Raw genomic sequence first — 137,659 nt, forward strand, 5'->3', positions numbered from 1 at the left:
GAATATTTAAGGTACCCGACCAAACCATCAAGATACCAGTGCTATTAAACCAAGTGAGAAGAGACCCATCTGGAATTCAGGACCCAGGTTCTTTATTTGGATTTGGAACTGATGTTGGAGTAAGTCAGTGCATTTTGTAGGATCTTGTCTTTAACTGTAAAGGCGAGTGTTAACTAGAAACGACTGGGAGTGTATGTGTATGTATGTATGTGTGTACAGTTTTTTCCCCATGTGGGTGTGAGTGTATACATGTGTCTAAATTTTCCCCAGAAGAGGAATACCCAGCTCTTTCTTCTTCAGTCATTTTTGTTTTCTTTTCCAGCCAGATCCCCAGAGTCCAGTTTATAAAAGGGGAGTAATTGGAGATGCTGTTTGTTAGAACTGGGATCTGGATGCTGTACTTCCTGGCTTCATTCTAGTCTCAAGACTGTGGAGGCTGTCCCACCCCCATCATGAGAACTACTAAAAAGGCTTCTGAGTTCTTTCCACTTCAGAGATTCGCTTGGCTGCAGTCCCTAAGCCTGGATCACCTGGTTCTCACCCATGATATAACTACTAAACACAAACATCCGGGAAAACAGTGTCCCAGGCATGGTGTGACTTCTCACAGGCGGCCTCTTTGATGGTGATAGTGGTATGTTCATAATCAAGTGCTGTTGGAAGTCCTTTCTGCTGACCTTTATTTTCAAGGACTGCACAGAATGCCTGGCAAATCCAGCCATTAACTCCTCAGCTTAATAACTGTGTCGCCATTCTGGAGTTGATGGAAAAATCTGCGTAGGTGTGAAATTTTATCTAGAACATAAACCCCAAAAAGGCCTGAATTTAAGCCCTGTGCACTCCTGAAATAAAGTCTAATAGAACTGAAATTAATTGCTTGCTTACAGACCCGATAGGATTTCACCCTTGTTCTTGTCCATGTACCTACAGATTCATAGGAAAATACTAGATTAAGTACATGGTGTAGATTGTTGTTCTGGACAATTACCCTTCCCTTCTAATTTTCTATTTTTCTTATTGTTTTGGTCAGCTTCTATAAGAAATTAGGACTGTAAAATCGAGAGAACAAGTTACCCTTGAATGATTGACAATTTAAGTCCTTTGCATCCTTAAAGACAAAGAATCAGTCACACTGATGAAGGAGATGTATTTCTACCAGCTCAGACCATCACCCCCTGTATAAGAGACTGAGGCTCAGTTTAAGTGTATGTTAATATGATTCCCTCAGATTTGTCTAGGACCCGAGTATTCTTGCCCCGTATTATGGGTCTAGGCATTTAGGCATGTGGTACAGAGAATCTTGTGCCTGGCAGGAATCTCCCAGGACCGTACAGAGAAGGCAGTTAATATTTATTTAGTGTTTACTCTGTGCAGACCTAGGCTAGGTGCTTAAATATGCATTTCCAAAATCAATCTTGACAACAGCTGTTTAAAGTAGGCTTTACTACTCTGATTTCATAAAGGAAAAAGTGGAGAAATAGAAATCTGAGAAGCTATAGAAAGGTGTCCATATTGCAAGTTCTTGTGATGATCCCATATCATATACATTCATAATGACTACTGTATTTTGTTTACCATTTATTCACTTTTATATGTGTAATTTTTCTCAATTCTAGGGGAAAACAACTTCAAACATATAATGCTAAAAAATAAATCAAGAGAAAAGCATGATAAATGTAAGTATGGGAAGTATATTGAATGGTCAAAGAATAGTAACAATAATAAGGCCTGGTAGACAATTAGGTCTAATATTTTATCAATTATTCCAGAAAAAAGAATATTTATAGAAAGGTGATTTTGCTTCCTTGGTAGAATTCTAAGCAAGTCTCATTGAAATGTAAAATTTCATTTCAATTGCCAGTGATGTTGCATAATTGAATCATTTATTTTGACAACTCCATTCTTCCTTCATAAATCCATCTGTCTTTAGATGTTGATAGTTCATCTATATTATTGAAACATTTATGTTAGTCTGCTTTCTGATACTGTAAAAAATTCCTAAGATACTCAGCTTAAAAAGGGAAAGGATTGTTTTGACTCACAAGTTTAGAAGGTTTCAGTTCATAACCAGTTGACCACATGGCCTTGGGCCTGTGATGATATGTTATTGTGAGAGAGCACAGCAGCACAAAGCACTTAATCTCATGGCAGGAAAGTGAAAGAAAGAGAAAGAAGAAGAGACTGGTTCCCACTAGACCCTTCACGGACACATCCTGAATGAACTGAAGACCTCCTAGCCTTTACTGCTTCAAAGTTCTACCACCTCCCAATAGCACCACAGGCTAGGGACCAAGTCTTTGACATATGGGCCTTTAGGTGACATGTAAGATCCAAACTGAAACAATAGGAGAAAAATCATTATTATTATCATTATCATCATTTTAATGCATAGAAACTATAACTGTTAGTTGACCTAAATCATGGTTATCTCTTCAAAACCATTATTTCATAAAATTAAACCTGTATCCCAGAAGAGCACTGAAGATATTGAAAGCATGTAATAAAACATGTATTTAAAATCAGTCATAGGGAGTAAAACATTCCTGACATTTGCAACATAATTTGTGCAGGAGTCATATTAATTATCTTTGCAAAAAAAAAGTGTTAAAATTATCTTGATTCTCTGAACTGGATAATAAGCCAAATGTTCACTTTCTTTCCCCAGGACCATGAAACAAACAGAAAATGTATACTGTTTTCTAGAAACCTAAAAATTAAAAATGGGATGGCACACATAGAGGAATTTATCAAATTGAAGGTAACTTAATATATGGTTCTTCACCAACTTCTAATTTATCTTTTTAAAAATACCTTTTTATTTATTTATTTATTTATTTATTTATTTATTGTGGTGCTGAGGATCGAACCCAGGGCCTCGCACATGCTAGACTAGTGCTGTACTGCTGAGTCACAACCCCAGCCCTCCAATCTATTTTTCAAAAGAGAATATGTGGTACCTGTGCATGAGGCAGAAAATGTCTTTGTCCTGATTTCCTGTGATTTTGATGTTATATCTATCAGATTCAAATGTTTTGTACCTTCCATGGTCAGAACGCACTTGAGCTCTAATTTTAAATTTTGTGGCTTTCAATGCTAGGGCTTAACTCATGTGGAAACATTTGGTGGAGACCAGTCATGCTATAGGCACTTTCTGGTCACTGAGACCAGCAATGCATAATCTCCGAACTCAGACGGCCAAGGCTGCATTGACTGCAGATAAGGTTGTGTTGGAGAAGGATTGAAGTGGTCCAGTGGAAAGGTTTCATCAACTGATGGGAGCTTTGCAACAGCTTCATTGAAAAGGATGGTGCATGAGGAAGAGTAAAGCATCGACTCTCACTTGAATGGTTATGTGCAACTGACTTTATACCTGACATTGAGGTTCTCACATAAATTGATCTTTTCATTTCCTTTTAAGTTAGTCCATTGACATCTTAAACCTAAGCTTTCATGTTGCCTCTCCTGTGGACAGGAAGAAAGGACAGAACCTTTCCACTTAGGGTGCAGATGGAGCAGTATTCTGTCAAGCCACACTGATTCTGAGACCAAAAGGAACCTATCTAGAGAATCAGGACTGGGGAAATGCTGGCTGAATCCATGCTCATCTTCCACCTTACTAAATGGAGAAGATTTTGCTCATTTCTGACACACCAAGAGGTGGTTCTTTCGAGGACCCACTCTATATGATATAGAAAACAGCTCTTATTGTGCTTATTGTATGGCAACAGGAAAGAGGGGTGTGCTGGAAAGATCAAGCTGAAGAAGACTGGTTCCATAACTTCAGGAAATGAAAGTTTCCAGAGGAAGGAAAGTCAGAGGGGGACAGAACTAAACATTAGTGAGACAGTTCCCAGAACTCCTGAGTAGAAAAAGCCAGTTTTAAACTTGGACATGAATATCAGAGAGCTCATTCTCTACCCACCCCCTCCTCCAATTCTTATCAAGGACGACAAAAATTTGAAGAAAGACAGAAGGAGAGTTTAACAGAATGAAGAAGTACACTCTAAGAACTAAGTAACAAAGGACTAGACAGCAAACCAGTACCATTTGCTGATTTGTTTTTCAGTCATTCAAACACAGGCTGAATGACCTTGATTCACTACCATTCTATGACCTTGATTCACTACCATTCTATGGAGCTCACAACTCAGTGGGAGCATCTCTTGGGAGTTTGGAATGATAAGGGGATGGCACACATAGAGGAACAGGAAGTTACTCTATGACAGCTGTTCACAACAATGTTGGTGTCATAAATGAACAGAGGGAGGATTCTCCACAATTATCTTAAAAATAAGAAAACAAGGGCTAAATAGAGCCATCTGCAAGGATTTCTCTCTTTGTAATATTGCTCAGAGTCCCAGAATTGACTAAAGTATCACTAAGCAATATTTGTAACCCAGAAGGAAACAGATTATAAATCAAGGTCAAGGCAACTTAAAAAAAAAGCATGAATTCTAGTTCAGACTGCACATTGGAAATTACTTGGAAATACTTTACTAAACTTAGCATTTTATGGTATTTTGTGGTATTTAAATCTTGCTCTATATTGTGTAGTTTTTTTATGTCCTTGGAGTAGGGATTTTTACTAAAAGAAAAAGATATCAAAATGGAATAATATTGGTTCAGGGCACTTAAAATGAAATCAGATCTCAGACAAATTGGCAGCTTAATCTTTGAACAGGGCAGTAAAAGCACCCAGCCCAAGATGTTGGTTGACCTTAGAAACATAGTTGACCTCAGGTGACTTTCTGATACAATAGACTCCTCCCCCAGAGGCTAAAGCTACATTCAATACCTTTTGTTCAGGACAGTTTAACTTTTGCCCTCACCAGTCATAATTCCTGACCTATAAGTGATGTCATTTCCAACCTCCTTGCTGTTTAAAGTTATTAATACAGCCACCATTTTGTAAAATCTCAGAGCACATTTTCATGACTGTTTAAATCTGTTTCCTTGGACTGCCATCCTATTTAGCCTCAAATAAACATAATTTTCTTTGTTCTTGACTTAGTTGACTTTATTCTAGGTTGACAATATAAATAGCACATTTTACTCAAGTACAGAATTCTGAAGAAATCCCAAGTCAAGGCCTTATATAAAATCATTTGTGATCTTAGGTTGATATAAATTTGAGTTTTCAAGGCCAGTATTTACAGGCAATTCATTTGCCTCTAGAGTCAGAACTATTTGGGGTCTTGAGATACCACATAAGATTTATGGCAATCTGTGCTCATCAGTTTTGTGTTGCTATGACCAAAATACCTAACAAGAACAACTTAAAGGAGGAAAAGTATATTTTGCTTCAGAGGTCTCCATCCATGACCAGTCAGCTCCATTTTGGGGGGCCTGACGTATTGCAGAATGGTAATCATGTAGAAGGGCATGGCAGGAGGAAATCTGCTTACCCTGTGGCAGACTGGAAGGAGGGAGCAAAAATCTAAGAGAAGAAGAAAAAACTGCAGGGAAGATAAACCCTTGCAGGATGTGCACCCAGTGATCTAGTTCCTCCAACTAGGTCCCACCTCCCAGTAGTTCATTCAGTTACCAATGGGTTAATCTATCAAATTAACCCACTGATGAGCTCTGTGCTCTCATGAGCCATGGCTTGAAAGCCCCACCTCTGAAACTTGCTGCATTGAGGACCAGACTTTCATGAACATCTGTGGAACATTCCAGCTTCCATTGAGAACAGAATCCATGGGAAAATGAGATGAGATCCATTTGTTTAAATGCTTCACGATGTCCAATCACAAGTGTCTATCACTATCCAAAAAAGCCTAAAAAAAAAGCCGGTTGAATAATCATTTATGGAATGAAGAAATCAATGGATGAATGAATTTCACAAGTTACTCAAATTGGTGATATTAACTTTTGTAGGCTTGTTGTCATAAAGTATACATTAAGATAAACAAATTCATAAAGAAATAAATTTAAATGTCAAATATTCCATTCCTGAATTCTTTCTTGCCATCTCACTCTTTCTAATGCACCACAGGCTCAAAATCAATGGAACCATCTGGTCATGGAATGAAGCATCTGAAACATTTCAAACCATGAACCAAAATAAATCTTTCCTCCTTATAAATGGATTATCTCAGGTATTTTGTCACAGTGGTGAAAAGCTAATGCAGTTGGTTACTAGTAAGAAAGAAAGAAAGAAAAACCGTGGAAGATCAGAGTTATGGCAACGTTGTAATTATCATGACCATCCTTATCACCACCACTGTCCTCATCTTCACCATCACCTCACAATCACTCACCTTCTTCATCCTCATCGTCATCATCATCATTGTTCTGTGGTACGCCATTAAAGAGTACAACTTCTGAGGTTGAAGTACTTGTTTCAAATCTTGGCTAGCTGTGTGATTTTGAGCAACTTTTCTATTTTTAGCTTCTTCATTTGTGCTAATAATGACTATAATCTGAAAGCCTTATGAATATTTAATGAGATAGTAGATGCTACAGTCAGCTTTACGTTACTTGACCAAATACTTGACAAGAACATTTTGAAGAAGGAAAAGTTTATTTTGATTCATAGTTTCAGAGATTTGGTTTATGGTCAGCTGACTCCATTGCTGTGGCCCAAGGTGAGGCAGAACAGCAGGGTAGAGGGAAGCTGTTCTTCTCTGCTCTACTCTGGGTGGCCATGAAGCAGAGAGAGAAGGGCAGAGGCTGCAAGGAAGATTCACCCTTCCAGGACATGCCCCCAGTGACCCATCTCCTTGAGCATACCCCACCTGCTTCAGTTACCACTCAGTCAGGCCGTTCAAACTAGGATGGACTGACTAGGTTATACCTCTCACAATCCAATCACTTTACCTCTGAATATTCCTGCATTAACACAGAAGATTTGTGGGGATACGTCATCCCCAAACTATAATAGTAGATATTGTGTTTGGAGGGGGGAAAAAGCCTATTTCAGTGTGTGCTTTCTGTAAATGTTAGCTATTGGTATTATTCTCTTTTCTGTCATTCTCTATAGCTCCTGAGGGCAAGCTTTACGTAATCCATCTCTGTATCTCCTATAGGAATCAATGCTTAGCACACAGTAGGTTCTCAAAATACTAGGTCTTGTTTATATGACTAAATAATAGATGGATAGGTGGTTGAAAAACAGGTAAAATATAGGCCAAGCATAACGTAGTATGCACTAAATTTTAAACTGATGTCTCTTTTCAAGGCTGATAAGAACAGTAGGAGCTCAAAGACTATGGGAAGCATGGAGATTCAGTAGTTTGTCCTTGGAGAACTCCCAAGAAACCTTCCTCTGGGAGTAGTATTGGTCTCATTCACGAAGAAACACTGATGAGATTTTCTCAAAGGTGATCTGCACAAGTGTGCATTTTAGAGTGACCTCCAGAAAGAGAAACGGAAACTCTTAAAAAGCTTCGCGGAATTACTTAAGATCAAAGAGCAGAGGGAAGTGTATAAAGTGCTTAAAGACTGGCATTTTTAACTCTGCACCCTCTGTTTCCAGGATTGGGTTTCATCAGAGTCTTTGTCCGTTTTCTGTTCCTATAATAATAGCAACAGACTGGGAAATGTACAAGGAGTAGGGGTTTATGTCGCTTGCCGTTCTTGAGGCTGAGAAGTCTAAGACCATGGCATTGATATCTTGAGGATGTTCTTGCTGCATAACAATGTTGTAGAAGGCATCACATGGCGAACAGATCCAGAGAGCTCACTTTCACCAGCCGCTCCTGGGATAACCCAGGAATCCATTAATCCATACATGGATTAGTCCAATCAAAAGAGCAGAAGTGAATGATCCATTCATCTCCCAGAGTTCCCCAATCTCAGGACTATTGCAGTGAGGACTAAATTTCTGAAACAGGAACTTTGGAGGGACACATTCAACCCATAGCAATCAGACTTCTGTCTATTTCCAGTATGGTCGCATTTGGTTTAATTCTAGACTAAATGAAGAATGCATTAGTAAAGATACTCTTTTTTTCCCCCGACTCCTGTTTCTAGAAACATCTTTATCATGAGACCTTGAAGCATACTTGTTTATTGCTCCTCGAATGTTGAAAAAAGACTTTGATTTGAAGGTGTCTAGCAACTATAGAGACTCTATAAATATCTGTTAGTTGATGAATGAGTGTGCCGTACATGCAATAATTAGAATACTATTCAGAAGTTTCTATGGATTGTCTTTTTGCTTTTTGACTGCATTTTAGGTCAGAATTGAGACCAAACATGGTAGAATTTTAAGGACAGATGGTCTCTCCTTCCATATGTGACATCACAGTACCTGGAGCCGGATGAGCCAGGATGTAGGTGTGGGTCCCTTTTGCACAGATAGATTTGAACCCTAGGTTTTAAAGCCTTTTATAAAGAAACGTAAAGTGTCTGATTCCAAGTCCCTCATTTTATGGAGGAAAACTGAAGCAATTAAAAATGAGTGGTTGGATATCTGAAAAAAGAATCTTAGTTTAAATATACAATATGAGGAGCATTCAATATTAAATTTATCACTAGTTAAGGATGGGGCCTATTTTATTAAACTATAGGCTACATGTCTAAGGGGTATATAAAACATCAATGAAATGTGTGTTTACAACTGCAAATTTACAGAAAGTGCCTTTTTTTTTATAAAACAAAACATTTCTCTGCTAAAATGAAACAGCTATCTCCGGACAAATAGATAGAAAAGCACTTAAGTTTATGCATGTAAATAAAACATTCACTCCACACCATGATCCTAGATAGGGCAGCTTTCTAAGAAGAGGGCTGCTGGTTACTGCTACAGACTGTCTCTTTAAAAAATTAAACTGGTTTAGACTTTAAGAAGTTTCATATATAGTCACAAAATCATCAGGTCAACAACAATACAACAACTGACTTTTTATAGGGAAAGATTTTGAACTAAATACACAACTAAAGGTTAGCGATTGGGCAAGACGATGTCAAACAAGGGAGAATTTAAAATATGAATATTATACCAATGTGGAAAGAACAATATGACCTATTGTTATCTATTATTAGATACTATCAAGAGCAGTATACAGGATGAACACCCCTAATCTGAAAGTTGAAAATACAAAAACGCTACAAACTCTGCCACATTTTCAGTCCTGATATGATATTGTAAGTAGAAAACTGCATACCCAACCTCATGTGATGGGTCACAGTTAAAACTCAGGCACACTAAAAAGAATTTATAAAACTATAGGCTACATGTCTAAGGAGTATAGAAAACATCAATGAAATTTGTGTTTTGTCTGAGGCCCCCATCCTTAAGATACCTCATTATGTTCGTGCAAATATTACCAAATCTGAAATCAAACTCCAAATCCAAAACACTTCTGGTTCCAAGTATTTTGGACAATGGACATGGAACCTGTTGTATTTAAGAATGGAGCCATGCACGGTGTCCCTGTCTACAGATCAAGCACTTGCTCTGCTCCTCCTGCACCAGGAGCCAGGGAGGTGCTACCTCCTGGAGAGAGTGCTGGCGCCCCAGTGTGGCTTAGAGGAGCCACTGCCATTCACTAGCCATTCAAGTTCTCTCTGTCAGCCTCCACTCTTCACCTGAGAAACAGAGATAACACATTCAATCTTCTGGAATTGTTGCAAAAGAATGTTTGCTAGGGTGCAGAGTCCTCTGCCTGCTCCTTCATAGAGAAGTCCCTGGGGTGTCTCCATGCAGTTATTCCCCAAGCTCCAGGTTCTGTGCAGCAACAGACCCAGTTAAACATGGAGTTTTCTGGGATTTTCCAGTGCAGAAGGAGGGAATTTAAGACCAGTCTTGTGTTAGGTGGTGGTTCTAATTTTCTCTGCATAGCTCACATTTTCACTTTTAAGGTGCATGTCCTCTTATACTAACTCAGCTTTATTTTCTTAGTTTCTTTCCCTGGCCTTCAGAAATAATTCCAAAATCTTTTGTGATTCTTCACGATGCCCGGGATACTGTCCTGTGTGATGATTTATAAGATTCAGGAGCTATTCCCATTAAGGAATGCCACCAAACACACTAATATTTGAATATACTATTGTAGATCAAAAGCACACAAAACATTCACAAGCTTCCATCAAGATTCATAAGTTCCTAGTAAATCCTTCTATGCTAATTAACAGTCAACCTCAAATCAGGTAACTTTTTTTTTCTGTAAATATTTAGAAATATTCAGTTGGATTCTCACATCATTTAAGTGGTAGGGGATGAAAAGATAGAGATGTGAATCCTTGAAATAGGAACCAGGGATCACTGGACAGAAACATTTAATGTGAAATTAGAGAGGGTTCATGTCTATCCTGCAACTGACCCAACCAAGTAAAAGGCTAGGAGTCCAGATTCCTAAGGCATGTGAGCTGCTGAGTTCTGGTCAAGTCATATTTTATCCATCCAACACATATCTAGTGGGTATTTGTCATGTTCCAGCCACTCCGCTAGAATTTAAGAATAAAAACGTGAATCAAGTAGACCAATGGTCTGTTATCACTTTCATGGGGATTTTCATGGGAGAAAAGTAAAATGATTAAGCACAGAGAGAAAAAAGAAGAAGAAGGAATTACAAGAGATATCTACAGCATTAAAGTCGACTCTAGTCCAGAAAGTCAGATGCCATAAGACTTCCTGGACCTCCTTTGAGCTGAAACTCCAAGGGGAGTGACCAAAGTAAAGGGCAATAATGAGAAAAGGTTCCCCTGCACAGGGGACAGGATGTATAAAGGCCCTGAGGTAAGAGGAAACCTGGAACATTGCCCAGGGTTCATAAAGGATGGGAGTAGGGAAGGGAGGGAAAGAGATAAGAGGGAAAGAGAGAGGTCAAATCAGGTAAATCGTTATAGGGTTTCGGGTCTTTCCAGATGGCACTAAAGGATTATAAGTTGATAGAGATGTTATTTGATCCTTGCCTTGGGTCATTCCCTGTGTACAGTAATGGGGTGTGTTATCATTTCAGGGGCTAAACTCTTAATCATAGAGCCCTTTAAGAAATGGCCTGATCTAGTCAACGTTAGCAGAGGGGCTACTTGTGAGCTTACCATCACTGTGACAAAATACTTGAGATCAACCTCTAAGAAGGAGGAAAGATTTATTTTGGTCCACAGTTTTAGTCCATGGTTGGTCATTTGACCCTATTGCTTTTGAGAATATGGTGAGGCAGAACATCTTGAAGGGAACATATGGCAGAGGAAACTACTCTTTCATGGCAGCTGGGAAGTGAGAGAGAAAGGGGGCGGGGGTGTGGGGTAGAGTCCCAGTATCCATTTCAAGGCATACCCCCAATCACCTAACTTCCTTTTATTAGACACCTCCCCCACCCCTGTTTCCACCACCTCCCAATGGACATTAAAGATCCAGCCATAACAGGGGCATGATTTAAGTCTTATTTGCTTTAATCTAGAAGAAAAATGAAAAGGTTATTTATTAAACTCAATCCTTTGTCATCCATTTACAAAAACAAATAGAAGAGTAATTTTTCCAAAAAAAAAAAAATTTAAAGTAGATAACCTTTACCTGTAGTAGCCTAGATCTATAAAGTGATTCGGAGTCTGTAATCTCTAAAATGACGATGGGCAGTAAGCTTCCAGAAAGGTTGATTTGTCACTCATCTTGTTTATGATTCACAATCATTCTTAAAAGCGTTCTGTGACTCAAACTACTAGAAATTATTGTTTAAAGGATTATTATTTCACTATGCTTGTAGAACTGGCCTGATTTGATTACCAGAAGTAAAACCGTATTCTGCTATGACATTTTTGAACAATCCCTAAACTACTTTTCTTTTTTTTTTTCTATTTAAAAAATAACCTGAGGTTTAAGGGCATCTAGTAATGAGGTGAAGGGGCATAGAAATCCAGCTTTACAAGGGCAGGCCTGAGTGTGAATTCCTTCCAGAACCTTATTTAATCTGCAAACTTGGTTGTTTGTTTTGAAACATTTATGCTTCTATATTTCTTTACTTATATGGATACTGTTTCTTTAGCTTTTTATGATGAATATATACATGTATATACACATATGCATATTTATACTTACCGTATATAAAACTTGGCTCAGAGCTTTCCAATCAGAAATAACAATCAAAACAACTTCTTATTTGCAAGCATCTTTCTCACAAGGGTATGTTAGGCACAGACTTTTAAAAAAACTCAATGAAAATAGAAGGGGAAACTGAGTTTTCAATGACTCAGTGATTCTTTTTAGGAGAATAGAAATATCTTTGGATTCAAATTTGTTTCCCATTTGAAAAATAGATACTTTGTAATATATTAACTAAACTATTCCACGTCATCTCTGAGAATCATTCTCCCTTCTTACCCTGGACTTGTCCGCACCTTCCTTTTAAGGCTCAAAGGTGACTGTTGCTTACCTGCTTCTGTTCAGCTGGTGGATTTATTTCTTGTACCTTTTGCTGACATCTCACAAATGGTTAGAGCTAGGGGAAAAAAAAATCTGCTTTGAATGTTGAGCTGCCTGGTGTTTGTTTAATAGTCAGAGCCACATGTTTCTACATTAAAAAAAAAAAGATGAGAAAAGAGAAGGATTTTTATATCACAAATATCTAAGGGGAAATTGTTTCAGTGAATGTGAGTGGCCGCTGCTCTCCTTTTTCTTGTTTGTTTCAATTTCTGGTGATAAAGATGCCTGAAGAGTAAGATTGCAACCAGCGAAGCATAAAACACCCGAAGGAGGAGGAGAAAGGTTGGCTGGAAGATAAAGCTCTTTTAGATCTGGGAGAATCGCGCTCCCTTTTCCTTCCCTTTCCAAACCACAGCCGGTCCTGTAATTAGCGGAGCAAGTCAATCTGAGCTAGGCAAATCACTGGTTTTCCATGAAATAATTATATTTCTGATGCTCTCAGACATGTTCACCTCTAAGCCTAAAAACAGAGAAAGATGGTTTTTCTTTTTTTCTTTTTCATGAGCTGGGGGAGGGAGAAGAGTAGTGGAATCCACAGTGTTACAATGAGCGAAACCAGTACAAGGTAGGAAAGAAAAGGATTCTGTGGGAGCGTGGGAACACTGCGTTCTGCACAGGGAGTTTCAGTGCACAGAGAGAATGCCTTGTATTCGATTTGCTAACTCTCCAAAGGGGAATAAAGTGAGGCTTTTCTAAACTTTCTATACAGCGAAAGTGAGCTCCTTGCTGGTCTCGGCCTCCGCAGCACCCGGGCCGGGGTGACAGCACCCCGTCTTCCTCCAGAGCTGGGTTTCTCCTCCCTACCCTAAGCCTGCGGACTCTTCTCCCGTGCCCAGCGCACCCGGGTGTCTCCTTGCAGGACTGGGAACAAGAGTGGGTCGCGTGGGTAGCGTCGGTCCCTTCACTGGCTGGACGCCAGAGGCGGCCTCCGGGGCGGGGACAGCTCTGGCCACCCTGCGCGCAGCGGGGCGATTCCACCCACAGCTCACCGGCCCCGGGGGTGGCAGGTCTTGGCATACGGGACCGACAAGAAAGGAGCACAGTCGTCGCCCCCGCGGCCACCAGGGCCTCGTGTCGCCCGCAGGCTCCAGCAGGTGCGCAGTGCGCCGGCTGTGTCCTCGAGTCCTCCCGCCCCGCGGCCTGGGCGCAGCGCCCGCCCCGCCCTCGTCCCCGCCCGCGGGCCGCCCGGGGCAGGGCCTGCAGCTGGGGCCCGTGAGCCGCGGACCGGGCATGGGCGGGCGGCTGTCGGCGGAGGGCGGCTGAGTGCGGCCAAGGGTCCGCGCGGTGACCTCCTGTCGCCGTGCGCTCCCCTTCAGTAAGCCTGTTCGCAAAGGGGACCAAGCCCGCTGGCTGCAGAGACCCGGCTCCGCGGCGGCGGTGTAAAGCTCTAGCTGTCCCGCTCTACGCGGGACTGAGCTGTCGGCGCTGTCCTGGCGCGATGCGCTGAGCGCGCAGAGGGCTGAGCGCCCGGCTTCCCCGCTGCACCCAGAGCCGACCCCATGGAACCAGCAGGCACCAGGCGGAGCCTGCTGGCGCCGCCGCCTGGGCTTCTGCTGCTGCTGCTGCTGCTCCTGCAGGTGGCGGGGCCCGCGGGCACCCTGGCAGAGACCCTCCTAGACTCTCCGAAGGCCAGGGGCACCAGTTCCAGCCCTCCTAGCCCGGCGAGCGTGGTGGCTCCGGGAACCACGCCATTTGAGGAAAGTCGTCTGCCGGTGTTCACTCTGGATTACCCCCACGTGCAGATCCCCTTCGAGATCACCCTGTGGATCCTGCTGGCCTCCCTGGCCAAGATCGGTAAGCGAGCTGGACCTGCAGGGTGGGGGCGGGGACGATTGCGATGCAGACGCCTGGTGGGTGACCTAATAGGTGAGTTGACCTCCTAGTCCTGGCCATCTGCTCCTGAACAGAGGCGACTCATAGAGCAACTTCTGCCCATTGAAAAAGTCTTTGAGAAGAATAGTTTCATGCTTTGGTTCCTAAGTGGCCATTGGCCTTGAAATGGCCCATACAAATTTAGCGATTTGCTGTTTGATCCTGTTTTGAACGTCAAGTTTTTTTTTTTTTTTATTGGTTGTTCACAACTTTACAAAACTCTTGACATATCATACTTCATACATTAGATTGAAGTGGGTTATGAACCCCCAATTTTACCCCAAATGCAGATTGCAGAATCACTTCGGTTACACATCCACAATTTTACATAATGCCCTATTAGTAACTGTTGTATTCTGAACGTCAAGTTTGACAGCTCTTTGCCAAAGTGAGACCTGTTTGTTGAGGGAGGAAGTGGGTAGGCTGAAGCATATCAGTAGTACCTACAGGAGACAGGTGCAAGTGAGCACCAAGGCTAAAAGCACCAAGGCCCTGGATGCTGGAGGAGAGAGGGCATTGGGAGTGACACAGACCCTGCCATGGCCCTGACTAATGAAGAACATGGAAGGGGACCTGCAGCATGCACATGAGTGCCCTGTCTCCTTTTTTTTTTTTTTTTTTTTTTTGAGCTGAGGCTGTCACTCTCTAGGAAACATTTCCTTTAGAATGACTGAGGCCAATGAGAGGTGAGAGGCACATATTTAAAAATAACTAACTTTGCACATCATCTTTAACTCCTATTCGGAAAACAGAACACCTAGGATGTGTTTTCTCATCTTTACCCTTCCTACTGGTAATCTTTTACATTATATTCGTGGTGCTCTCTTTCATTTTCCCTCTACATTTTAAAGACTCTTGTAAAGCCCTTAAAGTATGTTAACTACTATTGTCATGATTTGCAAAAGGTATAAGGTCAAAAGATTTTGTACATTATCTGTTCTCCTTGTGGGGTGAGGCGGTTTTCCATAAAGGATGAAAGAACACATTACCTGTCACCCCCAGGAAATTTATTAATGAGTGGAGAGAGGCATATACACCAGTGGTTATATCACACAGGGAAGTGCTAGTAGGGTGAGAAATTTGTAAAATATAATATGGCAATATAGAGTGTCTGGGGTCACTTTCTTGGGAGAGGAAGCATGCAAACTGGGTTTTCAAGGATGACCAGGGACTGGTTAATTGGAGATGACGGGAAACAACATTCCAGACCAGAATGAACAAAGGCATAAATTGAAGAGGACCTCAAGGCAGGCAGAAGGGATGATTTGTAAGAGGCTGGAAGTTGTGGGAGGTAAAGATAAAGCACATCTTCCATGTCAGATTAAATTAATTAGATTCATGGTGACCAAAGAAGCCACATAATAGTTAATGACTTTGCAGTCTCTAATTGCTTGGCTTTGGCATGATTCTGCTTGTTGAGTGTTTTCATTCCTCCTGAGCAACAATGTAAAGGAAATGGACTTCCCCATCTATCCACCAGATGCATAAACTCATGGCCTCTAATAGTAAAATCAGATGCCATCTCTTCATATGAGTCTTATAACATCCCTGCCCTGTAGGGAATCCTGGTACTGACACTCTCACTTTATACAGGTACAAACTGAGGCTCAGAGAGTTTACACCCAGGGGCATGCCAAGTCAGGAGCTGGGTGCAGAGTTCTCTTCACCTTCAGGCTGAGTCTAGCAGCTCCATCCCTGGCAGGTTCTTTGTGGTCCCTGTCCATTACTGCTTTTTCTGTTGCCTTTTCTTCTCCAACCTCCTTCCTCTGTTCTTCACTCCTGATTATTTTAATCGGATTAGTTACACTAATAACAGCAGCTAGTAGGTACTTAAGTTCATTATCTCTAATTTTCAAGGCCTCTATGCTGGGTTGGTATGATGAGCCTGTTTTGTAGAGTAGGAATCTGAGACGTGGGGAGGTTTATTTGAGGTTTGTGTGGTGGGGGGTGGGGGGAGCCAGAATTTCAGCCAGGTCAGTCTGATGCCTCATCTTTGTGTGTGCCCTGGAGACTTGTTATGTTGTGAGGATGGAGAATGGATATGCAGAGCATTGTCAGAACAGTGCTGGGGCATGTAGTAGCCCCACATCAGTGCCTTCACCCTTAGTGGCAAGTGTGATGGTAGACCCGTGAGAGCAGCAGTATTAATTGTGCTGTTTCTGGCACGTTAGTTCCTTTTCCACTGTCCTGGGCTGCCTCCGGTATTTCTCTCCATCTGACTTAGTTTCAGCCTTTTTCAAGTGTCCTTATTCTGGGAGTGATGCACTTGATGTCTTTCCGTGGTGTTCTGTTCATCTTATTTGACCTCATCACTTTCATTGTGTGGTAATCTGTTAGAAGTCATTCCTGCTTGCTTATGTTAAAAGTCCGCAGGTGTATCTATCTGCCCATGGGTAGTTTCTTAGCCTGCATGTGTTTCTCTTTCCTGGCCCAATTCTTTTCTACCTGGCACAGTTCCTCCATCCTGTATTGCATTTCACTGTGGAAATCATTACATATCCCACTTGCATCCTCCAGATCCACCTGCCATTCACCCAGTTCTGCGCTATTTTATCTTTGCACCTGGAGCAATGAAGAGATACAACAAGAATATTCACATCTTCTATCCAGAGAGGAGTCTGAGCTGCCAAGTGCAGTATGTGATGGGTGAGGTGAAGGGTATGGTTCTCGGGATGAGCAAAGAGAGTTTTGGAATACAAAAAACTGGTACTGAATCTTGTGCTGTTTTTGCTTTCCGCAGTTTAGCCCTCTCCTGCTTCTTCGACTGTGTACCTAGAGGAATGAATGCTCACAAAGTTCCAACCCTTGCTCCTGCCCCTGAGCCCTGAACTTTGACTTTGGGCAACGCTGTCCAAGTCCTTTTACAACCCATTGAATAGTCACCAAGTCATTGAAATTCTGTTCTCACTTACGCGTTGGGGGTGGGTAACTTATGTATCCTAAATTGTTCCTATTTGGGAAGGAGGGTGAATTGGGCTAGGTAGGGGATGTGACCCTACAAAGGTAACACTCTTGCAGAGTGCTATGATTTTATTTGGGACACTTCATGCCATTTACCCAGAGTACCTGAGCTTACCTGCCCCAGAGAATGTGGAGAGACATTACTAGTGATTATACTATAAAAGAATAACAGAGTCCCCAAAGTGGAAACTCCTCTTAGCATTAGTAGGAGGTTTAAATAATCCCCAGTGGTGAATTTACAGTGGTTTTCTAAATTGCAGCACATTATAATGTTAGAAATATTGTAGTTAGGACTGAGAAAACTCTAATTTGGAGGAGCATTGAATGATTCCATTTAGCTGCTCATGGTTTTACCTAATTATCAGAGAAGAATCAGCCTCCTAATTATTTGGATAAAAAATAGTAGTTTTATAAATATAAAATTTCCTAAAAGTCTGATGGTGATGATAATGATGATGGTATGCATGTGTATGTGAAGAAGTCTAAAAAAAAACAAAAGAACATAGTAAATTTAGTACACTTTGGAGAAGCTTTAAACGTTTTGGCAAGAAACATTTCCTAGTTTGTTTTTTTTCCCCTTAAGTCCTCACACACGTGAACTTTTATTATTCTTTCACTTTGAATATTTATGTTTTGAGCAACCCTTGATTTTTTTTTTGTAGTTATAAATACACTTTGCCTGGTCAACCCTGGATGCAGGGATGGAGTTCTGCAGCTTGGAATGATAGGTGGCCAAGGAATGAATAAAAGGAAAATTTCCTGGTGTGGTTCAGGATCATCGGCTCTGATTTCTTGGCCCATGAATTGGGTCAGTGGGATTTGTGGTCACCTGAGCGAATGGAAACTCCGGGTCCCCTACTCTTTAAAGGAACAAAGCTCCCTTCTTCCCTGCCCCCCAGCTTCTTCATGAACTCTTTCCTAAGTCCTTAGGGTCTCGTTTCCTTTGCCCCTATTCTTGAGGTCAGGCTGCAGAATCTTCCACTTCCTCCCATTCTGTTGTCTTAGAGTTGAATAACTTGAATTCTTATCATTTTAAGGGAATGGCAGAAAGCAATTTGACCCAAAGAAGATGTGTCCTCTGGGCTCCAGGCTGCCCTGAATCTGAAATATAAAACTTGAGAGTTACGTGTCTGCCTAAATTACAGAGATTTTTATCTCTGTGATTACCCATCCTTGCAATTGATCTGTTTCTTTGTGCTGTTGGTTTACCTGAAGTGTGTGGCTGGCCATGGTATGAATCTCCTGATCTTCACCTATTATTTCAATGACATCTGGTGTTAAGCACACTTTTAATGTCAGGTATTCCTTGTGGCATGTGCTGGGTCTCAGTCAAACTAAGAGTTTTGATTCCCTTCTTTCTGGAAACTTCCATCTACTCTCATGGGAATGGGACATACATTTTGTGTGCCCTGTGTGAAGACTTGAGAAGCTCTCTCATGTTTTTTTCTGAAGACCAACGCAGGTGTGTTCTAGAATTTTGTCACTATGCTCTACTGCCCAGGTGTTTTTGCGCCTTTTAAAATAATAACAGATAACTGTTTGCCAGTTGAAAATAGTACTCTGTATCAACTTGAACAAGGAGAGTCATATTGATCATTGTTGGGATGTTTGATTTCTTTTTTTTTATGGCAACTCTAATTTTTTTATTTTTATTTTTCCTTATTACACATACAGAGCACAAGTTTTCATATCTCTGGTTGTATACAAAGTATATTCACACCAATTCATGTCTTCATACCTGTACTTTGGATAATAATGATCCTCACATTCCACCATCATTTCTAACCCCATGCCCCCTCCCTTCCCCTCCCACCCCTCTGCCCTATCTAGAGTTCGTCTGTTCCTCCCATGCTCCCTCTCCCTATCCCACTATGAATCAGCCTCCTTATATCAGAGAAAACATTAAGCATTTGGGTTTTTGAGACTGGGATTTCTTACAGAATTTGACTTACCTTGAAACCCTAAGAAGTACATAAGGCTTTATACAGAACTTTGTATAAAATTGTTTGCTTTCTTATATGGTTGGATAAACTAACCTACATAAAACTGTGTGAATTTCATGTTTTTTATATATAGGTAGATATCTGACCCATGATTTCATTGCTTTAATGTTCAGAGCTCTGTTTGGTTTAGCAATGGCTTCATGGGTCAATTTTGGTGATTTATGTTTTTCTAAAAATTATTATTTCACTGAATTTTTTACATTTATCAGAAGTTTTAAAAGTGATTTTAAAGATCTCCACTCTATCCACATTTGTGTTCTCCTTTTTATTCCTAAGATGTTTCTTCTCTTTCCTTATCTTGATCAGAATTCTTAGACGTTTATCTATCTCATTCTTCTGACAAAGAATTAACTTTTAGTTGGCTTCTAATTTATTAGTCTCTCTTCCTGCCTTCATGATTTACTGGGTGCTGCTTTCTTGGGGTTTATTTATTTATTTAATTATTTAATTGAAAGCTCATCTCATGAATTATTAAATTTACTTATTTTCTAATATGTCAACCCCACCTTATGAGTGTAGTTAATCTATGCAAAAGGTTGAAAACATGACCGCTCTTGTTTTCAATAGTCCTATTGGTATGGAATTCTATAGTTTTATGAATCCCTGAGCTCCTACATGGACATGTGCTAATGCTAACGTGACATTACTCTTATTAAAATGGACCAACATTATGTATATCTTTCAAAATTCAAATCCCCATGGTTTGCAGAGAGGAATATAATGACATTCATTGTGAGCACTGATATATTTGAACTTATTTTGTCAGTTCACTATGTCTTCTAGTTGCTGTCTTTATTTTCCTTTCTTGCCATATTTTCAGTTGGTCTCTTTTTTTATTATGTATTTTTATGCATTGTGACCTATTCTTTTCTTTCTGTGATTACTCTTGCATTTTAATATGACTATCTGATTTGATAGGAGCCAAGTCAGAGTGTTTTGATTCAGATCTTAGGCAGATTTTTTCTACATATTTTGCAGTTGTGTTCTTTGGAGTGCATAACTTGATCTTTCTGGACTCAATGGCTCTAGTGCTAACATAATAAAAGCACCAATATCATGCTGTTGTGAGAATTAAATTAGTTAGTATAGTGTTAAAATAATTTATGTTATAAAATGTAGAGTGTTAAAATAATCTTCTGTATCATAACAAATATAATGTCTGCTGTTTTATTATTATCCTCTTCCTGAAAAATACTTGACATTTATAAAGTTTTAAATGCTTATTTCAAAATTCACATTATTTTGCCTTGTAATTTAGACCTGTATTTTTTTTCAAATTAATTGTGTGTGTGTGTGTGTGTGTGTGTGTGTGTGTGTGTGTGTGTTTGGTTTTGGGGATTGAACACAAGGATGCTTTACCATTGAGCTATATGCCCAGCCCTTTTCTTTAAAGACTTTCTTTTTTAGTTGTAAATGGGCACAACACCTTTATTTTATTTATTTATGTGATACTGAGGATCAAATCCAGTGCCCCATGCATGCAAGACAAGCGCTCTACCACTGAGCCAAACCCCAGCCCATGCCAGCCCTTTTTATTTTCCATTTTGAAACAGGGTCTTGTTAAATTGCTGAGGCTGGCTCCAAACTTGTGATCTTCCTGCTTCAGACTCCCGAGTTGCTGGGGTTACAGGAGTGTGCCATTGTGCCTGGCAGTTTTATTTTTTATTTATTTATTTTTTTGCATACTGGGGATTGAACTCAGGGGCACTTGACCTCTGAGCCACATCCTCAGCCCTAGTTTATATTATATTTAGAGGTAGGGTCTCACTGACTTGTTTAGTGCCTCACTTTTGCTGATTCTGGCTTTGAACTTGAGATTCTCCTGCCTCGGCCTCCTGAATCCCTGGGATTACAGGTGTGCTCCACCGTGCCTGGCTCAGTTTTAACTTTTTTTTAATATTTATTTTTTTGGTGTAGATGGACACAACACAATGCCTTTATTTTTATGTGGTGCTGAGGATCGAACCCGGGTCCCACTCATGCTAGGCACGCGCTCTACAGCTGAGCCACAATCCCAGCCCTTCAGTTTTAACTTTTTATGAGCAAATATTATGTAGATTTGAAGGCATGTTTACTAATTTTTAAAAATTGGTTCTTCTACCTCTTTCTTCCTTCCTTTCCTTTGTATTGGAGTATATTCTTTAGTGGATGCTTCATGAGATCTTAAGTCTTTAGTCTTGTCTGAACTTGTCTTTATTTTGATTACACTTTGCATGAAAATATAACTGATTATGAGATTTGGAGTTTTTTTTAAGATGGGCACAATACCTTTACTTTACTTATTTTTATGTGGTGCTGAGGATCAAATCCAGTGGCTCACATGTATGAGGCAAGCGCTCTACTGCTAAGATATAACCCCAGCCTGGAGGTTTGGAGTTTTTACCATGTGGAAGATATGATTTCATTACTTTCCATCCTGCTTTTTTGCTAAGAAGAGTTGTATTTTTATTCTTGTTGCCCTTTGGAATTTATCTGGCTTTTTTCTCTGATTCTTAAAAAGATGGTTTGTTCAGTTATTTCTAATTCTCTGCTGTTTTTCTCGGTGTGTATGAATGGATTTACCTAGTTTTTCTGCCTTGGAACATGTTATACTTCCATGTTTTTTTAACTGGTTTCATGTTTTTTCTTTGCTTTTTATTTGTGTGCCATTTCTTGGTAATTTCATATTTATTACAGATAATATGAAATTATCTGTAAGTTTACTTTCTTACTCTCAGTGTGTTCCTGAGCTTTAGTTATCCTCCTCCTTGGATTTTCATTTTAATTATATTTTCATGTAAGCTTTTGTGATCTTTTTTCAAGTCAATTTGCATTTCACTCATAGTGTTCTCCATAAATATACTTACTTCATTACCACTAATTATTTAATTTTAATTCATCTTTCATTCCTTGGTTCATTTAACCTATAGTCATTTTATAACCACTTTCACTGTGTTCTGTTTTTTCTTTCAAATTTCTAGTTCTTGGGGGTGCTAACGTTTATGTTCAGCACATCTACTGATTTTTCCTTTGCAATCTTTTTTTCTTGTATGGATGGTAGTTTTTATTGTGACCTTAGCTTTATGGTTTCAAGCGTGATCTGTTGTTAGTATGTTTCTGAGCTTGGCCTTCCTATATGACTCAAGTATTGTAATACAGACCTTAGACCTGTATGTGCTATAAACCTGGGGTTTCAGACTCCACAGGTGCACTTCTCCCTGGCCCAAAGCCATAAAGACCTGGCATGTTTCCTTTTCTTTTTTCCTGGCTACAGGCATCACTTTCCCCCCCTCCCCTATTTATTGAGACTTGGGAATCTATGCAAGAGGCCTTCCTTGAGTGGTCTGAAGTCAGACGTCTTCTCTTCATGCAGGTGTTAAAGGTGCCAGGTCCTTGCACCTGGGACTTGTGTGCATATCTGGAACTCCCCTGGTCACAGAGGCTTGAGATCCTACTGATCAACCTCTATCACTTTGATTTCTATCCTTATTTCTGGCCTCCTATACATTTTCCTTTATTTTGAACTTGGATAGATATTAATATTGTATATTTGCAACAAGAGAAGACTGTATCTCATCCATATTTTGCCTGATACATTTGAAAGGAAAGCTTTCTTCTATACAGTGTTTACAGTTCACGGCTGTCCTCTGTTCACAGAATATCACAAGGACTTCTCTTTCATGTAGGATGAGAGAGAGTGCGTTTTCCTTATTCCTTCTATCTGAAGCCTGTAGAAGTATTAACTGCCTTTGTTGCATCTTCTATGTTTTCATGCTTGGGATAGAAAAGGAATAGCTCAGCAGGTGAGGAAGTATCGAACCTAAAGTTTGGAAAAGATCCTCCCAGATTAGAAGCAGGAAGGCCTTGTGGTAATTCCAGTTCTTCCATTAACCTGGTTTTGTGACCCTTGCCAGGCTTCACCTACTTGGTCCTGCCATAAAATTGGTCAAAATTGGGATAGATTATCTGTACCATTTGTTTAGTATTTTATAAGGGTAATATGAAATTATCTGCAAGGGAGGAAATCATTTATAGAAAAGCTTTTTACTTTTGTAGGAAAATAAGTTTAAGCCAAGAGAAGCATGTGCTTATTATATTGAAGTGAAGTATAGACGTGGGTGTATTGTCATTCTAAATGATACCTGCCCAATTACAGGTTACTCTCTTGCAATTACATCTTTTAAAGATAATGAGTCATATTTGAGGTACTTCCTAGAATAGTCCTGTACATTGTTCTGCACTGTTCGTGGGCTTTCTAATCTTGATTTGTCAAGTTCATACTTTGTATGAAATTGTCTTATATTCCTCTCAATCTCCAAAAATTACAAGGGGAAGACAGGGTAATTCTTCAGAAAGCACTCTATGTGGCTCTGACAGAATCATTACTTTCCATATATATTTAATATATTTCCATATATTATATATATAATATATATTATCATTACTTTCCATATATATAATATATTTCCATATGTTATATATAATATATATATATATTATATATAAATATATATAAAGAATGAGATTATATATATATAATATCTATATCTATTTACTTTATTTATTTTTATGTGGTGCTGAGGATGGAGCCCAATGCCTCACATGTGCAAGACGAGCGCTTTACCACTGAGCTATAAACCCAGCCCTGACAGAATCATTCTTTACAGGTGAATTTCATGTCATTTCTTCATGTGGGCATACAGAGGCTCACTAGGGAAAGACAAAAAAGGGAAAAAAGCCATCCTACAATTACATTTAGAAATTTACACTGAAAATGTCCAAATTACCTAGGCCTGTTGTACACAGGAAAGCATTCTACACATGTTCAAAAGTTTTATTAAAAAGTTCCTGGGGAGCCACAGGGCAAGAATTAACTCCCTGACCAGGTTTCTGTGACTTCTTTTGGTAATTCTTCCATTCCCAATTCCTAGGCTTATTTCCTAGGGATCCACTGGCTGGGAAACTTGAGTATTGTATTGCAACCAGTATCATCTTTTCCTGTGGCCTTGGAGGGTGGAGATGGGTGAGACTCTATCTATCACAGATTCTTTAATAAAATAATAATAATTAGCAAGGACAAGCAGTATTCCCTGCCAAGTATTGCAGCCAACTACTTTGCATTCATTATCTTATTTAATCCTCACAGTCTTTGCAAGGTAGGCACCATTATTATCCCCAGTTTATAGCATTAAGGAGTTGAGATGGGTCCATGGCCAGTTCCTCTTCATTCTCTGTGTCTGGTGCTGCCATCCTGCCTCTCACGGAAAAGAAAAAATAAATACAGGCAGCCCTTTCTATCTGTGGGTTCTGCATGTGTGGATTCAACCAAGAGTGGACAGAAAATATTAGAAAAATTGTATGTGTCCTGAATGTCTGAACCAACACAGGCTTTTTGTTTTTATCATCATTCCTTAAACAATGATGTATAATATCTATTTACATATTATGTATACTCTGTTAGGTAGTGAATGTCATCTGGAGATAATTTGAAGTATACAAGAGGATGTGTGTAGGTTGTAAGCAAATACTATACCATTTTATGCAAGAACTTGAGCTGCTGGCATGGATTTTGGTATCCAACAGGGATTGTCAGGGATCTTGGAACCAATGCCTGAGGATACTGAAGGACAACTGTACCATACTTCCATTTGTGGTCTCCACAGCACCTTGATGTGCTCTTTCCTGCTCTGAACCTGGAGCCAGAGCCGTGCACTTGATTCTCATGCTTGATTCCTGTTACCTCATTTTCACCCTGTCAGGGAGTCATTGTAAAATCTGACCATGATGATAATTCCACCCACTTCCTACGTGGATCACTGTGAGGGCCAACTGAACATATGAAAGCAAACTGTAACACCCAATTAAGATTTTCATAGGACCTCACAACAGATCTATAAAGTGAGTAGAACAGAAAAAGATAACAAAAAGGCAAGATGGTGGAACTCCTTCTTCGTAGAGAGCTAGAATGCAACTCTAGAACTTCTGAATCTTGGTCCAGTCTCTTCCATGCCTTGGGGAGTATAGAAATTTAATGGTTTTGAAATGCAGTCATCCTCCTCAACTGTGGTTTTGCTTTCCATTGTTCACTTATCAGCAGATAACATGTTCTGAAGATATTAATATTCATTTTGACTTTTTCAAGAAAGACCACATTCACCTAAGTTTCATATGCCAAGTATATTATTCTGTTTTATTAACAGTAACTTATTGTTGATCTTTTTCTGTGCCTGACTTTTAAGTTAAACTTTATTAAAGGTATGAGTAGGTGAAAACCACATCATACATGGAGTTCAGTATTATCCATGAACTTAGGCATCCAAACTTAGGAGTTTCAAAACATATCCCCCCACAGATAAGGGGATACCACTGATGTTTAACATGTTAGGGATTCATAGTTACAGAAAAAAAATTCAACCTGTATAACTGTGCTACAGTGTAGCTTTTAATAAGCCAAAGTTCAACCCTAAAGAATTATAGGAGAAAAAAACCTTAAATGTGTTTTGTTGCTGCACACCCAGCGATGCACATACAGACAGGTATACATACATAGGTGATATTCATTAGTATATAACCTGTACGAGGTAAGAGCCTTGTCTGTTTGGCTCACGTTCCGAAAAAATGCCTGGAACACAGTACTCGCTAAATAATTGCGGAGTCAATTACAGATTACATGTAGACACACTTTGTTTCACCACTTTCATTGTGTGGTTTTTTTTTTTTATTGGTTGTTCACAACATTACAAAGCTCTTGACATATCATATTTCATACATTAGAATCAAGTGGGTTATGAACTCCCATTTTTACCCCAAATACAGATTGCAGAATCACATCGGTTACACATCACATTTTTACATACTGCCATATTAGTGACTGTTGTATTCTGCTACCTTTCCTATCCTCTACTATCCCCCCTCCCCTCCCCTCCCATCTTCTCTCTCTACCCCATCTACTGTAATTCATTTCCCTCCATGTTTGTTATCCCATTCCCCTCACAACCTCTTATATGTAATTTTGTATAACAATGAGGGTCTCCCTCCATTTCCATGTGATTTCCCTTTTTTTCTCCCTTTACCTCCCACCTCATGTCTCTGTTTAATGTTAATCTTTTCTTCCTGCTCTTCCTCCCTGCTCTGTTCTTAGTTGCTCTCCTTATATCAAAGAAGACATTTGGCATTTGTTTTTTAGGGATTGGCTAGCTTCACTAAGCATAATCTGCTCTAGTGCCATCCATTTCCCTGCAAATTCCATGATTTTGTCATTTTTTAGTGCTGCGTAATACTCCATGGTGTATAAATGCCACATTTTTTTTTTATCCATTCATCTATTGAAGGGCATCTGGGTTGATTCCACAGTCTAGCAATTGTGAATTGTGCTGCTATGAACATCGATGTGGCAGTATCCCTGTAGTGTGCTCTTTTAAGGTCTTCAGGAAATAGTCCGAGAAGGGCAATAGCTGGGTCAAATGGTGGTTCCATTCCCAGCTTTCCCAGGAATCTCCATACTGCTTTCCAAATTGGCCGCACCTGTTTGCAGTCCCACCAGCAGTGTACAAGAGTACCCTTTTCCCCACATCCTCGCCAGCACTCATTGTTGTTTGACTTCATCATGGCTGCCAATCTTACTGGGGTGAGGTGGTATCTTAGGGTGGTTTTGTAACCACACACTCTGGTTTATGCACAGTATCCATGGTGTAAACTTGTCCTTGCAAATGTTTATCAATGTGGCCTTTCACTCTCAAATACCTTAGTTGAGATGATAATTTATTTATTTTTAATGTGCTTACTATGATTGGACATACCTTCAGTGGTAACTTAAACTCTGATACCCACAATCTCAGCCCTGCCACGTACTAAGGATGGATTTGGGTGAATTAACTCTCAAACATCTGTTTTTTCATCTGTAAAATGGGAAAATGATAATGGTCGCTTCTTTGTTCAGCTGATGGGATGCTAGAGTTCATGCACTTAAAAAACTTTCTATCTTAGAGACTTAGAGATTGGATAGCCTTGGACCAGGACAGATTCCTTGCTTCCTTCTCCAAAGCACAATAGCATTACACCATGGAAGTCCTATTTTGTCCATTTGTTCCATGACAGATTGTTAGACTGTTTAGATGTTCTGGTCTCCTGCTGTTGGTATTATGGGTAGGTTTCTTTCCAAATCATACATAATTCAGTCTCCAGTGTTTCATAAGGAAAAAAAAAAAGAGAAAGAAAGAATCGTCTTTCTGCTCTTATTAAGTTAGTTTGCAATGGAAAAGCAAAGAAGCAGACACCCAATGTTTTATCCCAGGTTCCTCCTTGAAACTGATGGGTGAGCAGCCAGCTGCAGTAGGTGGAGGGCTGAAGAGAGGCTGGGCGGGGGTCCTCAGGTACAGTTAGGTGAGCCCTCTCTGCAGGAACAGGCTCTCTCCTGGACCCTGCTCCTGACACTTCCTGGCATGTTCAGACCTGCTGGATATCCTTGTCACCACAGTCTGAAGCCATTTCAACTCATGCACAAGGTTGTACTCTCCAAGTTTTCTTTATACAAGCTTCTTATAACTTTTTGAGAGGCAACTCTAGATAAGGAAATGATCTTAAAGCAAAATGACTCCTTAAGTAGTTTTTGCTTTTTCTTCAATTTCCAGAGGCAAAATTATATATCCACTGACTATGTTTTCTCCATGAAAACTCTGGAAAAGCGGAGAGAAATGCCAAAGAGAAGTGTCCCCCTTCTTCTCTATCTGATGGAAACTCCTGCTCTTCAGGGGTCAAGGTGGTGGACACATTGTTAGTGTCAACAGTCTTGGGCTGCTCACTTAGAACGGCATAATTCTTTGTCAGCTCTCTCGAGAAGTTTCTGGAAGGTTGTGGAAGAAGCTGACTCCAGTGTAAGAAACTAACTCATGGTTTTAAGGGCAGTTGGGAACCACGTGCAGCCGTGTGAAACAGTTCTGGCCAGACTCTCCGGATCCTGTTGCCCAGGCTTACTTTCCTGTGAGCGTTTAGTCACCACCTGATGTGATTACTTATTTATTAGTGGTTCTCACTTGTTGTGCTTCCCTCCTTCGGAGAGGCTCTGCACGCAAGTTCTGGGCCTTCTATTTTTGTTCTGCTTACAATAAGCATAGTTAAAGCTAGGGATGTCTGCGTTCCCAATAACAATTCTGTTTTCAGTCCTTTCGCATCCATCGCCTGCTTTGGTCCACCTGAAAGTATTGGAGTTCTGTGTTACTGCCAACATTCATTCATTCATTCATAGGCTCACACCCTAAGGCCCCTTGAGAGTGCTAGGATTTGGCAAAAGTGATTTGGTTGGTTGATGAGATAGCTGATCTATGTATTTAATGACTTCAATTAATATCATTACTTTTTGTCTTTCTGTGTGATCTTGACGTTTCAGTTTTGTGTTTTGAGGCCACTGAAACCAACGGAGTCATGACTGTGCCTGAGTCTCTGAATAAATGCGTGTAACTGGCAAGACCCTGACTCTCCATTTCTCCACCAAACGCTTTAATAGGTCTGACTACTGTTTTATGAAGAATGGTACTTATGAAGGCGGTGTGATCTAAAAATCCCCATCAGGCCCTGAGGTACCTACATACCTCCCCATGCTCATTGAAAAGCCTTTAGTCTGCAATCATAGGCCAGTAGGACAGCACATGCATGTAAAAATGTGCTGAGTTAGCAATCACAAGTCAGGGAAGAGGCAAAGTGAACCAAAGGATATGATTCTAGGTAGTTTAGAAAATAGTGTCGTTTACCAAATAGGGTAGTTTCTTAGTTTAGCCTCGGCCACCAGTGTGCAAATATATCCCCTGCCATGTAAATAACCGATGGCTGCAATCAACTGTTAGCAACCACTTAATTGAAAAGAAATCAGGTAGCAATTACTGGCAATTGTGGGTTCATTTACTATATTTTTGTCAACTTATTTTAAGCCAGTGGTAGATTTGTTTAACAATCAGGCTCCTAGAGGAATAAAGACCAAACAGAAAATAAAGCTCCCACACAAGGTGGTTGGGTGGGTGGGGTAGAAAAACCTTGAACAACTTAATGATAAAAGTGTGCAAGCCACAAAACCAAAATGGGCAGAGATCATTTACTGACTCAGGGGTTGAAAGAATAACAGGTCTTAGGATTCAGCATCTAACCAAAGACTATGGAATAAAAATTCCTTTCAACTGTGGACCTGCAGGGAAAGTTTGGAGTCTAGGTTACAGTATACCAGAGTCCTTAGCCCTGGCTACTTATGCAAAGGCTCCACTCAGAAATAATCACCAGAACTTAATCACCCTTGGACTTTGTACTTCTCCCTAAATAATACCTTAGCGCTGGAAAGTTTTACCTGTATAATAATCTCTTCCGTTTAAATCCTTTCTTGGTCAAACCCCTGCTTCAGATGTTATTTCTAAAAAAGGGGGGCGGGGATGGTGGTGGTCAAAATAAAAAGCAGAGAGCTTTGAGCCATATGGGGACGAAGTTCAGCAGAGATAAGGATGTTTGGTATCACGGGTGTCTGTAAGCAAGAAGTCCCAGAGTATTCGGAACAAGTTGTGTGAACTCTACTGGGTGCTGTGCCTCCTGTGAAACTCTAGACCGGGACTTTTCTAAATAAGAACACTCTGTGTATCCAAGGGTGGTGCCCAGTGTTTCAACAGCAAGGATCTTGTTTCCCACCTGGCTGTATTAGAAACTCCCCTGGCATCTGTGGATTGCTTTTCTCAGCTTGAGGAGATACACATTTCACAGCCAGACAGAACATATGCAGAAAAATTGAAAACCACCCAGGGTCATTACTGTAATTTCCTGGTTCAGAATCATAGTGTGGGTACAACTAAGGCCATTTTACTTTCTGGACTGTCTGAAGGTGTCCCCGGTGGATTTCATGTTCATTCACTGTGCTTTGGAGCATTTTGCCAAGTTCATGTGACACAATCCTGGTATTGTTCTTCTCTTGAAGGCTGGGAATCTGAGCAGACTGGTGGCAAAAGCTGAAATCTTCCAAAGCAGACAGTGGTGCTTACCTGCATCCTTCTACCCCAGTCTATCCCACTTCCAGATTCAAAAAGGAAAACTGAACTCATCAATAGAGTAATTTCAGATGCTGACCTTCAGCAGGAAGCAGCCAAGGTGCTCAAGTGTATAATTGGTTTTGTTTCTTTTGAAAGCCAGTTAGCAGCAAACAATCAAATATAAAATTAAAAAACCATGAGTAACCCTATATCACAAGTGAGTCATATTATTCACAGAAAGGTACAGTATTCATTTATTTTTTTGCTGTTTCTTCGTCATCTTTCTTAAAGCTACAAGCTCAGTTTTCTTTCTTGGAAGGGAAGAAATGGTTTATTTGCTACAGGATCGATATGCAAAAGAATTCAATACCTACACTTTTCCAAGATACAGATTAGCCCTTCTCTCGCACGCCAGTCCTTTAATATTTCCGGAAAGACAACTTTGTTCTGTGGAAGGAGCGAGTTTCCTGCCTAGCATTTGGGGACTGTGGTTATCCCATCACAGGAATAGATTTTAGAGACATGGGACCCGCTGTAGAAATGTGGAAGGTCACAAGCTGGGAACGGTAGTGATGGAGTAGTTGATCACAGTGTGTTTCTCGTGCCTGTTGCTATGGCTTAGCCTCCTGAGCAGCCCAAAGAACTCCTTCAGTGACTGGCTTGTGCAGAACTGATTTGGGCAGCAGAATCCTGGAGAGACCCTGGCCTTTGTTGCTCCTCTTCAAAGTCCCTGTGAGCTGGGGGATTTAGTTCTGAGAGATCTACCCAGAGCACCCTATTGGTGCTCAAAGCAGCTTTTACAAAGCACCTTGATGTGAGGGACAAAAGAATTCTCTGTCATTTGAAGGGATGGCTTACTATTTTTCCTATTTGTGATTTTCCTTGAAATTAGAAAGATTTTTCCCCCTAAATCAAATTGCTGAAACTGCAACATCTTCAGCTATCTCTCTTTAGCGACAGTGGATTTTCCCTTGTGTGTGACAGGAAACTCTCTATTAATGTTAACTCCAGGATGGGGTAGTATTACCCAAAAGGGCTTATGGGTGACTCTGTGTGTGTGTGTGTGTGTGTGTGTGTGTGTGTGTGTGTGTGGTCCTTGCCACACTTCCATACACACTTCCATACACATTTGATGACTTTCAAGTCTGTGAACAGCAATTAATTATGATATTACTGTTTAAAAATGATATCTGAAGTTTCTAGTTATGAATATTGGCAGCGTCTACTCAACACAATACTTTTCCAGTTCATTGGATAGAGGCTAATTGGTTAGACACAATATCTTGTGGAGAGGCAAATATACTACTAAGAATCGATCTTATCTTGCTCATGGCCCAGTCTGTAAATCATGAATCTGAGGTTGAAGCAAGGATTTAACACAGGCAGTAAGAAGGCCAGGGCATGAGTCAAATCCTGTTCCCAGCCCCAGCTCTGGGATCAGATCAGGATTCAGCTGCCTTCGATGGAGAGGGGACAGCCAGGGGACAGTTCACATTCGTTCCCTCAGCCTGTGGGTGTGAACTTTACCAGCCCTGTGTGCTGCCTGGACCTGCAGAGCTCTCTTCCATTGAGAGAAATCAGCTATCAGCGGTGGAGCCCCAAATGGGATGGGAGCCCCCTTGGCCCGCTGCTGAACCTTCTCCTAAGTGCTTAAGGGCCTGTGGTTCACGGAAGCTCAATGCCTGCATCTGTTCCCATTGCTTGAGTTGAGATTTGAAGTCAGGAGTCTAAAAAGAACAGAGAGGAAGTGAACAATGGAAGGGTTTGCGCTCTTCCAATCTACTCTCGGTCTTAGTAGCTTTGATGCTTGGCTTTTGGACTCAGGGTCTAGACACATAGCAGCCATTGTGGGCCTTGCAGGTACCTCTGCAAGCCCTGAAAGATGGGAGGGGTGGGGAAATGGGAACAGGTGATCTGCAGAACCAGTTCTTGTCCTGACCAAAGGAAACCCCTGCCCAACTTTGGCCAAATTATAGAAATTTGTTGTAGAGGGTGACTGAGGAAGGGCCCAGTTCTGCTGATTTTTCAAAATAAGCCAGACAGGAGGATTTAGACGTGATCTTCTTAATTTCTAAAAGCTCATCTTTCAATATTTGAAAACAGTAGATAGACTGAACAGAAGGGGCTTGCAAGTCATGGAAACTTGGCACATTATTTTTCACCTCTGTTCCAGAATTCTTTGGGCTACATTAAATTTTCTTTCTACTACTGACACTTCTTGACTTATGATAGGATCATGTCCCAATAAGACCATCTGAAATTGAAAATACCAGAAGTCAGGAATGCATATAATCAACCCAACCTGTGTGACAACATGCTTAGCAGCATAGCTCACTCCTGAGTCTCGGTTGTTTCCTCTTGAGATCGTGTGGCTGACTAGGAGCAGCAGCCCCAATCACAAGAGAGGATTGTACCATGTAGCACAGGAAAAGATCAAAAGTCAAACTTGCAAGTCTGGTTTCTACTGAGAGCATACTACTTTTACATCATTGCAAAGTCAAAAAAATCATATGGGACACTCATAAATTAGGCCTGTAAGTTTTTTGTTTTCCTTTTGCAGTATTGAGGATTGAACTCAGGGCCTCACACTTACTAGGCAGATTCTCTACCTCCTGGCTACATCCCCAGCCCTAGGCATTGTCTGTATTTAAACCTGGTTATATTTAAACCTGGTTCTATTTAAGGAAGCTAAGCCTAATGGGTGTGACACTTATGTACTTGATAGACAAGTTAGTGCTCATCCAAATTAGTACAGTTCTCAGCGATTGTTACTAAAAGAGAAATAAATGATTAGAGATGGCTATCATACTTTGATCGTTGAAATGGGAAGGCTGTTTTGTAATATTTAAGCGAACGGTATTCATGTTTTCTCCTTGAGTAAATAGCATAGGTAAAAGGGAGTCACACTGGGATAGAGCTCAGGAGGTCATGGGATAAGCTAGGAAGTGGTTTCATCATCTGACAAGTAAACTCTGTGGGTAAGTTAGACATCATCCTGGCAATTACTAATTACTTAAATCAAAATGTTACTTCCTCTCCTTGAAGAGAGGTCCTTTCCTTCAGACATATATCTGTAAAAAAATCAATCTGAACAGTTTAAATATTGTAACAGTCCTTGTGCTCTTTTTCGCTGAGTATTACTTCACATAAACCAATAAAATAAACATGCATTTCATGGAAGACTGAGCTACCATGTTAATGTGCTGTAATCTGCTCACATCCATTTCCCTATTCTCTGACATTTTACTAAGACTGCTTTTTTCATGTTACTTATTTTCCCCTTTCAAATGCCAAATATTCTCACATCTTGCTTCTTATTTTTGAACAGCCTACACATTGCACATTTTAACTTGGCACTCCTAGACTTGCTACCCAGAAGCCCAGTTCATAGTCTCTTTCAGCAGATCGGTTAGTACTTTGGGTCATACCACATAGCGGCTGTGCCCACCAGCAGAGATCCATTTACCAGCACCCTCTCTTCTGCCTGTTTGTTTAGCATTGTTTATGCAGTTATGTCAATATTTCATTTTGCTTTGCCATCATTGTTTTATAACAATGAGAAAGAAAGAAAAAAATGACTGGCGATTATCTCTGTTATGATAAAATGCACATAACACAAAATTTACCATATTAACCATCTGAAGTACACAAGTTAGTGCATTAAGCCTATTCACGTTGTTGTGCCACTACCACCCACAGCCATCACCAGGACTTTTTCATCTTCCCTAATGAAACTCTGGACCTACTCCACACTCATTTCTTGATCCTCCGGCTGACTTCTATTCTACTTTCTGTCTCAATTATGAATGGGTCGATTCTATTTCTACCCAATCACTCACGTAAGTGGATTCACACAGTATTGTGTGTGTGTGTGTGTGTGTGTGTGTGTTTGTGTGTGTTTGGTGACAGTGAAGATTATAAGGAAGAACAGTATTGTTCTTTCAACCTTAATGAAATTGAGGCAAAGGTGGAAATCACCAGTGGTCATAAAAGCATAAACCTTCTGTGTAATCAGGTATAAACCAGTTGGTTGTATATTTTATTGGTAAATAAAAGAACAACATTAAAGATTAAAGAAAATAGTAAGTGTTAGAACTAAGAATGTAAGGCTTGTGATAGAAGGTGAGGTTCAAGGTCCTAGCTTTCAGCTTCGGGAATCCCCAATCAGAACATGCACATCTGATGTGCATCTTTTTAGGCTCTGCATATAGTCGCTCATGGAGACTAAAGAGACAAAAGGCATGTTAATAACTTTTTTCTTCATTGCCATTTTTGTCTGCCTACACTAGAAAACACTCTTATTTCTCTACACTCTCATAACCCTTCTGACACCAAATGTATGGATATTTTTTTCACACCACAACCAATTCTCTGCTTCTCCGTGGAGGCCAACTGGGTGACCTAAAATTTAGTTCTGACATTAATTACCTGGCATTAGTGCAAAACCCAAGTTTAGGAGCTCAGTCCCACTTGTATGCCATACATCCGAACAACTGGGTATAAACCGGGATCCCATGATGTCCTCCACAGATTTGATAATTTGCTACAGTAGCTCACAGAATTTAAAGGAAACACTTCAGTTTTCTGATCACCATAAAAGATAAAATGAACAGCTGGATGAACCATAGGGCAGGGTCTGGTGCAGAACTTCCCTGTTCCCTGCTGTCTCAACATGTCCTGGAGCTCCCTAACCTCACTGTTCAGGGTTTTCATGGATGCTCCATTTAGAGAGGCAACTACCACTTACGTCACTGGCTATTGGTGATTAACTGAACCTCCAGTTCTCCCTAGAGTTCAGGTGGGGGGTGAGGTGGGGGTGTTAAGGTTCCAATCATGTTTTGGTCTTTGTCACCACTAGCTCTATCCTGAAGCTGCCCAGGGGTCCCTAGCTAACAGTCATCTCCTTGGCATATACAAGAAACTCTTAGGACTTCAGAAATTCCAAGGGGCTTGGCTCCTTCCTCTGTGTCAGGAACCAGGGACAAATATGATAACCAAAGAGGCTCCTGCTACCCTTATCATTCAGGAGATCACAAGGTTTTAGGAGCTTTGTGGCAGGAACTAGAGCAGAGACCAAATATGTATGTATTATGTCACAACCTGCTACATATTGTATGAGACAATGGAAGCCAGAAAACGTATAAAATTTGCCCTGTTTTATTCATAGGGCGAGCTGTGAACATTTGTTCTGAGGGGTACATTAGATCCTCAAGTGGATCTGAGAACTGTCCTCCTTGGATTTTAAAGATGAATGGGCTACCTTTCTATGTGGTAGTTGCAAGCTGGAATTTGGGATCAGTTGACTTGTTTTGTAGGGGTTCTTTACCAAGTTGAAGTTCTTTCTTATTCCTAGTTTGTGAGACTTTTTAATCACAAATGTGTATTGAGTTTTGTCAAATACTTTTAATGTATCCATTGATACAATCCTATAATTCTTTATTCTGTTGATATGATGGATTTCATTGATACATTTTTGGATATTGAGCTATCCTTGCATCCCTGGACTAAACTTCATTTGATCATGGTGAATACCTCATTTTATGTACTGCTGAAGAGTTATTTGCTAACATTCTGATGAAGATTTTTGCATCTACTCATAAAGGTCATTAGTCTGTTTTCTTTGTCTCATTTTGGAATGAGGGCAATACTAACAATGAAATGAAGTGGGTATTGTTCTCTCCTCTTATATTTTCTGGAAAAGTTTATATGCAGTTGGTGTTACTTTGTGAATTCACTAGTGAAATTACCTGGGCCTGACATATTTCTTTTTGGGGGGCATTTTAAATTTATAATCTCAGTTTTCAAACCTTTTTTTTTTTTTTTGCTAGTGATAGGGGTAGTCAAATGTTTCCTCCTTATTGGGTAAATTGTGGCTGTTTACAGTTTATGAGGAATTGGTCCATTTCAGTTAAGATAGGAAGAGCTTAGGGTTGATCAGGACATTCCTTTTATAATCCTTTGATGACAGGGTCTGTAGGGATAGCCCTGTAAATCAGTAGATTTGTATCTCCTCTCCTTTTTTTCGGTCATAGGTTGGGAGTGAGTTGCCTGATTATTGTAGGGTGGTAAGAGTCCAGGTTTCCCAAGTAGTCTGCTGCCCCAAGAGGAGGGAGGATTCATTAGCACCCAATTTAGAAGAAAATCCAATCTCCCTCTTTTTGTTTTCTCCCAGTGGGGAAGCTGGGGGGTTCCCTACCTTCTGGCAAAGGTGGAAGCTATAGGACCCACTCACACTGTGCTGGAGTCAGGCCAGGGTTTCAGGGGTGATGTTTGGCTGGAGTAGAGCAACCGTTGTCTAGCACTTTTCTTTCCTTAGACTCTTTCTGAAGTCCCTTATCCAGATAAAGCAGGGTATGTTTGGGAGATTGTGGTCTGTGTCCATTGGCATTTCCTGGTTGCCAGTTTCTTCAGCTCCAAGTCTGGGACTTGTTGGAAGCAAAACGAGTACCAAGAGAACTCAGCTCACGGCATTATCATGCTCCTGGTCCAGAGGCCCTACCAGTCTTCCTTCTTCTCTCACCTTCTAGAATTGTCCTCGTTTTGTTTTATTTATCGTGTCTGTAATACCTGGGCTCTTTAGATGGACTGAGTGGGAAGAATGGAGACATAGCCAGTCTTTCCCCTCATCACGGGCTCTGCATGCTCCAGCACTTTCCTGTCCTTCTGTCCTCATTTCCTACCATGTTCCTTCACTGCCCAAGCTCCAGCCAGAGCAGCCTCCTTGCTCCAGATGCCCCTGGCTCAGGACCTGCATCTATGTTCTGTAAGTAGACATCTGTTCTTTTTTTTCAATCTTCAATTTTCTTAGCTTTTATGTTTTTGCACAGATTTTAAGTGATTTCAAGACTACCTGTCATGTATTTTAAAACTCTTTACTTTGACCATTGATGATAATCTATCCCCTCTTAGTGAGTGAGGATTATCTGTTGATTTTGTAGATCTCCCTGCCCCTGCCCCGCCATGTTAAACTCTGGACCTTCATGGAATTTTCCACAGTTGTAGAAATAAAAGAGAAACTTGTCAGGGTTTGTTGGTTGTGTCTCTTTATCTACCTGCTCCAATAACCTGGTGCAGTTATGCTGTCTTTCCGTATTGGCGTATGGTTTCTAATTTTGTGTGAACTTTGGGTGCCTCTGCACACCATTATCTAGAGGTGCAATTTTATCCCTGTGATTCATTGTGGGTGTAATGAACACGTGGGGCAATGCCTTGTCAGTGGTGTTGGGCATGTATTGAGTTTTTTCAAATACTTTTAATGACAGCATTACCCTTTAGGAAGCTGTAGCTCTCCTCTCATGTTCTAAGGAAAATTTTTGCCACTCCTTCTAGATAAATCTTCTATCAATTCATTAACCTCTGTGCTATTTTCAAGGAGATTCTAATTGATATTTTCCATCTAGATTTTTCTCCCCTGAATTTTTTTTTCTTTTTTTGTCTTCTCCACCTCTGTAAATGACCCTACTGTACACTCAGTTACTGGAACCCCCAACTGTGGATCCATCCTTGGCCACCTGTCAAACATCCTCATCCAGCAACATATTCTATCGGAGCAGCTGTCAGAATATACCCTTCCTGCAACCTCTTGTCCTACCGACCCCACATCTTAATGAGGACACCCACCAGCCCTCTCCTGGAATACTGAGAAAGCTTCCTGGCTGGTATGCCCGCATTCATTCTTTAGAGGCAGCCAGAATGACCCTTCATAGCTGTGAATCTCATCATGACCTTCGTCTTCACCAAAGCCTCCTATGGCTTCTCATTGTTCTCAGGACATAGCCATCATCTGATCATCATGGGCTCTGCATACTCCAGCACTTTCCTGTCTCTCTGTTCTTTTTTCCTACCATATTCTCCTTCACTCCTTAAGCTACAGCCTAAGCAGCCCCCTCGCTCAGGGTGCTGTTGATTCATGCCTGCATCTTTGTTCTTTGCTTCCTTATTCTGAAAAGTTCTTCTACCTTGTTTCTTCCCTGAAGAAACATTCATTCAGGGTTTTCATACCTGCTCCTATTTATGTATTGGCTGATAGGTTTAATGTTTCCCACCACTAAATCGTGTCCTGATGGTGCAAGGACTTTGTGTAAGTCCCCACTGTATCCCTTAGCATATCTGCTGTGATAAGATATCACATGTACCTGATAAGATATCAGTAAATATAGATGGGAGGAAGTAAAAATGATTAAATGAGGTTGATCACTTTTATTGCCCCCATTTTTCATAATGCCTTGATAAATAATCTTGGTACATGAAGCTGTTCTTGAATTTTTCACTTACATAAACATGCCATCTGCAAAAGATACAGTTCCTTGTTTTCTTAGATGTAGGTATTCTTTTACCCTGGGAAGTAGCCACATTCTTCTGAGTGTCTCGTTTTCCTGTTTCTTATGGGATTGTGTACAAGTCCCTTTGGGGTCTGGGCTGTTCTTAAGCTTTATACTCTCATGTTTACAGACAACTTCTTGTTTATATTTCTGCTGATGGTTAATCATATCCATTTGGCTAAATTTTTTCATTGGACAGTTTTGGATCGCTTGGTTTCCAAATTCTGTTCTCTGGTCCCTTGTCCTTTGCGAGGGCTTCTCCCTGTCACTCCCGAGTGTGGAAATCAAGGTGCTCTGAGATTTCTGCTCTAGCTCCCACTAGCCCTGGGGTAGGGATGCATCTTCCACAGTTGGTTTTACAGGCCTTGTGCAACGTGGCTTTTTGCCGTTTGTCTCCTGTCTCCTCTTTACCCTGAGCACCAGGCCAGGTACACCATCCCCATTGTCCTCAGACTTTCCTCAAGCCTTTGTAATGGGGGACAAACAGCAATTCTATTTTCTATTCCCCCTTGGAATAGAAAAGCCATATCCAGCAACCTCAGTGCCACCTCCTCTCCTTGAGTCTCCTCACCCAAATTCATTGCTCACCCCCTCTCCTCCAGCATTCATTACATCTCCTCTTTTATAGCATTTATCACTTTCTATCCTATATCATAATCAATTATGGTCTTGTCTTATCTTTTGTGCTAAATATAGGCTCCTTGAAGACAGAGTTCATTCTGATTCAACTGCAGGTCCCTCAGACTCTTGTACACAGAAGGCGCTCAGTATACCCTCTGACTAAAGGTTTAACTCCGTGTTTTTTCTTTTTTCTTTTTCTTTTTTTTTTCCCCTTCCAAAGTCCATCACGATGGTTCTTTTTTTTTTTTCTTTGTATGTGGCCACATCACTTTGAAAAATTAAATACTATTCAAATTCTGCCTTGGAATAACCTAAATGACTTTTTAACTTTTCATGTATATTTTCAATAAGTTTAGTATCATAAGTCCTCTGTAAATGTAACAAGTGGAACATTAAAAAAAAACACCTCTCTATTTATAACCCTATTATTTTTGGTGGAGTGGTTTGTAAATGTATCTTTTTATCTAGCATATGACTGAGTGTTATGATAAATATATCCTCACTTTAATGTTTTTATATAGATCCGTTAATTCTGCTCTATTTATTGAATTCTATTTATTAAATTCTGTTTATTTTATGTATTATTTGCTCATTTCTGATTATTTTGCATTATTTATTTTCTCAATAGAATTTAATTTTCAGAAACCAATTCTATTATACAGTCTTTGTCCTCTTGAGTTATCACATAGCAGGTTTGTTGATCTGATTGAAATGGTGCTTTTCACTATTTTCTGTTTCTGTATGTCTCTTGCTTATTGCAGTTCTGTTTTAAGATATATACTATGTGCATTGAGATACTTAAAAATCAGAATTTTTAGGCATGGAAGAATTTGCTTATACCTCTTAATACTTGTTCAAACAAGTTTAATATGTCCATAAATGGAAGCCTTCTCTTTCCCAGCCATATAGGCAGGACCTTGGGTCATTCTTGACTTGCAGTCCAGGGCTTCCCAGAGTGTTCTTTGAGGATCATCAGCCCTGAGACCCTGTGCCTGGACCAGCAGCCACCATCAGTGTGTGGTGCCTGTTGGTACCCACAGGGACTTGCTCTGTATTTAACCTGAGCATGGCAAATATTTGCTGATCCAATTGATGCCATTATTTTCTCTTCAAGCTCTTTTAAAATATAGAACGAAAAAAAATAAATGAAATCTAGAACATTTCATAGAATGTTTGTATTTGTCTTTGCCTAAAGCTAATGCTTGCTGTCCTGAGATTCTATCTCTACTCTCCACCACTATGTCACCTTCTTCTCATGCTCATTAGAACAGTGTGGTTGGTTTGTTTGGGGGTTTTGTTGTTGTTGTTTAGACTTATTTTGGCTGTTTTTGTTGGAGGGGGTTTTCTGATTTTAACTTTTACATTGTTGCTCTCCGTGGATCCTGCTATCTGGAAGCTTCCTGTGTTGTCTCACACTTTGTTCCTTCCAGAATTTGACAGATAGGTTATTTTAGATGTAATGAGAAAACACGGTGAATTCATCACATTGCACATATTCACAGGTCTTTAGTTTTTAAGCTCAATTAATTTCAGCACTTGTATACAGAGAAAAACTAAACTAGATTCACTCGAATACAGCAATCTCTTCCCTGTATGTTTTGTGTAAGCGACCTCTAATCTTGTTTGCTTTCACACCACATTACTGCAATTAAAATAAAACAATGACTTTTTAAGACACCAACCCTCATTGACTTTTATGTACTAGTAACAAAAGTTGAGTGACTCAAGATATGTCCCAAATACCCTAAACAGAAATTAGCAGGAAATACACTAAGCCAGGAATTGGTAATGTTATTGCCTGGGGCCCTAATGTGGCCTGGCTTTATATGGCCTGTAAGGTAAGTTTTACATTCTTAAGTGATTCTAATCAAATCTAGCCAGTAATCCCAGTGGCTCTGGAGGCTGAGGCAGGAGGATCAGGAATTCAAAGCCAACCTCAGCAAACTCAGCGAGGCTCTAAGCAACTCAGTGAAACCCTGTCTCTGAATTAAATACAATATAGGGCTGGAGATGTGCCTCAGTGGTTGAGCGTCCCTGAGTCTAATCCCTGGTCTCTGCCCCTGCCCCATAAAAAAAGATCAAATCTAAAGAAAAATATTTTGTGACTTATAAAATTGTACGGGATTCTAGTTTCCATATGCATGAATATGTAATTCGAATAGGAATAAACTTTGACTGAAACCCACTTGTTTTGCTATGATCTGTGGCTACTTTTGCACTGCAAAGACTAGTAAATATAGACCTCAAGTCGAAAATAGTTACCATGTAAACCTTTACAGAGAAAAAGTGATCATTCTCTGGACTATGCAGATTATAGCCCATGGTTCATCAAAAAGGTTTGGTACATTTCTTGGTCATATTAGGTGGAATGATAATGCTGAGAAAAGCCCATTCTACTAACTTTATTTTTCCCTGGAAGAAATACTTAAAGGGGAGGCATGAATGCATTGTACATTTGTGATAGGTGACTTATTTGCTTTATTCTGTGAGTATTGGAATTTAAGAAGCCTTTCTAATTTGTTTGCACTGTTTCTTTTGCTGATGCCTTTTTTATTCTGGTGGCTCACAAAAGCACAGACACTTACACACACAAAGCCTTCTTTGTCAGCAGAGTATTCTACTTTACAATTCAACATTTCTGCTTATGTTCACCAAATAGCAAGGAACTAAGATCTATGGCCACCGCCTTGCATATCACCCCTTCTTGACCCTGGGTCAACTGGGCAGATTCAGCAGCGGCTCTCTTCAGAAGAATCAATCAGATCGATTTTTGAATGACAAAATTGAAATTCCTATGAGAAGGGACCAGCAGATTTTTTAGAAATGAGAATGCCTGATTTCCTCAACCAATGTTCCTGCGTTTGTTGCGGTTTTTTCCTGATTGTAGTACGACCTAGTTTCTCTGTTTCTTGCTTCCTCCACACCCCTTTGGCCTTCTGTCCCAGTCGCCCTTCTTCCTAATTGCACCCTGCATATCGGTTGCTATATTTTATTTGCTTCTCCTTGATTGTTTCAGGCTGGCTTCTTCTCCTGGTCGGTCAGGATCAGTTAGGTCCCTTGAGCTTTGGCTTCTGAGATGCATGTAGAGGCTCTGATCTCTGCTCTCCCAACCACCTGATCTCTGCTCTCCCCACCTGGATTCTTAGCTGAGGAGCCTCCATGTGAGAGCACTGGGTCTCCAAGGTCAAGTAGGTAAAAGGAAAGAAAAAGACACAAAATGCAAGTGGGAGCTTCCAAAAACAGGCCTTGCCTATCTTCTGATTCATATCCAAGGGCTCCTTTTTAAGTTTTTTTTTTTTCCCCTGGGCATTCTTTTTTTTTTTTAAGAGAGAGAGAGAGAATTTTTTTAATATTTATGTATTTTAGTTTTCGGCGGACACAACATCTTTGTTGGTATGTGGTGCTGAGGATCGAACCCGGGCCACACGCATGCCAGGCAAGCGCACTACCGCTTGAGCCACATGCCCAGCCCCCCCCCCCCGGGGGGGGGGGCATTCTTTTAAAACTTTTTTTCTTTTGCTTTTTTCCTGTAGAACAAGGAGAAGTGACTCAAGTTTGGGGGCATTTGTGACATTACAGGTACAGTGAGAAATCAGAAAGTCACCCACCCAGTTATCCTTACAGATGTTTACCTGGGAGGTGCGTTTGTCTCTATTATACAAATGAGTCAGTAGGGACTGGCCATGCTGGTAACCTGTCCACAGTCAGAGGCAGAGAGCAACCTAACCCTAACCCTAACCCTAACCCTAACCCTAACCCTGCACCTCAATGTGGGGGGGCTGTTATCAGATGGCAGCTTTGAATGCAGGAAGACTTCAGGTTGGGGCTGTGTTCCACAAAGGGGGTGATTGCACCAGGATCCTGGGAGGCCAGGGAGATGCTCTTGGCAAGTTTCTTATCCTACAGGAAATGTTAATTATAAAAGGACCCAGCGTGTGGGGAGATTGCAAAGATGGTTGTCAGAGGATTTCTTCACTTCTCTGTTTATTGGTTAGGTCAGTGAACTGGCCAGGGGTCATGAGTAAAGAACAGCTGAGTTTTACTGCCTATTATAGGACGAATTATAAAATAATCAACACTGAAGAGCAGTTCAAATACTCCACATGCAGATGTCCACTTTATCCTTTAGAAATGAGTTCTGCAAATCCCTTCCAAGTATTGTGATGACTGTTTCTTTAGCTCACAAAGTATCTCACACTGTGTTTTTAGTCCTGTTAAAAGGATTTACGAATTAAAACTTGTACGATTGTTAGTTTCTTAGGATTTTCTCTGTTATTTTAGTGTTATTATCCTATAATTGGATACATTTCTGTCTTAGTCCATTTATGGTGTTAGAACAGACTGGGATAATTTATAAAGACAGATATTTATTTTCTCACAGTTTTGGAGGCTAAAAGTCCATGATCAGGGTGCCGGCATTTGGTGTCTATTGAGGGCCTGTTGTGTCTTCACATGGTGGAAGGCAGAAAGCAAATCAGAGTGGAAGAGTGCACTCACCAAACCCGGCAAGAAGTCTCTTTCTTAAAGGCCTTTGTTTTTCTCAAAGGTCCCACCTCTTAATCCTATCACACTGGAATTTTGGAGGGGATCTATTTAAACCAGAAAATGAACATATTCTGCTTTAATTCTAAGGTATACTAAATGCCTTCTGTCGGACTTGCTACTGTCTTGCAGATAAACTCATTTAAGCCCTTTCAAGTGATCTTCCTGAATCAGGTTTCTGTTCCTCGACTTTGCATTGCTGTAACAAAATGTCTAAAGAAATAACTTACAGGAGAAAGGATCTAGGAGGCTCACAGTTTCACAGAGTTGAGTCTACAGCCAGCCTACTTCATTGCCCTGGACCTGAGTTCTGCAAGGCAGAACTTCACGGTAGAAGGATTTGGTGGAGAAAAGCTGCTCATCAGCTCATGTCAGCTGGAAAGCAGAGAGAAAGTGAGAGAGGGGAAGGGACCAGGGACAAGATATAGTCCCTCAGGGAATGCCCTCAGTGACATACATTCATGCCCCACCTGGTGACAGGTACCACCCAGTAGTCCATTCAAATTATGAATCTATCAATGGGTTTATCCATTGATGAGGTCGGAGCCCTCATGATCCTTTCAGTTCCTCAAACTCCACCTGTTAAAATGGCTGCAGTGGGAACTAAGCCTCCAATACCTGAGCCTTTGGGAGACATTTCAGATCCACACCATAGTTGCCCATAGGTGTTGGTATTTCTCTGCCCCTTTCTGCCACAGGACTCCTCTCATGTGTTCTATGTGTTAAAGCTACATTGGACTCTGTCTTGGTTTGGGAAGTGGATGTTTCCCTCCTGTCTATCCTTTCAGTGTGCATGGATCCTGGCTCTTCCTTGGTGTCTTCTCTAGCACATTGATTTCTCCTCTGTATTTTCCCAGCTCTTAGCAGGGCTCAATTCCACTTAGCCTTGTACATTGGAGTAAGTCACAAATAATATATCCTATCATCACTTGACTGGCAGCTCTTTGAAACTGGACATCATGGTAAACTTGTATCTTTCATCAAGTAGATATTGATGCATCTTTATGAACTGATTTGTTGTTTCTGAAGGATCATATATCTCAAAAATTAAATAGATTCAGCATCCCCAGTGAAAGAATCTGAAATGAAAAATAAATATTATTAATTTTTATGAGTGCCAGAGATGGCAACACTAATCCCCAGATGGGTTTGTGACCAGCCACCTTGGTAACACCCTAGATATCTTGGAGCCTTGGCGGCCCTTAAATTTAAAAAAAATCATGAAAATGACTGCCTTGCGTATATGTTAGGGTTTTCATAAGGATGCAAAGTTACATCTGAAAACGTTGGGAAATCACTAAATTGTTTTACATACAAAATTTTGTTGTTTTATTTCATTTCCACAGTCCCAGCATTGAAGAAGAATTTAATAGGGGTTTACGAATTTTTTTTTTTAAAGTACCATGTAGATGATGTGTATCTGTAGCATTGTAATTTTGATTTATAGTCAGGTTTGTACCTTGATAGTGATTAATGGCATGGACATAAATAAATAAATGTGAACGGTGTTGAGGGAATCATCTGATTTACCTTGTAATCTGCAAAGCCAGTCTCTAGTGAATTACACTGGGAGACCTGGCAGATTTTGGAATTACACCCATTGGTTAGGAAAAAAAAACAAATGTCCCTTCCCCATAATTCCTGCATAACCCAGATTTGGTGTTTTCGTTATCAGGCTTCCATCTCTATCACAAGTTGCCCACCATCGTGCCCGAGAGCTGCCTTCTCATAATGGTCGGACTTCTGCTTGGTGGCATTATCTTTGGTGTGGATGAGAAGTCGCCCCCCGCGATGAAGACCGATGTGTTCTTCTTGTATCTCCTGCCGCCCATCGTGCTGGATGCTGGCTATTTCATGCCCACTCGCCCCTTCTTTGAGAACATAGGCACTATCTTCTGGTATGCCGTGGTAGGAACACTGTGGAATTCCATCGGCATCGGCGTGTCTCTGTTTGGCATTTGCCAGATCGAAGCCTTTGGCCTCAGTGACATCACTCTGCTCCAGAACCTGCTCTTTGGCAGTCTGATCTCAGCCGTGGACCCCGTGGCCGTGCTGGCCGTCTTTGAGAACATCCACGTCAACGAGCAGCTCTACATCCTGGTCTTTGGGGAGTCCCTGCTGAACGATGCCGTCACAGTGGTGAGTGACATGTCATACACGTTACCGTGGCACCCGGAGCCCAGGGCTCACCTGCATCTGAGCAGGTTTCCTCGGAGGATGCAGAGGAACCAAACCAAACGCACTTTCTCCCAACAAGGTGCCTCTGACTGCTGCTGTGAGTGGGTGTTGGGCCACCCAGCCACCAGCTAGGTGTCCTCGAATGCAGTTCAGTTCTGACAGCCCACCTGCAGATAGCATCAGATCACCCCGGTGGCAGGCTCATCCCCAAGTGCTCCTCCCCCTCTGATGCCCAACGCCAGCCCCAGGTGTTTTACCTGTGCATCTGACAGAGAGGCTCCAAGTCGGAGGTTCTTATGACCTCTTCCTTGCCAGAGAAGCTCACAGCACTCAGGGAAACACGTTTGCTGGTTTACTAAGGATATTGCAAAGGATACAGATGGAGAGAGGGAGTAGAAGCTTCCGTGAGCTCTGTGGGTGCACCACCCTTCAAGAACCTCCACATGTTCAGCTTTCCAAGTGTTCTCTGAACCCTGCCCTTTTGGAGTTTTATGGGTGCTTCATCACATAGGCGTGGCTGAATATTAAATCACTGGATACTAGTGATAAAATTAACCTTCAGCTCCTTTGTCCTCTTTGGAGGTTGGAGTAAAAGTCCCAGCCTTTTAATCTCACCTTGGTCTCTCCAGTGGCCAGCTCCAATCCTGAAGCTACACTGGAGCCACCAGCCATCAATCATTAGCATACATTTCAGAGATTCCAAACATTTTATAAGTTATATGCCAAGAAAGTGAGCAAAGATTAAATATATATATCACAGTATCACAGCCCCTCACTTAGATTAATGCTCTAGTGTCACTGCCTTGAAATTCTTTATACTTTTCTAAATGTATTTACTTACTTTTTATTTATTATGGTACAACTGGCCCCTCATTTTCATTTTGCACCAGGTTTCACAAAGTATGTAGCTAGTCCCTTCATATAAGAGCCTGGTCCTCAGAGGAGCATGAATGTGACTGTGGTCTTTGTGCCTCTGATGATTTATCATTTTGGCATTTTTAAATGTGATGGTCTTTCACCTCAATGTTACACTTCAGATCCCAAGAAATCTTTGTGAGAAGTAATGCCATTGATATGCTGCGATATGTATAACATCTGCGGAACAACAATACCTACTAAGTGCCCATTCTCTACCTGGTGGCAACTTATGTGTCATGTTAACAATCTTAATGAAAAATTTTGCCACATGTTCATTTTCTGTTACTATCCAACCAGCACATCCCTAGTTCTCATCATTTTCTCCTAAGTGGGTGCTTATTTGAACAACAACTTATTTTTAATTCTCTTTTAATTGCTACATAATTAGATTCAGAGGCCGTTATGATCTTAAGTTTTAGCACAATTCCAAACTCAGGCAAGGGTGGAGAGGAAGGATGAGGAAACATCTCCCCTTGCCCACAGATCTTCAGACAGCTCTTCCTGTAATATTTAGAGATTACCAAGTGATCCTGGATTAATAAATCAATTAGCTAGCTCTGGCGATGCTGTAGTAGGGGTGACAGATATGATAACCATTAACCTTTAGTGAATGCTTCCCTTGTGCTCAGTTCTGTGAGAACCTATGAAGTAGGTATTCTTCCCATTTTGCAGATAAGAAAATTGAGGCAGAGGAAATGTTAAATAAAGCATGATTTAAATAACAATTTTAAATACCCTTTCTATTAACTCCTACCCTTAAAATGTTACTCCTAACTTAACAGCCTGCATAGAAATCATTGTCCTCTGATAATTATATTCTACAGCAAACATGGATCTCTGAAACTAAAATATCATCTCTAAGGCTGTCTATTAATTCTATATGGATATTGTTATGTAGACAATTCATTAAAAGTTTATTGACCGTAACTTTTAGAGTGTCTGCTAAGATGGGTGTTTAAGATTGCTGTTAGCTCACTCCCAGAACCAAACCAAATTCATATATTCTATTATTTATTAACAGTCATTAACTTACCAATATTAAATTTTAACTTGAAACTGCCCCAATATCGAAGACATTTTATAACTCATTGTAACCTCCTCAGGCATCAAGTTTTCCACAGTGACTTCAATATGTAAATTTCACCCTTGTTGAAGGACACTGTGGAAATTTGCATGTGGAATGCTGGGAGTGAATCTATTAATGAAAAGGGGACTTGACAGAGAAAGGAGAGCCCTGGCTGCACTCCTTCGTGGGGGTGCTCAGCAGAGTCAGGCCAGTTCCAGAATGCTTCCCATTTATACTGAGTCCCTGCTTCTCAGAGAATTTCTCAAACGCCTGAGTCTCCATCCATTCTGTAAGCTTTTCCAGAATCATATTTCAGGAAGGGATCAGGATAAGTCAGTGTTTAGAGTGTGCTAAGGCAGCAAGCAAGTCCTGAGCTTCCTCTCAGAGACACGAAGCCATCCACTGTGGGTTTATGGATGGAGAGTGGGGCCTGGCCCAGGGAGGACAGTGGGCCAGACTGACAGCTTGCCATTCCAATAGGAAGGGGGACAAGGACAGAGGAAGAACACAGCTGGTTTAGAGGTGAAAGCCATTGTCCATAGCCAGAGCCAGTAAATCAGAACAACTCCAATGGCTCTGTAGAAAAGAGCCTTCCTTGATACCAAGACACTGGCTTGCAAGCACGCATGTTCTCAGAACCCAGGCCACAGGATGTCAGGGTGTGCCCAAGGGTTTCCCTACCTAATGCCAAAGAATAAACTACCTGATGTTTCTCCAACTGAATTGGCAGAAGACTGTAGTTAATGGAACATGTCAGGAACAATGAGAACAAAGGTGTCAAAATTATTACTTTTTCTCCTACTCAGATATCCGCAAAGAATAGGGGTTGGAGATGTTTTATTGGAGATTCTTGGATTCATTCTTCCAGTCTTATCTCCAGAAGAGGGACTTATCTCTAGGAGAGAAACTCATAGACTAGAAAAAGGTATTGAAAATGTGGATCATGATGCCTACAGTAAAGAAGTTGCAGGTGGCGTGATTTAGGTAAATCAAAAAGAATTAATGTTAAAATTGTAGCTTTAGAGCTCTTAACCTCTTCCCAAGTCATGATGAATCTAATACTGACATGGAAAGGTGAAAGGAAGAAATTCTAGTACAGAAATGTCTCAAAGCAAGAGAAATTGTATATATACATGGTAGATCAAACTTCATGGTATTGTCCAAGAGTATCATGTATTAAAATTAACCAAAAAAAAGGCCAACTAATTGAACAATAAATGGGTGATTTCTAAATAGAATTTTTGTGTTGTCTCTTATAGTTCATATTTTATGAAAATTTTTCAAAATCTGAAGATTCTTTCGGTTCTCAGCTGTCTGAGATATCCTGCTACTTCCATAGTAGTCCCTAGACAAATGACATGTTCACACGGTTATTGTCAACGTCATTCTCAGAACCCATTAATGCAGCTATTGAGAAGTTTCACACATTTTCCAAGAAGTCTTAAAGAGCTTCCTCAAGCATTTCCTAGTTTTCTACCCTTAACTAGGCTTAGTTCAGGAAAGCTTGCTCTGAGACAGACCCTGAGATATACCCCAGGGGCCAGTGATGGGGACTCTGAAGTGGAATTTTTGAGGAAGATTGGTAAGCAATGACCACTTATAATTTAATTTTGACTTTAAAAATAGCAAAATAGATCTGAAATTCATTATGCAAAAGTGATTATCATTTATGTTTTATATAAGAGAAAGTGCTGAACACCTTTTTTTTTTCTGGACTAGAGCTACTTTAATAAAACTTGCAGTTTACATCCTTACCTTACATGGTTCTATGGAATCAGTACACATTGTAAATCAAAAGTCAAAATAAAGCCAGGCTAGTGGTGTACGCCTATAATCCCAATGGCTCGGGAGGTTGAGTCAGGAGGATGGTGAGTTCAAAGCCAGCCTCAGCAACAGTGAGGTGCTTAGCAACTCAGTGAGATCCTGTCTTTAAAGAAAATACAAAATAGGGCTGGGGATGTGGCTCAGTGGTTGAGTGCCCCTGAGTTCAATTCCCAGTACCCCCCAAAAAAAAGAAAGAAAGAAAAATAACTAATTCCCAGTTTATTTATATATATATATATATATATATATATATATATATATATATAAATCATAACAAACAGAACTTTGATTTCAGTTTAAAAGCATTCAGCTATCAACTTAGCTCACTATGGAATTTAGCAAAGTCATCACTGAAATTTTAATCTCCTAAAAATACAAGTGTCAAGTTGACCCCATCTTTGTATAGAATTGGTGGAGAAATGTTAGCAGCCCTCTTACATCATATATATATGTACATATCATGCATATATACATATATATTAAAACTTCAAAGGACTTTTCTGTATCAATTCCCTTGGATAAAATTAAAGGATTTAGGTTGAATGAACTAAGTATGGAGATATAGCCAGTTGTAACTAAAATAATTTTATCTGATGCTGATCCATTGATGTCAGGTTCAGTGTCAACCAGGTTGGAGGTCATGGAAGGCATTCTGGTTGTCAAGATAACGTTTCTGCCTAAGCCATTTCTTCAAACATGGTGCTGACATCTCAGGCGATTGATCAAACTGGAGCTTCTGCCCAGTGTGCTGAAAGTCAAGTGCCCACGACTCTTAATGACATCTAAAGGGATATTTAGAGTAGATTGTACCTCTGATAGAATGATGGATTGAGTTGCCCAGGAAAACAGTTTTGGAGGATGATGAAAGTATGACCACCTGCTGGTGCCAGTTCTTCTGTGACCCTGAGCACTTATGTCCCTTGTAGGTCTTATCAGAGTGCCAGATGGGGTGGAGGCAGGGAGAGGAGGAGGAAGACACTCACTTAAACCCTGGGCTCTGTGTGGGAAAGAAATTTCTGATTTTGTTGAGGAAATGAGGCCTTCACTCAAGAGGCAGTACCATCCACACAAGATTGTGCGTTGCAAAGCAGAGAAGAGTCTGGGATGCATCCATTTGTGCATTGTGAGAGGTCACGGTGAAGGGAGGATTCACAAGGGTTGTGGTCATCCAGGAGGGCTCTTGGGAGAGACAGTAGCGTTAGCTGTGCCTTAAAACGTAAATAAAATTTCCCCAGATTTAGTGACCAAGTTTTTTTTCAAGGGAAGCATCAGGAAAGAAAACCTGGGCAGAAATCGATAAATATAATGTGGTTTGGGAAGCAGTAGTGAAATCCTCACCCAGACTTGGTGAGGATGCACCCAGGGGTTGAAGAGAAATAAAAGTGTAAAAAAAAAAAAAAAAACCTTTTAAAAGTGTGTCAAGTGTATCGAGAATATCAGGCCTTCCGGGGTCAGGCAACCCAAGATTTTAATCTTGGGAGTGGAAAGTGGAAGGGCAGCATTTCGAGGAGGTTTCTTGGGGTGACTGTAGGGGGCATTATTGAAAGGAAGCAGTAAGACTCCTGGTGCAAACTAGAGGCAGGGAGCCCTGGAGCCAGGGAGTGTGGGGAGAGAACTTTCATGTCCCAATGGATTAGAGGGACACTCTCAGGGCAGAAACAATGGATCACAGAATGGCGGGGAAACCCATCTCTCCTCTCTCTTTCTTCCAAGATGCTTCTGACTGTCACCTTTGGCTTTGGCAGTTGGAGGCTTGGGGTGTATGTAGCACATCTCTGACCCCCCTTCAGGAAGCCCTTGTGGTAAGCCACTGCTGTTGGTCTCCCATCCTGCAGCCAGCCTCTGGCTGAAAGTAACAAGCAGATGCTACTTGGAACCAGTTTCTTCTGTGTTTGGCAAATGATGATATCTTCAAAATATTGAATTCCTCAGGATGGAATTCTCTTTCGTTCTTCTCTCAAGTTGTTTCTTGATGGTAAGATACTAAATGTTCTTGGGTATCATATCAATAATCAGGAGAAACAAAATGCCCACTGCTTTCTCAGGAATTACCCACTTTTTTTTTTTAAGCATTTATTGAATCTACAAGGTAACATGGAGGATGTAAACCATAAGGTATTGTTTGATCCCAAGGAATTTATAATCCAGGAGAAAAGAGAAAACAAAGTATACCCAAACCCGTAATGTGGTATGCTATGTAAATTGTCTCAGGTGAAGCAGAAACTAGTGTGGGGTAGCTTTTGCCAGCACCCAGGCTGGTTAGCAGGAGGACTCTGACTCACTTGTCCACGTTGAACCGTGAGCACCTTAACCAGTAAGGAGACCTGCATCGGACGTTGTCTCTGACATTATGTCTTCATTTGACCGTGCACAGCTTGGATCAATTTCGAGTTTCTCAGAATTGAAATGAAGGTATAGCACAGCCTTTGTCTCCTCTTTAGTTGACTCACCCCAACTCCCTAGGTGCTCCCAGAGTTGTAAATATCATGGAGAAAAGCTGTAGGGAAACTGAACTTGTATTTGACTTTCTGGTTTTGTGAAAAAAAAAAATGGCAGGACTCAAACCATCCTTTCCTATTCTGTTGAACTCAGTACCCCTCTCCCTCTAAGGGTCAAAAGCACATTACCCAGTATGCATGAAGTGCCTAGCATTCTTGAAGTCTTCCATATCCCAAAGCCACGCAGAGAAACCAAGAAACCAAACAACAGTGTTGACTCATTATTTCAGAGGTAGAAAATATGTACGAGTGTCCAGATTGTGCGTGCCCTCTCTCCCTCCCCCTGCACACACATACACACACACACACACACACACACCCTCTTTGATTTAAGGAACTCTTCTAGCTCCCCTGCAGGCAGGAGGAGATGGGATATGGGGTGAGGACTATGGTGACCTGGGAGGAGGAGTACTTTACTTGAGTGCCTCGACTGATGGGTAGGTCCCTTCCACCTTCCATGGAGTGACTCCATGATAGGACCTTGCAAGTATATCCACAGGAGTGCTGGTAAGATTCTCTGTGACATGTGACTCCTAGACAATAGTGTCATGAGGGAGGCTGGTGAAGGGCTATTTTCAAATACTCATTCAGGTGATACTGGAAAACGGGATGATTTCAGAGTAAGTGAAGTAATAACCCTGGAATCTCCTGGCCTTTACTTTTAGAAGTAGTTTTCCTGACAGCATACTTTTATCAAAGATTTGTGTGTGTTTGTTTAAAACCACAATATGAATATTTGCGACAAGTAGCTACACAGTGAGTGCCCTGAATCATCCTCTTGGGTTCCCAGAAGAAGCGTCCCTCTTAGAGGGCCAGGTAGGTTGTCCGTGTCCAGGAAGACAGAGGGGATTCCAGGGGGTCTTAACAATGTGCTTTCTTTCTCCCCCCAGGTCCTCTACAACTTGTTCAAATCCTTTTGCCAGATGAAAACCATTGAGACCATTGACGTGTTTGCAGGAATTGCTAACTTCTTTGTGGTGGGAATTGGCGGAGTACTAATTGGCATCTTCCTGGGATTTATAGCAGCATTTACTACTCGTTTCACACACAATATCCGTGTGATTGAGCCGCTCTTTGTCTTCCTGTACAGCTATTTGTCCTACATAACAGCTGAAATGTTTCATCTCTCAGGCATCATGGCGTAAGTATTTCTTTGCTAAAAGCCCTTGATTAGTATATTCCATTGAATTTATGCATTCAAAGAGAAGATAGTAACATTGAATAGGTTATATCAAAGACTAGGTTGTCTTATTGTAAGAAAAATTGAAAATAGATTTTTCTTACCCTTTGTTATAAAGAAATGAAAACATCAGTCAAATTTATGCTCATCTAATGTAGGCTACGCTGGAAAGCTACCTAAAAGTTATCTCTTGAGTTTCACATGAGATGTGACAATAAGCTTGGCGTTGATCTTGATTAGACACCAGAATTTTGTGAGGTTGATCACCATTCAGTGCGGTCCTTGTGACAGGCTGTAAAATATTCTTAACAAGGTTGCATAACATAAACTGTTCCACACATTCTGGAATTGCTTCTGTATATCCATTTGAATAATCTTAGTGGTAGAAATATGTTCTGTAATAGATTTTAATAGAGGCAAGAGCTAAAAGCATTGAAAGCAGAATTCAGTGAATAAGGGATGTGGTCATGTGATTTCCGTTTAGTTGTTAGGATATTAAGATCCAATTATAGAGCAAGACATTATCATTAAAAATTATGTTAATAGATGTTTGCAGTCGCACATGCCTGTAATCCCAGTGATTCATGAGGCTGAGGCAGGAGGATCACAAGTTCAAAGTCAGCCTCAGCAACTTAGTGAGGCTCTTAGCAACTCAGTGAGACCCTGTCTCAAAAAAAAAAAAATCAGTTAATGTATCATTCATTTTAACTGACTGTCCCTGGTGAACTGACCTCTAAAAATGGCCTGAAGAGCCATGCATGGTGTTGCACACCTTTAATCTCAGTGACTTGTGAGGCTGAGGCAGGAGGATCACAAGATCAAAGCCAACCTCAGCAATTTAGCATGGCCCTATGCAGCTTAGTGAGACTCAAAATTAAAAATTCAAAAAAAAGGACCAGTCATGTCAGTGGTTAGACACCCCTGAGTTCCATCCTTGGAACCAACCAACCAAACAAACAAAAATGAACTGAGGAGTGGTAGCATTTTGGATCCCCCTGAGGCCTTCAGTGTGTTGCTTCAAAGCAAGCTACTCCTTGGATGTGGATATCTATGTGGCTTCTCAAAACAAGCCTAAAATATTATGGTCACACTGTCCTTAGGGATAGTGAGAAACACCTTAGTAATGAATAATGAACAGCTTTAAATTTCAAAAAAGGTGAACAAATATGTATTTGCAGCCCCACATTGCACTAGGCTGCAAGCTAGGACTGCTAAACGAAGTTAGAATTTTGCTGCTCTAAACAAAGTCCTCGTTCTTCCTGGAAATTTCTCTCCTAACCTGATTTATGTGATGCTTTGACAAAAGATGATCTTGTTTTCCACCTTATACTTTTGCATCAGCAGCAGATGAGGTTTGTGGTGGAGGAAATCCAGGCCCCTGCAAAAGGAGAGTGGGACTCATTGTTGTGAAAGCCATGGGTGGAAGGTGGGGTGGTGTCCTGTTTCACAGAGAACCTAAATAAAGCCACGTATTAATCCAGTTTGACCCAGTAATGAAATGTCTTCCTGGTTACTATTCATATCATTTGTGCGACTTCCAGTTTCCTCTGTTCTTTGCAGAGTGTCGTTGGCAATATGTGATCAGCTAGTCACAGGTCTATAAGAAGAGTGTGGGGGTGGGTCTCGGTGTCTAGTTTTGCAGCAGTGTTGTTCTAGAAACAGTCTGTGGGGGTGGGGACCTTGAAGTGCACAGCCTAGCATATGTTCCTGGATTTGTGCATATGTCAATGTTCTAAGAGAACACTAAACGAGTAATTATGTGAAGAAGTTCTCTTACCTGCTGTTAAGGTCAGGAACTGGGCTCTCCAGAGATCCATAGTTTGGAGAGATAGTTGAAGAGTTGGATGAGATTGGAATCCTGGTGCCTGAGATATGTCAGGAGGCCCAAGGTTGGCTGGGGTCAGAAAGCTCATGAGTATCAGATCCTGAGCCACTCATGAAGGCAGGGTGCTGGGTTCATTCGTATTGGAAATTCAGAAATCAGAGAGAAATAGAGCCATATGCTTTTGCCAGCGCAGGTAACTCTTGGCTGTGGTTTGTGGGTGGATGCTAAATACTGCCTTTCCTTCCGACTTTAAAGGGAACTTGTATTTTATAACATAGTGTGGAGAAAATGCCTTTAGTATATTTGAATTATTTTGTCCTGGTACCTAGTGCACCAAAACAATGAATGAAGCCTTATATAAGATATTGAGGAGAGGTAAACATTTTTGTGTCTAGAGTTACCATTTGCACTCACTGTCCTATGACAGCAAATGAAGGGACAGTCACACTGGCTGCCCTTTGTCCTCAGAAGTGATGCCATTTTCTAATGTCAGGGAACTCATGCACTATTCAAAGCCTGGTAGTGTGTGATGCTTCCATGTGGTGTAGATCACAGTGGCACGTGACACCACCCCCGCCACCTTGAAGTAAGTTGTGGCCCTTCCACGTGGTAATTACTGTATTTACCTTGGGACATGTGGTCCAAGGAATCCAGTTTATTGATGCTATTAAAAGTGCACGTATATACACACCTCTTAGAGCATGAATGATTGTGGGGAGGCTTAAATCGTACCAAATTTAAGAAATTCCTATTGTATTTCATGCAAATTGCACTTCTTGCCATTTAAAAACAAATTTTAAGGTTAACGGGAGTGAAGATGCTTGTGGTGACAAACTTGAGAGATTGGAAAGGAAAATCTGGCAGAGACAGGAGGTGGGTGAGCCTCTAAAAAGCCCACAAAGGATTTGTACAAGGCCTGTAAAACTTGGACCACTTGAGTCTTGCCTGCTGTCCTCCTCCTTGGCCTCCCTGTCTTCTTCTACCAACCTTTCCTTCTCCTTCCCTTTTTCTTCTCTTCAGTGCTGGGGATCGGATCGAACCCAAGGCCTTTTGCGTTGGAGGCCCTTGCTGTCTGCTGAGCTGCTCCCCAGCTTCAGTCCAGTTCTCTACACATAGGAGCCTCGCCTTGGGTAGACCCTTGTCCTAGAGTGAGATGGTTTAATGAGAAGGTAGTGGGGTTAAAAACAAACTTCCTTCGGTGTGACAGGAGACTTAGCTTTGGATTTAAAATGCAGCCAGTCTTTTAGGTAGGAGAAGGCTCGGGCAGGATTTGTGTCTTGATTTCGGTGGCAAAATGTGGGAAGCAGGTTGCTGTTGCTGCTATCGGTTGTTCTCAGACCTTGATTTTACATGTGTTCCACTGACAGCCAGTACACTGAGTAGTAGGCAGTGGGGTCACGTCTGGGTTTGGGGAGATGAGTTCTGGGCATGCTTAAGATTTGGTCTCCTCTTTGTGATCTTTCATAATAAGCACTTCAGAACTGAATTTAATGTTAAGGAATTGTTTCTGCTCAGGAGGGTTTTCAATTCAAGCATGAAGAGAGAAGATGAAAATCCTTATTTTAAAAATATTATTCTGCCTGTTTATTCACTGGAATTGATTGTTGCAGTAGGAAAAAGTGTGTAAAGTATGTGTGTGTGTGTGTGTGTGTGTGTGTGGGGGTGTATGTTTGAGAGTTTGGTTCCCTAGTGTGAGACCTAAAGTTCAGGGGTAGATTCTGTCATCCCCCAAACAAGAAATTTTGCACATCAACAGCAACAGACACCTTCCAGGATTGAAGCACTTTCTCCAGAGACGTGGAAGGGATTCCTGTTAAGTCTTCCAGAAATTCTTGTCTTTGCCCATGTATTTCAGACTTGACATTCAGAAAAATGCTCAGATAAAGCACTGACAGTCCACCACAGACAATGGGGGACTTTATGTCATTTTACTTTGTTTACCCGAGGGCCGTAACAGCTGCCTCAAGTGATGGCTAAAAATCAGATCTCTGCAGATAAAACTGTAAGTACGATTCATTCTCCTTTGTGGACATCTGGCTCTGGTCCTTACCTTGTACCACACACAGTCACCTGGGCTCTGATTAATGGGACATTGAAGGCACACTGTCCTGCAGAGTGGCAGAACATGGCCAGAGGGTGACTGAGTATAGTGATACCAGCACCCTGGGTCTCCAGTGATAGCAGCAATCCGTCCATTAAAAGGGGAAAAAAAATCACATTTAAAAACATTTTAAAAAGAGAATTTAATAGGAATTTCCAGGATGAGAGGTTTGGGGATGGGATCTAGGAGCAGGTCCAACTGTCTGAACTGAGATAGTCACTCCTGAAGGGTGACAATCTCATTCCCTCTGCTTCCTGTTTTGCTTTATAGAGAGGACAATTGCCGTCTCTCTTGTAGCTTTGTTACTGAACCCAAGTCCATTTACTCACCGCTTGAAAAGGGCCCAGTGACTTAAGCACAAGTTGTTGGGGCAGAGAAAAAGATGTATTCAGCGAGTCTGCAAGACTGGGAAGATGGTGGAGGAGCTCCTGAAAGACCCTCTTAATTCGACACAGGTTCAAGCTCCTTTTAGCTTTAGGAGGAAATGATTGTTGAAACCTGGTAGCTGGTAATCTGTTGATTTGCATCCTTCTTGCAGGGGGAGGAGAGAGATTAGGGAATTTTCAGGTAAATGAACCTCAGGCTGTTAGGTTAAATGATGAATGAGGGCTGTGTCCTCAGGGAGACAGAAGCTCTTACCGGCCAAGGTGCAGCCACAGCTTCTCTCCTAGTCCCTCTTAACCATGCTTTGTGGCATTAGGAGACCGCCTCTTCAAGATTCAAGGATATGAAATCATTACCCTATGTGTGAGAAGGTTCCAGAATGACTAGGTCATGTTTACTGGGGTTCTCAAAGACCTAAAAAAATTAAAATAAAAACATTTCAGAACATTCATAAAACATTACACAGAACATCATATTTATAACACACTTTTGAACCCAAGGAGCCACTAGATTGATTTTTTGAAGTGTGAAGGACCGGCAGGCTGAGAGTTGGATGGAAGGGCTGGAGGGGTCAAGGCTGTAGTCTGAGATCTGTGCCTCCATGGTCCCTATACTTCACTGGGTCACTGTATCTTCAATTATCCTGAAAAATAATGACTTTACTTTTAATTATGGTGTATATCTTCACTTTTATCAGAGACCTTTCAAAACTAAGCCATTTAAAAATCAGGTATGCCCACCTAAACATAAACACTGAACAAGTGGTAGGATAATAAAATAAGGCCGGAAATAGATACATAATAGAAAAACAAAATATATGTGTCAGTCAGCTTTCAATTCCTGTGACATAATGCTTGAGATAATCAACTTAAAAGGAAGAAAGTTTTATTTTGGCTCACAGTTTTGGAGATTTCCATGTACCGCTGATTGACTCTTGCTTTAGGGCCTTTGGTGATGCAGAACTTCATGATAGAGCATGTGATGGAGCAAAGTTGCTTGCCTCGTGGTGGCTGAGAAGAGAAAGTGAGATAGGAGACAACCAGGGTCCCAATGCCCCCTTCAAGGGCACACCCTCAATGACCCACAGGCCTTGGCTCCTAAAGGGTCCACTACCTCCCAATAGCATTAAAGACTGGGGACCAACCCTTTAAGACGTGGGCACCCGGGGGACATTTAAGATCCAAACTATAACTGCATATATCCCTTAATTTTCTATATAACTTAAGAAAAGAGTAAAGACAAAGAATGATCAGAAAGCTTATTATTGTCTTTGATTTTCTTTTGCATCAATGTCTAAACTGCCAGGAACAAGTAGAAAAGGAAGACAGGAAATCTGAAATGCTAAAGCTTAGCCCTGGGTTGTAAATAACTCGTGAAATTATTTGTGTTTATTTTTATGGCTTGACCTATTTAATGGAATAGATTCAATTGACAAACCCTAGCGTTTTCTTGGTTTCTTAAAGGATAAGCAAACAAACAAACAAAAACAAAACAAAAAATTCTGTCACTTCTTTATTTCCACAGGCCCAAAGGATTGGCCACCAGTCAGCAGTGGCTTTGCAGCACTTGAAATGTGATTAGTCCAAAGTGAACAATGCTCTAAGGTTAAGACAGATGACAGATTTATGAAACTTAGAAGGAAAAATGATCGCAGACTATTGGTGATTTTGAGATTGATTGGGTGATGACATGGTGATCTGCCATTATCATGGGTTAAATGCATACAGTTTAAAAATTCACTTCATCTTTTTCTTATGTTTGAACAACAGTGACTAGAAAATTGAAAATCACACACACACACACACACACACATATAGCTCTGATTCTATTTCTGTGGGATGGTATATGGTAGAACTCACCATTAGTTTTTGCTATTTGGATTTCTGAAGACTTGGAGGAACTTTTATTCCCAGTAATAAAGCAAAAGAAAAAAAGTAGAGCTCAAAAACATAGGAAAATAGCCGAGAAATGTTTTCCCTCCATCAGTGGTCGTGAAGGTCTTGGTAAGGAACGTATCTTGGGAACGGGGAAGACTGGGAAGGAAGGAGCAAGGAGAGGAGGAAAGTGGAGCATTCTTCTCAGATGGCTTGCAGAGATTAAGACCACAAACTGAAGCCGCCTTGAGAAGAGGCAGAGTGTTATCCCAGGTCCACACTCAGGGCTTTTGTTTTGTTTTCTTTTCAGTTGTCTAGGGAACCCAGGGCCTAGCTCCTGCTGCCACCCGCTGTGCTGAGCCACACCCCAGCCCTCAGGGGTTGTGATTGAAACACCTTCCAAAGTTGGCTGAGGGGTGGAACTCTCTTTGGGGGAAAGTTGTGACTCTCAAGGGAGTGAGAAAAATACTTTTAAAACAGGTTCCCTGGGCTGGTGTGCGCGTGTGTGTGTGTGTGTGTGTGTGTGTGTGTGTGAACTTATTTTGCAAACTTATTCAGTATTCAATATTCAAAATAATGAATTTTCTTGCCTCATCTTCTAAGAGGTAAAGCAACATAAAGACAATATTTACATCTTTGTTTTCACTTAATAGAGGAAGAGTAGAAGCTGTAAATTAAGGGCACTAGGTTTTTATTCTCAAGAGATCCTTGATTTTTGGTGGAAGCAAAAAAACAAAAAAAGAAAGAAAGAATAAAAGAAAGGGGAGAGATAGAAAGAAAGGAGGGAGGGAAGAAAACTCTAAGCATACTCCATAGTTAAAGATTATTAGGGATAGACTTTAAGGCAGGTCAATCTTTCCCTATCTCCTAATGTGTTTCTGATTCTCTTTGTGACACACGAGCAGAAGAGTTAATTTTCAAGAATACATTGATAGAATTCATAAGTCCAATAAATTCCAAATATGATTGGCTTGTGAAAATCAATGCATTACATTCCTATGGTGACATTTGTAGCATATAGATATTGTTTTTCAGGTTGTTAGGACTTTTCTCCTTTAGTGTAGATTATAGGGATAGTAGGGAGTTCTTCAGGTAAGGGGAAAAAAGTTGTTTGGGTATTAAATTTAAGGGACACCAAAATTCCAAAATTTGCTGCTGGATTAAGAATTGATTCTCCAAGATCTATTTGAAGAATGGAGGTATTTTCATGAAAGGATAATGCTGTCACCACGTTGCTTCTGAGTCAGTTTTCTTGACTGTTCTTTATGGTCACCTAAAAAAAAAATCATTTCACTGCTGGGTTATGTTTCAAGAATATTGTACAAAATAATATTACTTTCTCTCCTTAGGTAGGCCATAATGTAAAACTAGATAATCAATGAGAAATGAAAAGTTTTGCAGTATTGCTTAAAAATTTCTTTTTCTTAAAAAAAAAAAAAAAGTCAGTGAGCTGAAACTGCAATGAGGTGAACTGTTAATGCCTAGTTAGGGCTTCTGAAAATGACCCGTTAGAACACAGCTTTAAATCTGTTTCAGCACCTTGGAGACAAGGTGCTGCAGGGGATTCAGCGACCAGGTGGTTGAGGCTTCCATCTTGATTGTCCCTCAGGGTCCCTGTGTCGAAGGCTTGGTTGCCAGCCTGTGGTGCTATTGTTAGTTGGGAGCCTTTGAGAGGTGTGGCAGTGAGTGTCCTTGCAGGGGATATTGGTCCCTCTGCCCCTTTCTCTCTCTCTCTTTGCTCCTGGCCACTGGGAGGTGAGCAACACCTCCGCCATGTACACAGGCTCTCCTGTGCTCCCCTGACACAGGCCTAAAGTGACAGAGCCAAGTGACCATGGTCTGAAACCTCCGAAACCATGAGCCAAAATCAACATTTCCTTCTTTTAGGTTGTTTGTTCTGGGTATTTCAATGACAGCAATCTGACTCACACAGGGGATCAAGGACTGCTCTTCCATTGACACAGTAGGTCTCTGAGGACACGGGAAGCTGACCTCGTGGAACGCAGGAGACTGCCTCTGTTGGTCTCCTTGACGAGGAGAGGCTGTGAGCACACTCTTGATGCCTTGGGGTTTCTTGTGGTCTTTCTTTCTGCGGCCACTTTCTCCTTACCTCAGTCAAACATGGGGTCCGACTTCTTTCAGTGTTCCGGGGAGACCAGGCCAAGTGACCAGCAGTCTGTCTTTCCAAATGTGTCCTCTCAGTTTACCCCCAGCTATTTGAGGTGACTTGAGTCATCTGGTGTCCTTGCAGCCAAGAGTCCAACTCCAACAGGAGAAGGAAGCCCTGTGTCAAGGAGGGGAACCTGAATTGAACCAGATGAAGCTAGAAAAAGGGGGACTTACTGAGTTATGTGAATAAATAAATTCCTGAAGTGGACAGGTGTGGATCTGGTTCTAGGGTCTCCCAAGTCCACTGAACCGTACCTCCAGTCAATATTGTCTTTCTTTGTGTGATGGCATCTTTTAGGTCAATCATTTCCAAAGCATAAAACCAGAGTTACAGACAAATTGGGATTTATATATCAGAACCCTTGTCACTGAGAGTAGAGTGAGATCTAGCCAGAACCTGTGGGGGAGAAAAATTCAAAGGAAAGACTATGATTGGTCCAGGGCTTTGGAGACTCTTGATTGGATCATACTGTATCATAGGACCAGCCCTTGTGGCTGGAGAAGTAGGTCTGTGACCAGCAGAAGGCAGTGAACTTCAACTCACTTTGAAATGGCCATCGCAGACGGTGTTGCAAGTTATCAAGGAAAGCTGACCCCTAGAGGTGAAGCCTGGGTGATGAAGAGGAGGACACTGTGGGAAGAGAGAGAAGGGAAATCAAAGGGGAAAATGCTCTTCTGCTTCTAAGAAACTGAACTCTAGGGTGGTGAGAAGGGCCATCCTGGCCTCTTGTTGTATAGTCAGTTGGGAGTCATTGGGATCTTTGAGCAAAGAAATAATTGTTTCTCTTTTATGGTGAGTACATGATCAGACTGCTTCTAGAACTGTTTAGACCACTACACATACACATACAACTGATGATAAGTTGCTGAGGCTGGCTTTGAGTTTACCATCCTCCTGCTTCTGCCTCCCGAGTTCCTGGGATCACAGGCTGTGCCCCCCCCCCCCCCCCCCGTGCTGGGCATAATGATGATATTTTAATGATACCATGGAGATACAAGCTGGAGGTCATACCCCTAAGCTGGTCAGCTGCCCCGGGGCTCAGAAACACCTGTGCAGGAAGGAAATGACCCTATACAACAGAGTGAAGATGCTCAGGTGGAGTCCCAGGAAGGAAGAATTGATAGCTGTGTCATTAGATCCACAGGAGTCCTCCAACCCCATGTTAGCCGTCATGTTCACCCTTCAATAAAACTTTAAATAAAATGATCCAAGCTTCAGCCCTTTTTCTCCTTCCCCTTCTTTCCCCCTACCCTGTGCCTATAACCTCACTTGCTTTCCCCGCACTTTGGTATAGTCGAGAATCACCTGGAAAGATTGTTAGAAGTGGAACCCCAGGCCTCAGCCAGAGAGTCCTACTCAAACAGGAGAATTCTCTAAGGTCGTGGATGGGGACCAGGCATTTGTGTTTTCCTAAGCATTTCCAGTCATCCTGTGGTCTCCAGACCCACTCTTCTCATATACGTGTGAGAGCTTTCAGAAAGCAGTGGCTTGTGCTGATGTTCCCAGGGCTCATGTGGAACCCTGGAGGTACTCTGTATGTACATCCATTTCAGGACTGTGGCCTCCTATGGAAAACCCACCTGCAGCCTCCCTCCAGCACACACCTAGAGTTCTCCACCAGGAGAACTTTAACCCCATCATCCAGATTTTTCCAAATCTCCTGCTCTTCGAAGCCTTTCTCAACAGTTCCCCCAAAGTGTCAATAAACTCCATGGGTCCTATGTTGCCTTACACTTTTGACAGCGAGTTGTGATTCTTTGCATATTCTCTCCCCATGAAACCAGGATCGCCTTAAGGTGCCAATAAGTGATACATAAACATTAGTTGAATTGCACTGGAAACATTTATAAAGGAGAAAAAAATGATCCAGAGAACCCCCCAAACGAGTTAGGCTACATGAATGATGCACCATTTATGATACTTCAAATTTCCTTATTTCATTTTTGGTATTTTAAGAAAGGTCGTTCTTCGGTATTTATGCTTGGGTCCTCCTTTGAAAAACAATTTTTTTCTTTGCATTTTCTCTTTTGTCAAATTCACTTTCTCTTGGTTGTCAGGTTTCCTGGAAGAGGCAATTCACTCTGTAGTAAATTCATGCCCTGGAAGAATTAATTTACTTCACATAAGTGAGTACTTTATTCTGAGTCCATTCAGTGTACACTGAGTCACCACAAGACCTGACTTTAATCAATACATGGAAAGTTTTTTAATCGTCTTCATCATTGCTAGTTCTTGGCATTGAGTATGCCTTCATATTTTGCAGAGTTTTAATTGAGGATGTACTAGTTGGACTATAGTTTCCTTTTATTCATACTTTTAAAGATCATGTACAGAAATGGAAGAGAAACAAATGAATTTTGCAACATTTTATTGGTCTAACTCTAAGCAGTTCAGATTCCAGGAAGAGTGTTCTGATCTGAGGACAGAAAGTAGAGAATTGACCACACTTTAAAAAAAGAAAAGGCATTTGTATTTTAGAGAGAAATTACTTGTGTAGTCTCGTTACCATTTGCTGTGAACAGTATGTATACACACACGTAATTATATATTGACTTCCCAACCATAAATCTGCCTTCACTATCCCCCTTCCACACTGAAACCTGATCCCTTTGATTCTGAAGATCAGAACCTAAACCAAGCACTCTGGACCTTCCTGATACTACTCGTGGCCAACACTCACTGAACCTGAACGTGGTACCACCACAGACACAGAAACATGCGAAGCAGAGGTGAATGTGGGCCCATTCTCTCCCAAACCACACATTCTGAGGAAGGAAAACTAATTTCCATAGAAGGCAGGCTTCACTGAGCTCTATTGGAGCCAAGGAGTACTATAGAGAAAAGTATTGGTTGGGATTTTCTACTCAGATAATGGAATAGCTAAATAGAAAGCCTGTCTTTCCCCTGAAGGCTTTGGAGGTGGTATTAGCTGGCCTGATTTTCCCCTATGCTGTATTTTGAGTGATACAGGAATGAAGAAAACTTCAATTGGTGGTGAGTGCAAAAACCACTAACTACAGTGCTTTCACTTCTCCATCTCTAAATTGGTGATAATCACCATACATTTATGTTAAAGGGAGTCAAGATAATAACAAAGCAGAATCCACCAGTGAATTCTATACATGACTGACCTCCTTGTGGTCCCACAAAATGCAACCTGACACCTGTCAAAACATGGGCATGTTTTGGAATGTCAGATGGACCAGGTGCTACAATGGATTCTGAAGATAAAATGAGGAATCGTTGTAGGGAACAAATTATCTCCATCCTCCAGGTCCATGCCCCTCCAAATCTCTCCTCCACATGTCCTTCAGAGTTCTCTTCCTAAAATATAGATCTTTTCACATCACCCTACCATTTCTATTAACAACCCATCCATGCAGTTATTGACTCAGAATGCATTTGTGCCATATACTGCACTAACCATGAGAATACTTTTCTTTTTCTTATTGGAGTTTCCGGTTGTTATCTTTGAAGAGATGGAGATATAGACTAGAGATAATCTTATAATTTTGATATTAATTATAGAATCAAAGATATAATTTTTCATATTCTCCTTCAGTCTTTTGAATGAAATTTAAGCCTTTAAACTTTAAGTATTAACATGTCATTGTCTCACCCCTAACTACTTCCGTCATCACCTCTGAATAGCGTCATCTCCCTTTCCTCCAGGTAGCAGAATCAGGCAGCAGGTGCCTGAAAATGCCAACTTCTTCATTTCCTTCCCACCCTGGTACATGACCACATCTTTTCCTTGAATGACAGTCAGTCCTCCATATTTGCAGAGTCCACATCCATGGGTTCCACCAACTGCAGATCAAAAATATTCTCCATCTCCTAAATGATGATAATCACCATACACTTACATGACAGTGAACCAAGGTAACAACCCAGCAGAATCCACCAGTGAATTCTGTACATGACTCTTCTATTCTAGACATGTGCAAGCCTTTTCTTTCCTTGCCATTGTCCCCTTATCAATACAGGATAATAACCACTTACATATATTTACATTATATTAGGTATGATAAGTCATCTAAATACATCTAGGATGTATGTAGGAAATATGTCAATATTATGCCATTTTGTAAAGAGGACTTGAGAATCCTCAGGTTTTCTATGGGGGCTCCAGGAACCCAACCCCTGCTGGTACTGAGGGACAGTTGACTTCCTTCTTCCTTTCCTTGTTTGCTGAGCCCTCATTTGCTGATGGAGATTTTGTACAGATGTCCCCGCTATGTGGCAGGAAGGGCCTTTCCTTCCCTGCACTTCCAAAGCATCCTTCTCCTTGCTCATCCCTAGACCATGCAGCTCTGTGTGACAGAGGGCTCTTTATGACTCTTTTCATCCTACCATGAGGGCTCCTGATGGTTCAGTACTCTCTAACTTGCTTTCATCTTTTCCTCGATCCCAGCTCAGAAACTGGCCCAGAGAAGATGCTCAGAAAATGTGGGTTGATATTGAACTGCTATTCACAATCATGTTAACTCATGTGTACATTAGGAAAGAGTGACATGCAGTGGAGGCAGGGGGGATGATTCAAGGATACAAGCTAATAAAATCAAGGTTATCCTGGGAATATTAAAGGCCTATAGTTGTTTGGTTTTTTTTTCTGAAGAACACTTCGGGGTTAAGAAATTCAACTAGAATTTTCTAAAACATAATGAGGTTAGGCTTTCATTTTTGTGTGGATGTTATGACATTGATGTTACAGAATGAGTATAACAAGTTGTGGGTTTCAGGTATAAAATCTTCATGTGATGAGGAATGAAGAAATCTCACTTCTCCACGTCATGCTACTGTACTATGCCATGACATGAGATTGTACCCAAGGACACTCCTGGCCACATCCTCCAAACTGAGTAAAGCTGAGGAGTGGCACACCCTAGCCCACACCTTTTGCCAACTCTCTAATTAATTGTCTTGTGATTCTTCTGGAAAAATGATGGGGAATCTGATTTACTGTGTTGGAGGAGACAAAAGTTTTATTCTTCTCTGTTCCTGGGAGAATGTATTGCCTGTACCTCCCTACTGTAGAGAGATTAGCTCATTTGAAGTTAGTGTAATTACAACATTGCGAAGGCGAGGTGCTTTGACTTCTGGTCACAGTAGATTGCAACAACAAAAATCTCTTGCCAGGAAAACACCTCCAGGTCCCTTGCTTGAGTGGTTATGTGTGTCAGATTTACATGACAGACAAGAATGAGAATTGTGAAACATTTGCCCCCTAAGATGCTTCAGTGCTGTGCACATGCACACACTTCCTGAGTAGGGTACTATTGGGTACCAGGGCCTCCGGTACTTCCCTGGGGTGTTCTTCCTTACTAAGTGATGCTGGTAGGAAACTGTGTCAGGTGACAGCAGGGTGCCTGGCCAGCATGAGCCTCTCTTCTGGTGTCATGTTAATGATACAAAAGCAATGGAAAGGGACCCTGTGGACATTCGTGTAAAATTCATTCATTTATTATTCCTGCAACAAAGCTTTGCTTTCAATCATTTCTAATTAGAGATGTTTGTTAATTGCTCATGTAGTGAACTAAAGATGAGTTTTTGCCCGAATGGTTTACTTCTTGCCCAATAAATGATGTGTGCATGATTTCAGAGGGAAGTGTTTAGTACATTCACAAAAAAAGCACTATTTCTCAAACTTGTGAATAAGAGTTTTCAAATGATAAAAAAAAAAATCAAAATCCAAGAGGGATGTAAGAAACAAGGGCTTATCTAATAATAGTGCACATTAACAGGACCTTTGCTGTGTTGGGTACTGTGCAAACACATTGTATGGTCATGTCAGTTCAACCTCTCAACAGGTTTAAGGGAGCATTTTTCTGCTATCATTCCCACTTTTATAAATGGAAGAACAAAGGCAGCCAGAGGTTTAGTTAATCAAGATTACACAGCTAATCACTGTGGTCCAGGGTGTATTTCAGGTAATCTGATACAAATAAGGAAGGAAGAAGGGTCTCAACTCTATAACTAACATTGCTTAATTATGTAAAATGAAAGTTTCAGGGTAGAACTGGGTAAAGGGTGTTTTGGTGTCCTTTATTCTCCATATCTGTCTATACTATAACTTCACAGCACACCCCATCTGAAGCACCTTTTGCATAGAATTAAAGAGTTTCCAGGGGTAAAATAACCAGTATAAAAGATACCTGTTACTGATTTTCTACTTTCAGTGTTTGAGAAAGGCCCACTGGCTTGAGTTGTGTATATGTCTTTTCTTTACAAAACAGTTCCCATTCAGATTCTTAATTTAATCTAACTTTTGCCCTTGTTATTTTATATTTGGAAATCTTACTTCCATATAGTCTGGTTAAAGAAAAATTAGGCCAAAGTATCAATGATGAAATTTTTAGCAATACACCTTAGCTAGTGGCCTCCAGAGATATCCGTATTTTAATTATTGGAACGCGCGCTAAGATCTTCTCTCACGAGGCAAGAGGGACATTGCAAATGAACCTAAATTAGAATCCTGAGATAGGGAGGTTGGACTGAATTATCCAGGGGCTTTCAGTAATCATGGGATTCTCATGAGAGAGAGGGAGGGGAATTGAAGTCAGAGGAGATGTGGTTAGGGGAGCAGGGTGATGTGACCACAAATCAAAAAATTTAAGCAGCCTCTAGAAACTAGAAAGAGTGAGGAAGAGATTTCTCTGGGACTCCCGAGAAGGAACCCAGCCTTGCCTTGGGAAAATGATTTTGGGTTTCTGAATTCTGGAGGTAGAAGGTGATAAATTTGTGTTCTAAACAACTTACATGGGTGGTTGTTTCTTCCAGCAGTCAGAGGAAATGAACACAGGCTTGTGCCCAAGAATGGATGATTCAGGGCATGTCAGGGGAAGGAAGACCCCTCTCATCATAGACTACTGGGCTCACCAAGAATATGGGCAGGGTGAGAGTTAAGTAATCCTGCATGGGCACTGGTTTGCAAGCCGACTGCTTGCTGTACACCCTGGCACCACCATTTATGAGCTGTGTAATCTTGAGTAACTGAACCTCTGTCTGCCTTTGTTCTCCCATTTATAAAAATGAGCATGATAATCGAACTTGCCTTGTAAACTTGCTATGAGGTTTAACTGACATAATCCATACAAAGTGTTTGCACAGAACCTTGGCACATAATAAAGGTGCTGTAAACATGGACTATTATTAGATAACTCCTCAGCTATGCAAAGGCTTTACAGAGAGAGAGAGAGAGAGAGAGAGAGAGAGAGAGAGAGAGAGAGAGAGAATGTGTGTGTGTGTGTGTGTGTGTGAGAGAGAGAGAGAGAGAGAGAGAGAGAGAGAGAGAGTGTCTGCTGAAATTTATTAGTACATTTAATAAGGCCACTCTTTCTGTTGGGAAATCACATAAATGGTGCTTTCTCTACTCACATAAGGCTAAAAGAAACACCTACTTGTTCTGGAGGCAGTGACATTGTGGCTAAAGTCATGATCCTTGCATTGGTAGAATCTGTTTATTTTAATAGGGGGCACAAGAATAAACACACCTGCTTTCCATGCAAGAAACAGGTCTGTTTTTTGCAGTGAAACAAATTTGTGGTTGCCCTAACTCAGAGGACCCTAAGGCCCACCTCCTTCTGCCTGTTCTGATGCTCAAGGAAGGCAGAGCTCCTTAAAGTATCAGATATATTCTTGGGATTAGGGGGACCAAGAGGCGGGGCAGAGAGGGGAGGTGCATGTAGGGTCACTGTGGCGCTTGAGTGTGGGAATGTGGAAACCTTCAGAGATCATGACTGGCAGCTGGTTGTCACTGTGTGAAAGGTGGGGTGGCTCACTTTCCTTCCGTCTTCCTCTTTCATTTTACAGCACCTTCAGACAATGAAGTCCTTTTGATGCTTTATAGTAACTACTATAGGTGTCTTAGATGGACCCTAGTGTGAGTTATCACCCAGCTAATACTAAATTTCCCTCTGCGGATGGCATCTGAGTTGGTCAGGGTGACATAGTGGATAGGGAGGAGGCCAGGTGCGCAGAAGGCAAGAAGGTAACCAAGATCAAGGGCACATTTGGCAAATTCCAGACAGCTGAGGCATGTGGTGAGCATCAGGCTTGGGGCTAGTGATACTGCAGTTGTCCACCAAGGACAGTGTGTGAAGACCATGGGGTATCCAACTTAGGAATGGGGACTGGATCTTTTTCCAGAGTGTGCAAAGGCTCCACATTGAAATAGACAGTATGAGAGTGGAATAAAGGTCCCTAAGTTTTGGAACCAAATGCTGGGGAGGGGGAGGAAGCAAAATAGTTTCTTTCCTTTAGGAATCCCCAGAGCCTATTAGACATTTTGAATCTCACAGTAGTAGATATAATAGATAACACAGAAATGAGACCCAAAACTATGGTGTTGGGATTTAAAAAAAAAGTGTGAGACCAAGACATATTCAGGTTGAAGAATCAAAAACAACAGGAACCCAATCATATGAGGAGGTGTGCAGGACAGAAGGCCAATGAGACTCCAACTGCAAGTTTGGGATCTTATGCAATAGTTTAGGACTTTGGATAATAGAGGAATCGAGTTTAAGAGAGTTTAAGAGAAGAAATTGTATTATAGGAAGACAATGGGTTTCAGATTTATTTTGAACTTGTTTCATTTGAGGCTTAAAAGGAGAGATGCTGATGTGCTGATGCTTAAGGACTTTTGGAAGTGTGTATTTGGGTGAGGAGTCTGAGGTTATGAGCAAACTGGACGGAGAAGGATGGTTCCAGTCTTGGTATTAATGAACATTTCCGGGGATCATCGTATTTACAAAGTTCATATGCAAATCACATTCACTTATAAAAATCAATCAGTCCATCCTGTGGTCATGGGTAGAGGGTCAAATGCTAATTCAGCTCTCTGGTGTCCACTCTGGTAGGTGGATGAGGATCCTTGTCATTTCTAAACAGAAGCCGTATCCTCTCATTTAGAATCACAGCGTGTGCCATGACGATGAATAAGTATGTGGAAGAAAATGTATCTCAAAAGTCCTACACGACCATCAAGTATTTCATGAAGATGCTGAGCAGCGTCAGCGAGACCTTGATCTTCATCTTCATGGGCGTGTCCACGGTGGGGAAGAACCATGAGTGGAACTGGGCCTTTGTCTGCTTCACCCTGGCCTTCTGTCTGATCTGGCGAGCGCTGGGTAATGAGCACTTGTTTGCTCTACAAACATCCAAGGACACTGACACAATGGGGCTTTCTTCTGGTCCCTCCCTGTGTGCTACAGCTGTGGCTTCATCTTCTTTGTTTCCTCTCCTTCCTTATATACTGCTATCTACTCCTCTTTCTTCTCCTCCTCCTCTTCTCCCTTCCCATCTCCATTATCTTCTCTCTTCTTCTCCTTTCTCCTCCTTCCTCTTTCTTTTCTTTTTTCTTCTTCTTCTTCCTCTTGTTTCTCTTCCTTCCTCCTCTTCTTCTTCTTTCTCATCTCCTTCCTCATCTCCTTCTTCCTCTCCTCCTTTCTCCTCTCCTCCTTCCTTGTATATTCTTTTCTTCCCCAAGTATCTTCATGGCTTTGCTGTAAGTCAAATTCGTCTCCCTTGGCTTCTGGGATTCCACATTTTCCCCACGTCACCTGGAGTGGTAAGAGCAGAGCCAGGAACCTAGGAGTGCTCCTCAGACAGGAAAAGGGGAAGGGCCTTGAGGCTGATTCTTAAATACTGGGTTCTGTCACAGACACAGAAAACAAGCCAGGTCCACACACTGGCACATCCTGACCTCACTCCAGTTCCTTTTGGGTTGTCTTTCTTCGTAGGTGTCTTTGTCCTAACTCAGGTCATTAACTGGTTCCGGACCATTCCCCTGACCTTCAAGGATCAGTTCATCATTGCCTACGGAGGGCTCCGAGGCGCCATCTGCTTCGCTCTGGTGTTTCTCCTCCCGGCCGCCGTGTTCCCCCGGAAGAAGCTGTTCATTACAGCTGCCATTGTGGTCATATTCTTCACTGTCTTCATCCTGGTGAGTCGAGTGCTTTCTTCCAAAAAGAGAAAAGAAATCTCTCCCTTTGCAAAGTGTGTTGAGGCTTTGGTGATCATGTTAGGAGGGAAGATGATATTTCCCATCTGGGTTCATATTCACCGGATGGTCCAGGGGAGTGACGAGAGTCCAATTTGGTCACTTGGCCTTCACAGAAGAATGGTTATTTAAGGAAACTCAGCTCAGTGAGCTCAGCTTACTACTGGAAACTTAGGAACTGCACTTCCTAATCCCAGTCATTTGCTTTACTTCTGACCTAGTAAATTACCCTTCAGATGCTGGTTGTGCATGGTGACCTTCCAACAGCTATTGGATAGGAGTTGATTGCTGCTCCCTGCTTCTCCTAAGACAGAGGACTGGGTGAATGTGAGTTTAACGCCGGGAGCAACCAGGGTGCTGGACCTGTGTCCTGGGCCTGACCTTATGAGTTCATCAATATGCCAGCTCTCAGGAGATTATATTTTGCAGCTACTTATTCAGTCAGCATTTATTAGTTTCTGACTGTGTGTCCTGCAGTGCTCTGGGAGCTTAGGATCTGCCCATGAGCAAGGCGTAAGAAGATCCCTGTCCCAGAAGAACTTATGTCCCTGGTATAAGCTGAAGAAGATTCTGGAGTCCTGGATCATGCAGGGCTGCTAGGGTCACTCTAACTTCCGTGGCTCTTCTCTGGAAGCCCTTGGGTGGTATTATGCAGAAGTTGGTGTGTTTTGACTAATTTTGTAAATGGACCATTCTGGGCCCTGTGTTGAGAGTAGTCTACCAAGAGGAAAGGGTGGACATGGGAGATCCGTGGTGGTGGAAGCCAAGTCAGACATCAGGCAGGCCCTGGTGGTGACGGGAGAGTTCCTAGAGTGTGTTCTGGAGATGGACACTGCCAAGTGCCCTCATGGACTACTGTGGGTGTGAGGGAAGGAGAAGGCACACATGACTTCAGGAGTTTGGCCTGAGGAATTAGAAGGATGGTCCTGCTCAGGGGAGAAGGGGTAGACAGTAGCAGGAGGTTTCTGGTTCAGTTATGGGCATGCTGGGTCAGGGGTGTCTGAGAGTCCTACCAGTGGACATGCTGAATGGGCAAAGCTTAGGGAAGAGATCAGTCATTAGCAGATGGGATTTGAAGCCACGAGACTCGATGTGATTATCAAGAGAGTGAAAATGTATGTTGAAGAAAGCAAAAAAGAAGGATAAGGATTGGTCTCTGAGATGACCCAGCCTTAGACACTGGGGAGCAGAGGGAAGCCGAAAAGCAGACTGACCCCAAGCCATCTTTGAGGAAGGAGGAAAGGCACATTTTTTTTTTCTTTTTTTACTTTTTTTGTTAACTTTCCTTTTTATTTTTATTAATAGTCACAGAAGGCCTCCGAGGTGCCTATGTCAGACTTAAGCATCTTGCATATTAACCCATTTAACCTTTGTAGCAATTCCATAGTGTGTCACCCTGGGAGTTCATCATCCCTAGTTTGTAGAGTGGGACGTTGAAACCGAGGTCATGTTATCTTGCCAACTTTACATAGTCAGTAGAAAGCAGAGCAGTCACTAGAAGAAAAAGCAGTTTGGTTTTTAACCCTAAAGGAAGTGCCTGCTGGAGAGTCTGGTGTGTAGTACATGCTCAATATGGTCACACGTCATGGCTCCCCTCCTTCCCGTTAGTCAGTTCTCCAAAAGCAAGTCCATACCCCGTTGACCCCTACCTCTCAACAGTGAGCAAGCACAGTGAGCCTGGGGAGGGACGCCTGGGGAGACCCTGGGTTAAGAAGATAACCACTTTCCATTACTGTCCCTGACGTTCACACCTTTGTGGTGCCGGGTCCTTCAGTGACTGCCCGCAGCACAGGGTGGCAGGCTCTCAGACAAGATTCTCTCGTGCACCTCTCAGTTCATCCTCGGAAATTCTCTGAGGTGGAGGCGCGTGTGACCTCCTGCTAAGCAAGCTGACTTCCAGACAGACGGAAATAGCCTGACCCCAGGACTCACATTGTAAGTGACTTACAGGCTTCAAGTAGAGCCCAGGATTCGCTGCCTAGCCCGTGTCATTACCGAGAGCAGACAGCACTTAGCAGGTGATGCTGAATAGTATATGTGTCAGGGAATGATGGAAACGCATTCTCTGAGAGAGACAATGTTAGGTATCTCATCTATGAAGTTCGATGATGTTCACACAAACCCAGATGGTCCTGCCTTTGATACACCGAGGCCATGTGGTATTACATATTTTTAATTTGTTTAACTTTCAAAACATTTTTTGTTAAACTAAAACACAGACACTCCCATCTGCTTGGGCTTATACAAGGTCAGGATCATCAATATCATTGTCTTCCACCTGTGCATCTTGTCCCAGTGGAAGATCTTCAGGGGTAACACCACACACGGAGCTGTGACCTTCTGTGGTAACGCCGGCCTTCTACAATCCCCCCTGAAGGACCTGCCTGATGCTGTTTTATAGTTAACTTTTTTTCAAAAAAGCAGAAGGGGTGTATTCTAAAATAATGATAAAAGGTATAGTGTAGAAAATAAGTAAACCAGCGGCAGTTGTTTATTATTATCATGTACCATGTGTGGTACTGAGCATGGGTGTAGGTGCCATCTTACCTAGGATTGGCAGCGTAGTAGGTTTGTTGACACCACCATCAAACACATGAGTAATGGCTGAGCTATGATGTCACTACTGCTGTGTTGTCCCTGGAACAGGAATAGTTCAGCTCCATGGTAATCTTATAGAGCAACTCTTACATATTTGACCTGTTGTGGACCAGATGTTCTGTGGCACTGACTGTAGTTTCATCTATTGTTATGTGTAATTATTTTTGTTCAAATCTCCCAGAGTGGTTGGAATCCCCTCCCTAAACTCATGAAAAACCATGGAGCCTTCTGGGTATCCAAGGGAGACGCACTCCTTGTCTTCATCTTTTATCTTCAAAGTTCAGAGGACCTTTGTAACAGGCCATCCAATTTGCTACTCTCACATCTTGCCAGAGGCAGGATTGTGAAGGAATCCATTTTTCTTTGAGTATTCTAATTCTCCTTAATAGCATGCCTGAAGGGAAAGACCCCTCAGGAGCGACTGACCACCTCCTCTTCCTAGACCTGCTGCCTCTGTGCACAGTGAGTCCAGCAAGGTATTCAGGGCTTCGGGTCTCTTCTCCATCCTTCCAAAACCAAGACTGTCAAATACCAGTGCCAAATGCAAAAATAGAATCATGTCAGTCTAGTGAGACTGTAACTCAGTCAAGGTGAGGTCAAGCCTGGTCATCTACACCAGTGCTTTCCATATGCCTGCAGAGCAAAACTAGTCCTCCTATCCCCATCACTGTGGCCTTAGACATTTGTAAAATATGACAAATGTGACTTCAGAGAAAGATCGAATTCAAGACAGGACAATAAAGCATAGGAGCTTAAATTTTTTAGTTAGGTTTATTAGACATAAGTCATGTTTTTAAAATCAGAAAAAAAATATTGCATAAGGAAAAAAGTATTGCAAAATGTGTAATATTATTTATGAAGTGTGTATACAGTGATTAATGTAGGGTGTCACTGTTATGCTCCTGATTTTTTGCCTATTTGGATTTGGGTGTTAATACAGAAATATAGGTGCTTGCCCATATTACATTCCTGTATACCCACTTTGAACGAATGCCATATTTATTTATATTTAAGTTTTAATGTGATAAATAAGCTTAGTTTTAAACTAACTGACCTAATAGAGGTGATGTTTCTTTGTCGATATCATCACCAACTAATAACAAATAGTTTGCAGACCAGTGCTCTCCATGGAATAGCATCAATTAGCAGACCGTGCTTCAGGTAGGACTGGTCTAAACGTTTATGTCCTGTGCACTGGACTGGTCGCTGATACTCAAAGGAAACATGCAGAATTTCTGCTGTGAAGGACATAATGTATTGGGCATGTAGATCAGGTTTGCAGATGCCTTCCTGTGGGGGTGATGATTAATCTGAGATATGAAAGATACAGAGTCAACTAGGACCTGAGCCAAGAGCATTCCAGGCAGAAGGAGGAGCTGACACAGAGCTCTAGCATGGAAAACTCATGGCATAGACATAAGGAACCAACCAAGTCGTGAGCGAGTACAACTGAAAGACAGAGGAAGGCATGCATTACTGAGCTTTGGAGGATGAGGTGGGCAATGTGGTTTTATTTGAGGAGTGATGAGAAACATTGGAAGCAGGAGAGTGACATGTTTTAAAAAGATACCACTGGCTGTTTGATGAGAGAATGAATTAATTATAGGAGACAAAAATAGAAGCAGTGAGACTAACTGGGGTGGCTTGCATGGTGGTAGTCCAGGTGAGAAATGATGATGATTTGGCCTTCTGTAGTCGTGAGGGAGATGGAAAGAAGTAGATGAATTCCTGTTTGTCTTGGAAGAATCAAGGATAACCCGAAACGTAATCTATAACTCTTATACCATGCAGAAAGCCAAGAGCATGTGGGAGGAGGGGTAGTGGGAGGTGAGAAGCCAGGGAGTTCATGGGAGATGGTCCACCTGCTCCCAGTGATGTGGGAACCTTCTCCAAGTATAGAGAGGAGAGGAGGAGGTAGAAAGGAAGAGACGGATGAAGGTGGCCCTCACAGAAAAATAGAAAGGATGGTTGAGCTGTATTGGCTGGATTCGGTATTGTGAACAGGTCAAGTGAATCCTTCAGAGGTGGAACAATTTGAAGGTCAGTGTTTGGAGCTTACATATGTGCTTATGTGTCTTTCCTTTGATTGGGTGGAAGGATTGCGCAACCAAACTCATTCTGATGTCCAGGGAAAAGAGAAATGGCTTAGTTCCACGTACTCTGGAAGCTGTCCTTTCCTGAGCTCTGTGTCACCATTTTACATGCACAGACCGGAGGCCCACGTGTGTGTGTTCTTTGACTCTGATCACTTCCTCTGTGTCCCATTTCTTCCCCACCTCTGGCTCCTATGATACTCTGCATGCCCTAGACATGTGCGCGCACACACACAAATATACACATTTTACCCTCCAGAACACATCAGAAATTAAGGAACTCAGTGAAAGAAGCTGGAGGGAAATAAGAGATTACAGATATGGTAAGAATAACTAATTATAAATCCAGACATAAAATTTTGCCTTTCAAGTAAGAATTCTGTATTTTTTTTTCAAATGACAGTTTTTATGCTGATGGACTTATTACTCATCTTTAAGATGTGTTTTCTGCCTTTTGTTGTTGTTGTTGTATTTCTTAAAAGATAAGCTCCTCTGACCTTAGTGTCGCTGAGTTAGCACATCTTTAAAAGTAGAATTTCGTGTGATATATGGTTTATTATTTTATATCATAAATTTGTCATGAGAATTTAAGCATTGCTTGGATCATGTTGCTAATTTGAATAACACATTATCATGTTATCAGGATAAAGTTTTGCTGATGGAATGTTGCATGAGTAAACAGTTCTGATTCCTTAGATGTTTGGTAATGTTGGTGATGTTTTTTAATAAAATATAAGCTGTTTCTCACATTTTAAAATTATATTAAAAATTAAGGAAGGTAGAGTGCAGAATACAAAGCACAGATTTTGGAATAAGACCAATCTGATCTGAAATTTGGTGTTGGTCCTAATAGTCCCTGTGGCCCTCAGTTGACTTTGCTATGAAAGATCTTTAATGGAACTTCCCTCTCAGGTAGTGTATGGATATACAGAATATGCATGTCAAGTGCAACACTGGACACAGGATTTTAATATTTGCTATGTTTTAATATGCAACATTAAGTAAAATAGTATTGGAAGAAAGGAAAATTAACTTCTTTTGATATGCTTTTATTTGGAAGGGAAAATAGAGTATTACTTAGTATTACTGATTATGTATTACATAGTGAATCATTGTAGACACATGTCAGAGCAACAGAATTCCATAAATCCATGATTTTCTACAAGTTAATATACTAAATAAAAAAAATCACAGTTATTCTACTAGGATTCAAGAGATTATAGTCTCTTTTGGCCACCATTGCAGATTTGTGATGTAATTTACTGTAAATAATTGTGCATGAAGCATGCAGGCTAACAAGTTATCCTATTACTGCTTTATAGACGATGGTAAAAGTTACAAGTCTCCTGGGTCAGAGACAAAAGACTTTATTACTCCTGGTGAAAGCCAGAATCTTTGTGTGGCCTTGTGTCAGTCATCCATAGCCTCTGATCCTATGCAAGTGACAGAGGGTTCAGGATGAATGTTTACTCATACAAGGCTGCATTACAGGAGATGGACCCTGAACGTGGGGATCTATTGACTTTATCTTTCAGTGTTGCTCCTTGCTTACAACCCTGAGGAACGGCCCGGGTAAAATGTAGTGATTCTCAGTGCCCCTTACAAAAACATAGGGGACTCAGGGCTTGTGGTATCCTGACAATTAAATAAACTTTTTTTTAAATTTAGCCTCTCGAACTGAAAGGATGATGCCCACTGGTTTATAAACATTGTGAGGACCTTCAAATATGCTTTTCATGTGTCATATGTATGATGACACTGTCCCTTTATTTGATTAACGTACCACGACTAGGTAGAATTCCACAGAGTTCAGAATAATTCATTCTACTCCAATAATAAGATAAGCAAAATAATTAGGCATTTTTAAAATGGAAAGATGTAGGTGAATAATTTAGGAAGTGAGAAGAACAATAATTTCCTAGTGTTTTTGACTGAGCAATCAAATAAAGAATGTGACATTTAATTTGGTGGAAAATACTGAGGGTGCTATTGAGTTCGAAGGAAAATCAAGTGTTGAATCTTAGATGTGTACCCATTGGAAGAGATGTTGAGTAGGCAAGGATGCATAAGCCTGGAAGTTTATGGGAGAAGCCAGAGTGGGAAATGTAAACTAGGAATCCATCTGTCTATACGCAGCTTTGAAAGCCTGGGTCTGGAAAAAATCATTCAGCAAATGATGGAGAGGGAGTATACAAAAGAGGCATTGGGGACTGGACCCTGAAACCTTGCAATCTTGGAGAATTGAGAAGATGCTGAGAACCTTGGTGAGCTAGGTTGCCAGGAGGAGACTGAACAAAGGGAATAGTAAAGAACTAGCCGCAGGAGGGGGTGATGCAGCAGTACTGAAGGAAGTTTCAAGAAGGAGAAGGTTCTGGAAACTCTGCCAAAGCAGCTATGAGTTCAAGCAAAGAGTGAATGGAGAGTGGACTGTGGGAGACAGCAATGTGGGCAGGAGCAGCCCCTTCACAAGGACCCTCAGGGGTCAGATGGTGAGGGTGAAACTCCACTGATGGGGTTCAAGAAGAACCAGAGAGACGTTGGAGAGAGATGATACTGGACATTTCATGGAAGTCTGGTAGAGAAAGGGGTAGGAGCAGAGGAGCATGTCTGTCAAAAGATGGCTTTGTATAGCAATGAGGGTCTCCCTTCATTTCCATGCAATTTCCCTTTTCTCTCCCTTTCCCTCCCATCTCAAAAAAAAAAAAAAAAAAGATGGCTTTGTTTTAGTTTTTTTTTTTTTTTTCAAAGTATAAGCCCTGTTTAAATACAGTGGTACAGTAAAAGAAGTGGTTTAGGAGACGATGGATGTCCTGCAGGTCACCACTGTGCAGGGTGGTGAGTGCTCAAAGACCAACAGCCAGGGGCCAGGGACACCTGCTCCAACCCTCTCTGATTCTTATTCCACGTAGGCCATTCTCAAACGATGCTATTGGGCCACTGGTTTTGAAATCTTGGTGATCGAGTCTGTAACGTGAGAAAAGCCTTATGTAAGATAGGTTAGCAATGGTAGGGACGTTCTAAAATAAATGAACATAGTTTCTTCAAGTTTTCCTGGGAACGGACTGCTAAGTCTGCAAGGAGGTAGAAGGCAGTTTCTCCTCATCCTTGCTTGTTTGATTTCCAAAACGATAATTCATCCCCTTGCCAAAGAGCACACCAAATGAATGCTCATTTTAACCACACAACAGTTTTTTTTTTTTCCTTTCTTTCTTTCTTCATCACATTAATGTAAGCAGAGGAATGTAGAGTAGGAGGAAAGCAGAGACAGAACCAGAGGAAAAACAAATCTCACCTCCCTATTATTCTCCCTGCACTGCTGCCCAGTGAATCTTACAGTTTATCCTGCCTGTAAGGTATGATGTTGACTGTGCCAAAGCCAAATGAACAGGAGAAAATTTAACTTACCTTTCTAAGCCTTATCAAATTGCTCTCCAGTTGACTTAACTAAAAATGTTCCACGGTGATCAAATAAGATGCTTTGTCAAAGGTTACCTATGTTTTTTGTTTGTGTGTGTTTGTATTTCTCTCTCTTCCTCCCAACCAGAGATCCTGGTTCCTAGACTATAACAGTCAGCTTAGCTAAAAGTGGCATCCACAAATGCCATGTCTTCTGCCTCCATTGGACTGAAGGAGGAAGGAAAGGAAGAGGGGAGAGAAAGCAACATACCGTGACAACTGTAAATTATTCAAGGAGATGGGGCAGATATTAAAAGGAACTCTACACAAGCTCACATTTGTATGCTTATTAATGATAAACTTAACTATGTCATACTTTAAGAAACTTGAGTTGATCTCGGTGGTATCCACACTTCCTTCTTAGAGTTGATGAGCTGTGACTTATTCAATTAGCACATTGACTTCCAGATTATCTGTCTAGTGGAAGGAAGCAATGTGAGGGCTGGGACTGGACATGGGCCCTGTCTCTCTTTATATATATATATATTTTGGGGGGTACCATGGATTGAACTCAGGGACACTTAACCCCAGGCATTTTGTATTTTATTAGAGACAGAGTCTCACTGAGTTGCTTAGCACCTCGCTTTTGCTGAAGCTGGCTTTGAACTCTTGGTCCTCCTGACTCAGCCTCCCCAGCTGCTGGGATGAAAGGTGTGCTGCACTGTACCCAATGGTATTTTTCCATATTTCTTATTGGTGCATTACAGTTGTACATATGGTGGGATTTGTTGCTCCATATTTATATATGCACACCCTATCTTTTTTTTTTTATTCTCTGTATTTACAAACACTGGACACTCACTTGTTCTTTACTAACTGAACACTGACAGGGAGACAAACATGGGAAGTGGCGGTTAGTGCAGAGGATATTGTACAAGTTTCAAAGTTGCCTGCATTCTCCTGACTTTTCCTTGAATCATTATCACGCGAGTGGCCTTTTGGAATATGCAACTCAGCGATCTCAGCCATCTCTGAAAGCCACATATTTAGACCCATTTTAATTTACATAAATTAAAAATGGCAGAACGTGTGTTGATTCGAAGCTGTTATTACTTCCTGTTACTGCAGAGTGGTGGACTGGAGTACAAGTAGAACACAAATTGCCAAATTTGGCCAAGGTCACTTTGCCTTTCAGAAAGTTGAAATGAAAGTAAGATGAAAAATGCCCAGAGCTGGATGGATGGAACAAAACCTAGGACCTCCTTTTAAAAGTGTGTGTGTGCTGGGTGTGGTGGTGCCCACCGATAATCCGACATCTCGGGAGGGAGGCTGAAGTGGAGGATTGCCTGTTCAAAGCCAGCCTCAGCAACTTAGTGAGGCCCTGAGCAACTTACTGAGACCCTGTCTCAAAATAAAACAAATAATAATTTAAAAAACGAGCTGGGGATGTGCCTCAGTGGTTAAGTGCCCCTGGGTTCAATCCCTGGTATCTCCCAGCCCCCGCAAAAAAAAAAAAAAAAAAGAAAGAAAGTTGTGTGTATGTGTGTTTACATTGTCAAATGCATTCTTAAAGACTTTTAAGAAAGAAATCAAAATGCTATGGATTAGACCTTATTGTATCTTCCACTCCTCTCCCGCAAACTCAACATTTCTTCCTGTCCTCTACCCATGGAGCAAGAGCCTAAGCAGACTTCTTGCACCCCCTCTCTCACTGCCTCCCCAACTGCCCTACTTTGGTGCCTTGTCACATACTTTTAGGTTTATTGGCTAGTGATTCATTCTGTATCTGTAAATTCCCCCCTCACCCTCCTTTTTCTACAATTTTCTGATTTCATTTACTCTTTCAGGTTAATTTAAAATCAATTTCTCAAATTCTGTTAAAAATCCTTGTCAATATAGTATTGGAATTACATTGCATAAACATGATAATTGAGAAGCAATTTGTCATCAGAATATTGTGATCCTATCTAGGAACTGTATATGTCTTTTTTTTTTACACTCAAATCTTTCAAATATCCTTCATAAGACTTTATGTGTTTGTTATAGGGTTCGTGTGTATCTAAATCTATATTCACAGACATGCACACATACACATGTATCTAATGTGTATCTAATGTGTGTGTGTGTTTACTATCTATATAATATACTAATATATTTAACATATTATTGTATACTAATATGCCCTCGTTATACCATATACTTTTTTTCATTGCTATTACATATTCTTTTATATCTTTAAATAAGTATATGGAATGGATCGTGCAAGTTCATTTTATATTCATCACTTTTTAAATCTTATCTTCATTTTTTGGACAGAGAAGTAGATCATTCTCTATAGCGACAAAAATCTTCCCACCTACCCCTTCCTTGCCTGTTCTTGTTGAATGGACTGGGACATGCAGAACTGTGCTGAATGGCAGACAGGGAGCTCTCTCATGGAAATGCTTTTACTGTTCTATCATTAATTGAGATATTCGCTGTCACACTGTGGTAGAAAACTTTGGACACATTAGAGAATTTCTTTTTCTTGTTTTGATTTACTGAAGAGCTGATTATTCTTTACATTTCGCAAATTCATTCATGAACATGCCCAGATTTACTTCATGCTCCTCACCAGTGCTGGCCCTTGGCCTTCCTGAGGTCACTGCTTGGAGATACTTCCAACACTCCTGTTGAGTGCTTCTCTGTATAAAGCTTTCCTTGACCCCTGACCTGTGTTCTCTTTCTCATTCCTCTTGTCCCTGCTTTAGTTGCTGTTGGATAGATCTGACTTTGTATTAGACTCCAAAGTCTCAGAGCTGAGCTACTGAAGTGTTAATCACTGTGTTCCAAATGCCCAAACCCCTGGCATGGATGCAGTAGGAACTTAGTTAAAATTGTCTTGATAAATAAGCAAATGAAAGAATTGTTGAAGTATTTCTGTGGACCATACAAGAAGTAGGTGATTCTTCCAAACTGGATAATATTCTAGTATTCTTAGAATTATTGTCATTTCTTCCATTTTTTTATTGGTTGTTCAAAACATTACAAAGCTCTTGACATATCATATTTCATACATTAGATTCAAGTGGGTTATGAACTCCCATTTTTACCGCAAATACAAATTGCAGAATCACGTCGGTTACACATCCACAATTTTACATAATGCCCTATTAGTAACTGTTGTATTCTGCTACCTTTCCTATCCCCTACTATCCCCCCTCCCCTTCCCTCCCATCTTATCTCTCTACCCCATCTACTGTAACTCATTTCTCTCCTTGTTTATTTTCCCATTCCCCTCACAACCTCTTATATGTAATTTTGTATAACAATGAGGGTCTCCCTCCATTTCCATGCAATTTCCCTTTTCTCTCCCTTTCCCTCCCACCTCATGTCTCTGTTTAATATTAATCTTTTCTTCCTGCTCTTCCTCTCTGCTCTGTTCTTAGTTGCTCTCATTATATCAAAGAAGACATTTGGTATTTGTTTTTTAGGGATTGGCTAGCTTCACTAAGCATAATCTGCTCTAGTGCCATCCATTTCCCTGCAAATTCCATGATTTTGTCATTTTTTAGTGCTGTGTAATACTCCATGGTGTATAAATGCCACATTTTTTTTATCCATTCGTCTATTGAAGGGCATCTGGGTTGGTTCCACAGTCTAGCAATTGTGAATTGTGCTGCTATGAACATCGATGAGGCAGTATCCCTGTAGTACTCTCTTTTAAGGTCTTCAGGGAATAGTCCAAGAAGGGCAATAACTGGGTCAAATGGTGGTTCCATTCCCAGCTTTCCCAGGAATCTCCATACTGCTTTCCAAATTTCTTCCATTTTAATCTATTCTTTTGTGTTAGGACATGGTCTTCCAAAAATAAGCCAGCTGTCAAAAAGGAAGAAAAAATTAACAAAATGTTCCGTTTAGTTTTTTTTTTAATTGTGGCAGCAAAATACATTTTGTTATTGGTCATCAAAATTTAGGAGGAGTTGTTATTGAATTTTTAATTTTATTTTATAAGAAGGTTCACATAATTTTTTTTTCTTTGTAGGGGATAACCATCCGGCCACTGGTGGAGTTTCTTGATGTTAAGAGATCTAATAAGAAGCAGCAAGCTGTCAGTGAAGAAATCCACTGCCGGGTAGGTGCTGATGAAGTGTAACACTTACATGAACAAAGAAAGAAATATTTGAATCATTAAAACAACTTGACACCCAATTGCTCATTTGCAGAAGAAAGGAATGGCTGAGGGTGCCAGGCTGGAGCAGGTCTGTGTGGGGACATCATCGTAATCATAATCCCACGATGGCATCTCCCAGCCAGCTTGCTAAACTCCTGTATCAACAGAGGGCGCAAGAAACTCCCTCTTTACTTCCTTCAATCTAAAAATGTTTCTACACACTTTTTACCATTCTGACAATTATTGCCATTTTTCATATTTTTCAAACTTATGAACAAACTCTTATGATGATCAAAATAATTGAGATAGTAATTGCTGAATATTGATATAACCAACATCTCCTCTAATTGGAAGACAAATTGTTGGTTTTATTGCTTTCAGAAAAATAAACCGACAATAAGAAACAGCAACTGTTAGGGTCATTGCCGTTTAGTCATGATTATAAATTAAAAATTGCTGACTTCAGGTAATAGCTAATCAATTAGCCTGCTTTTTCTGTTTTAGTTTTTTGATCATGTGAAGACTGGCATTGAAGACGTTTGTGGACATTGGGGTCACAACTTTTGGAGAGACAAGTAAGGTCACGAGTCATTGTGTTATGAAATGGCTCTGGGTCACTCTGGAAGCAGAATACTTTGACTTGTGTCAATTTTCAGGGTTGCAGATATTTATTATATTGTGCATGGTATGTCCTTTCAGATAAAATTCAACTCTAACAGATGTGGAATAATAGGTGATAATAGCTTAAACAAAGTAGATGCTGATTTCTCTTACATCAGTTGCCAGAGGTGGGCTATTAAGAGATGAGTTCCACTCCATAGTTTCCTCAGGATCCTTTTGACCAGTTGAGACAACAAAAGTGGCCTCCATTTCCATATTTGCTTATTGGACAAGAATTGGTACTTTGGTATCAGCTATTCTAGACTGCATAAAGAAAGAAAGAGCACATCTGCTATCTGACGCCTCACAATTTCTATACTTTTTCTCAAATGGCTAGGACCCTGGTGTATGGCCATTCCTCTGTAAAGGAGGCTGAGTTTTGCAGGCTATTTGTTAATAATAGGAGTTACTGCCAGGTCTGATGGTGGACCCCTATAACAGTGACTGGAGAGGTTGAGGAAATAGGATCATGAATTTGAGGCCAGCCTTAGTAAGATCTTGTTGCAAAATAAAAAATGAAATGATCTGGTGACATAGCTCAGTGGTAATGTGCCCCCTCAGTTTACTGTCCAAACAACAGGGTTTCTGTTACTGCCATTCAGCCACACAGTGAGACTTTGTTGAATGCAGAGATTTAGAGCACTAGGATGTAAATAAACTAGTAGAAATCAGAAATATTTAAAATATTTTAAAGGCTTCAATTAGATGAAAGATTGCATGTTTCTGTCTGTCACACACGTACCCACATGCATGCATGCACACAGAGTTGACTTTTGTGTAAATGGTTCTGTGGTGGATTTATAGTCCTGTCTTCATAGTTCTTACAGTTGTAGTGGAAAGGTAGACTAGCCTGGCAGAATCAGACTGATGCAGCAGTTTAAATTGAAAAGCAGAGACATGGGGTCACGAAGTATCGATGAGTCGTGACAACAGAGCGGGGGAGAGTGGGGTCCAGGAGCCAGCCCTCACCAGCGAGCAGGAGCTCACCAGGTGTGTGGCCTCCCCTCTGCACATAAGTTGCCACCAGGATGGGTGCTTCAAGCAGCCACACCTGGAGAGCTCACAGCGTGGATCTGAGGATGTTGTAAGTTGGCACCTTTCTTCATAGAGCAGTTTGTGGAGCGTTTATAAGCATATCGCTGGCTACATAAGACTTGTGAAGGAAGTATCATGGAATCTGGACCCTGAAGACAGAAGAACAAGATTCTGAACTATATCTGGAGGATCTCTCTTGCCTTTTCCTTCTGAATTTGCTAACAAAACTTTCTCTCCACTACTAATTTACGTAAAGTTCGTCAACCTGCCCATGTACACAATTTAACATCAGAGAATTTTCGAGACTTTGTTTGCTCACCTGTGCTGACAGGATATTGGCTGGGGCCTCTAAAAGTTTGCAACATAGTAGAGACAATAAAACAGCCGCTTAGTAAACAGGGGTGTGTGTGTGTGTGTGTGTGTGTGCGTGTGTGTGGAGAGAGAGAGAGAGAGAGAGAGAGAGAGAGAGAGAGAGAGAAGAGTCAGAGACAGAGATCATTAAGTAATACAATGAACTGTAAAGACTGCAGAACAACCTTTACAAGGTTTGCAGTTCTGTTTACTAATGTAGAAAGGTCCCCTGGGCTTTGCCTTAGTTCATAAATAAAAGGTAGTTTATGTGTGAGGAGAGTGCCTCGTTAGCCACATGGGAGCACAAGGTAATAAAATAAGGCAAACTACCATCTACACTGCAAAAATAGGCAGGAAAAAAGCCAGTTCTCCTGGGAAACATTCATGACTTCAGAGGCCAGAGGTGAACCAGAGAACTTGCCCCCTCTGCCCCATGTCTCTCTACCCAAGCCTGCTTCTCATTTGGGGGACCATCCTCACGTCCATGGGTCCTTGCTTGGGCCCAGTCAGAGAACCTGACCTTCCTCTCTCCTTTCTCTATTGTTTTTGTAACCTTGCCTCTTTTCCACCAAGTGTCTCCCTTTCTACCCAACCATTCTCTTCCCTTTCTCTAGAATCCTATCAGTAATCTCCCGAGGAGGTGAGTGAGAGGTGTCACCCAGAACAGTTAGGATCTCACCAAAAGTGAAGATTGGGTCTCCATTCCTACCCCTCCCGCCTACCCGATGGGAAAGAAAATAGGCATGAGTAGGCATCAGATTCAGGTCAGCAGCCCGCCGGGCACTGGAAAGAAGATGGACACTGTGATGGTGAGGGTTTGGTCTGGAACTCAGGCAAAGGAATGCCAGAGGAAGTCCCTCTGTCCTGTTTTTGGGCAGAGACACTGTCTCTGGGTCCACAAGGTCATCCCAGGCAGACATCCCCAGGCAGCCAGGCATTGACCGTGAGTGCCAACTGGCTCCTGTCTGGAAAGTAAAGTTTCTCCTTCTCTAACACTTTTCTCAGCAGTGAATAGACTTCATTTAATAATTTTGTAAGCATTTATAGATTTCCTTGCACAATTTTTCCCAGGTAAATTTCAAATGATTTTCTGGATTGTCGTATATACCTGTGCGTCTCAGGCAGAACAAAGAAGTAGGTGGGTACGGGAGAGGGGGTGCTAAAACAGGTTATTTTTAATACTGTGCTCAGAGTTCACCTCTCAAAAATATATAATTATTTATTTGACTAAGAAGGACATACACAAATAAGTGATTGTTCCAGGCATGTTGGGTTTCCTTCTTTTTCCTCCAAAGACCTTATGCTTTGGATTTCTAGTGGTCCTGGCAGAGAGTTCATGAGATCTTTGATCCTTTGGGAATGAAATGAAAGGGTTACACGGTGGACACATTACTAAGACTTAGCAAAAGGGCTCTAATGATGGTGAAAGAGAACACCTATGTATAACTTGGCAGATAAATGAAAGAAGCAGAAATGAAGAGAGAGAGAAAATACACAATCTCTGCACAGCATAGATCAAATGCCATTGTCCTCAATGTTTGTCCTTCCTTTTGCTTATCTCCAGCGAAAACGCTAAAACAATAATAACAATAAAAGAAGTTCAAGGTGCGGTGCTGCTGTCAGGAATCCTGGCTCCATGGGCCTAACGTGAAATTCAAAATAAACTGGGAAACAGTCGGTGCTCTCTTTAGTAGGGTGGCCAGTCAGTACCAAAGCCCGTTCCCTATTGAGAGCTCTCCAGTATTTAGAAGAAAGGGCCAGTGCCAAGAACGTCGGTTTAACATTTGTTCCTTTCATGGCACAGGTGTGCCTATAAACCTCCTCGGGGTAATGGTGATCACTGTAACACGTGTATTTCTTTCTCCACGAACATTTATTGCACGCTGCTTTACTTACATGCAGGCCTAATAATGTTGCTCAACAAACCATGCCAAAATACAACTACTCAAAACAGCCTTCATTTATGGTTACAGTGCATGAGTCACAAGACTGTGAGTCAGTTGGTCTGGGTTTGGGCTGTGCTGATCTGGGCTGGTCTTGCTCATGCGGCAGTGGTTTGGCTGATGGTCAGCTGATCCTGGCTACCCTTGCCTGATGTGACAGGGGTGGGTTGACTCTGGCTCACTCATGTGATCGCACCTTTGTGCCACTCTGCACACATGTTCCCGTGAGGCCTGTGGAAGTACAGGATGCAGGCTTCAGTGTGTAAGCCCCATCTGAAGGCTCCTCTTCCCTCCTCATGTGCTCATAGCCCCTTCATCAAAAGGAATGATATGACTGAGTCCAGTACCTGGAAGCAGGCAGGGCATGTCACCTAGCCCTGGCAGGATGACATTTCAGGTAAGAGGGCAGAGAAAGTGAACACAAGGAAACACTGGGACCAAAGGACCTCATCAATAGAGTGCCAGACACTACTTTAAGAACAGGTGATACAGGAGAAGACAAAAGTCCCCGTGTATATAGATCTTATATTCTAGTGCCAAGAGATAGAAAATAAGATAAAGAAATTACTTATCTTGTTAGAAAGTGATAAACGCTATGTAGAAAGATACACCTGGGGAGTGAAATAGAAAATGCAGAGGGTGGAGAAGGGGTGTTCAATTATAAAAAGATGGATAGGAAGGCTCTATAGAGAAAATTACCATTGAGGAGAGACTTGGAGGAGGTGTAAGAATGAGTTCCTCAGGTATCTGGGGACAGACATCCCTAATAGAAGGAATAATAAGTATAAGGGCCCAAGGGCCAGGGGGAAGAATCTAAGACACAAAGGACCCTAGTGAAGCTGCTGCCGAGGAAGAGACACACAGTGCTCAGAGGTGCACACCCAGATTTTGGAAGGCCTCCTAGGCCATGGTGCTTTTATTCAAGTGAGAAGTCATACTGTTCGACTGACATTCTAACAGGAGCACTCGGTCTTCTGTGTTGAGAATAGGCCCTAGGACCAGGAGGCGATCACACCGATTAGGTAAAACAATTCAGTGTGAGTGTCCAGTGAAAGAGGACTTGGACCGTGGTACTGACGTTAGAAGTGGTGAGAGGGTGTTGAATTCTCTAAGTATTTTGATGCAGATCAACAGAAATTATTGCTAGAGTGGATGTGGAATAATATTGCCCTGCACCTGCTACATAGTTAAGTGGCTCCAACAACAGAAATGAGTTTTCTTACTGTTCTGGGGTGGTTCCTTGTGAGGACAGGGTTGCTGCAGGAATCTCCTTGACTTGCAGACAAAGTTTTTCTCCCTGACTCTTCACCTTGTCTTCCCTCTGCATGCAACTATGTCCAAATGTCCTCTTCTTATCAGTCATATTGGATTAGAGCCTACCCTAGTAACTTCATCTTAACTTAATTGTGTTTGGAAAGACCCTATCCCCAGATTCAATCACATTCAGATAAACTAGGAGTTAGGAATTCAACATATGAATTTTTGGTTGGGCACAATTAAGCCCATACTATGGAATATCATAGAAGAATTAAAGATGACACCAGTTTTGGACCCCGTGGAGTCACTCTTATCCAAGATTGGGAGGATTGTAGGAGATGGGTTCAGTTTCAACATGTCAAGTATGAGGTGCCTGTTAGACCCTTAACCAGTGATGTCTGTCCCCAGATACCTGAAGAACTCATTCATACACCCCCTCTAAGTCTCTCCTCAATGGTAATTTTCTCTATAGAGCCTTCCTATCCATCTTTTTATAATTGAACACTTACTTAACCAGTAAACAGGGGAATGTTCATGTCTGGGTTTAGGGAAAGAGATTGGAGCTGGAGAGATGAAGTATGGAGTCTTGAATATAGAGATGTTTTTGTGAAAAGGCATGAAACTGAGCTAGATGCCCAGGGGAAGTAGACCAAGGATGGACCCCTAGGGGACATTCCTACATTGAGAGGTCAGAAAGAAGGCAAGGAACCAACAAAAGAAGCCAAGAAGGAGGTAGGAGGCTTCCGGGGTGTAGTATATTGGGAGCCAAATGGAAACCATGTCTTAAGCAGGTGAGGCCAGGAAGGATGAGACTGCCAGCTGGCCACTGGATTTCACGGTGGGGTTCACTGATGACTTCTGTGACAGAAGCTTCCATGGAGTGTTGGAGGCAAAAAGCCTGGCTTGTGACTACTCCATAATCACAGCAGAGGAAGTGGCAATAGCAAGTATGGATAACACATTTGCTGAAAGAGGAAGTAGGAAAATGTTAAAGGGATAAATATATATAGATATATTTAATCTTTAGTGAATAGTGGATATATGTATGTATGTTCTGGTCATATACAAAACTATCCATGTACAAGTTTATGTATTATGTAGATATTTGTGTGCATACATACACATAAGTATAGTATATGTGTTTTATACACACATATATACCAGCATACATATATAAAAATAGACATGAAGATCAGATTAGCTAAATGCGGCTAATAATTTTTACCTGGGAGTTTTTTCATTTGTTTGTTTTGTCAGTCAGTGCAGTTTTCACTAATTGAAAATTTGACTTTCTTTATTTACAGGTTTAAGAAATTTGATGACAAATACCTTCGGAAGCTTTTGATTCGGGAAAACCAACCCAAGTCAAGCATTGTGTCCTTATATAAAAAGCTAGAAATAAAACATGCTATTGAAATGGCAGAGACTGGAATGATAAGTACTGTCCCCTCTTTTGCATCTCTAAAGTAAGTATGGTTTTGTGAATAAAAGTTACCAGTACTGAATATGCTTTGACAGTTTTTTGAAACCAATCATTATTTTTAAAAAACTGGCCTGCATTCCATTGGGATGCTGTAAGATCTCCTAGGAGATTCTGATTAAAATGTAAAAGCTAGAAATGTGTCATGTTTTAAGTTACATTAGGCTATATTTTATGCTATCCTACTTTAGAGTTGATGAGCCAGGAAATGCTGTCATGTTCAGGATGTTTATGCCTTTATTACATTTGCTTTGGGAAATTAAAGTCCCCTTAGCCCAAATTGTAAAGTGAAATTATTTTAATCTATGCTATATTTGCTACTATAAATATGTGTGTACTAACATAGCTATTTCATTATAGATTATTCAATCATAGTTGAAAGTTTGGGAAGAATAATAGTGGACATTTGGGGCAGTGGTTCTGAACACATTGGGAGACACCTTGGGAGTCTTTAAATAATAAAGATGGCTGGGCCCCACTCCCAACCAATTATATCAGAATCTCTGGTGCTGAGCTCAGGTCTAGGTATATTTAAAAGTTCTCCAGATGTTTCTAATATTCAGGTGGGGTTGAGATCCACTAATCTAGTTTGTCTCCCTAATTTTTAAAACAAGGAAGTTCAGACCCAGCATGGAGAAGAGACTTTCCTTTCAATCATCACCAGCAGAACCATGAATACAGTCACACTTGGCAAATGAGGTTATTTCATTCTATCAACATCATTCCTTTTCTATCACAAAGGTGATAGAAATTATAGGTTCCCACTGATTTCTTCTGATGTAGATGATCTTGAAACTCATTTGAACTAAATTTCATGTAATTAAGAGCTAACTATGAGGAAGTTGAAATGAAAGAGGAAGAAGACCACATAATATCTAACCACAGAAATTATGATTTTTACCAGGTCTCTAAGCCTCCTTTAAAAATTATGGGAGCTTACACCTGGCACAATGATGCACTCCTATAATCCCAGCAACTTGGGAGGCTGAGACAGGAGGATCACAAGTTTAAGGCCAGCTTCAACAAATTAGCAAGACCTGTATTGAAATAAAAATAGAAAGGGCTGGGGGTGTTGTGCAGTAGTATATTTAACCCCCATGAATGCAAAAAAGCAAAAAATAAACTATGGGAGTTTACATGGTTCAGAATAAAAAGGAGTGAACATGAGGTCTCAGAAGTATGGCATTACATTTCATCAGAAACAGCCCTGTGCCAAACAGTAGAATGCCTAACTTAGAGCTTCAGCTCTTCAAGTATTTTGCTTTGTGATCTTGAGCTGGTCTCTTGAGCTTGAGATTCTTCAAAAAAAAAAATAGAATTGGGTTTAGATTGGATCTTTATTTTATTTATTAATTTATTTTGTACTGAGGATTGAACTCAGGGGCACTTAACCACTGAGGCATATCCCCAGCCATTTTTTTTTTTTTTTGTATTTTATTTAGAGACAGGGTCTCATTGAATTGCTTAGCATCTTGCTAGGTTGCTGAGACTGGCGTTGAACTTGTTATCCTCCTGCCTCGGCCTCTGGAGCTGCTGGGATTACAGCAATGCTCCACTGTGCCTGGCTTTTATGATCTTTCTTAAACACTATTCCATTTACAGTTACAGCAAGGAACACAGTAAAACAGCTTTTTAAAAGAGCCATGATTTTTGTGATCTCAGATGAGGGGCATCTCAGTTTTCCTTTCTGAGAATAGTTCATTTTGAAATTGGTAATCAGTAGGGTAATGGTGAGGATTAAAATTAGAGAATAGGTAGAAAAATGTATGGCCTGCTGCATAATGGGACAGATAAATGGGTGCCATACTGACCCTTCTACTTCTCCCAAAATATTTTCTCTAAAGGAAAATAGACTCGATCAGGGAGGTAAAAAGAAATTGCATTTTTGGCAATCATGGATTGTGTATTGATGGATCAAATAATCATCTAAGAGCAACTAGAAAAAAAGGACAAGATGTATTTTTAAAATTTGCTTGGAAGCTGGAGAGTACCACTGTGGTGAGCAATCTCTCAGTCAAGAGACCAAGAGAAATCCAAAAAGATGGAGCTGGCATTTGGGGGCATTTTCATTCTGAGGTTATCTTTTAATCATAGGGAAGGTGTCTGAAAGTCTCAGGGGTAAATACAGGTTTGCAAGAGTAGTTGGCCTTAGAAAGTAAGATTGGAATTCGGGACCTAATAAGGAGGAGGAGTTCTTGTCCCACTAAAGGGTGTTACTTCCAGAGTCCTTTATCCATCACCAGAAAAAGTCACAACTGTTATCAGAAAATTAATAAAAAAACTTTGTTTTGTGTGCCTTTACGTATAAAGATACCTTGTTTAATATCTATTGTTAATTTGTTAATACTTAACTCATGGAAACCGCAGTATAACTCAGGTGTAAATAAATCTCATGTAAAGATTTTTTCCAAAGGTAATCACTGCCTTTTCGTGTTTAGGAACACTAGGTAGCACTTCATATGACACTGGAGGGGGGCAGTTTAATTAGTGAAATCACCATTAAGCAGCATACAAGTGTTACTTAGTGGCAAAACGTAGCCAAACAGACTATAATGGGAGCATTATTTACAATACAAGAAGAAGAAGTAAAGAAACAGAATGTTACCTTGTTCAACATCATCTGAAAATGTGTGGAGGGTCTCAAATTCTGCCACTCTACAAAATATTGGTATTAGGTTTACAGGTAAACTTTAGTGAATTAGGAGAATTCACAAATATGGAATCCTCAAGTAATGAGAATTGATTGTATTTACATACATACTATAAATAGCATGTTCACAAATATTTATAGTGAGCTATTTAAAATATGAAGCCTTAGAAAATACAGTTTATTAGATTTCTGTTGGAAAAACCAATTCTATATTACTTTATAGAGTGATAGAAATCATAAAATGACAGCATTACAAACCATTATAGATTTTCTTTCTTAAAATATAATTGCATGAATAGACTGAAAACTTGCACACATTTGAACTTGTCATGAATGTTTTAGGCACTAAAAACTTTTAGAATTTTAGATTATTTTCAAAGTTGAATATTCCCAAGTGTTATTCTTTAAGATTCTTCTTTTGAAGCATGGTGTTATATCTCTAAGGAAGAAAATGGGTGATGCTGATATCTGTTGAAAGATGGAATATTCTTTTTCCAAATGTTCACAGTGATTTCCGTGAAGAAAAAATAAGGAAGCTCACGCCTGGTGAAATGGATGAAATTCGAGAAATATTATCCAGGAATCTGTATCAAATCCGTCAGAGAGTGAGATCATTTATTTATTTATTTACTTGTCTTTGGCTAAAAATGTCCCTTAATTTCTTACGTCTGCCTCAGTGGGTCCCACGCTGGGCATCTCCTCTTATCTCAGATCCCCGTTCACTGCACCCCCATCTGGTCCGGGTCCCACCATCCTCTTGGACACGTAGTTAAAGCTTTCAGGCCTTCTGCTACTGGGGTCTTGGAGATAAGAAATACACACTGAACAGTTGTGGAGAAATGAGTTGATAGATTTTTTTTTTAAGGAAACAGCGTTATCCCTTGGATTTCTAAATGTATTGGATCCTCCTTGTTACCCATGAAGTGCTCTTGTTTCCATCCTTTGTTGTATCTTTCAAGTTGCTTCTCTCACTGAGTTTCCATTGCTGACACCCAGTTCCACTCGAGGGCTGATGATATTGGTGATGTTTAGAGAGTGGGTACAATTTGCCAAGTCCCACTTCAGCACCTTGCTTTGGTCAATCCCTTTATTCCCATGACAAGCGTTAGGTGTTGCTAACATCTCTACTTCACAAATGAAAAAATAAACCAAGGCACAGCGAGTTGACCCTGGGCCACCCAGGCTTGCCAAGGGTCTTCCTCGTTCCTCTGGGGGCCATACCTGCAGCTCCTTAGTCATGGCCTCCTTGAAGACTGCCTTCATTCTAGGTGCATCCTTGAAACCATCTTTTATGGCAGCATTATCCTATTGAAAGTGACGCAAAACAATAGTCGTGGCTTCTTGGGTACAATATTTTTTCAGAACTTAGGGTCTCTATTTTTAAGCTCTACCAGGCACCCCAGAGGGTGTGGAGTGACAGGTTCAGTCCTCCTCTTGGCCTGTGTGGTTCCCACACTCTTGATCTTCCCATGTGGGCATGTCCTGTTTCCTGTCACCTGATTCATAGCCTCCAATCAAATTAAGTTCCCCCCCTGAAAAAACACCATATTATTTCCAGTCCTGCCCTTCAATGAGATAGAACTAGGTGTCAGTGATTTTGGCATTTAATTTTATATATATTTTTCTTTTTTTGCTACACTTAGATGCCCAACTAGTTTGTAAGCACCTCAAGGCAGCAGACAAGATTAGTCTTACTCCATGTCACCTTTGCATGTCTCCACAGGGCCTGACATTGTTCTGGACACAGGGATATTCTCATGAAGTACATGTCAATTCTACCAGAAAATGAACTTCCTTAATAATTATGATTTATTTCAGGAAACATATTTCTGTGTAGCCTATGAAACTAAAAACAGATGACTTGGACATCCCTAGTTTAGAAATTTCACTCTTCCACAAACTGGAACATGACAATTCCTGGTGGTGTTAACAACTTCTCAATGTGACAACCTAGTTGAATAAAGGATCAGTTGTGAAGTTAATAGAAAGGACATGGCACCACCAAGTGGCTCAAAGTAGTTTGTTTTTATACCAGTAATTCCTGTCCAATAGAGAATGTGTGAAAATGATCTTTCTCCCCCCTAGCTTTGGTGATGGCTGAGCTAATGCAAGGCAATTGAAGATAGACAGGGGCTCTTGGCAAATTCAGTCATTTTTCTAACTTTGAAAGATCACACTTTGCAATGAAAAACTTTCTTCACTGATTTTTATGAAAGACTGAATTCTTCCAGGACTTTAATTTTGTTTTGTTCAGTCTGCATGGAAGTTGTTACTGAGGTGTAAATCCCCACCAGTGTGGTAACGTTTTGAAATTTTCTGAGGGAAATCATCCGTCTTTTGGTAAAGTGTCACTTGTGTGTTTTCATTTCAGACTTTGTCGTACAACAGACACAATTTGACAGCAGACACCAGCGAGAGACAAGCCAAAGAGATTCTGATCCGCCGCAGGCACAGTTTGCGAGAAAGCATCAGGAAAGACAACAGCTTGAATCGAGAGCGCAGGGTAATTGATATGGTGTCTCTGTGTGCAGAAGGCTTCCATGGGTGGAGCCAATCAGCCCATAGAGTCGTTGACTCTTTTGATTGGATGACTGCTGAGGATTGACTCCCAGGAATTCAGGGGCAAAATTAATTATAAAAATATTTCTCCATGTGCAGTGGCATGCACCTGTGGTCCCAGCTACTCAGAAGGATAGCTTGAATCCACAGGGATTCAAGGCCAGTCTGAGCAACATATTGAGACCTTTCAAGAGAGAGAGAGAGAGAGAGAGAGAGAGAGAGAGAGAGAGAGAAAAGAAAGAGAAAGTGACAATAATAAAGTCTCTTCAAATGTTTCTTGAACACCTATTACATGAAGACACTGTCAGGCATAGGCACAGGGAATATATTAGTGAACAAAATTTACAAAGACTCTTATTCTTGTAAGATTTCTAGTATCCTAGAGGAGAATACCAGGAATAGAATCAAAGTAGATTATTTGTTATGCTCAAAGGTGATGATAGATAGATACATAGAGATAAGATAATACAGGCATTAGACAGTCAGTTTTCAATTTTAATCAGAATAGCTAAGCCAGGCTTCTGTGACTGGAAAATGGTATGATTTGAAGCCATATGACAAAGGGCATTTTTTTTCTGAGACATTGGTGGTTCGGCCGTTTTGGTACAAGAACATCATAGAGTGTACTTACAGAAACTAAGGTGGCTAAAATGTCACTAGGCAATATAATCTTAAGGATCAATGTCACCGATGGGATTGGCATTTGACCAAAATGTTATTATGTGGAACATGACTGTATTTGAGCTTTCCGGGGGGGAGGTGGCCTAGATGCAAGGGGCAGAAGCTGGGCAAGCCCATGTGTTCACTGGGGAACTTCAGGAAGCCTGGAGTGGATGGGGACATGAGCGGTCACAGCGCAGTTTGCAGCAGTCCAGTTGGTTCTGGTCATTGCCAATAGACATGAAAGCCATTTTAAAACGTTCTGATAATTTATTAACATGACAGGCATTACGTCTTATTTTTAATAATAAATATTCAATATTGGGTCACCAGAGATTAAAATGATTATGTGTGAATAAGGATATTTATCTTTTTTTCCCACATAAAATGTAATGTCAATTAAAGGTTAATTACACAACCTGTAGCAAATCTGAAGACTGTAGCATTCAGAAGTTCAATAAATGAGATTTTGGAACATTTTTTGTTCTATCATTTTCAAGATTTGTTAAAGTAAATAAAACTTAAATAATGCCACACATTTTATATACCTTCTTCCCCATACGGATAGGTTTTAAGTCTTTCTGGTAATTCCTTATAAATAGGTGTTCCTGTAGATTTTCTTTAAGAAGAATAAGTGGTTTTCTCATCTTATGAGAAATGGTCCCATTAGTTCTATTTTATTAGCATGGTTTGGGAAGGAATCTGGTTACTTAAAAGTACAATACTTAGAGCTCCTCAAAAGTAACTTTGGAATGAAGAATTAAGATTTTATTTTAAAACCAAGTTTTTCCATAAAAGTTTCGACTTCTAGTATTACAATAAATACCATATATGTAATCTAAACAAGGTTTTCTATTTTTCTTACAGGCTTCCACTTCAACATCCAGATATTTATCCTTACCCAAAAATACAAAGCTTCCAGAAAAGCTACAGAAGAAAAAGAATATTTCTAATGCAGGTAATGAATATAACCGGAGCAGAAATACTTTAGATTCATTTACTAATGCTTATAAAATAGAGAAATTTTCTTGCTGTTTTTCTTCGTTAAGATGAGTTCCATCATTTTAAAGTATAAAATAATAACAGTGACCTTTTATTAGCCTTTTTGATTTGCATCAGTTATAAATATTTCAATTACTTATCTTCCATAATGATTCTTTGATATAGTATAATCAAATATTGTCACTGTGGAGTTATTGAGCAGGTCAATAGAAAGCTGCAGGTCTGAAAATGTGTGTTTAGTTTTACAATAATTCTAATATATTTTCATAGAGGCAACCGCATATTTTACTTCTGACTGAAGTTGTTAAAGCTTTCTCACAAGGTCTGATATCTCTTTATTTGATGGTAATCTTTATGTAGACCCCCAAGCTATTTTCTTTGAATCCCAAAAGTATATTAAGATTCCGTGTTATTCAAGTGTGGGATGTAACAATAATTAAAAACCCTTTGCTTTTTTTTTTTTCCTGCTTGTTTGTTTAATTAACCAAGAAGAGGAAAGTCTAAGGATTGCTGGTGATAATGGAGGGCGAGGTGAGAAATGAGAAGGGAGGGTAGGGGAAGACAAAGCCGCAGGACTGTATGTGTCCATGGGCTATGGTACCCCTGTGTCCTGCAAAGATGTTCTAGGATCCTAAGAATCAGCTTAGAGCCAGCAGCTCATCCTCTCAACTATCCTACCCACCAAACTCTAGCACAGGAATCTCCTCCTAATCCTGCCTCCTCAGATTAGTTTAGAAAGTGCATATCAATGATTGGGTCCTTCTTGGAAATGTAAAGGAAGCCAGCAAAACTGTGCCTGAGATCCTAGAACGAGGGAAAGATCTTCATACCAGCAGAGGGCGATCAGACTGCTCACTGCCAGGGGGGGAATTGAGCCCAGAGGGGCCATTCCTCTGGTGCCTGTGAGCACATCATCACCACTGGTCAGAGGACCTTAGTTGGAATTCCAGCTCCAGTGCTTTCTGTTAACCCCGTTACTCCATTTGTAAACTGGGTGAGCATGAGGATTAGAAGAGTGGTGCATATCACAATGCTTAGGATTCCATGCCTGGCAAAATTAGCCTAGTGGACAGGAATGCTCTCAGGTGACACAGATAGGACCTTGAGCTTAAGTCAAAGGAGCTTTCTGACTTCCCCCCTTCTCCCCAGGGAGCATTAGTTGCCCGACCCACTGAGGTACTGAGGTCACTCGTGACACCCCCCTACCCCTCTGAAATGCTTGCTCACGGTATCCTTTTGCTCTGTGCTAGATGGCAATAGCAGCGACTCAGATGTCGACACCGGGACCACCGCGCTTAATTTGCAACCCCGATCCAGGCGCTTCTTGCCAGAACAGTTCTCCAAGAAAGCCTCCCAGTCCTATAAGATGGAATGGAAGAACGAGGTGGATGGAGATTCTGGCCGAGGGCAGCCCAGCCCGTCCCCAGCACCCCGCAGCAAAGAGGGGGGCACCCAGACGCCAGGCGTACTGCGCCAGCCCCTTCTTTCCAAGGACGGCTTTGGCCGTGGCAGGGAAGACAGTTTGACTGAAGACGTGCCACCCAGGCCTCCTCCAAGGCTGGTCCGCAGGGCCTCCGAACCTGGAAACCAGAAAGCCCGATTTGGGAGTGAAAAGCCCTAATGGAAAGGGCCAAGGCGGAATCCCTTTAAAATCCTCTATCTGAATGCTGTCTTCGGATGGTAGAGTCAATAGTGATTGATGGGAAGAATGTTTATCCCAAGAAGGGGGGCATCAAAGAAAGTTTAGTCCCACAAAAATCTCTTCTGTGACTTGTGGCTTGCAAATTGTACTCAATGCAAGACTGAAGAAAAAAAAAAGTGTGCCTTTAAAAATCGAACTTGAACAACAGAACTTGAAAATTTTAACACACCCTTGTTGGTGAAAATTTTAATATATTACATGTATGCCTCAAATTTTATTTATGAAAAAAAAAATATATATATATATATATGTCCGTAGTGGGTCAGTTTTTAAGTGAATGGCACTAAAAGTTCCTAGAGCATCTTTCTGAGGGTTAGTGGTCAGTTTCTAAAGGGTGAATCCTAAGCTCAGGTAGAGGCCTCTCCCTGTGCTGAGAGCTAAGCTGTTGGACCTGTTGGTAAAGGAGGAGCAAAGCCCCAAACTGAGGCATCTCATGACTAATGAATTGGGAACACAATCAGGTGGGAGTGACCTGGCTCCCAGCATGTGCTCTAGACACCCCACACTCTTGTGAAACAATCAGAGTTACTGTTCTTAATTGTTCATCTGTATACCATGTGTTTGGGGGTGGCATATAAGTTCCATCTACCCTTCTGTATTGATATTTTTGATGGTGCAAAGAGAAATTCTGCCAGGGACAAAATCAGCCTGTTGTATTTGATGGATTTGGTGGCAGCTGTTTAGAAGCCCCACCCTGGAAGCCCTCCGGTGGCCAATGGTAAGGAGATAGGGTAGCACCTGCTTATCATTAGGTGGTGAGTTTTACATTGTGCAATACTGGGAGGAGGATGAAGATGATTCCTTTCACATCCATCTATGGCCACCTGCTTTAATAGAATTTTTCTATAGAACATTCTAGAATTTGGAGTCCAGGTCAAGGAGACAAGATGAATGTTTATAAAAACAGTATTCTAATGTTTCATAGATTAAGATTCCAGGCTTTGACTTTTGTTCAGGAAGCACTTTGGAGAATGTGGGCATCCTATTTTTTTTTCTTTTTTGCACTAATCTATAATTTACCTCTTCACTTTCAGTAATGCAGTGACTCAAATTCTTCATATACAATTGGATTCTACTCATTGGAGTACTTTTTAGAAGTAGGGCAGAAGGAAGTGGAATGTAATCATTAAGGAATATTTAAATCTCTGTCTCTTAAACTGCAGATTTTATTGAATTGTCACTTTTTTTTCCCCTGAATAATCCCTCTTTAAAATTTACCTGCAACAAGACTCTACATTTCTGGGCTTAGATATTAAATGAAGCCATTCATATACTTTCTTGGTTTCATATTAGAAACTTTCCACACCCAGCAAAGGGTACAAGTGGCCAAAGTATGACAGGGGGAGGAACATGAGTAAATTAAACAGAAAGAGACAGTCCTCAGCAGCCCCTCCTCCACCCCCATCAACATGGAGAAAACTTCTTTCCTTGTTTCTTATGTTCTAAAATCTGGGAATACTGCAGGTGGCTTACATGAGACAGGGAGGAGGGTCCAGAAGGGTCAAGTTTGTAAGAGCACAAGTCTTTCCCAGCAAACCTAGGCTGGTCAGTGGAAAGCAATGGAGAAGGCAATCAGAAAGCCACAAGCCTAGGACTCTGTGCCAAAAATCTGAATTTTAAATGAAAATATTAATATCAAATATACATTCCTTCTACTGAAAAGAAATTTGAAAGGATGCAGAATTTTTATTATAGAAATGTAATTCATCAAGAGATGTGATGTGTATTTTCGAGAATGCCAAGGGTGAATTTTCAGAATACTTAATTTTTGAAATCTGCAAAAGAAGGTAGAAATTTAAAATGACCTTTAAAAATAAATGTCCTGGTTTCTATGTTCATGAACATTATACTTGAGTTTAATTTTCTGGAATGAAGGAGAAAACATGAAAAAAAGTAAAAGTCAAATAAAGAGTTTGAATGATATTGTATAGATTTCTGGAAAAGAGTACTGGAGTAATTTTATCTTAATTATTATCTGTTTAATTATTTTATTCATTGAATGGGAAAGGCAATAAAAATAAATTTGACTTCAGCTTTTTCTCTAACTTTTTATTTTTAGGGTGGGTAGTTTTTGAATTTTAGCCTCTGAAAGGAGATAATATGGACATGAGCCCTTGTAAATACCACACCACTTAACTTCTAGAGGTTAGAAAGAGCCCCAGTCCTTTGTAAATGACTCCCTTAGTTCAAACAATGCCTAATCCAAAGTTCCAACATGTCTGTAGCATTTGGGTAGGTTTTCTCTGTGTGTTGTAACAAAATTTTTGAACTATCTATAGATAGTGAAAAGTCAGGGCTTAATGCTCTCTATATAAAGCTAAGGGGTGACTGTTGAGAATAGTTATGCCAGCCACGAAGCTAGAATCAGCACCAAAATCTGTAAAGTATGTGTCTTGTGTCTGTGGATGGATGAAATTTCAACTTTTGCTAATAGTGAGGGGTTGCCATCTTACCAAGACGTTGGGTGTTTGTGCACATAAAGAGGATAGAGAAACACAGTTACTGAGCAAATTTTGTACTGCCTGCCCATGAATCATGTTGATGTTAAAACTGGCTTTCATAATCAATGACGAGAACTAATATTTTGGGTAATTCTGAGCGTGCATTGGAATTTATTCTTTAAAGAGTTATTGAAAAGATGATTTTGTCCAAATGAAGTAGCTTCTCACATTATCAGGCTGGGGCTAGAACACTCTTCAATTGTGGGTTCCAGGACACCCTGAGGATGCCAAAATCTGCCGATGTTCAAGTACCTTATAATTAATGGCAGAGTGTTTGTATACAAACCTGCACGCATTCTCCTGTATGCTTTAAGCCATCTCCAGCTTACTTACAGACCTCATACAATGTAAATACTGCACCAATTGTTGTTATACTGTATTGTTTTTAAGGTATAGTGACAAAATCTACTGGTTCAATACAGATTTTTTTTTTTTAATATTTTCTACCCAGAGTTGGTTGAATCTGTGGGATGTGGCACACACAGGCAGACATGAAGTGGGCAGGCTTTGCTTTTCTCCCTGAAAGCTTAGGACCCAGAACCAGGCTGATGACCCCCATTTTCATTTTATGTTTTCTTCATTTTTAGAACAAAGTGTGTGTATAGCTCATTGCTACTTTCTATCCCACTTTTCAACCAAGCCCTTTTTTCCATTTCTTTCCAAAGAAAGCAGGAATTCCATTTGGCTGTGTGGCAGTCACCACGACTCTTTGTTCCTGGTAAAGGACACTTTCTTTCAGAATTCCTGATGTCATCCACTTTACATCTAGCTGATGCCCTCAAACCAGCTCAAGGAACATAACCTCGTTTTTGTTTTTTGGGGGGGTTGTGTTTGTGTGTGTGTGCGTGTGTGTGTGTGTTTCTGTAATGTTACACAGGTGTATCTTTTTAAAAATCTTTTTTTTCTTCTAATTTTCTGCCATTTTTCAATTAAAATTTTTTCTACCTACCTCTAAGCATAGTTGATATATTTTGGTTCAGTTCTCTTACCTTTTATTCTGGGTCTAGAGTTAACTACCCAGAAAGTGGATAATCACATTTTAAATCTGCATAGCACGTGGATCATTTTGAGCAGCTCAAAACCTACTTCAAGTCTGTGCAGGATGTTACAGAGGCTTCCTGGGAATCTGCATCCTCATACTGCAGAACGCTAGAAACACTGCTCCAGGAGACACCAGGCAGATGGAGCGAAAGAGACAGGAGCGGTGACTTTTCTTAATTTTTGAACTCAGGGACAAAATAAGTATTCAATTTTTTCTCCTTTATTGACTCCTGTTGAGTCATAAATATGACTGGTAACTAAATCTCTAATTTAAATGAGATTCTTTACATCCAATTATAGTTTAGCTCTGCTTGCCAAACGAAACTTTTGTATAAGTACACTGATAAAGGAAATATTCCCCAGTTTCTGTGAAAATTTTTGCATAAGTTTAAATATAAAATTACATGTAAACATTTAATTAATCCCTCATGGAGAAAATAATATATCATAAGAAACTAGAGCAGTCCCATAAATTCCAATTTTTATATTGATGTGTCAAATCACTCTCATTCATAATAAATGGGGTCATGATGGGTGGAACTCATGGAAGTTAAGAATTTTAGAGTATGAAAAAACTTCAATTCTGTTAGTTCCAAATGCATATATCAGGCTGGGGATGTGGCTCAAGTGGTAGCGCGCTCGCCTGTCATGTGTGTGGCCTGGGTTCGATCCTCAGCACCACATACAAACAGAGATGTTGTGTCCGCCGAACACTAAAAAATAAATATTAAAAAAATTCTCTCTCTCTCTCTCTCTCTTTTAAAAAAATGCATATATCTCAAGAAGCTAACAGCAATCTGATTAGAGGAGTACACATTTAATAGACCCATTAATTTTCAACATGTAAATAGACCCTTGTAATTTAAAGATAACATATGCTCTGAGATATTGAACACTGCCTTCCCAAGACAACCCAAACCTAAAACAACAACAAAAAAAAAAAAACCCCAAAAAACAAATCTAATGTCAATCATTGTCCTACAAATTGATTTTCATATTATGCAGAGGTATGTATCCACCAAAGTTAGATTTTCAGTAACACACAGACTTGAGCATCTGAATAATAAATGTGCTATATTTATATTGCCTCTTACATTACTGTTGGACATCTATAAGTTCTTACCTTTAGCTATAATGTTATTTTGAGCAGCAGTTACCACTTGGTATACTGTCAAAATTTTATTCATTCCAAACAGATGGCATGGCGAAGACACTTTGATGGTGACCCAGAGAAAACACGCTTGTCTCTGACATCTCAGACCAACATGGCCAGAAGATGCAGTCTGTGATGCCCAGGCCTGTGCCTCAGCCGAATGGAACGAATTACTGAAGGAAAACATGTACCTAGTGACATGCATGCATACCCACAGGGACCAGGCCACAGAGCACATTGATGACACTGGGCGAAGGTACTTCATGTGCCTTCAATTTCATTAAATGAACTTGAGACAGGTTTAGGTAGTCGATCTATCACATCAAAAAGTTATTCTCAGTTTAGATAAGAGTTTGAGATTGAACTACACAAAATGGAATATAGCAGCACTCTTTCCTTTTGAAGTGTTACTCTTGGCCAACCTAGATCTAGAAATATTACATGGAGAATTTTAGAAACAAACAACTCATAAGTTTCAGATATATACCATTCCGAATAGTGCTATTACATGGAAAATTCCAGAAATAAACAATAAGTTTTAAATGCATATCATTTTGAGTAGTGTGATGAAATTCTGCACTACCTCAGTTTATCCCATCTGGGATGTGAATCCACACCATACATGCTGCCCAACTGTGGGTCACTTAGTTGCCATCTTGGTTATCAGATATACTGCCACAGTACTGCCGTGTTTGTGTTCAAGTAACCCTTATTTTACTTACTTCTGGTGCCAAAGCCCAAGAGTAGTGAGGCTAGCAATTTAGACACCAAAGGGAACCTGTAAAGTGCCTCCTTTAGGTAAAAGGGTGAAAGTATTCAACTTGGAAAACAAAGTCATAAACAGATTGCTAAGATCTACAGTAAGAACAAATCTTCTGTGGAATTGTGAAGGACGAAGAAGAAATGCCCGCTACTTTTGCTGATGTAGCTCCATCATGGACACCAAGCATGATAAGTGCTTAGTTTAGATGGAATAGTATTAAATTTACATATGTTTAGGAAAAAAACAGGACATACAGTGTTCAGTACTACCCATGGTTTTAGGCATCTTCTGGGGTCTTGAGATGAATGTCAAGGCCTGAAGTGATCTTTTTTTATAAGCCTGAAGGAAGGGTATATCCTATCCATGTTGTAAATTGCAAACATTAATAAGTATTTTAACTATTTTTCCCTCCAGAGTATGCTTTGCAAAAAAGAATTTTATTCCTCAAGATGTAATATACTCTTAATCAAGATTGACAAAAATATAATTCTTTGTTCAAACCAGATCCTTACAGTGCCCTTTTATGCTCTGTAAGTTATTAGTACTAATTACCATTCCTCCATAACAGCTGTAATTATCTTCTCCCCTCAAGGAAAAACACGAACTGTTTCAAAGTATTTCTTTTCAAAGAATAAGAACCATTTCTTACAATGTATTCAACAAGGAAAGCCAGTTTTATTTTAATTTTTTTTCATAGAAAGCTATCTATAAAATGTGTGGTGAATTTAGAGATTTGGGTAAAAGCAGAGATCCAAAGTAAAAAATGTTTAAAAATACGCACTATGTATCTGCTTCATTAGAAACAAATGCTACCTCAAATTACCCTACTTAATAGCCATCAGTATAAATTTCAGAATACATATATTATTTCATATTACCATATGGTTGTAAAAGCCCAAGTCTTATTACTGTTAAGCTGTGTTTTAGCATACTGGAGATTAGATTTTTCAAGCACTTTGGGACCCTGAATTTTAAATAAATATATAATCAGGATACAACAATGACTTCTAAAAATACAATTTATTATAATAGTATTTAATTACAATTTTATTGGCAAAATTATATAACTGGCATGCTCTTCAGGAAAAGAGAATTGGGCCTAACTGATTTTTCAACTTATTACCCTGTTTTAAGAAGAGTTACTTCATCATAGATTTGGAGTCACTCATTTCAAAAACTTCTTGAAAGCATGTTGAAGTTAGCTTGGAAGGAACTGGGTGTGAAGAATCGCCCTGATGAGGTTTTTACTGCGTTTTCCAAATGAGCAGCTGTTTTCTGAATGAAGCTGCCCAAATTCCTGAAATATTCCCAAGCCTGACCTGACTCTCACTCCTGGTAAGTTTCTAAATCTTTCATAAAAGTGTCCTCAGGAAAAGATGCCAGACAGTCTTTTAAACATCTTCAGTGTTCCAGAGAACAAGTTCCTATAAATGCCCACGCGCGTTCTCTGCAGGTTAATGCAGACTCAACCACCAGCCTCTTCAACTTTGCCGAGAGCTCTGCCCAGACCAGACACTTGGGCGGCATCGGAGCACCACCTGGAATGGCCCTGAGGGCCCTCCTGCCCAGGAATCTGGTTCCCACAGGCCAGGCCAGGGAACCAGCGGTTTCAACCCCTTCTTTGGGCTCCAGGCATGACTCTTTTTTTTTTTTTTTTTAAGAAAAATAGAATCTAATAATATGTAAACAGAGGTTTAACCCATAAAAGCATGTTGCTTTCACATCCTCAGGCTGATGCAATGTTCATTCATCCCAGGATGCATTTCCATTACCTCTGAATAGACAAAGGAGAAATGAAGGCACACACTTGCAGAGCTTTTCTCAGGAAAGATGTCACTTGCTGAAGGAAGCACACAACTAATTCCAATGGCTCAAAAGGCTAAGCAGGAGAAATACAAGTTCAAAGCCAGCCTCTGCAACTTAGTGAGGATCTAAGCAATTCAGTGAGACTATGTTTTAAGTTTTTATAATTTAAAAAGGGCTGAGATGTGGTTCAGTTCATAAGCAACTCTGGGTTCAATCCCTGGTACCAAAAAAAGGAAAAACAAATGTACTCAAATCTGAACAAGACTGAATGAAACTGAAACAACTGAAGGCCTTGCCACATTTCTACATACAAGGCTTTTCTCCACTATGAGTTCTTCCATGTGATTTCAAAAGACCTGGAAAGTTGACAGTGTGACCACCTTGCTTAAAGGACAGAAGGTGATCTCATTCCTTTCGTGTCTGAAGGAAACTGTGTAAGTTGAATATTGTCCCACATTGTTTATGCACAGGGTTTTGATACTGTGTGAGTCCTTTCATACAACTGAACAAACTAGAATATCTAAAGCCTTTACATTTCTTACTTGAATGGGATTTATTATTTTATTATTATTATTTTGCATGAATCGTTCAAGATGAATATTTCCAGTTCTTAGAAGGAACTAAAAAAACCTAAAAGACTTCCCACATTTCTCACAGTTACAGGCTTCTCTCCATGAATACTTTCATATATAAGAAGGAAAATAAAACATCACACTTCCAGGAGATTTGTTTTACGGGGTAAATGAAATTTCTTTGAAGGCAATAGAGAAAAAGGAAGAATTTCCATACTTTTTACATTTAGACTTATTCAGTCTGATGTGATGGTGTACACCTGTAATCCCAGCCATCAGGACAATGAGTCTGAAGGATCACAAGTTTGAGGTCAGCCTCCAGAACTTAGCATGACCCTAAGCAACTCCACTAGTCAGGCATGACCCTTGCACACTTTCTTGTCTAGGCCACCCAAGGCAGCAAGAACACCCTGCTCCTTTTTTTTTTTCTTTCTTTTCTAACCACAGCTTGAACCAGAGCTTGAACCCTGGTGTGCGTAACCCCTGAGCCACATCCCCAGGCTTTGTGTGTGTGTGTGTGTGTGTGTATTTTATTTAAAGACAGGGTCTTGCTGAGTTGCTTAGGGCCTCACAAAGTTGTTAAGGCTAGCTTTGAACTCACGATCCTCCTGCCTCAGCCTCCCAAGATGCTGGGATTATAGCACCCGGCTTCCTCTCACTGGGCCATGTCTACTGGAACGCCAAGCTCCAAGCCATCCTCCGCAGCATAATGTTGGAAAGGTCTCTGCTTCCTTCATAAACACCCAGGCAAGTTTAATCTCTCTATGATTCCATAGAAAATTATTAAGTTGAACCACAGGAAAATATTTTTGACTTACAAAAAAATTTGTGACCCAAACTGATATTTTAGAGAGGATTATGGAAGTTACCCAAGAAAATTTAAACAACAACATGAATATTAGTTGAACAGATTTAATATCCCTGAGATTCATATTCCATAAACAATATAAAAAGTGTTCATTACACCAGTGGTTTTCAAATTTTCCTGTGCAAACAAATCAGCTAGGTATCTTGTCAAAATGGTCCCTGGGAGGTCTGTGCTGGGACCTAAGCATCTTCATGTCTAATAAACTCCCAGAGATGATGAGGCAGCCAATTTCCGGACTACACTTTGAACAACAAGATGCTAGACTATGTAAGAGGAACTGGGAGGAAATATTTTCTAGGGGGGAAAAAAAATGAGCTTAACAAAAACTCAAATCACCAGCAGAGAATAACAACATTTCTCTATTCTGTAGAGTAAGATCAATCTTTGGTTTTCAATATTTTCATGTATCTGATTAGTCATAAAGCCTCATTAAGTTTTAGGTTTTGTTCAACTTCAAAATAAAGTGCTATAATTTAAAAAATTAAAGGGCTGGGGATGTGGCTCAAGCGGTAGCGAGCTCGCCTGGCATGCGTGCGGCCCGGGTTGGATCCTCAGCACCACATACCAACAAAGATGTTGTGTCCGCCGAAAACTAAAAAAATAAAAAAAATTAAAAAATAAATGGCTATATTTAAGAGCTTTTAAGAAACTCACATTTCTGAGAAGAAAAGTTGATCTTTTGGAGAAATCCTTGTGAATTACACTTCATTACATAAACCCTTATTATTTATTGTCCCATTAGTCTAATCTCCATGACATTTAGTATGCTCCTTAAGAGCAAGGACATTTCATATATATTTTGGTCTCAAAAGCACTTAGCTCTTGTGTTACCATTTTAACACCTAATGAAAAGTGATTTTTCTTGAAGCCAGGTAAGAGAAAGGACAATCTTCAAACTAAAACATATTTTCAATTGTTATAAATATTTAGGGTCACGCCATTCAAAATTTCTGAAACTATGGAAAATATTTTTCCAGTTTACAAACAATAAATATTCAAGTTATGAAAAATTAGTGTATTAACATATTGTTTATCATTACATGTGTGTTAGGTTCAAAATAGGAATAATATCCTAGTGGACTATTTAAAAGGATTAAAAGGAATGTGAACTTTGGCAGTATGAAGAAAAGTGCCCCCCCCCCCCCCCCCCCCCGTGATTTTTATCAGGAACCAATGTAACGGCACTGGGTAGCCTGCCCACCGCGTGCCTTTCCTGCAAGTGAGCTCAGTTCTCACTCAGGGTCCCTTTCCTGACCCCCTGAATGATGCTAACTAATAGCAGTTTAGAGAGGGCCCAGGTAAAGACACACCAGAACACTTCCCTGTAGGTCAACAGGCTCTTCCTGGGAATAGAACTGAACTGAAATACAGGAAATGATTTTTAATACAAACCCCATGGAATCAAGTTCCTCCAATATGGCATGACACCTGGCCCTTACTCTGCATGAGACATTCATCTTAAATGCATTCAAGTACTTTGATTTCACCGCCTAGCAGCACCAGAATGACATAATGTGACTGGGACACAGGCTTCTAGGAGCAGATTGTCATGGCTGAAGTTCAGGGGGATTTAGTCCCAATGAAGACAGGGAGCAGGTTGCAGAACCTGTTCCTCCTATCATCGAGTACATTTGCTGTCAGGTGGGAAGAGTGGAACACATGGTGATTACAGTTTTAACAGTCGAAACTTAATTAGCCATTGATAAAAACATCCGGGTCTCAGGCTTTTACTTTAATGAAAGACAGTATGTCTCAGTGTGATCCTTCATCTAAGTGCACAAGACATCACCAATGGCATTTAAGACTGCAGATTTCTCAGTCTCATAGAGCCACAGAGTCTGTCCAGGGGTAAGGTCAGCATCTGGGTTTTAATCAACTCTGAGGAAGTGAAAGGCTGGTTTTAATAAAGCAGCTTCTTCAACCTCTAGGATTTTGACAGCAGCAAGGCTCCCCCTTAGCTTATGGAATTTACCAGGAAGCCCGTGTTCCAGGTGGTCTGCATGTGATTGTAGGCTGTCGCTGCACTGCTCAGTGAGGAGAAGATTGTGGTTTCCTCACTTTCTCACTCACCATGTTCTGTTCTTCTACCATCATTTCCTTCTCTTGAGCTGGTAGTTTTTAGCTCAGGAGAAATTTAACCTCAAGGACCCAGATGAGAAGAGGTAAACACTGCATATGGCCCCCAGGCAAAGGATCCCTCCAATCTTAACTCTCTTGCCTTCCATTGTGACTTCTGTTTGACTCAAGCACAGCTGCACAGCCCGGGGCCCATCTGGGAGCCCAACACCAGAGCCACCCACCAGGAAATAAGGTTCACTCACACCAGCCCCCCTCTCTGAAGAGCCCTTATTTATGGCCTTTGTTCCTGACTCACAGACGCCACTCTGCCTCTCGGTGTGGTCCAGATCCACCCTATTCACGTTTTAATTTACCACTTCTACCACCTCCAGCGCGAGATTTGTTTAGTGACATTATGAAAATAGCCACCAAGGCTAAAGCTGCCCCCAGAATGGGGGGACCACAAGGGCTGACCTCCTGGGCCACCCCCGAGAGGAGAGGGGTGATGATGCGGCCCACGGCTGTCACCGACTGCCCCATGCCAATGAGGGTGCCGCTGGCCTGGGCCCCGCCCATGGTCAGCTGGAGGTCTGTGATGCACGTCCTGCCGATGCTGGTGGAGAAGGACAGGAACGTGGAGGAGAGGACAACCACGCCCATGGTGTGCGCGGTGGAGTAGAGCAGCAGCAGGGTGCAGGTGAGCGCGCTGGAGTGCAGCAGCACCTCATGGGAGTTGTGCTTGTACAGCCGCAGGATGGGCCCCAGGGCAAAGCCGGCCAGCGTCCCCAGGGCACTGCTGTAACTGATGAGGTAGCCCGTGGTCTTGGGCCGCACCCCAAAGCGCTCCTCCAGGGCCAAGACAAAGTTGCTATAGTATAGCATGACAGCCACTGCCATCAACAAGCGCACGAGGAATATGTCCCACATTTCGGAGAATATCAGGCTCCTCATGTCCCGCAAGGCCCACGTGACTTCTTCCCAGGGCCACCGAGCAGTCTCTTTACTCTCTGAGGCCCCAGGAGTGGGGGCTGCTTCCGGCACTTCATAGTCGGTCTCTCCCGGCAGCACAGGCTTCCTGCCCAATCTCAGGCCATTCTTTGTACCACTGAGTTTTGCTTCACTCCAAGGAAACAGCCAAACGAGACCTGTTCAAAGGGCATAAGACCTGTTAGCACAAACCCAAAGCACTGAGTTCCTACTCAGTGGCCTACTTCGTGGCCCACCCCTGGGCAAACAGCTTCAGAAACAAGACAATCCACACTGTCCAGTTCCCCTCCTCCCTGACTGCGCAGATGCCCCACTGCAGCTGTGTGAATCCTCACCCTCAGGGCATGCTGCTGAGCCAGGGGCTGTGTGGTTGAGAAGCAAAGTTCATAAATTTAATCTTAATCCTCCTAAGAATACTTACAAAACTACCACTTTTTTTCTCCTTGGGGGTATAAGCAATTATAGTGATAGGTTATGAATCTGCACTTTCACTTGCAGTTTGTCCACCCTTCTCACAGCTCCCCTGTGATGAGGGGATTCTAGAAATAGGTTCCTCACCTTCCACAAACCCCACCAAAGCTATACCATGAAACATCCACTTTCTCCCAAGCTCAAATATTGCATCATTTAATATCTAAACTTACAAATTTAAATTTATATTTAAATTCTTAACTTTCTTAACTAAGGGTGGGAGGGGTGCAGAGGGGCATGGGGGCAAGAAGGTGGTGGAATGAGGTGGAGATCATGATCCTAGGTACATGTGAGACTGCGTGTATAGTGCGACACCACATCCTGTATAACCAGAGAAATGAAAAGTTGTGCTGCAAGGTACAGTGAATCAAAATGCATTCTGCCATCATGTATACCTAATTAAATAAACTAATTTAAAAAAAAACCCTTTCTGAATCCCTGTCTATCATGTAGCCACAAGCCCACGTATCTGTCGTCCATCCACTTATCCATCCATCTGAACATGCAATACTTACGGAGTGCTTCCTAAGTGCTAAGCCCTGTGCTTGTTGATATATTAACATAGCTGGATGCGGAATATAAAATCCCTGTCCTCAAAGAACTGAAGCCTCCAAAACAGTTCACACAAGTAAATAGGCAATTAGATTGAAATGTAAAGGTCATGTTGCAGGGAGGCTCAGTCTGCTGTGTACAGCGACAAATCAATCTTGGCGTAGGTATAGGGAGACAGCTTGGCAGTATAGCCCAAGTCAGGGCCTCTGTGTGGTATCACAGGTCACACCTGCAAAATCTCAAGGGCTGCCATTCTCACAGAACACAGTGCAGTTCTGACCACCATTAAGATAATCCTGCCCTGCCATCAGGATTGGTGTGTTCAGATGCCAGAGTGTGAGTCTTTAACCAGAACAGAAGACATGGGCTACAGACACGAGAAAGGGTTCCTCGGGCAAAGTGGCAGATCTGAGCAAGGACGTGAGAAGCTGAGTAAAAGGGCCGAGCCAAACAACTAAAGTCACATGGGCAGGTGTGTCAGCCAGCTTTTCATTGTTGTGACTAAAATTCCAGATAATTTTTAGAGGAGAAAAAGATTATATGGGGCTCATGGTTTCAGAGGTTTCAGTCCATGATGGGACCACTCCATAGCTCTGGTGCCGAGGTGAGATGAGGCAGAACATCATGGTACAATAGCACGGCAGAGGAAGGCTGCTCAGCTCATGGGCACCCAGAAGCAAAAAGAGGTCAAAGTGCCAGGACAAGATATATCCTCCACAGGCACATCCCCAGTGACCTGCCACACTCTACCTATGGTTACCACCCAGTATGACACTCAAATTATTAATACATCATATAGATTAATCTACCTATTAGGGCACAGCCTTCATAATCTAATCATTTTGCCTCTAAATATTCCTGCATTAACACACGAACTTTTATTTATTTATTTTTTTTTTCAAGACACCTTATATACAAATCATAAGAGCAGGAAAAGACTGCAAAACTAGAATGAGAAAACAGCAGTGAATCGTGTTTACTGCACTGGATGGGCAGAGCCCTCTGTGAGACTATCTGCTGTCTCTCCCAGTCCTTCTCCCACTCCTCTGCTGAAACCTTCATCAGCCCAGGTTAAATGTGGGACAAGTAAATCCCTATTGCTTTAAGCCATAGTGGTTGGGAACACCTGCAACTGAATGTATTCCTAACTGACCCATATCCATTCACAGGCTTTAAATAGGACAAAATATTAACACTATCAATGGAAAATCTAAACTAGAACTCCATAATCATTTTTTGTTTATATGCTGACTCTGGACTTTGAATAATATCACATTCACAAACTGGCCCCACTACTGATCATGTATTTGAAGTCATTTTATCCAAATTTACCCAATCAGGCCTGCCCCCTGGCTGAGGTCATAGGTCAAGTTCCTGGCAGAAAACCATACATGATTCCTATGAGTACTAAGAGATTTAACTTCTGAACTTTACTTCCTGAATCTGATAGTTTAACCCAACATGGTTATCATTCAACATCATGCCCTGAGTGAGAAGATTCAGAAAGTTCTAGTAAAGTAGAATCTGAGTAAATACAATGGAAACTAAATAGCACAAATTATCTTGTTTATGTGGCTGTTTATCCAAGGACTGGCTGCAGCCCAGTCTTTTAGCAAAGATGGTGAAAGATGCTTTAGGCCACAAGCTCTGCAGCCAAGGACCACCCAGCCTATGTCTCGCTTTGGATTTATTAAATGTTACTGAACATCTGCCATACGTCTGGTCCATCCTGCGTGGGGTAGCAGCAGTAAGCAGATCTGACAAAATAGCTGGCCTTGTGCAGTGTGCTAGCCAGAGGTGTGTGTTTGGGGGAGGGTGGTGGTGGGAGCAGGGAGAACAAACACAACACAAGCAGAACAATTTAATAAGAGAAGTGCTACAAGGAAAGCGCTATAAAGAAAACTGAGCTCTTTCAGGCAAAATGATTGGGAAGACCTAAGGCAGCAAATATTTGAGACCTGAATAATGGTGGGAAGAGAAAGCCAGTAATATATGGGAAGAACATGGCAGGTAGGGCAAGGCACCAGCATATACTGCTCTCCCCTGAAAGCCAGCCTGGTCAGCGTGAGGACGACCAGGAACCAGTGGCCAGTGCTCAGAGGAGGTGCAGCCATGCAGGCTGCGTTGAGGCAGCGCACTACCATGATGGACAGAAAGCCACAGTGGGGAAGGACTGAAGCAGGGATGGGGTACTCTTTCCTTTAAAAAAAAATACCACAATCTTATTAGATTTTTAATAAATTAGTTTAAAAATGTTTTCACTTAAACCACAACTAAGAGAGTATGCATCACACAGAAGAATGAAACTGAATGCTTACCTTACACTATACACAAAAATAAACTCAAAACAGATTCAAGAGCCACATAATCCTGAAATTATAAAACTCTCTGAGGAAAAAGAAGGAAAAAAAGCTTCTTAAAATTAGCCTTAGTAAGATTTCTTGGAAATGACACAAAAAGCACAAGCAAACAAAAGAATAAATAGAGAACTGTGACAATATCAAACCCAAAAGCTTCTGCACAGCAAAGGAAATAGACAGGAAAGTAAAAAGGCACAACCATGGCATGGACTTGAGGTTTGCAAATCCAATATCCAGTAGAGGAGTGATATCTAAAATGTGCAAAGTGCTCCCACAACTCAACAGCAAAAACAAACAGCAAACCAAACAAAAAACCTGCTGAAAAAATGGGCAAAAGCAAAAAACTTGTATAGATATTTCTTTATAAAGAATGGCCAACAGGTACATGAAATATGTTCAACATCACTAAAGATCAGGGAAGTGCAAAACCAAACCACAAAAAAAGGTTACCTCATTTCTGTTAAGAGGGTTATTAAAAAAAAAAAAAAAAGAAAGGAAAAAAAAAAGATAACAAGGATTTGAAGAAAAGGGTCGTACATACTACTGGTGAGAATGTAAACTGGTGTAACCATCACAAACAATGATACGGAAGTTCTTCAAAATGACTTTGATTTTTAAACAAGTCTGCCTATTCCAACCAAACACAAATTTTAGGAGATAAAAGTAGGTAGACACGCAGAGTCCATACACATGAGTAATCAGTATAGTCTTGTGCTTAACCATCAACTTACCAGCATTGAGAAGGAAGACAGAAAAACAGATGAGGGCTGTAAGATAGAATCCACCGTCTAACTCCGTGAGATATCCCCCGACCATGGGGCCCAGGATGAAGCCCATGCCGGAGGCTGTATTGAACTGTCCCAGTACAAGTGGCCGTTCTTTCTCTGCAACCAGATCAGAAAGCAGAGCCCTGGAGATGGAGAGGGTGTGTTTAAAAATACCTGCAAGAGGACAAGAAACATGCTCTGTAACTTCTTTCAGACCCAAAGGATCTCCCTTGTGGTCCTGCACTTCATTTCTGTCCCAGAAGGAGTCCTGACCTCTACTTTCTTTGAATCTGTAAGATCTACAGGTCCCAGCCCACAGTAACTGTACTGCTGGGCTGGTGTCATGACCATGGTAGGTCACCATGTCTGGCAGCAAGCCCCTGAGCCCTCAGCTTCCCTGACTCCTGTCATGACATCCCAGCTTTTCTAGTTCTATGTTACCCATCTGCATATCCATACGGCGGCTTTCATGTAAAGCTATGGTTCTTTATTCATGTACTTACTGAATAAATATTACTGCAAGCCTACTATACGTCCAGCACTGATCCTGACCCTGAGGATAAAGCCATGGACCAAAGCCAGGAGAAAAAATATGAAAGCTATTCTTACAGTTCCGGAGCCTGGGTTTCCACTGGAGGGAACATAGAGTACACATTGGAAGGTGTAAAAGGCCATGGGCAGGAGCAGAGCAGGGAAGAGGACAGGGCAGAAGCCGAAAAATGGTGCACATTCATCCACCCAATTCCAGCTGATTTCCACTAGCTAGAGTCATGGATTTGTTGACCAAACTACCTGAGAGCCGTGAGCTGATTCTGTACCTGCACAGTTCTGAGGATGTATTTGACTCTATGTCCTCAGACACCCCCATGTGCTGAACACACACACACTCATGGACATACAGTGGCTGTCAGTCTGTGGATCACACATGGCTACCAGCAGGTCAGCCCGAATCGCTTCTAACTGTGAGGTGACATGATGGCTTCTGATGAACTCCCCACAGGCATCCTAATGGATCTGGGCCCAGGTCTGCCTCAGAATTAGAGAGTGCATCTGTTGGACACTCAATGTCTTCTGGAAACAAACTTATAAGTCCCTTTTAGAAATTGGGCAGGTTGAGTCTTTCTAGACTTGTTTTCTTAAATGCAAGGAAGGGCTGGGATGGAAGATGATTCCCAAGAGGTCTTATAGGAATTCTGTGATTTAAAAAACATTATATCAATGTCAGATTCGCCTTACACATAGGAGGGAAGAGGACTGCAGAACAACCCCAAGAAAGGTTCTCTAGTCTTTTACAGGCCGAGAGGGGAAAACCAGGTATCCATTTCAGGCACATTCAAAGTCAGTGACTCACTATTAGGATACAAAGATCTACATCCTCAACAGACGATATAGTAGTACCCTGGTGAAACTCTCCAGGGCTCCCTCCCCATTCATGACCACCAAACGGTACGGCAGTCACATGGGCCCTGAAGAAGAAATTTTTATGTATAGCTTTACTTGTCTGCAAAGATCATGATGTCCATATAATAGAGCTATCAACAGTTAACCAGGTTCGTTTCATGTTAAAGAGAAAAACATTTTAATCTTCCTTATAAATCTGTACCCATTTTGTAACAAATCCCAGTTCTCCTCCAAGTTCCTCCTCAGCTTCTTTAGCTATGAGCAGCTCGTGACAGTGAGTGGGCAAAGGGAGCACGCTGTGAGAAGCCACACGGCCAGCACTTCAAGAACATAGTACACTCAGCGCCACATGCACATGGACAAGCCATCAGTGGGAGTTTGTGTGTGCTGGGAGGGGTTTGTTAGGATTGTTCACCATGTTTGAGCTGAAACCTCAAGCACTTTTTTACAGTAAATGAAAAAACTGTGAATTTTAGAGTGTGAACTCAATAGACTTTTAGACTAAAGATGTGTGTTCCAGAAATGGTGTGAAAATTCCAAGTGAGCTGATCATCAGCTAAATGTTTAATGCCTCATCTGATGCTCTACTCCTTTGGGGTGTTAATTTAGACCAAGCAGTTTGACTGAATATGGGCAGATGTCCAGTTGTCAAGACCTGGGAACCAGAGTAGCAAAGACCGTCAGTGCTCTCACAGGTACAGGATGAAATACTGAAACTCCAGTCTCTGGATGCTCCAGGAGAGAATAAGGACTTCCATAGTAACTATCACCCACCAGACATCAGCTGAATTTATGGATGGTGTTTCTAAGAATAGACAAAATATTTCAACGAATGCACAAACTAAAAGCTATTTCAAAATGTTAGAAATAGTCAAGACCAGTCCAGAAACAAAAAGACAACCCATGAGCTGTTACATCACAATCATAGCCTTATTCCCCAACCACCTCCAGATTTCCAGGAGTCTGCAGGAAACAGACTGAGGTAAATTTCCTGACTCAATAATCAGCAGCTGCGATGATAGGGTTATTATTATCATTGCTGTTATCAAGGCCCTTTCTTTAGGTGAGCTCTAATCAAAGGGACAGGCTTTGTGTACAGAGATTTGAGTGAAGACACACTCATGGCCCAGCACTTACCCACAGGGACCCTAGCCAAGGCAAACAGGAAGACATTGGTGGCCATTCCAAGGAGGAGATAACCCAGGGCACTTAGCAGAATGCACACCAGCAAGGAGGACCGTCTTCCCACCACATCACTCCAGCAACCCTGAGGAAAGCAAGAAAAGACCCACAGTCACGATCACCACTGTGACCATGCCCAGGACAGTGTGACCGACCCCGAAACCAAGTCAGAGAACCTGGCTTGAGGGCCTCAGATGTGGCGCTCTGCTGCGCTCTGACCAGGTTAAGTTACTCCTCTGGCCCTCCCACGAGGGGAGTGAAAAGATATCTATCTATCTATCTATCCATCCTTGTGGACTTTATAGGATATATTTTTATATGTCCACAAGGGATGGATACTGGGACTCAAACCCAGGGACTCTTTATCACTGAGCTAAAAAGTAAAGAAATATACTTTTCTTTATCTAAAAATTGAAGCCTGATGATCTGGTAACTGAGAATTATCTGAAGAAAGGGTGAAACATCATTTACAAAGCCCCATTTTAAAATTTATTCTCATTATATTATGCCACTAAACTCCTCAGAGATAGTGTCCATGTCTAAAAATTTACAATATACTGAAAAACAAAATGAAGAACAGAAATCTACATGATCCCAAATCTATGTACGGTATATTTCTTTTAAGAAAATGGTCTGTAGAACTCTATTTTATAACTTACATTTTTATTATTTGGACATCATTGCATGTCATTAAAAATTTGCCATTGTTACCATCTGAAGGGGTGGATATTGGAAATTGAACCCAGGGGCTCTTTATCATTGAGCTATATCTCCAGCCCTTTTTATTTTTATTGTTCTAAATTTTGAGACAGGGTCTTATTAAGTTGTTTAGGGCCTCTTAAGTCTTTGAAGCTGTCCTTAAATTTGTGAACCTCCCCCCTCAGCGTTCCAAGTCACTGGGATTACATGTTCTCATTTTTAATCATATTCCACATCCCACTATGTACCTATGTTTACTTAACTAATCTACTCTTTGTTAGACTTTTGGTTCTTTTCAATTTGTCAGCAAAATAAATAATGCTACAAGAGGCACCTCATAGCAAACATCCCTGAAAATGTCCTTAGAATAAAGTTCCAGCACTAGAATTGTTAGGTTAAAAGATAGGCATATTTTCAGGTATCTGACATACACTGACACATCACTTCCTTGAAAGATCAATATCCCACACTGGTTTGCGTGTCTCTGTTCCCCATGTTCCAACATTGTATACTGTCAATGAAAAAGATTTGCAGATTTGTTAAGTGGCATCTTTTCCCTGATATTTTACTTTTTTCCTCCAGATGAGATGAATTGTGGGTACCATCTGCATTTTCTCCTGAGAAGCTAGCACTGCAGTGTGTTTGCATCTCACATCCACCTCAGAGTCCTGACAGGTATGGGCTCCCCACTGTGCCATTCTTTATGTAAGGACATTTGCTGAGACCACAAGGAGGGCCAGGAGGAGGCTTGCCCAGTAGGGAACTAGAAGGTTGGTGGTAACCAGCTGGATCTCCCAGTGTCTCTGCGGGAGGAAAGCAGAGCCCATGGGGAACAGGAGCTGAGAGGCACACAAGGAGGTACTAAGCAAGCGGAGGCCAGCAGGAAAGAAACAGGCACAGAGAGGCTGCCTCAAGTCCTGCTGTTCCCTGGGGTGGATCATAGGTGGAAAGAGAGCAGCAAGGTAAGTGGGGCTCTAGGCCACCTTTCTAGCTCATCTTTACTTGAATAGTCTCTGTTCCTCAGCAACACACCCAGCTAAAAGAACCACCCTCACTTGAAAGCAGACAGCCCTGCTTATGAAGATGCAACTGGATATTACCAGGTAAGGCTCTGAGAAGGTTCTTCAGAGGTGGCTAGTTGGCCTTTTGTTCTTTCCTCATTCCCTTCTCCCTGCTCAGACACTTTCCACCATGAGGGAGGCTGAGCAGCCACTCAAGGATGGTAGAAGAGGATGATAGCAGGGGTTGGGCCTTTGGTGGCAATTCAGACACCTGAAGTGGATGCTCAGATTGGGGCACTGAGCTTCACTTTTTGTCTTCACACCCGTGGAAAGTGCTCTGCTACTAGCAGACAGACATAGCCTGACAAATAACACCCCGTAAACCACGGCACTGACCCATTCTAGACACCAAGGTTCGGGGTGAAGTTCTGTTTGAAGGAAAACTGCCTTAAAATAAAATTTGCCAGATACTGTGATAGCAATGGAGCATCATCTGAGACGGGTCAAGGACTGGATTGCTGGGCCTGTGAAGCTCCCCGGATGAGCCTTGCTTCTTGAGCAATACACAGGTCTTCATCAGTCCTGCCTAGGCGGTGAACGAGACTACATCACACCCCTCTGATAAACACAGGACCTCAGCTTGCCTCTCCTGGCCAGAAGCCAGCCACAACTGCTGATTCCCTTTCCCCATTTTATTTATATGCTTATCTTTAAGGATTTAAAAGATCTCATTGCACAAGTATATAACCTGTCCTAAAATTTCACTATGAAACATTCTGAGGGCAAATCCTCCAAATATGCCATCCTTTTACAAGTGCCATCAATCTTCTCCCCAAAATACATTTCAATGGATTTTAGAAATTTCCCCCTCCCTTCTGATTGTGGATCACTGGCCTCCTGAATTTAGGAGAAATCTGAACTTTTGATTCAGGTTCTCTGGCCTCCTTGCAGCTAACATTGCACTGGTATAACCTGGTGATGAGCCGCAGGACCAAGTTATCTGGGTTCAATTCTGAATTTTGGACATATTAATTACTTTCTCTAAGAATCAGTTTCTTCATTTATAAAAAAGGAATAAATTCTACCTCAGATAATTTTCCCCTCTCAACACTATGTGCTTAATATAAAATGATCACTAAAGACCAACAATGACCCTCCATGCTGGTTATTATGAACATTAAACAATGTTCTCAGAACAGGACTTGATACATTCACATATAACCACATATACAATTACGTATGCATAAAATTTAATAAATGCTAGTCATAAAATATGTACTATAAAAGTATTGGTTAAAAAAGAAATTTTAATTAGGTGTTTCTCTGACAAATTTTTAAGAAAAGTTTTCATTAAATTCTAGCTATATGCGAAGAGTGCTTTGTAGCTATATGTGTAAGTGCTTTGTAAGACAATCGACTTGAATAAGTGGGCAGGGTCATAGTTAGCAGTAAAAATTCACATTCACAAAATGCTAACCATGTGTCAAATCCTCCAATAAGTGCTAGTGACAAAAGTCAAACAATTACAACCAGTCTTTATCTCCAGGAGGCCAGAGTGCACCAGGACAGAGGTGGGAGACATGCACCTTGGCCTCACGCTGGAATAGACACACATAACCAAAACTTTGGGAGGTGTTTACTAAGATATAGCCCAAATTCCACTGTCACAAGAGTATGAAAGGTGACATTCTGACTGATAAGTAAGTGCCTGTCTAATTTCAGTCATCTATTTCTATATCACTAAGGCAATGGCAGGTGACATCAGGACATTAGGAGCCTCGAATCTGGTGGATGATTCAAATTATTTAAACTCTAATGAGTTTTAATTTTCAATATATAAAATGAAGATACCAACTACTTTGCTGGGTTGTTAAAAAGTTTAAATGAGAATAAAACTATGATTGTTACACAGTTAAATGAAGAAAAAATTTCCATCAAAAGCAAAGATCAATAGGGAGTAGCTGTTATTTAAAATTTCATCTTGGAATCCAACTGAATTTTTTTAAAAAAAATACATATATATACATATACATATATATGTATATAAACGTATGTATATTAAAAACTCAAGGAAACAACTACTGGGATACATAAATGCAGAATATCTTTATCTTTCTTCTAAACATGTGAACATCAGGCCAGCTATCCAGACCAGTCACTGATGATCAATCCATGAGACTAAACTGATCATTCTATGGATCACTGGACCATGAGGTCCCAAAATCAGAGTGGCCACAGTAGAATACACCAGGGAGAGAGAAGGGGAAGTCTCTGAATTTCAAATTATTGACTGGTCAAAAGCAGAGTGACAGGATTGCCTCTGGATCATTCCACACACGTGGGCAGATTAAAACCAACCAGCCACTCCAAATGGCTTCTGTCGATTCACTTAAGTCTTGTAATAATAAGACTCTTAGTTCAACTTAAACAGCCCCAAACAGAATCCTAGAAATCCAAACAGATTAAACGAAACAATAAAAATTGTCAATACTTTTGTTTACATTTTTTTCAGTAAAAACGTAGCAGGGACTTATAGAAAAAGCAGATTACAATCTCATCCCAGATCTACCACTCACCCAGTGTGTCTCCCAGAACAAGCCACCTGAGCCCTTTAGTTCTGCGCCTTCTCACAGGCCAAATAAAAAGAATGCATAACGAAAGGATCCTACTTGATCTAACAACACCACACATTGCAACCATCTGCAAACCTACTTTTGTAAACCTTAAGCACTCAATCTAAGATAGATGACCCTCAGAAGCATACGCTATGATCTTGAGATGAGCTGCCGGATGGAAGATAACTTACCACCAATGTGCTAGAAAAGAGTTGCAAAATGCCATAGGAGGAACCTACAAAACAAAAAACAAATAAGAACATAAGCAAAATTCCCTAGATCTGGCCCAGAAATAATTTAATGGAGTGACAATTTCAGAGAAATTAACAGAAAAGCATAAGGACTGTTTTTAGTAAAGGAGATTGCCCCATATAGTTTTCTTGGTTGGAAAAAGACAATGACATAAGGCTTTTAGGATAAAATTGAGAAAAGCAGAAGAGAGAATATAGACAGGGGCTGACTTGAAAAACCCTGAAAGACAGTACTTCTGTATGTGAGAACTGGGTGGCTCCGACACAAGAACTTGCATGGTGAGTACTCAAGGGAACAGAAATATGAATTCTAGAGAAATCCTACTTGGTCTTAAAATTTTAACAATGACTCATACATCTCTAACATTTTACAGTCTTACAAAGTGCTTTAATTTTATAAGGAACTTATAGAGGTTCTTTTTTTGTTTTGTTTTAAACTCCATTATCATGCTAGTTGTTCCTTCTGTTTTTCCTAAAAATCTTCAGAAGTCTAGGTGATCCAATATAATTCAAAGTGTGTTTCTCAAAGAAAATACCAATCATGGTATGGATCAGGATTTTAATAAAGATTATTTACAAAATTCTCTCAAAACATTTGCTCTTCTAGCTTGTGAATGCTTAAGTGCTGTTGGTCATAAGGATTTTTTGTTCATCAACATAGTCTTAAACCCTGCTAAGTTCTGCCTCTTTCATTAATCAATCAATTCTGCATAGAATTTTTACATTGCACAGGCAGAGAAACCCCATCTAAGAAGTACTGGTGGGACTGCAGAGAGGTTGCAACTGATTTACCGAGGCTCACCCAAGCCCATCCCCACAGATGTGACTTCTGTAGACTCTTTCTGATCTCTCAAATGAGATTATAGGCTCCTGTAGGCAAGAGTTCGTTTCTATCCTTTAACAGAGACAGATCCCTAGATAGGCTATACCAGTATACTGGCTGCACCAGTGGTGGTATGGGATATAGGGTCAGCACTCCAACTTCAAAGTCATTCTAAAAATGGGTACTCCAGGAAAAGATGAATTATGTTTGCTTCAGGATTATATTTTAAATATTCAGAAAATTCATTTTCTCTCATTTCTCATATACCTTGTTTGGATTCTATCTGGCTGTAAGACTGAGATATTTTCAGGTACTAAGTTCAGAGGATTTCAAATCCAGTGCTCTGTAAATGAGCACCAGTAACCACCCACCTACTATTCCAGCTACTGCAGGACTTGCTCCAAGGGACTTGACATGAAGGCTCAATAAAGGAACAACCATGCTGACACCAAATAAATCCTAAGAAAGCAAACACAGATTGAAGTCAGTACTGAAATCTACCAGTTTTTTAAGTGTTGATCCTAAAATTATAAACAGATTTTAAAAATAAATCCAACATCTAAACTTCTAACATTCAAGATATCAAAGCTTCCACAGTATGCCATATTAATCAGTTGAAGTTAGGAAGAAATCCTAATAAAACGTGTTATAACAGCTGTCAGGTGTAAAAGCCTGGGTTACCCTGACCTAGGATCGATTTTTAACTTCACCTTGTTTGTAGTTGACCCTTAACATTCAAGGAGGATGTGTAACAGAATTTTCTCAAATAAAATAAAAACAACAAGCAAATGAAAAACCCACAATGTTCTATGGAAGATGAAGGAGAGGAGGGAGGGATGATTCGTATTTATTGGTGAAGCAGAACTTCATTAAAAATTAGAATGTACTTGTGCAGGTAGAAAAAGCAGCAAATATGCTAGAACCTGCAGTTTACCTTCATAAGGTAATACATGAAAAGAAATTCTAAGGATAGCAGGAAGGAGAGAGAAGCATAGTGGGAAGGGTGATGTTTTGCAGTCAAGTCACAAAAAGTGCATGGGTGGATAGGTCGGAAAGACAGCTTTCAGTTCCAGCTTGGGCCCTTAGCGAACCTGTGCCCTAGAAACGCTACTTACTGCTACCACACTCCAGTGCTATCTCCTGTGAAGAATGGATCTAATTCCTGCCTGGTAAAACCACCATGAGTATTAAGTGGCACGATGGCTGAGGAAGGTCTCACACAAAAGACAGGTTCAAATCCATCTCCTTTCTTGAGTTCTGAGGATAAGTATGTCCCTGCTGGGTATTTGGAGTTACTAGGAAGATTTAATTTTCCTTTAAGTTTTGCTCTCATTTCACTTGGTTACCTTCTACAACTGGCTTAGGGGAAGAATAACAATGTATACATCATACTTTTTATAAAGCCTGAATTCCCTTTTCTACACACCTGGTTAAATTGAAAGAATATACACACACACAAAAAAAATATTTTGTTTAGGCCCAGAGCTAATATTTGAGCTTCTGGTAGATGTGCATTCACATAATAAGAGAAGTATGAATGTCCACATATACTTCAAAGGTTCTATTTCACGGTTACATCTTCAGATAGCCATATACCAAATATCTAGTATTCTTAGCTCATAAATGTATACTTCCAAAACTATGGCTTATCAAGTCAATTTTATGATTACTTAAACTTTCTTTTAAAGGTTGCATCAATTTCTTTAGGGCTTTTCTATCAGTTCTGTCTCATCAGTCTTCTGATATTTCTATCTCTTTCTGTCATGCTGGATCAACCAGCTATTGAGCATTCTGGATATTTCAGAAAAAGATACTCAATTGCCCAATAAGATTTTTTTTTCCCCAGCAAGTGTCCCAGTATTGTGTCATTTAATATTCAAATGGTTACAGATGGGAGAGAAATATTTATGTCACAGGCCAAGATCAATGGAAGGTAAATATGAAAATACAGATTCAGAAGCAATAGCTGATGCTTAGTATTATTTTAGTACTATGCGAGTCTGAAAAAGTCTATCTTTTCCCAAGGAGCCCGGCTGCTGGCTCTTTCAGGAAGTCCTATTCTAAATCTGTTATCTCCTTTACTATAAAAGACAAGTCCTCTCTTCTTCTGAATCCATAGCTTCCCAAAACACCATCTTTGAAGGTACATTGCATTTGGCAACTGATCATATGCTTGTAATCGTTTATAAGAAAGTCAAGTCAGATGGGCTCACCTAAGCCTTTCACTGAACATTAATATCTCTCAATGAAAACTGATGAATACATTAAAAAATTTGGCACCTTTTTCAAGGTAGGAACTCCTTCCTACTTCTTTGTTGGTGGACTACCACATCAAAAGTGAATTCCCACTTGCTAAAAGCTAATGAAACAGTAGATATCTCACCAGGGTTCTGGAGGAAAGACAGGATTAAAATCATATATCTTAATATCTTAGATTCCTAACCAACAAAGGCCTATCAGGTCATCTTAGTTTTCTTTTTAAAATAAGTTAAAACATGAGAGTACAGGTAAGAGCTAAAATAGAACATTCTGACATATATTTCTAATCTTGTTCCCTTTGTCTCCCAATCAGAAACCATTTTTTTTCCAGGAGTCTTAGGCATTCTTACATATCTAAACATATCAAGAATAATAATTCATATAGGATATTCCTTAATCTACCTAGCAAAGGAGCATTAGATCCTTCAAAGATAGACAAAGCTGCATATATTTTAATTGTTTACAACATTTTCCACCAAATAGAGAAAAAAAATCTCTCTCTACTCTTGGTTTTCTGGAAATCTTGCATTTTCCCCTGAAGATATTAGGCATCTAATGATTTTTTTTTCCAAAACATCATTAAAATCACAAAATTTTACATCATGCTTTCTAGATTATATTCACCATCACACATAATATGGAAAATATATGAGAGGCTGTGAATATAGCAATCCATATTGGAAGGCTGAGCGGCATGTACAATCTTTGAAATGATTTGTTGTACTGTAAAGCTCAAATAACTATTGTGAATTCTAGGTAATGTTAGTTTCCAAAACCTTTTGAAAACAAATCTGGATTCTGCAAGGGAGGGCTCAAATTTTCTTTCCATTTGGCAAAAGTGGTCCAGTTGGGCCATAGTTGCTGGAAGTCCACATCACTTTTCAGAGGGTGGATGGCTTCACTAGTTTTGAATTCTGGGCAACTAGACTGAAATTAGGAAAAACACGTGCATCTTAAGACTGAATCAAGGAAAAAGATGAAAGGAAGAAGGGAGCGGGGCAGAAGGAGTGCCAGGCTCTGATGTCAAAGGCATGGAGCCTGAGAACATGACAGGCACAGGGTCTGCAATAGTGAATGGAAGCCGAGAGATCTCCCTTGTATACAGTAAGTCAGACTTGGAAGGGGTTGGGGGGTGAGGAAGTGGATCAGGGCCACTGCAGTTATAGTGGTTGGGGACTACCAAGGAAAGCTTATGGGTAAGATTTTTAAGTTCTTTGGTGGCAGGAACTCCACATTACAATATTGGAGTTCCATGGCACCTACCACATGGCACATGTTCAAAAATTCCATAATACTAAATTAATGGATTTACCCTACCACACTCTAGGTTCTCCAAGTTTTCAAATCCACAGGGGAAAAGACTATTTCTGGCCCCAACCTGCGAGCGGGCGCATGCGCGCGCGCACACACATCATAATGAGAGGAAACCTGTGTTGTGCAATACATAAACGTTTTGTCCAAAGGAAGAAGTGTAAGGTTCACGTGATTTGCATTTTCAAACATCAAGTCAACGGGGAGCCCGAAAGAAAATGTGCCTAATTCAGTCCAGGTGGGATCATCAACAGACTTTCCCTACCCCTGGTCTACCGCAGCCGCTGCCCCAGCAGCAGCTGGCCTTTCCCCAGGTAGCTCTCAGACTTGAACCTGCCGGAGTATTTAACGCCCAGGGTCACCCTCGAGAGCGGCTAGATCAATAAGACACACCTGAGGCTAGTCCTGGGGCTCTTAAAACGGCAGAGGAAGTCGAGGGCGCCCAGGACTGGGTCCAACTGAAAGCAGGGAGGACAGTAGGCTGTGTGGCCAGATGCAGAGGGACGTGAGTGACAGGGACAATTGAGGTTTGAGAGGTAGGGAAGCAACTGAACAAGCAGATGGCAGGACCGCATCCCTGGCTGAGCTTTGCAAATCCCCGGAGCCTGAACACCACAGAGCCTCGCTGGAGTCCCCAGCCCCAGCCCCAGCCTACCTGGCCCCCAGCCCGGTTCGCACTCACCAGGAATCCCACCAGGTAGAGGCAGAGCAGGAAGCGGCGGGCTCGGACGTCGCCGGGGCCCGGAGGCCCCACCTCTGTCCCCGTCCTCGGCTCGGGCGGGGGCTCCCGGGTCGCCGAGGCCAGCCCCGACGCCGAGCCCAGTCCCCGGCCACCCCCCAGCTCCATAGGAGCGCAGGCTGCGAGTGCTGACGCCGCCGTCGCCGCCTGGCCCCGCCCCCGACGCGCCGACCCCGCCCCCGACGCGCCGACCCCGCCCCCGACGCGCCGACCCCGCCCCCGACGCGCCGACCCCGCCCCAGGCGGAAGTGGGCAGCGCGCCTGCGCACGACAGCGGAGTGCTGGGGGCTCCGAGGCTGGAGGCTGGTCACTCAGCGGGGAGGGGTCCCAGGCTGGTCGAGAAATGGCGCGCCTCAGCGGGTTAGTTTTGTGTGGATTACGAGAAGGCTGTGTTTCCTCTGCTGCCCTGTCACTGAAAAATGGGAGGGAATTTCATGATTCTTCTGCTAGCTGGGGGTCGTTGTAGGTGTTGGCCAGCTCTGGCTTGAAGAGTCAAGATTCCGGTCCTTGGTTCACTGTGACAGAATAAGTTAATTTGGATCACCAAGCTTTGGTGTGCTTGTTTGAAAATCCTGCATCTGATTATTGAGCACTTTCTCTGGTGCTCTGCCTTGGGAACAAGACAGCCATGGACTCTGCCAGTCTCATGGAGTGATAGTAATCACATGATAAGCAAAATGAAAGAATTTTAAAAAATGTAGACGTAGAATAAATAGAAATAAAAACCCAGGACATTGTAACAAATGATGTAAGGCACTGTCTTGATGTGGGGGCTCATGAAGTAGGGAGTGAACTGCTTTAGAAAGGCAGTTTGGAGGAGGGCACTGAAACTGAGTTGCAAAGAGATTTATGATCGAAATTTTCTGAAGAAACTGAGAGGTCAGAGAGGTAGGCAAGGACAAAGATCACTGAGGACCTAAATGTCATGTCAGAGTGAGAGGAAATGGACAGTGAGTGGTGGGAACATGAGGTTAAGGGAGTAATTCTATAAACTGGGCCCATGGTGCTAACCTTCTCTTTCCTTTTTAAGATGCAATTTACCTGCATCCCTGCCTGGCTTAGGTTGATGGGATTTGTTACATTCCTCATCAAACTACCAGTCGTCTGCAGGAGAAATGCAGGCCCCAAATGCTGATATGAACAGCACAAATTATACTGAATTGGGAGATTTTGTGACTGTTGTGTAGACTAGAATCTGGAAGTCAGGATGATAAGGATAATTCCTCTTAAGCACAAAATCTGTAAGAACAGGTTTCAATTAGAACAAGTCAACATGGACCAAAGTGATCTAGAGGTACCATGTGCAACTAGCTTGGAAGGTTTATATCATCCTACCATCAGTCAAAAGTCAAGATGTGATCCTCAGCAGGACTGTCTGGAAACTTCCCTGGGACCCCTCTCCACCCACTCATTAAAGGAGGGCAAGAGAGACATACTTCCTCTGCTTCTGAAAGAACCCACTCTCTCCCTTGAGAGTGTCCCCTTTTCCCCTTTCCTATTGCCTCTAATAAACATATACTTATTACTCTGAGTGACATGTGGGAAATCTTTCTGGCATGATGGCAACAATCAGGGATTGAAGAAGGGGTCTCCTCAGTTATATAGCAGGCCCCAGCCCTATAACTAGAGCCTTGCAGTTTCTGAGTGCAATGTGAAAAAAATTAAATGGATGCATGATACCATATAGTGTGTATAAACCCCTAAGGGCAGTGCCTGACACATGTTAAGTATCTCATAAATATTAACTATGGCTAGGAGCCCCTCTTTTATTCAGCAACTCAGTTTATTCCTTATTTCTCTCATTCTGATATCAAGAAGAATCTTGAGATTTTACCAAAATTTTCTCAAAATCCCATTTTAATTGGGTCTATGGCTGAATTCTGAGATCTGATAAATTCAATCTTGCAGTGTTTCTCAGGGAAAAGTAAGGGATCTGTTTAGGGAAGGATGTGATACCAAAAGTTAGAATGAAGACATCTGACTGGATCCAAATGAAACTGTTGGTCTTTAACTCCTCAATCTCCTGAATCTCATTTGTCAGTAGCTGTAGTTCACTTTCCTGAATCTGAGGAAACTAGTCTTTTTTTTTTTTTTTTTTTTTGCTTAGAATTTTGTTATTGAATCATCTGAGATAGATGTGTTGAAAGGTGAAGTTCATATTTTTCATGATTATTAATTACCCACCATGGCCACTAGAAACATAGCTAAGTTGAAATCTATATGCTCCAGAGGATAGGTACACACCATGACCTGGGGGATAATGGTTTACACATGAGAAAAATTGAAAGAGTCTGCTAATATATAGTCAGCAGAAACCTTGGAACTATACTGGGGAGAGGTTTTTGCAGATATTAGATTAAGAGAGCAGGGAATTTTAAATTAGGTAAAATTCATTAATGGGTACATTCACTAGAGATTGCAGCTGGAGGTGGCTCTAATAGCTTACTTGCTTGGTTGGCTGAATCTTGTACTTAAAGTGGCCTACATTTAATGAAGTTTAGATGCCAGAGTTTTTCTGGCATAATATGAAGAAAAGAACCCAAAAGCTTGGGAAGAAATGCATGTTATAATACATTTATCATGTATGAACTGCAGTCTAATCTCCCAAAATATTTCACAAGAAGGTTCCCAAAGCCCTCCCTTCACTAAGGCATTGAGAAATATGTTGTGGGAGACTTGCTTGCATTCCTGTAAAGGTTTGTGATTTTGCCCTCTTTCATAGGCCAGGACTAGCCATGAATGATACCACTAGTGAGATGAGTTCCTGACTGACAAGAATGAGATTCTAAGATTATCAGAGACTTGGTGGTCGCATTTAAATTCCAAAGATAATATGGGCACATTTCCCATAAAGAGCAGCTTGGATAGCCCAGTAATCAGAATGCCTTGATCTACAGGTATTTTTGACTAATTGAGTAGTAACCCTAAGAAGGAATAGGTAGGAGGCTTAAGCTTTATAATAGAAGAAATTCTAGAACTAACACTTCAAACTCTGACTTGATTTGCCACAAAGGAAGAGAATGAAAGTGTTTCCAGTTACCAGCCAAGGGTTAGTATTTCAAGCAGAAGTTTCAAAAGATAATTGTCAGGCCTGCTATAGTAAATCTTTTTTTTTTTTTTTTTTTTTGATCAGGTGATAAATGGAATCTTAATTTAAGCCAATTCACAGTGGGCCCAATTGCTCAATGGATGTCCTCAGTTCCTGAATGTATAATTGGAATTGTATACTTGACAACTGGCAGTGTCCATACCTTAGCTCTCTGACCCATAAGGGAAGCTCTATTATAATAGAAAAGCATAAGTAGAACTCTCTAAAATGTCCTTGTAAAGATAGTAAACCAGAAGCAATACTTTATTCCTGGGGAGCTGGAGATGAATGCCATCATCAAAGCCTGTAAGAAGCAAAGGTAGCCAGACCTATTCCATCCCGTTCAATTCCTCTGCATGTCCTATGAAGAAGTGAAGTACATCCTAGAGACTGGGTGTCATTTGTCATGAACATAGTCAGTGGAGACCTCAACTGTAACAACTGGCCTGGCTGATGCTCTTTTTCTTTTTCTATCTTTTTTTTTTTTTTTTTTTTTGTCCATACCAATTGGTAAGGGCAAATTGAAAACGAAATTTGCATTTACTTCACACTATCAACAGCACATATTCAGTTTTGCCTCAGGCCAAGTAAGTTCTTCTGTCTCTTGCCATAAGAAAGTTGTTCACAGACATCTTGATCATCCTGACAATCCCCCAAACATCCCACAATACATGTCTACTACACTTACAACTTTATACTGGTTGGATCTGATTTGCAAGATATAGTAAGAACTTCAAGTAACTTATTAAGATAAATGCAAACTAGCAGGTGGGAGATGAATCCCACCAAAAATCAGGGCTTTTCACTTTGAAGTTTCTGAAGGATTAAAGATGTGAAGCATATACCTGGATCCGTTTCAAGGGGAAAGACAAGCCCCTGCATCATTGTCATTTACCATGAAACAACAGGCATGACACTTGCTAGGGCTGTTTGAGTGTTGAAGACAACATATTTCCACTTGAGTGTACTACTTCAAGCCAACTAGAATGTTACCAGTAAAGCTGACAGTTTTGCGTGGGAAATTCAGTAAGAGAAGATTCTGCAGCAAGTTCAGGGAACAGTTCAAGGTGCTGTCATAATCAGGGCTCACAATTCAGTATATCCACTGATCTTAAGAATATCTGTGGCAGAACTGGGGTGTAACTTAGTGGTAGAGTGCTTACCTAGCATGCATAAGGACCCAGGTTCAATTCCTAGCACTTCAAAAAACAAAACCAACCACCCAAACAAACAAACAAAAGTCTATGGCAAATAGGAAAACTGCCTGGTTCCTTTGTCAACACCACTGTGAGAATCATAGCACAGATTGCTAAGATATTATCACAAATATATGCTCTCTTCAGCACATTCCTATTATTCTTTTGAATCTTCTAGATTGCTCCCAGGTCTTGGTGGGAACTACACAACTAACAATGGAACATATGGCCTATGAACTGCATGTTCTCTGAATCTCCTTATTAGTTTCCTATAGCTGCTGTAACAGATTATCACAAACGTGGCAGTTAAAAATAATAAATTTATTTTTTTACAGTATTGACAGAAATCTAAAATCAGTATCACTGGGTTGTAATCAAGGTGTTAGAAGGGCTGTGCTCCTTCTGAAAACTCTGGAGCAGAATGCTTTTCTTGTTTGGTTTAGTTTTGTTGTTTCGGCTTCTGGTAGCTGACAGCCCCCCTTGGCTTGAAGCTTTTTCACTCCAGTCTCTGAGTGAGATCTTTAAAGCTCTCTCTATTCTGTACTCACAGTACCTTCTCTTTTGGGTATGTGTCTTAAGGATTCATGTGTTTGCATTTAAGGACTATCTGAATAATTTAGGATAATCTCCCATACCTTGAACTTTAATCACATCTGAAAATAACTTTAATTTTTCCATGTAAGATAACACTCATAGGCTTCAAGGATTAGAACATGAATATCTTTTGAGGAGCCATTTTTTGTCTCACCATACCCACATAGACATGAGATGGCATGTGTGCATTATTAAATGGAAGATCAATTGGGGGCTATTCTAGAAAGGGAAAATAAATTATTTGTACTTATGGACTAAAGTTTGTAGCTTGATTCAAAATCCTTTAACACTGCCAAGTGCAGTGATGCATGCCTACAATCCCAGTGGATTGGAAGAAGGAAGAAGCAGGAGGATTGCAAATTCAAAAGCAGCTTCAGCAACTTGAGAAGGTTCTGAACAACTTAGTGAGACCCTGTCTTAAAATTTTAAAATATGGGCCGGTAATGTGCTTCAGTGGTTAAATCCCACTGGGTTCAATCCCTTTCAATCCTTGGTACAAAAAAAAAATCCTTCAACACTGAAACCCATTGCAATATCTTCCCACATTCTGTCCTTGCCCATAGCCTCCTTGAGGAGTTCATTATAACCAGCTGACCGAGGAAGAAACAAAGTTGAGCCTGGTTTATAAATAGCTATGCAAGGTATTCTTCACCACCTGAAAGTGGGCAGCTGCAACTCTGAAAGATAATGGTGAGTAAAAGTATTCCCAGTGGTTGGAACTTCAAATGGTGCTTTTTCTTGTCTATTTTATCTATAGTGAGAGATGGACAAAAATAAATTATACTATTTGTGGACAGTTTCTAACAGGCTGGATGCAACCGATTAGTGACAAGGAAGTCTGCAGAAGTGTGTTAATGGATTTTTCAAGGGAGAACAGGAAGTGGAAGATGTTTTTGTCCTATGTGAATGCCCATGAATGAGTTTCCACTGCAGAGGCAGTTCTTAGTGATCAGACGGACATGATGATACCCTCTTTGGGTGTCACCACTCACACAATGCTTCTTCAACAAGCAGAGGCTATCTATGAGCTTAACAGTATGTTCTTCTCCTTACTGATGCTATTTCTTTACATCTAATCTGCCAACAAAACAGACCAAAATTGAGATCCTTCTATGCCACCATTTCCTGAAGAAGACTAGTTAGCAACCTGGTAGATACATTAGACCTCCATTATGGAAGGTGCAGTCATTCTCGGTGGAATAAACACATATTCTTGATGTGATTTGCCTCCTCTATTCAGAATGCTTGTGACACTGCTACCATTTCTGAGTCACAGAGTACCTTGTTCACTATGGCACTTCACAAAACATTGCTCCTTATCAGTGTTCTCATTTAACAGCAAAAGGAGTGAAACAGTGAAATAATGGGCCCATCTATGTTGAATTAACTGATCTTATTCATCATCACCTATGAGAAACTGACCTAACTGAATGGAAGATTGGCTCACTGAAGGTGCAGTTATAGTGCCAGATTGTGGTAACACCCTGAAAAGACAGATATGTCTTAAGGTATATAGAATTTGCTTTGAATCAGAAATAATTTATGGTGCTGTCTGTTCAATGGACAGAATACATGAGTTTGAAATCAAGGGGTGAAAGCAAGAGTGCTTCCTTTTAATATTCAGCTAATAATTCACTGACAGAACAATTACTTCATAACCTGAGAATTTTGAGCTCTGCTGGCTTAGAGAGCTAGATCCCAGGGTGGAAATGCTTCCAATAGGAGGTGTAACAAAAGTTCTGTTGAACTAGAAGATGAGGCCACCACTTGGGCATTTTGGAAGAAAGAGAGATGACCCTTCTGATTGGAGTATTTGATTCTGATTACCAAGGAGAAGTTGAGTTGATATTATACAACAGTTGATACATACTGCAACAGTTGATATTATACAAGAGGACTATATCTGGAAAACTATGAAAACAAAATGGCGGAACTATTGAAGAATCACACCCTTCATGAATGAAGGATGCACGTCATTCCATTAACTACAGAAGACCAACAAGTTGATATTTCTGCTGAGTGAAGTATGAAATCAGTGGCAAAAGAAAAAATAGATGTCAACTATAACTTCATGATGTTACAGAATGAGGACTATAGAAGCTTTGCATATTTTCCTCTTTGTTTATTATGCATATGTATTAACTATTGTCTCCTTCTGAACCTTCATTCAATATAATTTTATATACAGGTAGTTGGAGCTTAACTTTACAATTTAGTATTTAGATAACAATATTCAGTATTCAGAGATTGACTAAATTTAAAGAATAATTAATGTAGCCCACAATGATTACAACTATTGAGACTGTTTCTTTTTGTAAGGTAGAAACAGTTATTTTTATTTCATAGAATTGAAAGATGCATTTGGAATCTGAGTAACCAAAGGGTGGAATGTGCCAGTTATCACTTTATATGAGAGACTTTGTTTCTCTCGGTTTCAAATATGTCCTTTATTGCCCTGCTTTACACTACTGAAACTGGACCCCATAAATGCTTCTTATTGAATGGCATGCCAAGTTTTGTCAATAGATGGTGCTAAGGGACACTGCATGAAGAAGGGGCTTCTCTTCCAGCTTCATCTGCTTTGCTCTCTCCTTACTTCTGTGGAGAGTGGTAGCCAGAAGAGTGCAAGACATCTAGTGGTCCTTAATCCCCTGGAGTTTCAGTAGCACCCATGTAGTCAGAAATTTCCCTGGCAGCCTAGTCTGTTTCCAAGTCAGCCTCCTAAGTGCCCCAGCAAGTAGTTCCAAGTTATTTCCATAGGCAACCCTGATGATGTCTTCTCAGTGAGTTTTGTCAAGAGAAAGAAAAGATTGTGTACAATAGGCATGATAAAGAAATAAATTTATATTTGAAAAGAAGTAAAACCATCTTTAATCACAGATTACATAGTCTATGTAGAAAATTCTAAGAAATCTACAAAGAAATTTACTAAAATTAACAAAGTGATTTGAGTGAGGTTGCAGAATACAAAGTTAGTATAGAATTTTATTCACATGTATTATTAGAAATCAGAGTTTGAGAATAAAACCATCTTTGAAATATTAAATATGGAAAAATAGGACAAAAATGTGCAGAGAGACAATCCTCCTTTGGTCTGTTGTCCTACACTTCATGATGGGTATACCAGTATAGCACTGATCTGACCAATCTTTTATTTTCACCAGGTGAATATACACCTTGTGACCCTGAAACATGAGATAATATCTCCCAACTGGTCAAAAAGAAAGCTTACTGTTTACAAAAGCAATGGATAAGCCAAGATCTGTCTTCTTCAATTGTAATGCAAAACTCTATGTGTGAGGCATCCATAGGGGTCTACCACATTGTGCTTATGGGATACGGAGGCAAGGGAAAGCAATACAGATATGCTTGTGTTTGTGCCGATTGCTGTTTCATGAGTGACAAAGTTTTTTCCTCTGGTCCTGTAATCTCATGTCTTCTTCTGACATCCATGAAATTATAACAGGCTTAGTTTCTAAATAGGTTAAGGTCAAACCAAAGACCCAACAGTGTTCTGCATACTGAAAACTATGAAACATTGCTGACAGATATGAAATAAGACTAAAATAAATAAGTGTAACACCAATATGAACTGGAAGATTGCATATGATCAAGATGACCATTCTTATTTATAGCATACCACATTGACAACTTGTTGTTTTATTGGTTAAATATTAAAAGATTTTGCCAAGAGTTTGTAGGACATGAAACAATAATGCACAATTGCATAAGCACTTGGGAAAAGAGTTTAGGATTTCTTAGCAAGTGAAACAAACATCCACCTACCAGGGCTGGGGATGTGGCTCAAGCGGTAGCGCACTCGCCTGGCATGCGTGCGGCCCAGGTTCGATCCTCAGCACCACATACCAACAAAGATGTTGTGTCCGCCGAGAACTAAAATAAATTCATTCTCTCTCTCTCTCTCTCTCTCTCTCTCTCTCTCTCTCTCCCTTTCCTCTCTCTTAAAAAAAAAAGAAAATAACTACTTACTGTATTAAGGATGCTAATAGAAAAAAATAGATAATATGAAAGAACAAAGAGATAAAATAATCAGATGAAAACTAAGAAAAGGAAATGATAAAAACCAAGAACACTGACAGAAATACAGATTGCTTTTGATGGACTCATCAATAGGTTAGACTCACTCATGGAAAGAATCACAGAATTTTAAAATAGGTCAATAGAAGATGCCCAAACTGAAAAACAAAGAGAAGAATATGATTTTTTTTAAAGAATGGAACATTCATATGTGGTGGGACAATTTTGAGAATTGTAAGATAAGCATATTGGATTACTAGATAGAGAAAAAGAGAGAACAATCATTTGAAGTAGTAATGGCTCAGGGTTTTCTAAATTTAATGACAGACGCCAAATCACAAGCTTAAATAGTTTAGAGAACACCAAGCAGGACCAATATCAGAAAATTAACAATGCAGAAAGCCAAAGATAAAGAAAATTCTGAAATAAACCAGAGGACAAAACTACCTATATAGAACTTTACCATTAGATGTACAAGGTTTGAAAAGTGAAACATACCACCTCATATGGATCTCCTGTGGTTGTAAATAGGATAGTTATGCTTGTTTACTTTTTTCCCTGATGATGTTGTTTCTATCCCAAGGAAATTCTTCCATATGAGTGTTCCTTGAAGAAAGACTTCTTTTTTTCTGGAATCTGGAATATTTTCCCTCTTCTTTTGTCCATCTGTCCAATTTATCACAATAGAACATTTTCCCAAATGTTAGAGTCAAACCCTATGGAAATGATTATTGGTGATTCTTCAAGGTCTTTGCAGGTATTCTTGGGTGAATAAAAATTTATTGAATTTGTTTGAACTTAGGTATTGGAATGGGTATCACTGAAACCCATTCTCTCTCAGACTGCAGAAGTGTTGTAATGAAGTCTTTCAAGAGTCAATGTACTTAAACCCATTAATTGTGTTTTTCCCACAGCTGGCAGCATCAAACCCTTTTACAAAATGAAATAAATGTTTTGGGGGTTGGGGGTACTGGGGACTGAACTCAGGGGCACTTGGCCACTGAGCCACATCCCCAGCCCTATTTTGTATATTTTTAAATTTAGAGACAGGGTCTCACTGAGTTTCTTAGTGCCTTACCATTGCTGAGGGTGGCTTTTAACTCGGGATTTTCCTGTCTCAGCCTCCCAAGCTGCTGAGATTACAGGCATGTGCCACCGCACCCAGCATGAAAGATATATGTATTTTTAACATTTATTTTTTAGTTAAAGGTGGACACAATATCTTTATTTTATTTTTATGTGGTGCTGAGGATCAAACCCAGTGTCTCACGCATGATAGGCAAGCACACTACCTCTGAGCCACAACCCCAGCCCTGTGAAAGATATTTTTAATACAACTT

At 40.8% G+C, this 137,659-nt stretch overlaps 2 protein-coding genes across 4 annotated transcripts; one reads left to right on the forward strand and one right to left on the reverse strand.

The window, feature by feature from the left end:
- Positions 1-13,869: 13,869 nt before the first annotated feature.
- SLC9A2 (solute carrier family 9 member A2) lies at positions 13,870-101,255 on the forward strand (the record flags this gene model as incomplete). Of its 3 annotated transcripts, none has more annotated exons than XM_081264130.1 (13): positions 13,870-14,164; positions 45,342-45,805; positions 53,041-53,291; positions 70,595-70,812; positions 71,425-71,627; positions 83,796-83,885; positions 84,429-84,499; positions 90,475-90,636; positions 93,809-93,905; positions 95,672-95,803; positions 97,387-97,477; positions 98,011-98,052; positions 98,772-101,255. In XM_081264130.1, 13 exons carry the CDS (start codon positions 13,870-13,872, stop codon positions 99,140-99,142), a joined length of 2,487 nt encoding a protein of 828 aa, XP_081120256.1. In that variant the 3' UTR covers positions 99,143-101,255. The 3 variants fall into 3 exon arrangements, with proteins under 3 accessions (XP_081120256.1, XP_081120257.1, XP_081120258.1); XM_081264131.1 differs by having other exon boundaries at positions 98,014-98,052; XM_081264132.1 differs by lacking the exon at positions 98,011-98,052.
- A 6,308-nt stretch (positions 101,256-107,563) lies between these two features.
- Positions 107,564-127,559, reverse strand: MFSD9 (major facilitator superfamily domain containing 9). The gene is made up of 6 exons (XM_081264775.1): positions 127,347-127,559; positions 123,466-123,553; positions 122,212-122,255; positions 117,661-117,790; positions 115,087-115,296; positions 107,564-111,130 (listed from the first exon to the last, which is right to left on the reverse strand). Exons 1-6 carry the CDS (start codon positions 127,509-127,511, stop codon positions 110,340-110,342), a joined length of 1,428 nt encoding a protein of 475 aa, XP_081120901.1. The 5' UTR covers positions 127,512-127,559; the 3' UTR covers positions 107,564-110,339.
- Positions 127,560-137,659: the final 10,100 nt, after the last annotated feature.

Source organism: Spermophilus citellus, assembly GCF_964194105.1.
Source record: "Spermophilus citellus genome assembly, chromosome: 13".
Lineage (NCBI taxonomy): Eukaryota > Metazoa > Chordata > Mammalia > Rodentia > Sciuridae > Spermophilus > Spermophilus citellus.

Coding starts and splice junctions, on each gene's coding strand:
- MFSD9 (XM_081264775.1), bottom strand. CDS start 127,511: ATGGAGCTGGGGGGTGGCCGGGGACTGGGCTCGGCGTCGGGGCTGGCC. Junction 123,554..127,346: donor TCTACCTGGTGGGATTCCTG/GTGAGTGCGAAC, acceptor TTGCTTTCTTAG/GATTTATTTGGTGTCAGCAT. Junction 117,791..122,211: donor TCTTTTCTAGCACATTGGTG/GTAAGTTATCTT, acceptor TGCTTTCCTCAG/GGTTGCTGGAGTGATGTGGT.